The following is a 144,179-nucleotide window of genomic DNA, read 5'->3' as shown; positions in this document are numbered from 1 at the left end:
ATTTATTTCCTTGTATGAATAGAACAGGGATTTTAGAATTCATTGACACTTTTTCTGTATACTAATTATTGCCTAGATTTTTACTTTCACCTCTTTTGAGGTGACACTCATACACACACAAATAGTTATTTTAACAGTAAATAAACGACTAGTTTAAAAAATCAATTTATACATGCATTTTTTCTTTTATCTCTCTTACTTCTGGGTGTGTTTCTGTCTCCTTTTTATAAAAATTATTTGTATGTTTGTTTGTTTGTTTTTAGTAAGGGTCTGTGGGAAAATGTATGTATTCTATCTTCATTCTTGAATGTGCTTTAGCTAGAAATAAAATTCTGGGTAGATAGATATTTCCCTAAGAATTTTAAAGACATAATTTTATTTCTTCTGGCATCTACTGGTAATAATAAGTTTAATTGTAAGTCTCTATTCTCCCTGGTAGATTTTAAGAACATGTCTGTGTTTTGCTATTTCCTCATAATGTGTCTAATTATGCATTTACTTTTATTTATCTGGTATACATTTTCTTTTTTATGGGTGTAAATTTAATGAGCACAAGTGCAGTTTTGTTACATGCGTATATTTGTTTAGTGGTGATGTCTTGGCTTTTAGTGTATCCATCACACCAATAATGTACATTGTACCCATTAAGCAAGTTTTCATCATCCCACCCCTTTTGGCCTCCTGCTCTTCTGAGTCTCTACTTTCTATCATTCCACACTCTATGTCTATGTGTACACATTATTTAGCTCCTACTTATAAGTAAGAACATGCAGTATCTGACTTTCTGTTTCTGAGTTGCTTCACTTAAGATAATGGCCTCCAGTTCCATCCATGTTGCAACAGAAGATATGATTTCATTCTTTTTATGACTAAATGCTATTTCATCGTATATATGTATACCACATTTTAATCCAATCTTCTGTTGATGATGGACACTCAGGTTGATTCTATATATTTACTAGTGTGAATAGTACTGCAATAAACATGTGAGTGTTGGTATCTTTTTCATATAATGATTTCTTTCCTTTTGGTAGATACCTAGTAGGATTGCTAGACTGAATGGTAGTTCTATTTTTAATTCTCTGAGAAATCTCCATAATGTTTTCTGTACAGATTTTACTGATTTACATTTCCACCAACTTTGTACAAGCATTCTGTTTTCTCTGCATCCTTGCTGACATCTTTTATTTTTGACTTTTTAATGATAACCATTCTGACTGATGTAAGATAGTATCTCATTGTGATTTTAATTAGTATTTTTTTGATGATTAGTGATGTTAAGCATTTTTTTCATATGCTTATTGGTCATTTCTATGTCTTCTTTTGAAAATTGTCTATTCTCATCCTCTGTCCACTTTTTAATGGGGTTATTTTTATTGTTGTTGTTGAGTTTTTTGGGTTCCTTGTAAATTCTGGATAACAGTCCCCTGTTGGATGCATAATTTGCAAATATTTCCTCCCATTCTACAGGTTGTCTGTTCACTTGTTGAATATTTATTTTGCTGTGCAGAAGCTTTTACTTTAATTAACTCTAGTTTGCCTATTTTTGCTTTAGTTACTTGTACTTCTTAGGTCTTAGTCATAAATTATTTGCCGAGACCGATGTCCAGAAGACCCTTTCCTTGGTTTTCTTCTAGTATTTTTATAGTTTCAGGTCTTACATTGGAACCTTTGATCCATCTTGAGTTGATTTTTGTATACGGTGAGAGATAGGGGTCCAGTTTCATTCTTCTGCCTATAGCAATCCAATTTTCCCAGGACTATTTATCAAAAAGGGTATCTTTTCCCAGTGTGTATTCTTGTCAACTTTGTCAAAGATTAGTTGGCTCTAGATATGTGCATTTATTTCTAAGTTCTTGATTCTGTTCCATTGATCTATATGTTTGTTTTTATACCCATACCATGCCATTTTGATTACTGTAACAATGTAGTATAATTTGAGTCAGGTATGTGATGCCTCCAGCTTTGTTCTTTTTGCTCAGGATTGCTTTGATTTTATTCAAGCTCTTTTTTGGTTCTATATGAATGTTAGGATATCTTTTCCTAATTCTGTGAAAAATGATGCTATTTTAACAGGGATTGCATTGAATCTGTAGATTGCTCTCTGCAGTATGCATATTTTAGCAATATTAATTCTTCCAGTCTATGAGCATGGGATGTTTCTCCATTTGCTTGTGTCATCCACAATTTCTTTCATCAGTAGATTCCCTTGTAGAGATCAATTGCCTCCTTGGTTAAATATATTCCTTGTTTTTTTTTTTTTGTAGTTATTTAAAATGGAATTGCCCATTTGGTTTCTCAGCTTGATAATTATTGGTGTATAGAAATGCTACTCATTATTGGTGTGTAGAAATGTGTATAGAGTTTTGTACATTGACTTTTTATCCTGAAATTTTACTGAATTCATTTATCAAATCTAAGAGTTTTTTGGTAAAGTCTTAAGGTTTCTTAGATATAAGATTATATCATCAGCAAAAAGAGATAACTTCACTTCCTCTTTTCTTATTTGAATGCCTTTTATTTATTTCTCTTGCCTGATTGCTCTGGCTCAGACTTCTAGTACTATGTTAAGTAGGAGTGGTAAAAGTGGGCATGCTTGTCTTGTTATAGTTCTTAGGGGGAATGCTTTCAACTTTTCCCTGTTGATTATGATGTTAGCTGTGGGTTTGTCACATATGGCCTTTATTCTTTTGAGGAGTGTTCCTTCTATGCCTAGTTTGTTGAGGGTTTTTAGTCATGAAATTTGGTGTCAAAATGATACCAAATTTTATCAAATGCTTTTTTTGCACCTATTGAGGTGATCATAAGCTTTTTGTCCTTAATTCTGTTTATAGGATGAATCACATTTATTGATTTGTGTATGCCGAACCATTCTTGCGTCCTTGGAATAAGCCCTGCCTGACCATGGTGTATTGTCTTTGGATGTACTGTTGGATTCAGTTTGCTAGTATTTTGCTGAGGATTTTTGCATCTGTGTTCATTGAGGATATTGGTCTATAATTTTCTTTTTCTGTTGTATCCTTGCCTGGCTTTGGTGTCAGGATGATACTGGCTTCATAGAATGAGTTAGGGAAAATTCTCTTCTTATATATTTTTTGGGGAAAATTTCAGCAGGATTGGTACCATTTCTTCTTTATATGCTTAATAGAATTTGGTTGTGAATCTGTCTGGTTCTGGGCTTCTTTTTTGTTGGAAGATTTTTTTATTACTAATTCAATCTCACTACTCATTATCGATCTGTATAGAATTTGTATTTCTTCCTGGTTCAGTCTTGGGAGGTTGTATGTTTCCAGGAATTTATCCATTTTCTCTAGATTTTCTGGGTTATGAGCATATAGTTGTGCATAGAAGTCACTGATAATATTTTGTATTTCTGGGGTATTCGTTGTAATGTCTCTTTTTTCATTTCTGATTATGTTAATCTGGATCCTCTCTCTTCTTGGTTGGTCTAGCTAGTGGTATATCAATTTTGTTTATCTTTTCAAAGAACCAACTTCTGTTTTGTTTTGTTTTGTTTTGTTTATCCTTTGTATTTTTTGTCTCAATTTCATTTAGTTTTGCTCTGTTCTTTGTTATTTCTCTTCTTCGGCTAGCTTTAGGTTTGGTTTGTTTTTAGTTTTATAATTCCTTGAAGTTCAACATTAGGTTGTTAATTTGTAATCTTTCTATTTTTTATGTAGACATTTGACACTATAAACTTGTATCTTAGTACTGCTTTTGCTGTATCCTAGAGGGATTGATATGTTGTGTGTCTCCATTTTCATTCATTTCAAAAAAATTTTTAAATTTCTGTCTTAATTGCATCATTGACCCAAAGTTCCTTCAAGAGTATGTTGTTTAATTTTCATGTATTCATATAGTTTCCAGAGTTCCTCTTGGTATTGATTTCTAGTTTTATTCTGCTGTCGTTTGGGAAGATACTTGATATGATTTTAATTTTTTTCAATTTATGGAGACTTTTGTGGCTTAATATACAGTCTGTTTTTGAGAATGTTCCATGTGCCAATGAGAAGAATGTATATTCTACAATTGTTGGAGAAAACGTTGTATATATATCTATTAGGTCAATTTGGTCAAAAGTCTAATTTAAGTAGAGTGGTTTTTTTGTGATTTTTCTGTCCCAATGATCTGTCTGGTGCTGTCAGTGAGGTATTGAAGTCCCCCACTATTATTGCACCTTATTCTTTAGGTCTAGTAATATTTGTTTCATGAATCTGGATGCTATGGTGTTTGAAGCATACATATTTAGGATTATTTTATTCTCTTATTGAATATATATCCTTCATAATTTTATAATGACTTTCTTTTTTGTTTGTTTTTTACTGTTTTGAATTGAAAGTCTGTTTTATCTGTATAAGTATAGCTACTCCTGCTCAGTTTTGGTTTCCATATGTGTTGAATATATTTTTCCACCCCTCTACTTTCAATGTATCTATATTTTTACCAATAAGATGAGTTTCTTGTAAGTAGTATATAGTTAGATCATGTTTTTAAATTCATTCTGCCAATATATATCTTTTAAGTGGAGCACTTAATCCATTTGCATTCAATGTTAATATTGATAGATAAGGTTTTATTCCTGTCATATTTTTCATTGTTATCTAGTTGTCTGGTAAATTCTATTTTTTTTCTCTGTTTGCTTAGCAGTTTGGTGGAGTTCTGTCATAGTGCCATTTGATTCCTCTATCTTCCTCCTGTGCTTTGTAATTGTTGTATAAGACCTGAGAGTTTTTACTTTCATGTATTTTTATAATGGCAAATATCACCTTTTTGTTTCAATATATTGGACTCCTTTAGCATTTCCTGTAGGTCCATTCTGGTGGTTATGAATTCTTTCAGTGTTTGCTTATCTGGGAATGACCTTATTTCTCCTTCATTTATGAAGCTTGTTTTAGCTGGATATAAAATTCATGACTGATAGTTTTATTTTTTTCTCTTTTTTCTTTTAGCATTTTGAAAATAGCATACCGTTCTCTTCTGGTTTGGAAGGTTTCTAATGAGAAATCTGCTGTTAGTTTGATGGGTTTCCTTTGTAGGTAACTAGACACTTTTGCAATTTTAGGATTTTTTTCTTCACATTGACTTAGACAGTCTGGTGCCTGTATGTCCTGGCAAAGTCTATTCTGCGATGTGTTTTGCTTGTGATCTTTGGGCATCCTATGCCTGGATGTTTAAATCTCATGCTAGACTAGGGAAGTTTTCATCAATTGTTTCCTTAAGTAGTTTTTCTAAACTTTTTGCTTTTTTTTAATCCCTCAGGAATACCAAAGGATTGTAAGTTTTGTTACTTTATGTAGTCCCATACTTTTTGAAGGTTTTTTTTTTATTATTTTAAATACTGTTTTATTTATTTTTCTTTGACTGAATTAATTCAAAAGACCTGTCTTCAAGTTCTGTGTCTCTTTCATCTGCCTGGTCTAGTCTATTGTCGAAGCTTTTAGAAGTATTTTGTAATTACTTCAATGAATTTTTCATTTCCAGGAGTTTTGTTTGTTTTTTAAGATGTCTATCCCTTTGGTAAATTTCTTGTTCATATTTTGAATTGATTTTCTGATTTCTTTGTAATGGTTTTCAGATTTCTCTTGCATCTCACTGAGCTTCTTTAAAATCACTATTTTGAATTCTTTATCTGGCATTTTTTAGCATTTCTTTTTGGTTAGGATTTATTGCTGGAGAATTACTGTGTTCTTCTGTCATAATACCTTACTTCTTAATATGATTATTTATTTTCATCTAAACAGTTGCTTCTTATTTTTGAAATTACTTTCATTGGGGTGGGACCTTTTTTTCCTTGAGGATGTGATTATGATATATGTTGAGTGGAGCCATTTGGCATTGCTTCTGGGTGTATTCAATGGTGAAGATTCTGTATTATTTCCTTGATTATAAATAGCCATATCAGTGGGGTGGTTTATCAAATGTTGGTTGTAGTAGTGGAGTACTGGACAAGACAGCAGCCTCATCAACTCTTGAGTAGCCAGGGTGGCATGGGCAATGGTGATAGCAGAGGTCACAAGAAGCTTATCTCCTTCTCAAGTGCTGTGCATTTGTGTCAGCACATGCTGTGATGGGCTGTGCAGGTCAAGCTCCAAGCCAGTAGGTAGTGGGTATTTGCAGGTAAGAGCAGCTGAAGTGGTAGCAATATGGTTTATGCTTGATTTTTGTTAACCAGGAGAAGTACTTGGGTGTCCCAGGCAACGGGCTGGGCATGGAACACTCAGTGGTCTGGGTCCTGTGCTCAGGTGGGGAGTTTGATACTGGATGGAGCTGATTTTGGCAAGCCTGCACTCAGGTCCCCCAGTAGTGGTTGCAAGCACTAGCCCTGCTGGGGGGATCCGGAGGCAGTCACTATGCTGCTGGAGAAATGCCTGGGCAAGGAGCAGAGCAACCACTGCTGCACCAAAGTCCCAGGAACAGGAACAGAGAGTGACGCTGCCACCAAGGTCAGATGAACAGGAATGAGACAGGTCTCTCCCTCACTCTGTAGACCCAATCGGGCTCACTCTCCTTTCCCTACCAATGGAGCCAGTTGGAACATTTAGTCACATGCAGTCTGCTTTCAGTCCTCAAGGCCATCCAAAGCTATAATACTCATCATCTGAACCAAAACCATGCCTCTCAGGCAAATCTCCCTCTGCTCTCGTCCCATGAAGAGGGGGTGCCCAATTCCAGTGCCCGTGGCTGGAGCCCACACTTCACTCATCTCTCAGTTCTGGCTGTGGGGCCCCTCCTCTGCTTGAAACCCAGTACTCCAATATCCATACTGAGACTCTTATGCCAACAGCTGCCACTGCTGCTAAATTCCAGGACTCTGCATGGCTTGCTGTGAGCTAGCATCAAGAATGGTACTGTCCTGTCAGCACCCAGGCCTGGGAAGATGCTTTGGAGGCATCCCAGGGCCGTTTCTTCTCACAGTTTCCTGGCTGCTTCCCATGTTAGCCCTAAGCTTAGGAGAGTCAAGGTCCTCTCCCATGGCCAGGGTTCCACAGTTCTCCAGTGGAGAGATGGATCACAGAAAAACACTCACTCACCCTTTCCTGTACTGGGGATTCACACAGTTTTTAGCCAGACCCCACCATGCAGGCTGCCTGCCCACTTTCTCTTTCCCAGTATCTGAAATTGTCTTTCGCTTTTCTGTTGAATTCTCATGTTTCTTCTTGAATGAAATTTCACAGTATGAATCTCTACACACAATTTTGCTTCTTCCAAGTGAGTGAGACATGCTAGAAAAGCCTCTAATCTACCATCTTGGAAAAACAAAAACAAAAACAAAACTCTGGAGTGTATTTTCTGACTGCTGATGTCTTTCATCAACTCTGAAAATTCTCAGTTTTTATCTCATTTCTTGTTGCTTCTGCCTTTTTCTCCATTCTTTTCTGCGGTAGTGGGGAGGCGGGTGGAATTTCATGGTTGTGTCTGTGTTTATTCACTCATTCATTTATTTATATCTAGCTCTATATCGATATATCTTTATATCTCTTAATTAATCTTTCAAATTTTTTTCCTCTTATTCTCTCTGCTAAATTTTTGGTGAATTCATTGGTATTGCCACTCAATCTATTTGTATTACTTTGATAATTCCAGTTTAGAGTTTGTCCAGTCTACTGAGTTGTAAAAATTACTTTTGTGTGATTTCCCGTTTCCTTGAATTATGCTATCACTTTATGTATCTCTTTGTTGACTTTAAATATATATGTTCTAAAGTATTTTTAAAATGGCACTTCTATTTCTATTTTGTCTAAAATTATTATATTTCCCAAGGTTTGATTTTACTTTATATCTTTCTTGGTGTTAATTTTATTTGTATATTTTAGAATGTTGCTTTTTAGATCCACCTTGACTTGGTGCTATTTTTCTCTTATCTCTCTTCCTCCTCTCTGTTTAGTTTTTGTGGTTGCCTCAGCCCAGCCCCTAGGACTCATAGTCCAAAACCAGATCTTTTTCTAATGGCTCAGTGGTCTTATCCACCATGATATTGGGATAGTTTGGAGCTAGACGACATGTTGGCTAGGCTTGGTCTTGAAAGTTGAGTCTGTCCTGCTGTTTTTCCTAGTACTCCGATTCTTATAAGCTATACCTCTGGCCAGCAACTGGCAACACTTTTTTTTTCTGCCTGTTTTCCTGGGATAGGAGAAAAAGAAAGGAGGGAGGAGAGAGACTTGCCTCTCCACCCTACTTCTCCCTGGACCTGGAGACTGATATCCTTACTGCTTCTGCTGCTTCTGATACTGAGAATGGCAGTCCTGGGGCTTCAATCCAACATTTCTCTTAAGTTCCTCATTCATAAAGAGTATTACCCTTTTTTAAAATTTTATTTTATGCTTTGCTCCCATGGGTATACGTTTGAACATGGAGGTCTGTGAGTGATTCAAAATGTAAACTTTGAATGTCCTTTTGACAGGAAGTCTACACTATTTTATTATCTATTTTTAAACAAGCTGAATATTGCATCCTAACACCATGCCACAGTAGAAGTCATACTATGTGTTTTCTCCCATGTTACAGCTTCCGTTCAACATTAGCCTCTAGTGCACACCATACACTACTTAATCAGCATGCCTCATCCTCACTCAAAGAATAAGAGGAAGCTACAATGACTTTAAACTTCTCCCTCTTATACAAAAACAAAAAGATAAATTACATAAGACATTTTTCACATAAAAGAAAGATTACATTTTTTCACATTCATTCAGATATAGTGGTTTGATGTCCTGAATCAATTTGGAAGAGTGAAGTGGGCAGTGATTGCAGCTTGCCTCTCTGCTACTGCCTTCTAGAAGTTGTAGCCTCATGACTATTGTTTCCACATACTGGTCATCAGCTAGGAAAAGCCTATAAAAATAAAGCATTGGCTTACCCTCCTCCTCCCCACAAAAAAAAAAAAAAAAAGCCCACTGTTTAATAGGAATTATAATGGATTTTGAAATCTAGGATAAATGATACTTCAAAAATAAACAGCTTAGAATCATACTTGTGATGTTGTTCTCCCTTTTTTTTTGGCAAAGAATGGAATTGAGAAGATGAGGGAGGTTTACATTTGGACTTGTTTTAAATTTTAAGAAGCTGTTCTTTTAAATTTACCATCTGTTACTTCCATACTTCAAAGTGTCTATGGTAACTGTTCAGGGATACCAGACAAAACCATGGTGTAATTGGGTATGGCTTGACCCCTACTGTGCCTTTCTCATGGAGGAAGACCAACTCATTGTGAGTCTCATCACATTACAAGAGAGTTTCCCTGCAAATATGTTAGCCTTCTGGTTAATGCACAGCAGAGATAAGAATTAGCTATAGACATTTTTATAATCCATTTGAATTACAAGGTACTAATTCTGAGAAGAAAATGCTACCATCCTTCTGAGGTGAACCTCCATGCAAACTACAGTATTTCAACATTTTATGGCAGATCTTCAATAACACCAAGTAAATATGTTTAAGCCAAACAATTAGTCTTTGATTAAGAAAGAATGATCCAGTTTGCAGATTCCATTGTTTTCTTGAGATACTTTTGAGTTGAAGAAATTACCAGAAATATATTGGGTTTTTTAAAATGTTTATTTTAAGTTCAGAGGTACATGTGCAGGATGTACAGGTTTGTTGCATAGGTAAATGTGTGTCCTGGGAATTTGTTGTACAGATTATTTCATCACCCAAGTATTAGGTATCCATTAGTTATTCTTCCTTATCCCTTCTCCCACCTCCCTCCTCCCACCTCCCTCCTCCCATGCTCCAGCCTTAGATAGACCCCAGTGTGTGTTGTTCCTCTCTATGTGTCCATGTGTTCTCATCATTTAGCTTCCACTTATAAGGGAGAACATGCTGTATTTGGTTTTCTGTTCCTGCATTAGTTACTAAGGTTAATGACCCCCAGCTCCATCCATGTCCCTGCAAAGGACATGATCTCATTCTTTTTTATGGCTGCATAGTATTCCATAATGTATATGTACCACATTTTTTTTACCCAGTCTATCATTGATGGATATTTAGGTTGATTCCATGTCTTCACTATTGTGAATGGGACCGCAGTGAACATAGATGTACATATGTCTTTTTAAAAATTTTCAATTTTTTTTTCTATAGGTTGTTGGGGTACAAGTGGCATTTGGTTACATGAGTAAGTTTTTTAGTGGTGATTTGTGAGATTTTGGTGCATCCAACACCTGAGCAGTATACACTGTACCCTATTTGTAGTCTTTTACTCCTCACTGACCCCCCGTCCTTCCCCCAAGTCCCCAAAGTCCATTGTACATTCTTATGCCTTTGCATTCTCCTAGCTTAGTTCCCACGTCAGTGAGAACATATGATGTTTGGTTTTCCATTCCTGAGTTAATTCACTTAAAATAATAGTCTCCAATCTCATCCAGGTCACTGAAAATGCCATTAATTCATTTCTTTTTATGGCTGAGTAGTATTCCATCATATATATATATCATCAGCCGTTTCTTTATCCACTCATCGATTGATGGGCATTTGGGTTGGTTCCATGATTTTGCAATTGTGCATTGAGCTGCTGTAAACGTGTGTGCAAGTATCTTTTTCTTATAATGACTTCTTTTCCTCTGGGTAGATACCCAGTAGTGGGATTGCTGGATCAAATGGTAGTTCTACTTTTAGTTCCTTAAAGAATCTCCACACTGTTTTCTATAATGGCTGTACTAGTTTACATTCCCACCAGCAGTGTAGAAGTGTTCCCTGATAACTGCATCCATGCAGACATCTACTGTTTTTTTTATTTCTTGATTATGGCCGTTCTTGGAGGAGTAAGATGGTATCACACTGTGGTTTTGATTTGCATTTCCCTGATCATTAGTGACGTTCAGCATTTTTTCATATGTTTGTTGACCATTTTTATATCTTCTTTTGAGAATTGTCTATTCATGTTCTTAGCCCACTTTTTGATGGGATTGTTTGTTTTTTTCTTATTTATTTATTTGAGTTCATTGTAGATTTTGGATATTAGTCCTTTGTCAGCTGTATAGATTGTGAAGATTTTCTCCCACTCTGTTGGTTGAATATTTACTCTACTGACTGCTCTTTTTGCCATGCAAAAGTTATTTAGTTTAACTAAGTCCCACCTATTTATATTTGTTTTTATTGCATTTATTTATTGCATTTGTTTTTATTGCATTTGTTTTTATTGCATTTGTTTTTATTGCATTTTATTGCATTTGCTTTTGGGTTCTTGGTCATGAAATCCTTGACTAAGCCAATGTCTAGAAGGGTTCTTCCTATGTTATCTTCTGGAATTTTTATAGTTTCAGGTTTTAGGTTTAAGTCCTTAATCCATCTTGAGTTGATTTTTGAATAAGGTGAGAGATGAGGATCCAGTTTCATTCTCCTAGATGTGGTTAGCCAATTATCCCAGCAACATTTGTTGAAAAGGGTGTTCTTTCCCCACTTGTTTTTGTTTGCTTTGTCAAAGACCAGTTCGCTGTAAGTATTTGGGTTTCTTTCTGGGTTCTCTATTCTGTTCCATTGGTCTATGTGTCTATTTTTATACCAGTACCAGTAGTGTGAGGTAGTGTGATGCCTCTAGATTTGTTCTTTTTGCTTAATCTTGCTTCGGCTATGCAGGCTCTTTTTTGGTTCCGTATGAATTTTAGAATTTTTTTTTCTAATTATTTGAAGAATAATAGTGGTATTTTGATGGGGATTGTGTTGAACTTGTAGATTGCTTTTGGAAGTATGGTCATTTTCACAATATTAATTCTACCCATCCAGGAGCATGGGATGTGTATCCATTCATTTCTGTGATCTATGATTTCTTTCGGCAGTGTTTCGTAGTTTTCTTGTGGAGGTCTTTTGCCTCCTTGGTTAGGTATATTCCTAAGTATTTTATTTTATTTTACTTGCAGCTGTTGTAAAGGGGATTGAGTTCTTGATTTGATTCTCCTCTTGGCCTCTGTTGGTGTATAGAAGAGCTACTAATTTTTGTACGTTAATCTTGTGTCTGGAAACTTTGCTGAATTCTTTTATCAGTTCTAGGAGCTTTCTGGAGGAGTCTTTAGGGTTTTTGAGTTAAACGATCATATCGTCAGCAAACAGTGACAGTTTGACTTTCTCTTTACTGATTTGGATGCCCTTTATTTCTTTCTCTTTTCTGATTGCTCTGGCTAGGACTTCCAGGACCTTGCTGAAGAGAAGTGGTGAGAGTGGGGATCATTGCCTTGTTCCAGTTTTCAGAGGAAATGCTTTCAACTTTTCCCCATTCAGTATTATGTTGGCTGTGGGTTTGTCATAAATGGCTTTTATTACATTGAGATATGTCCCTCGTATGCTGATTTTGCTGAGAATGTTAATCATAAAGAGATGTTTGATTTTGTCAAATGCTTTTTCCATATCTATTGAGATGATCATGTAATTTTTGTTTTTAATTCGGTTTATGTGGTGTATCACATTTATTGACTTGTGTATGCTAAACCATCCCTGCATCCTTGGTATGAAACCCACTTGATCATGGTGGATTATCTTTTTGATATGTTGTTGGGTTCAGTTAACTAGCATTTTGTTAAGGATTTTAGCATCTATGTTCATCAAGGATATTGATCTGTAGCTTTCTTTTTTGGTTATATCCTTTCCTGATTTTGGTATTAGGGTGATGCTGGCTTCAGAGAATTAATTAGGGAGGGTACCCTTTTTCTCTATCTTGTGGTACCAGTCAAAAGGACTGGTACCAATTCTTTGAATGTCTGGTAGAATTCCGCTGTGAATCCATCTGATCCTGGACTTATTTTGTTGGTAATTTTTAAAATACCATTTCAATCTTGCTGCTTGTTATTGGTCTGTTCAGGGTATCTCATTCTTCCTGATTTAAGCTAGGAGGATTGTATTTTTCCAGGAATTTATCTATCTCTTTTAGGTTTTCTAGTTTCTAGCCTTGAATGATCTTTTATATTTCAGTGGTGTCAGTTGTAGTATCTCCTGTTTTGTTTCTTAATGAGGTTATTTGGATTTTCTCTCTTCTTTTCTTGGTTAATCTTGCCAATGGTCTATCAATTTTATTTATCTTTTCAAAGAACCAGTTTTTGTTTCATTTTTTTGTTTGTTTCAATTTCATTTAGTTCTGCTCTGATCTTGGTTATTGCCTTTCCTCTGCTGGATTTGGGTTTGGTTTGTTCTTGTTTCTCTAGTCGCTTGAGGTATAACCTTAGAATGTCAGTTTGTGCTCTTTCAGTCTTTTTGATATAGGTGTTTAGGGCTATGAAATTTCCTCTTAGCACCGCCTTTGCTGTATCCCAGAGGTTTTGATAGATTGTGTCATTATTATCATTCAGCTCAAAGAATTTTTTAATTTCCATCTTGCTTTCGTTTTTGACCCAATGCTTATTCAGGAGCAGGTTATTTAATTTCCATGTATTTGCACGGTTTTGAAGGTTCCTTTTGGAGTTGATTCCCAGTTTTATTCCACAGTGGTCTGAGAGAGTGCTTAATAAAATTTCAATTTTCTTAAATTTATTGAGGCTTGTTTTATGGCCTATCATACGGTCTATCTTGGAGAAAGTTGCATGTGCCGTTGAATAGAATGTGTACTCTGTGGTTTTTGGATGAAATGTTCTGTACATATCTGTTAAGTCCATTTGTTCCAAGGTATAGTTTAAATCTATTGTTTCTTTGTTGGCTGTCTGTCTTGATGAACTGCCTAGTGCTGTCAGTGGAGTATTGAAGTCCCCCACTATTATTGCGTTGCTGTCTATCTCATTTCTTAGGGCTATTAGTAATTGTTTTATAAACTTGGAGCTCCAGTGTTAGGTGCATATATGTTTAGGATATATTTTCCTGCTGGACAAGGCCTTTTACTATTATACAATGTCCTTTGTCTCTTTTAACTGCTGTTGTTTTAAAGTTTGTTTTTTCTGATATAAGAACAGATACTCCTGCTTGCTTTTGGTGTCCATTTGCATGAAGTGCCTTTTTCCACCCCTTTATTTTAGGTTTATGTGAGTCCTTATGTGTTAGGTGAGTCTCCTGAAGGCAGCAGATAGTTCGTTGGTGAGTTGTTATCCATTCTGTGGTTCTGTATATTTTAAGTGGAGCATTTAGGCCATTTACATTCAATGTTAGTATTGAGATGTGAGGTACCACTGCATTCATCATGCTTTTTGCTGCCTGTGTACTTTGGTTTTTTCATTTTTGCTTTTTAACTTGTATTTGTGTTTTATAGGTCCTGTGTGATTTATGCTTTAAGGAGGTTCCATTTTGATGTGTTTCCAGGATTTATTTTAAGATTTAGAGCTCCTTTTAGAAGTTCTGGTAGTAGTGGCTTAGTAGTGGCGAATTCTCTCAGCATTTGTCTGAAAAAAACTGTATCTTTCCTTCATATATGATGCTTAGTTTCTCTAGATACAAAATTCTTGGCTGATAATTGTTGTATTTGAGGAGGCTGAAGATAGGGCCTCAATCTCTTCTAGCTTGTAGGGTTTCTGCTGATAAATCCGCTGTTAAGCTGGTAGGTTTTCCTTTATAGGTTACCTGATGCTTTTGTCTCACATCTCTTATGATTCTTTCCTTCTTCTTAACTTTAGATAACCTGATGATAATGTGCCTAGACCACGATCTTTTTGTGATGAATTTTCCAAGTGTTCTTTGTACTTCTTATATTTGGATGTCTAGGTCTCTAGCAAGGCCAGGAAATTTTTCCTCAGTTATTCCTTCAAATATGTTTTCCAAGCTTTTAGGATTCTCTTCTTCCTCGGGAACACTGATTATTCTTAGGTTTGGTCGTTTAACGTAATCCCAGACTTCTTGTAGGCTTTGTTCATATTTTCTTATTCTTTTTCCTTTGTCTTTGTTGGATTGGGTTAATTTGAAGACCTTATCTTCGAGCTCTGAATTCTCTTCTACTTGTTCAATTCTATTGCTGAGACGTTCCAGCGCATTTCACATTCCTGTGTGTCGAATGTTTCCTGAGGTTTTGATTGTTTTTTCTTTATGCTATCTTATTTCCTTGAATATTTCTCCCTTCACTTCTTGCATCATTTTTTTTTATTTCCTTGAATTAGGCTTCACCTTTCTTTGGTGCCTCACTGATTAGCTTAATTGCTAACCTTCTGAATTCTTTTTCAGGTAAATCAGGCATTTCTTCTTGGTTTGGATCCACTGCTGGTGAGCTAGTGTGATTTTTTGGGGGTGTTAAAGAGCCTTGTTTTGTCATATTACCAGAGTTGGTTTTCTGGTTCTTTCTCATTTGGATAGGCTCTGTCCGAGGGAAAGTCTAGGGCTGAAGGCTGTTGTTCAGATTCTTTTGTCCTGCAGGGTGTTCCCTTGATGTAGTACTCTCCCCCTTTTCCTGTGGATGTGGCTTCCTGTGAGTGAAGCTGCAGTGATTGTTGTCTCTCTTCTGGGTCTAGCCATCCAGCAAGTCTACCTGGCTCTGGGCTGGTACTGGGGGTTGTCTGCACAGAGTCCTGTGATGTGAACCGTCTATGGGTCTCTCAGCCGTGGATACCAACACCTGTTCCTGTGGAGGTGGTGGGGGTGAAATGGACTCTGTGAGGGTTCTTAGTTTTGGTGGTTTAATGTTCTATTTTTGTGCTGGTTGGTCTCCTGTGGGGAGGTGGCACTTTCCAGAGAACATTAGCTGTGGTAGTATGGAGAGGAGCCGGCCATGGGTGGGGCCCCAGAACTCTCAAGATTGTATGCCCTTTGTCTGCAGCTGTCAGGGTGGATAGAGCAGGACCATCAGGTGGGGGCAGAGCTAGGCTGTCTGATCTCAGACTTTCCTTGGGTGGGTCTTGCTGTGGCTGCAACAAGCTCCCAGGGCCTTTCCCGCTGCTTCCCCTACCCCTGTATTTCACTCGACTCTCTAAATTGACTCAGCTCCAGGTAAGGTCAAAAGCTTCTCCTGCAAACTAGACCATCAGTTTCCCCAGTTGGGGGTGTGTGTTTGGAGCAGAGGATTTCCCTTTCCCACTTCCGCAGTTTGGGCACTCACAGTATTTGAGGTGTCTCCTGGGTCCTGCAGGAGCAATCTGCTTCCTTCAGAGTGTCTGTGGCTCCTTTGGGGTTTCTGGTTTGTTTTTGCGGTCATTCTGGAGCTAAAATTCACAATGCGAGCCTTCACATGCTTCTCTGTCCATCTGAGTCAGAGCTGCAATCTAGTCCTGCTTCCCGTCCGCCATGATGCCCTACTGAATTTTTGCATGTGTCTTTATAATAGAACAATTTCTATTTTGGGGGATATATACCCAGTAATGGGATTGCTGGGTAGAATGGTATTTGTGTCTTTAGGTCTTCGAGGAATCAGCACATTGTCTTCCACAATGGTTGAATTAATTTATACTCCCACCAACAGTGTATGAGCATTCCTTTTTCTCCACAACCTTACCGGTATCTGTTATTTTTTGACTTTTTAATAATAGCTATTCCACCTGGTATGAATGCTATCTCATTGTGGTTTTGACTTGTACAGAAATATATTGGTGATAGTGGGGTTGGTGTGGTTGCTTTGATGTGCTGATGTGTGCACTGTGGAATAAAGCAAATGAGCATTTTGTTTGTGTCATTGACAACTGGTATTAATAGCACAGAAAAAAAAACAGATATCCACTAAGATCAATGAGTTTGACCTTAGAGTCCTGAAATAAATTTGAATTGGAATATCAGTGTAAGGTCATTTATCTTTTTTAATAAAAAAAATTATTTTTAGTATTATCCACTGAAATGGCCTACAGATATTGATCAACCCAATTGCAGTGAGAAACCGTGGTGGTTAGATTGTGGTCCTTTAACTATTCCACTAAAAGAACAGTGTTCTTGAAAAAAATAAAAGGCGCTTATTAGAGATCTAAGGTAGAAAATTTACTAGATGAGCCTGGAAATTATTATCAAAAACTAGTAGAACTATGTCAAAAGGACAGAGAAGCCGGCTTGAATAAGCTCCCAACTGTCCAGAGATGGGGCCATTTCAATATCAATAAGAACAATAACTGTCATGGATGGAAACACAAAATATATTTAAGTCCATAGTTCAAAATGATACTTAAATACATAAATCACCTTTGGAGAATACTAAAGTTTTGACTTATGATTTTGAAAACTAATGAAGGATAAAGCTCTTGTTCTACCTTTTCTATAAAAATTTAAGATAACCTAATTATTTTGAAAGAAAGTATCTTTTCATAGATGTATTTTGGCTAATAAATGAAAAGGGAAAAATAAAATGAAAACAGCACAATTTAGCAATGTCTAATGAATTGCTAATCTCACAAAATGATGGTAGATATTATGCGCCTCTAATGAAAGTACCCTATATCACTGATTAAGTAGTCTTCACACACACACCACCACCACCAACACAAAATCTGAATTTGATCACATCTCAAGACATGGAAATACAGGAACTGAGAAACATGTGTGAAACAAAACAAAAAATACAATCAGCAAAAGCTCTGTAAGACAAGTGATCCAACTTCCTTCTGCTCTTCCTCCTTCTCTTCCTCCTTCTCCTCCTCCTCCTCTCATCCTCCTTCTTCTGCAACAACAGAATTGCAAGAGGAAAAAAAAAAAGAGACAGAGGAGGAACCTATATACTAAAAGAGAGGACATATCAACAATGTGTAGTGATTAAATCATAATTCAAATAAGCTTAAATAAGGAGAAAACATTTATAGCATAAATGAATTGTGAAATGTGAGCACTACCTGGATATTTGAGGAGATTAAGGAAATAAAGCTAATTTCAGAGATATATTGGTGATATTTGTGCCCTGTTCTAAAAACATACAGATAGTAAGTATACTATGGTAAACATATATATTAACTGCCATTGCATCAGTGTCCGAGATTGCAGTTAAGTGGCAGTAGGATAGGGATGGGAGAGTGAAGGGTGATGGAGGTGGGAAATGAAGGTTTGTTGTTTTCTTTAGCCAGAGAATAAATTATAAAGTGCATTTCAAATTTGGGTTTAATTCACTTGAAGCATCTATACGAACAGCTTAGCAAATGAATTGGTGACCTGTTAAGGCATAAAGATCATTGAATAAGTTTCTTTCTGTCTGATTTTTCTCTACTAAACAAAATGTGTTCAAAGTTCTTAGTGGCCAGGCACAGTGGCCCACGCCTGTAATCCCGGCACTTTGGGAGGCTGAGGCAGGCAGATTGCTTGAACTCAGGAATCCAAGATCAGCCTGATCAACATGGGGAAAACCCCATCTCTTAAAAAAATATATATATAAATTAACCAAGCGTGGTTGTGCACACCTGTAGTCCCAGCTACTTGGGGGATGAAGCAGGAGGATCCCTTGAGCCCTGGAAGTCAGGACTGCAGTGAGCCAAGATGAAACTACTGCACTCCAGCCTGGGTGACAGAATGAGAACCTGTCTTAAAAAAAAAGAGAAACGTTTATAATGAACTCAAGCATCTCCACATATATTAGAATTGACAGAAGTCTCAATAGCTTATGAAAAAGATATATATATATATATATCTCCATATGCCTCCATTTTAGAATTTTATTTTTGTTAAAATTTAGTAGAACCTGTAGATTTTTCCCCTTTTTCTCCTATATTAACTATGCAGTATTGAAGAAAACCATGAAAATAAAAAAATAACAAATAAAGAAAAAAAGAATTTTTGAGGCTGAATATTTTGATCTTTATACATTTTCATTTTTCTTCCTGTGTGCTATATATTTCCTTTACCATATTAAAATATCATGGAGTTAGGCACTTCATTGGTATATTCCTCTAGCATTTCTTGAACAATTCTGCCTTCACTTAATGATTGTTAAAAATTTTCTCAGGTTGTAACATCTCTAAAAAGGTGGGATATTAGAACCAGAAACACAGGTATGTAAAGTGCCTGAAACACAGTTGGTGCCCAGTGAGTAGAATTACAATGATGTCAACACATTATTAATATGGGTGTACCTTTCATTTTCTCCCTTTTCCTACCCATCAAAGAAAGTCTGCATTGACAAGCCCAATTCCCCACCTCCTCTCACCTCTTAAAGGATAAATATAATTTTGTGCTAAATTTAAGCCTAAACCAATCTACTAAATAATGTGAAGAGAAAAAGAAGAGAAGGCCAGGGTCCTGTGGGGGTAGGGTGGTGGGGTTGAAGATAAGAGAAGTAGAAAAGGAAAGGGGATTTTAATAAGATGTCGAATATGTATTTGAATCCCCTTGAGTGTCCTTTGAGAGGCGTCTTATGAAAGATGGAATTCTTTTTAATTATGTTTCAGGAGTCAAACTACCCTTCTTGACTGTAGCAGTGTTATGGGACTGAACCCTGAGAATGTCTGGATTTACAAGGCTTACATTATCGACATGAAAGTCGTGTAGAAAAATATTAACATTGCTCTAAGAGAGGTTTGGTCTTGGCCTAGAGTCCTGGGAGATAACTTCTAAGGCCTTGGAATGTCCTACTTGCTAAGTGCGTGTTTGTTTACCTGGCGGATTTGGACCATGGCAGATATTTTATGCTAACAATATGATTTATGGTGGGGCCTTTGGATCATACAGTATCAGTACCTCTGGAGAGGCTGGAGACTAAGGTCAGCCATGCAAGTGGTCAACCATGTCCACAAGACAAAATTCTAGTAAAAACTCTGGACACCAAGGTTTGGATGAGCTTCCCTCATTGCCCCAATGCAGTGCATATTGTCATACATCATTGCTGGGAGAAATAGGTGCTGTCTACACAACCCCACTGAAGAGAACAACTGAAGCTCAACATTAACGTCTCCTGAACACTGCCCTATGCTCCTCTTCCCTTGGCTTATGTTAATCTGTATCCTTTGCCTATAATAAACTGTGAATATAACAGCTTCTCTGAGTTTTCTTGGGGGACCTTCCAAACTGGTAGTTGTGTCAGAACTGAAGGTGGTCTTAGAGACCCTGGAACTTGAAAGTTGACGTCAGAAATGAGGATAGTCTTGGGGACCCACAAACTTTGCAGAAGTGCATTGAGAATACAGTTCTACACACAAATGTAAGATAAAAGTATCTATCGAAAAGCCTAAAAGTGAAAAGGGGGGCCACATTTAGAGGAGAACAAGTCTAGAATTGTAGACCAACAAGCTATACTTGCAGAGAAAATATTAGAATACATAGTCAAAATAGCAAAATATGGAAAATGATATAACTTCTAAAGGAGTAAATGATGATTTAATGTATTATTTACAGTAGTGATAAATATAGTAAATTAAAAGTATGTATAGAATGGGTATAATGCATATTAACTTTAGTAAAATTGTTATTTAGTCCCAGGGTTTGATGTTTTAAAGCATCTCATGTTAAACAGGCTCCAAGAGGACTACAAATTTAACTAATTTAATGGTGACACATGCAGAGTACAAGAAGTAACTCACGAAAGAAGAAATCTATACAAATGCATGATAGGACAGAACTTACTTTGCAAATGTATGGCATAAAATCAATCCAGACAAGTAAAAATCACAAGTTAAGTAGGAGTTAGCAGCGTGTCACTGTAATTCTAAAAGTTAATAAAATACTGCATTATCCAAATAAGAGAATGGCATATAAGGCTAAGTGTCACTGTATTCTATTCTAGTGGGATAATTTTTAGATTATCATATTCATTTTAAAACCCCATATATAGTGAAAGAAATTTCAGCATGCTGGGTTCCAATCTTAGCTTTGCCACTAACAAACTGGCTATCTCATGGAAGCAATCAGAGTTTGGCCTTGCCCTAGAGCCCTGGGAGATAACTTCTAAGTCCTTGGAATGTCCCGTCTGCTGAATGTGGCTGTTTACCTGGGAGAGTCAGGTCCCCAACTCTCTTCATCTCCAGATCCTGTAAATTGAGGACATCAGGTCAGAATCATACTAAAATCACCACACAGATCTTAAATCCTTTGTTCAACAGGAAAAGACATTATTAAAAATCATTGGGGAGATTGAATCACAGTATCTTTGTATGCAAAGAGATGTTTCGCAGGAGGCTATGGGCTACCACCTGCTGATAAGCTGTCGCAGGGGCCAGGTCAGAGGCCCTGGCTCACAGGAATCTATAGCTGAGACTTTTACCAGCTCCCATAGTCTTTCTTTAGTTATAAGACCCTCATTTTAGCAGGCATGTAGCTAGAAGCTACATTTCACAACCTCCCTTGGAGTTAGGTGTGAAATGGGATATAAATGGCCAATTGGATATGAGTGAAAGGAATAGGGCAGCTTCTTCATCACATCCATTCTTTTTCTCTTCTCATTGGGGCAATTATAGAGCTGGTGAGCTGGGGTTATTTTGTTTTGTTTTGCTTTGTTTCCTTTTTTGAGACAGGGTCTCACTCCGTCGCCCAGGCTGCAGTGCAGTGGTGAGATCTTGTCTCACTGCAACCTCTGACTCTGGAGTTCAAGTGATCCTCCCACCTCAGCCTGTCAAGTAGCTGGGACTACAGGCATGTACCACCATGCCCCACTAATTTTTGTATTTTTTGTAGAGATGAGGTTTCGCTATGTTGTCCAGGCTGGTCTTCAACTCCTGGCCTCAAGCAGTCTGCCCGCCTTAGCCTCCCAAAGTGCTGGGATTACAGGCGTGAGCTGCCGCACCCGGCCTTTGGCTTTGATCATGAGATACTAGCGGACAGCAGTGCAACATATGCTTGGGACACTTTCCTGGGCAGAGCCTACTTTTGTTTTCAAGGGAGAAATATATATTTAAAAAAATTCTATCTTGTTTGAGCCACTGTATTTTAGAGGTTTTTGCTACATCACTTAGCTCTGCCCTAATTTATACAGAGATTGGTACTAGGAATCAGGTGCTATCAAACAGGAGCCTAAAACACATGCTATTAGTTAATTGTTTTTGCAATAGGAATGAAGAAATAAATGTTGAAAACTAAAAGTTTATTGACTCTTCTTATGCCACGGCAAAATATTTGGCAAAGTTCTCACTTGCCTTAGTTACCTACGAAGCCCATGCTAGAAAAAGAGATTGGGAAAACCTAGAATATTCATATATTTTAACTGTTTCTTACTGAATGCTATGGCTCAAATGTTTGTATCCTTCCAAAGTTCATATGTTGAAAACCTATTCTCTGGTGTGATGATATTCGGAGGTGGGGCCTTTGGGAGGTAATTAGATCATGAAGGTGGAGCCCTCATGAATGAGATGGTGCCCTCATAAAAGAGGCCACAGAGGGCTTCTTTGTTTTTCTACCACTTGAAGGCACAGCAAGAAGGTTCCATCTCTGAACCAGAAAGTAGGACTGCAGCAGAAACCAAATCTGCCAGCACCTTGATCTTAGACTTCGCAGCTTTCAAAACTGTGAGAAATAATGTTTTGCTGTTGATAAGCTACCCAGTTTATTGTATTTTGCTATCAGAGCTCAAATGGACAAAGACACTGCATTTACCAGGAGAGAGATGAAGTAAAGCAGAATTTAGTCAGTTCGCAAGCACAGATGCCTACATGTTGCAGTTCAGCCCTGAGACCTGTAATCAAAACTGACATTTACACAGCATTTCAGTCAAATGTCATAGAATACACATTCTTTTCATCAGCACATGGAACATTCTCCAGAATAGACTATATCTATATCCAAAACCATATTATTTCAATAGATTCTGAAAAACATTCCATAAAATTCAATATCCCTTTATGATTAAAATCCTAAAAAACTGGTTATAGAAGGGAAGATATCTCAAGATACCTCTTGTCAGCCCACAGCAAACATTATATTGAATGGGAAAAAAAATTAAAAGCCTTTTCTCTAAGATCTAGAACAAGAAAAAATGCCCACTTTTACCACTTTTATTCAGCATAGTACTAGAAATCCTGGACAGAGAAATTAGGCAAAAAAAAAAAAAAAAAAAAAAAAGAAAAGAAAAGAAAGAAATAAAGGGCATCCAAATTGAAAAGGAAGAAGTCAAATTAGCCTTGTTCACAGATTACAAGATTTATATTTTAGAAATCCTAATGACTTAGCCAAAAAGTGGGTAGAACCAATAAATGAATTCAGTAAAGTTGCAGGATGCAAAATCAACATACAAAAAATCAGTGACATTTATATACACCAACCACAAACAATATGAAAAAGAAATCAAGAAAATAATTCCAATTACAATAATGACAAAGAATGTAAAATACCTAGGAATTAACCAAAGAAGTGAAAGATCTCTACAAGGAAAACTATAAAACATTGGTAAAAGGAATTGAAGAGGACACAAAATTTGGAAAGCTATTCCATGATCAGGGATTAGAAGAATTAATACTGCTGAATTTGTATGTCAATATTACTCAAAACAATTTACAGATTCAATGCAATCCCTATCAAAATACCAAGGACATTATTCACAGAAATAGAAAAAAATCCTAAAATTTATATGGAACCACAAAATACCCCAAATAACCCAGGAATAGCCAAAGCAATCCTGAGGAAAAGGAACAAAGCTGTAGGCATCACACTTCCTGACTTCAAAATATATTACAAAGCTATAATAACCAAATCAACATGGTACTGGCATATAAACAGGCATACAGACCAATGGAACAGAATAGAGAACCCAGCTATAAATCCACACATTTACAGCTAATTCATTTTCAACAAAGGCACCAAGAACAATGGGAAAGAACAGTCTCTTCAATAAATCGTGCTGGGAAAACTGAATATCCATATGAGGAAGAATGAAACTAGAAACCTATCTCTCACCATATACAAAATCAAATAAAAATAGATTAAAGACTTAAATCTAAGACATGAAATTATGAGATTACTAGAAGAAAACATGGGGGAAATTATCTGTAACATCGGTTGGGGCAAACACTTTTTGTATAAGACCTCAAAAGCACAGGTGACATAAGCATACTTAGATAAATGGGAGTACACCAAGCTAAAAAGCTTCTGTACAGCAAAGGAAAGAGAACAAAGTGAAGAGACAACCCACAGAATGGGATAAAGTATTTGCCAACTATCCAGCTGACAAGAGATTAATAACTAGACTATATAAGGAGCTCAAACAACTTAACAGGAAAAATCTAATAATCTGACTTAATAATGGACAAAAGATCTGACCATTTTTCAGAAAAAGACATACAAATGTCCAATAGGTATATGAAAAAATGTACATCACTAATCTTCAGAGAAATGCAAATTAAAACTACAACGTGATATCATCTCACTCCAGTTAAAGTGGCTTTTATAAAAAAGACAGGGACCAATTGATTCTGCTGAGGATGTGGAGAAAGGGGAACCCTCCTACACTGTTGATGGGAATGTAAATTAGTACAGCCGCTCTGGAAAACAGTATGGAGTTTCCTTAAAAATTTAAAAATAGAACTACTATATAATTCAGCAATTCCATTATTGGGTAGCTAGCCAAAAGAAAGGAAATCAATATATTGAAGAGATATCTGCACTACCATGTTTACTGCAGCACTATTCAAAATAGCCAAAATATAGAATCAACCTAAAAGCCTATCAATGAATGAATGAAGAAAATTATATATATATATACATATATATGATATTAGATATAAAAAAGAATCAGATCTTGTCACTTGCAACAACATGAATGGAACTATTGGTCATTATGTTAAGTGAGATAAGCCAAGCATAGAAAGACAAATATCACATGCTCTCACTCATAATTGGGAGCTAAAAAAAGTGGTTCTCATGAAGATAGAGAGTATTTTGGTGGTTACCAAAGGCCAGGAAGGGTTGGCAGAAGGGAAGGATGATGTTTAATGGGTACAAATATATAGTTAGAGAGAAGAAATAAGACCTGGTGTTGAATAGATCAGTAGGGTGACTATAATTAACAATCATAAGTCTTTGTATATTTCAAAAAGCTAGAAGAGAATAATCCAAATTATACAAAAGATAAACAAGATGATCAATACCCCAGTTACCCTGATTTGATCTTTATAGGTTATATGAATGTATCAAATTATCACATGTACCCTGAATATATGTACATCTATTATCTATCAGATAGATAGATAGATAGATAGATAGATAGATGGATAGATAGGCAGACTGGGAGTCCAGTGATTGAGGATTTAACCAAGCTAGATGACATGGTTTTGATCTCTGTGCCCCCACTAAATCTTATGTTGAATGTAATTCCCAATGTTGGAGGTGGGGCCTGATGGGAGGTGATTGGATCATGGGGGCAGTTTCTCTTGAATGGTTTAGCACCATCCCCCTTGGTGTTGTCTTCAAGATAGTGAGTTCTCATGAGATCTGGATGTTTTAAAGTGTGTAGTACCTCCCCACTTTCTCTTTCTTGCTCCTGCTCCCACCATGTGAGCTGCCTCACTCCCCCTTTGCCTTCCTCCATAATTGTAAGTTTCCTAAGGCCTTCCCAGAAGCTGAGCAGATGTCAGCATTATGCTTCCTGTACAGCCTATGGAACTGTGAGACAAACCTCTTTTCTTTATAAATTATCCAGTCTCAGGTATTTCTTTATGCCAATGCAAGTATGGATTAATACACTAGGAAATCCAACTGCAACTTTATGACAAAGAGCAAAAGATATCACTGTCTCTCAGAAACTCAGGCAGGGCCTTCCATTAAGTGCTTTTCCTCAAACGGTGGGAATCAACTCACCTGCAAAGATCACTCAATTGAGGGAGAGAGGGATGAGCCAAGCATGGAAGCCAGTAAATAAAACAGAAGAGTCTGCAGATGGAAGAACTATGACCACCTAAGGCCTTTGCTAAGGTTGCCCTCATATGGAACTGACTAGAAGGATATAGACTAGAAGTCTATTACATTTTTGAGCAGATTGTACTGCTTAAAAATAAAACATAAACCAGACTTACAGAAGCTATGATAGTTTGCCATTCCCTCCTCTCACCCTGAAGTAACCTTTCTGTCCCCAAACCCACACCTGTAGAAAGCAGGTCATAAAAGCTGTGCAGCCACAAGGAGGCCAAACTCTCCAATGTCCACCTCAGGTGCGACCATGGAGGCAAGTGGACAAGGGCGTTCCTCTCAGACAGCAGAACCAGGTCAATCCCAGGAACTTAATACCAGGGGAAACTTTTCATAATTACTGCCAGGCAAAATTGTTAGCTAACACAGACCACAGACTGCTAATCTCCATCCTTCCCTTTTCTGAATGAGAGTTCTCATTGTGATTATCTTGTTCCTACTCCACAGACATGTATTGGGTGCCTGGAGGATAGGTAACTCATATTTCAATCTATAGGTCTCTGGACTGGAAGAAGTCATATCAGCACCTAACAGAGGGCACTAAGGGTCAACCAGAATTCCTAGCCTGTTAGCTGGATGGGTAATTGAATGGGACTTAGAGATGTCTTCCTTGAGGAGAGTTATGTGTGTAGGAAGAAAGGTGGACTTGGGTACTTGAACAAGCAACTCTAGAAACAGTTTTTTAATAGATATTGCTCTTTATTCCCAATATTCATTCTGCTTTCTTCCTTTAGTAATAGAAACTCCTTAAATGTAATGGAAAGTCATAGCTAGAGATTACATTTCATTCTCTTGTGCAACTACACCTAGTCAAGTGTCCCAGGGCATGTCAAATGAGATGTGAGTGGAAATCATGTGCAACTTTTGTGTCACATCCTTAAAAAGGAAGATGGCTGCTTTCCACTCCCCCTTGCCTGGATGCTGGAAAGGGGAAGCAGAGCTGGAGAGCCTGCTTTGACCTGGTATTGAAAGCAGCTTGCTAGGGGATGGTGGAGCAATAAGACAGAAGGAACCTGCATCCCTGGATGACCTAGAAACAGAGCTGCTTGCCTTCCCTGGACCACAACCTAATTCTGGACTGTTATGTGGGGATAAAAATAAATTTCTATGTGTTTGGAGCCACTGTCTTTCTGAATTTCATTGTTATAGAAGCTTAGCCTCTACTCTACCTAATACAATATCTAACTAGCAATAGTGAAATGGCATAGAGGTTTTTGTACTAATTTTTCAATTTGATTTATTTTAAAAACTATATTTTAGAGTAGTTCTTGACATACAAAAAAATTGTGAAGATAGTGTAGAGGTCTTGTATACCCCACACTCAGGTTCCTGTATTATTAACATCCAACATCAGTATCATACATCTGTCATAACTGATAAACCCATTATAAACTAAAATCTATATTTTATTCAGATTCGCTTAGTTTTTACCTAATGTCTTTTTTTTTTCCATTCCAGGATCCCATCCAGGATACCATATTACATTAAGTTGTCATATCTCCTTAGCCTCTTCTTGGTTATGACAGTTTCTCAGACTTTCTTGTTTTAGATAACCTTAACAATTTTGAGGAGTACTGGGCCCTCAGTTAAGATATTTCTGATGTTTATCTCATGATTTGACTAGAGTTATGGGTTTCAAGGATATTTATCTCATGATTAGACTGGAGTTATGCGTTTCAAGGAAGAAGAATGCAGAGGTATAGGGCCACTTTTATCACATCATATTGAGGGTATGTGCCAGTGATATGATTTATTACTGTTGATGTTAATCTTGATCATTTGGCTGAGGAAGTGTTTGTCAGGTTTCTCCACCATAAAGTTACTCTTTTCCTCCCTCTTTCCATACTGTGCTCTTTGGAAGGAAGTCACTATGCACAGCTCATACTTCAGGAGTGGAGAGTTATGTTCTATCTCCTTAACAATGGGATAGCTACATAAATTATCTGGAATTCTTCACATGGGAGATTTCTGTCTTCTTCTCCATTTATTTATTTATTCCATTATTTACTTATACCATCATAGCCTCATGGATATTTATTTTATACTTTGGGTTATAATTCAATACTACATAATTTATTTTGTTGTTCAAATTGTTCCCAGGTTTGGCCATTAGGAGCTCTTTCAGTTGACTTCTCTATGTCCCTTTAACATATTCACATCATTTTGTGTGCATATGTGTGTGTTTGAGCTCTTCCTTATTTTCTGGCACTATAAGATGCTCCAGGTTTATCCTATGTACATCCTGCTCTAGTCCAAGAACCAGCCATATCGCCAGAGTGCTGGTTCCTTCTATGGGGGATGGTATGAGAAATCAACACATGAATGCAAGATATGCTCACTGCCAGTGGAGTTTCATTGCTTCTAGGCATTCTCATCTGAGAGAGCAAGGAAATATATATATGTATGGTAACTGATATAGATATTTATATACACATACCTACAAATTTTTCTATATATAACCATCTGCATCTGTGTTAAACCAACATGAGTTCATACTGATAATTCCAACTCTTTTTCATTGCCACATGGATCATTCTAGCCTCCTTTGCTTGCTTATTCATAACCACCAATTGCAACAGTGAAAAGCCTGGCTCCCACAATCTGCTATCCATTTACTTAATTGTTCAATTCCAGGATACATGTATAGTGGTTTCAGAGTTGTTAACCCTTATGCCCATGGGAAAGAACTTTATCAACTAGAGTACAATGTCAGTATACAGTTGCTTTTGCCTTCAGTCTTACAATCTTTACTCATTTTCAAAGTCACTTAGGTCAAGACCTTTTCCCCCTTACCTTTTTAGTGATACTGTATCATTAGACTCTTTTGTCACATTGTGCATCTCATGTTGAAATCCCCTGCCCCTGACCTCCTAAATGATATTTTTAATTTGTCAATTATTAGAGTTCATTCTTTGTACTGTAAAGTTCTGTGGGTTTTGATGAAGACACACTGTCATGTATTCATTATTAGAGTATCACACAGAATAGTTCTATTGCCCTAAGAAACTCCCTGTGCTTTACTTATTCAACTCTCCATATGCACCACCACCCCCAACACACACACACTTTCCCTGAATCCCTAGCAATCATTGATCTGTCTACTGTCTGTATGGTTTTGCCTTTTCTAGAATGTTATATAAATGAAATCACACAGTATGGAGTCTTTTTCAGACTTATATAAATGAAATCATAGAGTATGGAGTCTTCATTCACTTAGCAATAGGCAGTTGAGATATATTCATGTTTCTATAGACTAAGTAGTTTATTCCTTTTTCATTGCTGAATATTATTCCATTGTATAGATATACCACAGTATGTTGAGCTATTTCTTTATTGAAGGACAACTTGATTTCTTCCAGCTGTTTATTATTATAAATAAAATTGCTATAAATATCTATGTACAGGTTTTTGTATGCATATAAGTTATCAAATCATTTGGGTAAATACCTGGGAGGACAATTTCTGGATCATATTTTAAGACTATGTTTAGCTTTTTAAGAAACTGCCAAACTGTTTTCTGAGGTGGATATCTTAGTCCATTTGTATTGCCACAAAGAAATATCTGGCCGGGCACGGTGGCTCACGCCTGTAATCTCAGCACTTTGGGAGGCTGAGGCGGGTGGATCACGAGGTCAGGAGATCAAGACCATCCTGGCTAACACGGTGAAACTGCGTCTCTACTAAAAATACAAAAAATTAGCCGGGCCTGGTGGCACACGCCTGTAGTCCCAGCTACTTGGGAGGCTGAGGCAGGAGAATCACTTGAATCTGGGAGGCAGAGGTTGCAGTGAGCCGAGATCACGCCACTGCACTCCAGCCTGGGCGACAGAGAGAGACTCTGCCTCAAAAAAAAAAAAAAAAAAGAAATATCTGAGGCTGGGTAGTTAATAAAGAAAAAAGGTTTATTTGGCTTGCAATTCTGCTGGCTGGAAGACCGGACATCCAGTGAAAGCCTCAGGCTGCTTTCACTCATGGTAATAGATGAAGAGTAGCCAGTGTGTGAAAGATCTAATTCAAGAGAGGAAGGAATAAAAAGAGAAAAGAAGCAGGAGGCAACAGGCTCTTTTTAACAAGCAGCTCTTGTGGGAACTAATAGAGTGAGACACACTTATTACTGTAAGGATGACACCAAGCCATTCATAAAGGACTTTCCCCAATTACCCAAACACCTCCCATTAGGCCCCATCTCCAACAATGGGGATCAAATTTTAACACAAGATTTGGATGGAACAACCATCCAAACTATGGCAGTGGCTATACCATTTTGCATTCCTATAACAATGAATATGAGAGTCCCTATCCCTCTGAGTACTTGCTAACAATTGATATTATCAGTTTTTAGATTTTAGCTATTCTAATAGGCATATAGTAGTATCTCCTTGTTGTTTCAATTTGCATTTTCCTAGTGACAAATGTTGCTGAACATCTTTCATATGCTTATTTGACATCTGTATATCTTCTCTGGTGAGGTGTCTGTTCAGGTCTTCTGCCCATTTTTTTTAAACTAAGTTTTTTGTTTTCTTATGTTGAGTTTTAAGAATTATTTTTATATACTAGGGACAAGTTTCTAATCAGATATGTGTTTACAAATATTTTCTTCCAGTTGGTGGCTTATATTTTATTCTCCTAACAATGTCTTTCACAGAGCAGAAGTTTTTAATTTTAACAAAGTTCAACTTATATACAACCATTTTTTATAGAGCATGCTTTTGGTGATATATCTAAAAACTCATGTTGCTTTTCTCCTGTGTTATTCTAGAAGTTTTATAATTTTGCATTTTACATTTAAGTCTGTGATCTATTTTGAGTCAATCTTTGTGAAAGGTGTAAGGTCTGTGTGTAGGTTTTGTTTGTTTACATTGTTTTTGCATTTGAGTATCCAATTTTTCCAGCACCAACACCATTTTTAAAGACTATTTCTTTCTCCATTGAATTGTCTTTGTGCCTTTGTCAAAAATCAGTTGACTATATTTGTCTTAATATAATTTTAACCTGTTTGTGAAATCAATCAGACTCAACATTTTAATGATACAAATCTAAAAGGCATAAATGAATTATACAAAATTTCAACATTCACTTAATGATGTATATCTTTAATGATGCATTATGAATTTATGATGACCAGCCTCTTGCCTGTTTCTTCAGCCTCATCTCTTCATGCCTATTCCAGCCTCCTAATTCCAGCCTCCTGGCAGTCTTTCTATGTCTTTAGTATTTCCTAAGCCACGCTGAAGTTTCACTGGACTTAGGGCCTAAACACTTTCTTGTGGGGACTTTCAATTCGGTTTGCCTTTATGAGCTGAAGGACCCCTAAAGCTCACAGTCTTTCCTTTTGTCTTAGGAAAACAGGTAAGATTACTTCATTTTAGCTGTTAAGAAAGTTATACCAAGATCAAAAGTTTCTTTCTTCCAGATGCATTATTCATATTATAACAAAGGAAAATAACACGTTTATAAAATTCCTATGAGAAGTCTCTCCTAAATGTGAAATGATGCTACCTTACTGTTTAATGTTTCTATTTGGAAAACAGAAAGGGATATGATCCTTAGGGCCTCAGATGAGGAGAGGAAATGTCTTACAGGATCCATTACTTCCCCTCAAGATGCAGGTTGGTTCAGACCTTACTCATCCCACCTTTGAAATAGTCACCAGAGCCTTCCTGGGCCCAGGTGAGCAACTTCAGCCTGAAGTCCAGGACTCAGCAGCCATTTGGGTAACCCACCATGGCAGAGAATTGAAAGCAGTCTGAGTAATATCTGATTTTTGTCTTACATGGCTCCCCGTGTAACCATGTAATAGAGGAAACTTACAAGTCTTACAAATAGAGGAAACTTACAAATCTTTTGACTGGTCTCTGTCTCCTGGCACCTTTGAACTTCCATCTCATTACGTTTAAAAGAAGCAAGGTTCAGTTTAGCCCAGACAAATGGCCTGATTTGGGCCAATTCTAAGACATCTTCTCCTGGATGGCTTTTTCCCAGGCTGACTCCTTCCCATCATCCAGATCTGATTTGAAATATTACCTCCTCACCTGACCACCTTATTTCTAAAACTACCCCTTCACCTAGTCACTGTGTTTCACTCGTTCATAAGTCTTATCAATTTCAGAATTATTGTGTTAATTTGTTTTCTGACTCTCAAACTCCTCCTCCACCTCCTGCTGGCTTTAGAATGTAAGTTTCATGAGGTCAGGAACCTTGACTGTTTGGGTTATACCTGGGACTTAGAACGTAGGTCTTTTTTCAAGTTATTGAATAACAGAACAAATGAATAAATGAATGAATGATGATAGATTATAAACCATGCATTTTTTCTAAGGAACCTAGAATAATTGGGCATTTAAATGTATTAATGAGAAGAATGTATCAAAGAGAATACAAAGACCCTTTCCAGAAGGCATTTATAAGGCAATGATGATGTTCACTTTCCTCTCATACAGTGAAAACATTGAAATCACTGCCTACCTCATACATTTGAGTATTTCAGTAATATCTCTCAGAAGGCGTTTTTCTTTTTTACATGGAGTTTCGCTCTTTTTGCCCAGGCTGGAGTGCAATGGCACGATATCAGCTCACCACAACCTCTGCCTCCTGGGTTCAAGCAATTCTCCCGCCTCAGCCTCCCAAGTGGCTGGGATTACAGGCATATGCCACCACGCCTGGCTAATTTTGTATTTTTTTCGTAGAGATAGGGTTTTTCCATGTTGGTAAGGCTGGTCTCGAACTTCTGACCTCAGGTGATCTGCCCTCCTTGGCCTCCCAAAGTGCTGGGATTACAGGTGTGAGCCACTGTGCCTGGCCAGAAGACATACTTTCTAAGCAGGACAAAGATCCAGTAAATAAGGGTCAAAATGGTGCCTCAACTTGTGTTGTGATAAAGTCAACATGCAATTCTAAAGTACATACAAAATATTCAACAACTCTTACGCATCTAATAAAAGATATCATCTAAGAACCAGATAAGTAGCAGGAATAGATTCATAGTCATGTGATATTTAAGTTGGTGGAAACATTCAAGAGTCAATATTCTAAACCCCATAGTTTAAACAGTAGGGAATGGGCCCAAAAGGGAATATGGCTTGCCCACGTTATACACATATTTATAGGTGGCTCTGGGAACTGTTAAGCACTAGGGAATAGGTGGAACTTTAATAGCAATTTATTTACATTGTATCAAAATAACCAGCAAATCCAGTAGCACAAAAAAAAAAAAAAACCAACATCCTTGTTAGTTTGCCATGATGTAGACCCAACAGTTACTTGTTTTGGTAGAGCTCTTTATCAAGCTGAATGTTCCAAACACTCACAATTTTCTATCATAGTAAACAAGTCAGGGAATGCACAATAGTGATAGCTGGACCATCTCATCACTCATATCTAATAAGTAGAGTGATTGCAATCAAACCATTAAGATATACATATTACTTCTTGAATAAATTCTTATTTCTTGGCCTTATTAAAAGAGAGAATATCATTTTATACTATACTATTCCTGAGATTATTATATGTCTTTGACTTTTATTTAGAAGGATATTGTCATGATGAAGCCATTCATTCTCTTTTAGAGACATCTTTTTATTGGTGATAGAATTCAGGATCTAGTATCCCTAGATTTAGGCAATTGTGCCCAGGAACAGTGTCAGTCATAACATAATTAATAGCCTGCAAAAAATGTGAGATCTTGTAAGTTGTTTTGGGAATCTGTCACTTCTATAGTGAACATAAACCCAGACATAATGAAGTGATCTTGATGAATCAGAAACACTTCTCTCTCCATTTCATGTCTATTCCATTTTTACAACAGCTTTTGGTTTGATTTAATACATTATTGTAGGAGAGAGGGCCCATTAAACAGCTATAGAAAAATGAGAAATGTGTTCCTTTTACGTTTTTATACTTTTTAAATGATATTCAGATGATTTTAATTACTACAAAAGCATTCAGATGTTAATATACTTTATATGAAAGAAAGGGATACTATTTCATCCATCCTTTTCTGCAGTGAATTTCAACTCTGAGAAAATTATTTCTTTTGATCACTCTGATAGCATATAATAAAAGAACAATAAAACATGTGGCTCAATTACCACTGCTTCTCATCAAGCATGAATTAATGAATATAAAATTATTATTAATTGTTTTTCCTGGCTCCCTTTTCATTGGACAACAATTATACATTGCTGTATTTTGATAAGCATTTTGTGTTTAACACTTTGTGAACCAAGCTTTAAGAGGAACAGAGACATGAAATTATTACACAGGAGAATAATTCTTTGAATGTATTAACATTTGGAAAATACATGATAATCTTTTAATCTCCCTAGTTTATAGCAGTTTTCCATAACTGCCTTAAAACTTCTCTAGAATTCTGCCCCCACTTCCATGTTCCATACATCTTTTTTCTAGAAAAAAGTTGCTATATGCAATATATGCTATATATGCAATATATGCTATATGCAATTAAATGGTTTAGAAGTTCAATTTCCCAATGTTAATAATACTAGTTCCTCACATGATTATTACATGTTCAATTTCTTCAGAAAAGTTTCTTAAAAATAAAATATATAGCTTGAGCGGTTAAAAATAAGTTAAACAGCGCAACAGAGAATATAATAGATTATAATCACTATAATTGACAAAATTAATGTTAGTAAATTACATTTACAAACACTTCACATAAAGATTCTATGTAACTGATAGTTCATTTTATTTTTATAAGCCTTTTGTAAATATAGTGCTATGTAATATGAGTATATATAACATACTAAAGAACATATCTTTTTAGTCCATAACCATTACTTCTAATGGATTATAAGTATACCCAGATTTTGAAATGCATACAAAGAAAATTTAACAAATAATAACATGTAAGCTATACATGTCATATTTTACCTGTTACCCATCAATCTGTTTCTGTTTTTAAAACACAGTTTTCAAACACTAAGTCTGTGATTAAACAATGACACTAAAATTAAATTGTTTATATGTCCTACCTAGTTCAATAGACTTAACAAACACGTATACATATATGTTTCCAAAGAGCAAACTAAAAACTGCTTTAGAATCAGAGAATTTGGGAAGCAAAAGGAATCCTAGAAATCATTTTATCCAATGCCCCTTATGTTACAAATAATAGCACAGAGATCTGGAAAGTTTAGTGATTTTTGAGGTCTATAAACTTTTTATGTTAACATCTTTCTGCCAAACTGTATAAGAAAATTGCTGTTAGTATTTCCTTTGCAGATGAAGAAAGCATATCTTGCTTCCTTGACAGTTCTTCAGGATGTCAATGTCTACGAATCCAAATTCTTAGAGAAAAAAAGGTGAAGAAATGAGAAACTTGGTTTAAATGGAAACCACCACTCACAGCCAACATATGGAGCAGGGATGGACCTGGCTGGAGTGTAATGCATCATTCCTTTGACATTGGAATCTGGAACCATTTGAACTTTTTATTGCTAACTCTAGCCAGAGACCAGATGGCTCTTTTTATGTGTGTGACCTTATTGAAGACAATTAGATTACTTATGCAATAACAGAATTGTTCATTTTCTACAAGAGCTGATCTTCAATGTGAAAGCTTTTCTAGATTACATATTATTAAGATAAAACTTGTAACTTTTAATTCCTTAATGAGTGCTTTTCATCTTGATTTCCTTGTGCCAGAATTATGGAATCCACTTTGCTGAAAATCAAAAGAAAAAAGATGTGCAAATTCAGTACAAAAACAAGCTCATCATTAAAATTTACAGACAATTATTCACCCAAAGTAGTGGTAGATTAAGGATTCCACTTTTCCTTCCACTTCTGAAATAATCGCTGTGGCTTTTGGTCATACTGTGTACATGACGTACCAGATGACTGGTATGCATATTTATGAGATGTCTGAGAGTCATCTCTTGACAACTTATATGTACTATAAAACATGCAATGCCTAGGGAGTATATATAGGGAGGAAAAGGCATAAAAACTTCTGAGTCTTTTGGTAATCACACCCACTAAGCCACATCATGAACTCTGGGAGAATAAAAATTTTAGAGCTACCACCATGCACATCAAGACCCATTATATAACATTAGATCATCATAAGATTACTAACTAAGGAAGAAAACTGAATATGGGAACTCTCTGGGGGAAGCAGAATATAGAAGGCAAAGTATGAATATAATTAGGCAGGTTCTTGTAATTGATTCTGCAGCCTGATGGAACGTGGGTTTCTGATATTTTTTTCAGAGCATTTTCTGGATGTAGTCTCCCAGTAGCTCATTAATATCACACATTTGTCATTAAATTCCATACTTTGGATCCCACATAGGGGTCCCAAGTGTTCCTCTTTCATTCATTACACCAACAAGACAGCAGGAAAAAGTGCCTTTCACATAGTACTGTTGACCATCTTCTCAATATTATTTTGGTTATTTTATCTACTTACTATTGAATCTAAAAGGAAAATGCAGATAGTAGCTTTTAAAAACCAGTCAAGTTTCACAGGACTTAATTTTGTTAATTTACCGTACAATGTGCACATCTCTTAAATTAGCTTTTAAACCTTTCATACGTAGTTTATAAAAAATGTTAGTTAAAAACGCAGGTCCTCAATATCCTTTTCTCACATTACATATGCTAATTAAGAGTGCAAATTATAGTAACATTGATCTTAGGTGGATAAAAAACTTAAATGCTATATTTTTTAGAATTACGTAGAATTAACTAAATTTTCAATTTAAAAGTAATACTCAAAGCATTTAATGCAATAACCAAATTTAGTTAAAAATTATACAATATTCAAGTGCAAGCATAAAATGTCATTTATGAATATGGACTTCAATTTAAACAATTATGTGAGTAGATAATATCTTTTTTGTTTGGAAAAAAATGGAAAATTTTCTAAAATAAGCGACCTTTTGGTTTAGTTGTATCTATATCTAATCTGATACCAGAAGACAATATAAAAGTTGATTGATTTCACACCATTAAATAAAATACTACCATAGTATGAATATCTGCAGCTGAATTATTAACTAAATATAATTAGGAAAATATTTTACTTTATTAAAATACATCATTATTTAAAATAGTATCATTTAAGATACCAAATGCTCATTAAGGTTAACAAAAGTGTTAAATGTTTACAGAGTGTAACATTTACCCATAATTTTAGAGTAGCAAGGTTCACAGTGTATTGTCTGTCTATAAATCCAAATACTGTCACCGGCTTGTAGATTTTCCAAAGGCCGCTTGCATATTTCACACTAAAGAAAAAAATATATATAAAGTTTCCATCGTAAATGAAATCTAGATTATTAGATGAACAGATATCATCTCTCTACCATCGAGGCACCTTTAAGGGATGTCTATCACTGAAGTTTTCTACTTCACTCAACGTGCTGTAGATATGAATGTCCAGAAATTGTTTCTGCCAAGGACAAGATGACCACTCAATATCTCAAACAAAAAAAAAAACACAAAGGTTCATTTATTGTTTGCTAACTTAAGGGAGAGCTAGTTATGCTGTCCAGGCACAACCTCATGGAGAGAAATAAACTGCTGATCTGACTGGGTTTGGGAAAAAGTTTATTTTGAGTTGTGCTGGTTAGAAGTAGGAAAGGGCTGACCGCTGCTTCAGACTTGTCCACTGCTGATTGGCTGACCTTAAAGCATGAGGCTGTCACCGATTGGTTGGCTTTCAGAAGCAAATTCACTGAAGTAAACTCTCATTGATTAATTGGATATGTCTAAACCAGTTCATGTGGCTCTCTATTGCTACGCCTATAGAACAATCAGTATTTTTCTAAGAGTGTGAATATGTTTGTTTTTATTCTCGGTAATACTTTATTGAAATTACATTGAAAATAGAAATAAATGTCTAAAATGTAATAAATGAAAATATTTCTATTTACCAAAAGCAATGATCAAGAGAATATTCTTGTTTTAAATTTTTCTGCATAGTAATTTTAAATAAAAAGCTACAGACTAAGTTTTGTTTAATTGAATATATTTCATAAATAAAAAACTTTATGTTTTCATAACTATACAACTTGGAGATTATATTTTTATATAGAATTCTGTACATTATGCTCTAAAATTGGAATGTTTTGCTCAAAATGAGTTACCATATTTCGGATTGCTATGTGTCACTGTTTGAAAGTAATAGGAATAGAAGCAATCAGTTGACAAAGTATTGCATTCTTTGACTGGATTTGATCATTTGTATCAACCGTAGAATGTTGCACTAGAAAGAAACCATATATTCGGCCCATAGTTTCTCCAACTGACTGTACATTAGATTAATCAAGGAGCTTTTTAAAAATACCAATGCCCAATAATCACCTCTAAGATTCATGATTTAACTGGGGCTGGTCCCGATCATTCTATTTTTTCCTCATCTCCCCAGATGATTATAATATGCAGCCAGGGTTGAGATCCACTGGTCTATTCAACACTTCATTTTACAGTTAGGGAAACTGAGGCCAAGGTAATTCAGGTGGTTGTCCAAAGTCACACAGACATAGTTACAGGCAGAGGCAAAACTAGAACTCAAGTCTTTAGATTCCCGTTTACTGCTTATGCAGTTACACCAAAACCAATGATGTTGATCCACCCAATGTTATGGTGAGAATGCAAAGAAACATCCTTTGAAAGCACAAACTATGAAGCTTTAGTCTACTAATAAAAGCTTTATTAGTATTTATTGAGCCACAATTAATTACCACTAATTATGCTCTCAAAAGCAGACTGACGTTCACCTATTGTTAAACCCATTGGTCCTAATTTCATGAGGTAAGAAACTGCTAGCTTTCTTCTCAACAATTTATTTTCTTGTTTTGATTTCATCACATATTTTCTGTAATGCATAATTTAGTAAACTGTTGCAAAAACTTTTATAAAAAGAACAATTGGGTTTTTTTCCCCACAGATTTAAATCTCTAGGGTAAGAGTGAATAAATGTGTCAGTAATCAACTGCAAGCCTAAAGCCAAGATAGTAATTACAAACATTTGAGGTTTAGGCTGCAGAACTCAGAAATATTTAAGTAGTGTACTATTAATGTGGCTGACAGTGCTTCTGAAAGCTTTTGCTTCATCTCATGTATTACATTAAATTATTATTTTATTCCAGTTATTATGCAATTTTTTATTAGTTAAGTGAAATAAACACATCCTTACCTTAAAGCAAGTAGAATGGCAGCAAATTTGTAATTCATCTAAAATCATTTTAGTTTCTACACCCAAGGGTTTTCGGCAATAAGTGCACATATCTCTTTCAATGACAGACCTAAAGAGATGTAAGCAATTAAAAATAAATTTGCCATAATACAAAAGACAGATGTATTCCCTATAAACTCACATGGCAACGGTATGTTAATTTTGATGATACTTTAGAAAATTTCACAAAAATCAAGGAAAGTTTGGAGTTTACTTATTCTAGTAATAGAATTGACTCTTCTAGTTTTCTCAAAATGATATCAAATAATTAAAATGAGAGAAAGTCCCAAATTATTAATTCATCAGAAATCAAGAGTTCATCTGGGTGGGACAAAGATGTTCAGTTTCCTAATTGAATTAGGAAATATCTCAAGTACTCCTCAGAAGTAGTTGAGGGCTTTTAATTATGAATTTACATATATCATGTTACAGATTACATGGAAAAATTATGCTGCAGATTAATATACATTTTTAACTCTCAGAATATTCAACAGGCCCAAAATAGAAATCCATTCAAGAGCACATAGATAAACTCACAAAATGATGAGTCTGTAGTGCCTGGGACTGTAGGGGCCAGAGTCACCAAAACACTCCTCTTGGTGCCACTGGAAGACTCAGGATATAAGGATACCTATCATGACAAAATTTATACCCTCCAGCAAGATATAACCCCACCACAAATTTGATGGGGAAGAAAAGAGAGTTTTGTTATTTATTAAATAACAAATACTAAATATTTGTGAAAATAATGTTCAATGATAAATGATCTGTAGATGTGATCAGCAGAATCCAAAATATCTTGAGTCACACCAGAACCTTAAGAAAGGATCCTTTTCCTTTTTTAAGGTCTTAGGACAGTCTTAAATAGCACCCTGCAGAGTATACTAGTTTCAGGATATTAGCATGCAGGCCTGACATTTCCAGAGTAGGATATGTAATGGGGTAGTGAAATTAAGCTATATTTATATAGCCCTTTATATGATATGTGAAGTACACTTTTCTCTGCACTTATATACTCACTTATTCTTCACAATATTCCTGACAAGCCACTATTATTAATTTTATCATCATTTTATTAAAAAGAAAGAGGCACAGAAGGATAAGTAACTTGCCACTATCATGAAACTAGTGAGTGGAAGAGTGAAGATGTGAATGGAGGCAGCGTGGTACCAACACAATAAGTCCAAAGATCTGTTGCGTTCATTGTGTTGAAATGAGTTAGTCGTACCCAGGAACCACTAATCTATTATCAAGCCCAGAAGTAGGAGCAGAGAGGAGAGAGAATGGAAGGGAAAAGTAAGTAGGAGAAGAAAGGCGTTATAGTAGATAAACTTTATCTAGCTTTATACTTTTAATCATTCTAGTAATGTCTTTCTAAGTCTCATGTATATAAATAAATATTTTCTGTTTTTATTTGTTCTGTACCCACTTGCTTATAGCTACCTGGCAAATATTTTCCTATGGATTATCCATAAACACACACACATATGTATGCATACACTTAAATTTCCTATTTAAGACTGTAAGCACTTCAAAAGTAGAAAATAGGTGCTCTATGTCCTTCATCCATTCCACAGGCACTGATCTAGGAGCTGCAAATACGAAGAGTGGTGAGACAGTCTCCTCTGACAAGATGCTCTTTCCACTGGGGAAACCAGATGCATGATATAACATGCATGATTGTTTCCAGGGTTTGGGTTGAAATGCACAGTGGAATACAGGTACGTGGACAGACTGAGGAGAACAGAGTCAAGAGAACCACTAACCCCTGAGGTGAAGTCTGGAAAGCCTTGTCAGAAAAGAGTGCTATCTGCATTGTTTGAAGAGGAAAGAGCTCTCAAGGTGGGCTTGGTGGGGTGGGGATGAGGGGTTGGTGGAGGAATTCCAAGCAGAGTGAACAGAACATACAAACTTGCTACTCTGGGAGGGTGTTTGGAGGGATTCAGCATCAGTGAATATTCTGCAGGAGCAGGTTCTGAAGGGCCATGGAGAATGTACAAAAGATGTTGGACTTTATCCGGTTACATGGGAAACCACTTTAAACAGGATTGACATGCTTAAATAAGAACTGTAAGAACATCACCAATTTCACACACTATCAACAGCAAAAGGTTGTATAACTGACTGGTCTCATGGAGAACTGACTTCTGCACTGATGACTAGGAAAAATTTCAAAGCCATTTTAGGAATAGGGTTTAAAGTCTTTCTATTAACAGCAATACTTTTATGGAGAATGCTTTCCTCCCTTAATAATAGAAATACAAGCTCAGGAAATGCACTGATGTTGGTACTATCTTTATTAAGATCATACAGTTAGTCAAAGATCTTTTCGAAGCATTATGAAAACCTAGATCTGTTTTTTTTAATTGGCCATCCAGATGATATCTGTAGTTCTAATTCTGGTGTCAATGACTTTACTACTCAAAGAGTTGTGACTTATAGGCAAGACACTCAGCAAAGCATTGCTAATGGGCAAAATATTGGAAAAGTGACAAGAAAGGGATATAATTTTGATACCTGGTTCACCCATGTTTCCGTTAGAAAATGGAACATAGGTTCATGTTTTTTTTAAAAAAATTTACTGAGTACACATTAGGTACCAAGCACTGTGTTAGAAGCTGAGACTACATATGAAAATAAAATATCTCTACCCTGAGTGAGTCATATCTCCAGCCCCTGCTATAAAGAAACACCATCAGTGGAACATCAGACATTTGCATGATGGCTTGTTTCCAGGGCTTGGGTTGAAATACTAATTATTTATTTTCATTTACTTCACTGGAAATCTGCAGGCCATACTCTCATAAGTGTCACCTAGGTGACCCACTGAACATTAAATGGTAAAAGAGGATCACTAACAGCAAAAACCTGGAACAGGGCCAGTTCACCAGCACTCAATCAATACTCATCATAACTCCACTCCTGGGAACTGAGCTTGGGCCCAGAGTGGGTCACAGCAGCATATCTGCATGGCTGTTTTTAAGCCAAGAAGGCTGCAGAAAAGCACAAGAAGGGGGGGTTGATGGCACAGTCTATGGATGCAATGAAGCCTAAACGCTAATAATGTGGCAGTCCTGGGGCCTCCTGGGGATCACCAGCAGCAGAGGGGCTGGCCTGGGAGGCAGCTGTAAGGCACAGAAAGGTCTTTTGATAATATGCATCAAAATCGGACAGCAGCAACAGCCAGGAAGCCAAGAAACAAATTCCTGGATGCAGAAGTTGTTATTGAGTTGCAATTTGGTCTGCCCATGCACATACATGACAAGAAACATCAGCAGAACCATCTCCAAGTACAAAGAACAGCAAGAAATATATATATATGTATGTATATATATATATATATACGTGTGTGTGTGTATATATGTGTGTGTGTGTGTGTATATATATGTGTGTGTGTATATATTTATGTGTGTCTGTATGTGTGCACTTTTTATGTACGGAAATAAAGACATACTCACCTATCAGAAGTTGAATAAACAGTTTGTATGTATTTTCCAGAGATATTCTCCTGATATCCATCCTTGGGTGATTTACTAGGAACATAATATATGGACATGTGAGAATCAGGTGATTTTCCTTACGTAGATAAGAAAACACACTCACACCACCTCATGAAGCCTCATAATATTTTATCTTTGTGTATGTTACAAGCCAGGATGATGTACTGACACATTTTTTTAATCTGTAGAAATATTGATACACAAGTCACACCCAATTTGACATATATACCAAAATAAATAGAGAGTAGGGTAAGGAATACAGGAACAAGTGTGAGCAGGAAAAGAAGTCCTAATCTTTCATGAAATTTATACTTGCACCTCATCTGTTTACTAAAGAAAGCTACACAGAATGTAAAGTAGATAAAGAAAATACACAAAGCACAAACAGGGCAAGCACACAGACACATACACCATTCACAGAGAGAAACTGAGATTCTTGAACTTTTAGAAAAAGCATGCAAAATTTTTATTTTTACTTGAATATATCCAAGAAAGAATAATTTAGAATGAAAGCAAAAGAAGTATGATTTTTAAAAGTCTTCTGTTTTCTATTATGTAGATTATCCCAGCTTTTAAACACCACTCTTTCCCAGAGACAAATAAAATCTGTAATGTCCTAACCAGCTGGCTCCCATAATTGCTTCCCAAGTACTTATGCTATCTGGGCATATATTAAGAATAGAAGCAATATGTTTCTTTATTTCATACAATGAGTGATAACCACATGGCTCTCACTTGGGATTTTTAAATGAGAAATCTATCTCTCTCTCCAAATTTCCTGGAGGCAGACTGCCGTCAGAACTAAAATCTACTTTATGAAACACATAATCCCAAAATGCTACATAAAAATTTGCACATATTTATGGAGGATGCATGTCATGATTCCCATTTTATTGATGAGGAAACTTGAGACTGGAAGAGTAACATCACTAGAGCTACATGGTTAGGAAATGACAAAGAAGGATTCAACCTCAAATGTGACTCTAGGGACTCCATACTGTACCACACTGCCTGTCAATGTAGATTTTAGGAAACTTAAGGATGTCCGAGGTACATCACCATCCTTGCTAGGTTAAGGTACAGGAGACAACGAAACCTTTCAGAGGCTTCCGGTCAACAGACTATTAGCCTGATATGCCACAATATTATCTTTTTATAATGATGGTGCTCAAACTCTGATGCACATCAGGAACATCTGAAGAGTTTGTTAAAACACAGGTTGCTGGGCCTGAGCTGCAGAGTTTCTGATCTAGCAGGCAGGAGTGAGGCCAAAGAATTTTTACTTCTGGAAAGTTCCCAGGTCATGCTGATGATACTGGCCCAGAGACTATGCTTTGAGAATTATTGTTCTATATGTGAACATGGTACATATATGTACAGGGTATACAGTATGTACTTTTAAAAAAATAAACCATAGTCATCATAATAAAATAAGTATGCTTTAGTCTTGGTACTTCCATGAATCAAGTTAATATTATTTTATCCATCTATCCTATTAATTAAAAAATCTAGAGTATGATGTTTAGCAGAATATTCCTATTCTTAAATAAATCATCCATTATTCAAAAATCAATATTGTGGTTGTTTGGCATTAGTTCCCATAAGAAATTTCTTTAAAAATCAAAATGTATTGATGTGACATCCCATAAGGATAAAAATGTGAGAGATTATTATGTAAATATAGAAAAAAAAGCCTATGTTATTGTTCGCCAATATTTCACACCTTGCCTTTACTATGATACTATTTGATATTACTCATCTTTTTATCAATTTATTTCAGATTTAGTAACTCCTTGCTATTTTAAAATTTACTCTGAAGTGTTTTAACTTTTAGTTTAATTGAAAGACAGCAGAAATCACTGACTTGAATACTCCAGAGAGCGAGAATTGGATTAAGGAAAAAATCAATATTGATGTTGCATTTTACAAGGTAAATTATACATGGGTTTGAGAAACCTTTTTTGGAAGATCGCTTACCTTCTGACATGTATTGTATTTCCTGGATCTCCATCACGACTGCCTTCCACACAGAAGCCTCCCTGAATACTCTTCTCTTAGACCTCTTTGAAATGGGCTTAGCTTAACATATGGGTCATGTATACCAGCATTTGTGTGCCCCACCATTATTGTACTCCACAACTGGGACAATTCTTGTTTTATATTCCTTGAAAACCAAATGAATTATTGAGCCCTGACCTTGGTTTACATTTTCCTCAATATCCATCACTCCAAGCAGCAGATTTCAATTGAAACATCAATATCCCATAACTTGGGCCAAGATGCACTACTCAAATTTTTTTTTTTCTTTTTTTTTCTTTTATTATTATTATTATTATTATCATTATTATACTTTAGGTGTTTATTGCAGCATTATTTACAATAGCACTACTCAAATTTATACCCCTTATTTTAGACTGGCGGTAAACAACAGTAGATAGAATCATTTAATTCAAGTGGAACTCCAAATTAGTATAGGAATAGTTGTGCGTTTTATAAGGCTTATTTTAACCATATAGTTAGATACATTTATGTGAGAACTTTCAAATGGCAACCCTATTATGTATACATGTGTTATATTAAAATATTATTGAATTCATCTAATGACTATAATTTTTTATAGCCCAAGTACATAATATCAGAAACATTATAGAGAATTATATATGTAGAACTCAATGTGCTTATAAACGGTCTTCTATTTGAAAGAAGCACACTCTAAAACAATAGCATCTCTTATTAAACACAGATCCTTTCAAAATTATAAAATGAAGCAATATATTTGAAATAAATTTTGAATACCTATTCTCCACATATGTCCTTGTGTACACAACAGTATCCTGTGGTCCTGCCTGCTTGGCTCCAGTGTTAGAGCTGCAAAACAAATCATTTTACTTCACGATTAAAGTTTATTTGCAAGGATAATAAAAACAAGGCTATTTTCTAATTCAATGCAAAATGTAATGCATATATGTTCCTTCTGAACTATAATTTTGAAACATGAATGTTAGAGTGGTATCAACACAGCACTGCAAAAATTTTTTTGTCTTCCATTTTGTTTTTAACTTCCACTGTCTTGGTTTACTTCCTAAGTATTGTTACAAAACTTGATCACTCAGTAATTCTTTTGTAGAATATGAGGATTATTTTTGAATATTTGTATAATATGTTCTAATGTCTCTTTCTCTGATGTCTCATTCATATTTCCAAACCATAACTTTCTTCATAAACCTCAAACCAAAAGTAGACCTTAATTAGCTATCATGACAATATCTGATTTAACGAAGCCTTTAGATCTACCTAAAGAATGTCACACTAATGTCACAATCATGCTTTTTTAAATTGTAGACTTTTTAAGGGAAAATCACACTTGATAGTTTCCTATCCAGATGTCACACAATGACACATTCACTAACTCAATACTTTTGTGTAAAGCTGTTTATGCAGGTAACCCCACATAAAATTAGAAATTTCTGCATTTCAAAGAAAGGGTCAAGTTGGATGTGGGGTATTTTTATAAAACAAAGGGAGAATAGTCCTGTCATTTATTCTGCAGTTGACCGCAGTAACTGAGATTGTTCCTGGCTTCATAAGAATGGGAAGCAATTCTTGTGGACTGGTTGTGTAGAGCATTGGTGAACCCATTGACTTGGGCATCTAGCCTGAGAAAGCAAACACAAGTATTTGGCACTTCAAATCAAGGTCACTAGAAGTTTTTTGTGTTATTAAAGTTCTTCTCAATTAACATTATTTTACAATGTGAATCTCTTTATGTTTGCCTGGCTTCTACACAGATAACACAAATAGAATGCGTGTGCTATTTTACTCCCTCTATGGAAACCTCTGCCTTACCTTTAAGAATAATCTATAGGTATGTGCCACATTAGCTAACATTGCCCTTTTTATCAAGGACAGAAATCATCTGAAATTGGTTCCTGTAACATTTTCACACCAGCAATGCCATTATAGAAAGCTTCCCATGTACAATATATCTAATAATTTATCAATTGAATGAAAATGATCCAGAGGTTGCTTTGAGAAATTCCAGTCTTCATTTTGTTTTTAATGGAAGGCAATATTTTGAAGATAGCAGAAGAACTCTGACCTGGATTTCTGCTAATCTAAAAATGTCATGATGCTTAACAAAATGTAGGCGTATTTGCTTTTTCCTATGGAAGAGAGGAGATTCTTAATGCAAAAAATAGAGAAAATTTAAGCTCCTTTTCCTCCTCCATGTTAGTAAATTCTGACATAGAAGAGACATGAAAACCTAAATGAGGGTTCAGGTCTTAATCAAGCCTTATCATTCTCAAACAGGCTGATATAGCTCTCAAAGAAGAGGAAAGCATTTTTTCACATATTATCTCTGGCATACAGAAAACCTTCTGGTTTTAAGGCAGATGTTTCACAAAACATCCAGGTGAGCTAAAATTTTATTAAGTGATGAGAAGGTGGAATTAATATTACTAGGTTTTCTAACACGATTATTAGACTATGTTATCCCAAGAATAACACACCTAGCTAAGAATCACTTGAAAATGTTCAGATCATATAACGTACAATACAAAACCCAACTTTAAGAAGTAGACAGCGTCAAAGGACAGAGATTATCAGTGAGTTTGAAATGCATTTGCACTGTCTTCAGCAATCAAAAATCACCAGTTTGCAAAATCCACAAACAGGAGAGATAAGTGACTTGCCAACAGTACTGTTATGGACTGAGATGTATTCCCACAAAATTTATATGTTTAAGCCATAACCTTCAATGTGACTATATTTGGAGACAGGGTTAATAAGGAGGTAATAAAGGTCATCTGAGGTTATGGGGGTGGGGCCTTAACACCACAGAACTGGAAACCTCATAAGAAGAGGAAGAGCTACCAGAGATATCTTTCCTTCTGTGTACAGAGGAAAGGCCATGTGAGTACACAGTGAGAAGGTGGCCATCTGCAAGCCAGGAAGAGAGGCCTCACCAAAAACTAACCCTGATAGGACCTTGCTCTTGGCCTTCCAGCCTCCAGAGCTGTGAGAAAATAAATGTCCATTGTGTAAGCCACCCAGTCTGTGGTATTTTGTTATGGCAGCCCATGCTGACTAATACTGGTATCTTTTCCCAGTTGCGTTTATAATGTGATTAATGACAATGCCTTTATGGCAGATTTAATTTTTATAACTGTGAATAAAAACCAAATGCTAGGTTTGGAATGTGGGACAACAAATTCTTCGATGGATTTTGCTCCTCATGTAGACTTTGAGGATGATAATTTTAAAAAATAAACCATTATTTTGGAGTAATTTTAAATGTACAGAAAAATCCCAAAGATAACACAGAGAGTCCCTGTACACCTTCACCCAGATTCCCTTAAGGTTAATATCTTACATAATTATAATAGAGCTGTCAAACCTACAGAATTAATATTTGTACCATACTATGAACTAAACTACAGATTCATGTCTCACTGGTTTTTACATTGGTGACTTTTTTCTGTTTCAGAATCCAATCCAGGATATCATATCTACATATCCATCATGTCTCTTTGGTCTCCTAGGGTCTGTGATAGTCTGCCAAGTCTTTGTTTTTCATGGGATAGTGACAGATTTTACAACAAAAAATGTATCTTCATGACAATAAGTTGTAAGACTAACTTCTTGTTATTTAGAACCATAGGAATAGAGTTGGAGAGACAACACTTTGGCAACCAACAAAACAGCCTGCAGTGCCTTTTAAAATGCTACTGGGCCCCCTATCCAGATATTCTAATTTAACTGGTTTGGGGTACAGCTTGGTCACGAGGAATCTTTAAAGCTCTCCAGTGAGTTCCTTATACAGTCAAGGTAGAGAATCACTGCCTTAGAGGTTGGGAAGTCCAACCTCTTACTCAAAAGAGCATTGATTCTCAAAGTGTAGTCCCTGTAATAGCAGGTGATTCTGATGTACCCAAAAGTTTGCGAAACAGTGTAATAGAAGAACCTCTGCCAAATTATTCCTCTCAAATGCCTTGAATAATCCTTGTAAAGGAGAACTCATGACTCATAGCATATGTCACTTGATGGCTTAATTGTTAGGAAGTTATCCTCCATTGAAACAAATTGCTGAATTGTAATTTCCAATCAATGGTCACAATTTTGTTTCTTAATTAAGCAATGACTCTACAAATACAAACCCAAACATTGTATTGAATCTTATAGAATTCCAAATGGATTTAAACTTGAGAAAATGTTCCCTACAGTATAAATTCACCTTGAAAATTTACCTAAAACCCTCATACACTGCGTGTGAGAATATAAAATGATATGGCTGCTTTGAAAACAGTCTAGCAGTTCCTCAAATGGTTAAACACAGAATTACTCTACAATCCAGCAGTTTCACTCCTGGTATATACCTAAGAGAAATAAAAACACATTTTCACACAAAAACTCATATACGAACGTTCATAGCAACATTAATCAAAATAGTGAATTAAAACCCAATAGTGAAACAATCCAAATGTCATCAGGTGATGAATAGATAAACAAAATTGTCTAGCCACCTTATAATTATATGATTTGAAAAGTATTACAGTTCTTAAAATCTGTGAAATGGCCCTATGAAATTAATTTCACTCATAGTCACAAACCATTTAGTTTAGGGAAAGACTCTATAATTTAGAATTGAAATAAAAATATTTAAACTTATTCCTGTTGAGTCTTAGAAAAAGTACCCCAAAATGAAAGCCTCAGAAGCAAAAGTTTTTCTCTGACCTTCTCCTGCCCTCCTGTCTCAGTCTCATTCTCCCCCAAGGATAGCCAAAGAAACTAGAATCCGTCTTCCCCAAGGCAAGTCATACAAACCAAAACCCCTTTTCCCCAAAGCCAGCCATAAAACCTAAAATTATTACTCTACCTATCCCTTCACCTTTCTTTCTATGTAAAAACTGGCCATAAAGAAATTCTCTGACATCCCTTGCTTGACTGTAGGTCATAAGATCCCCAATCCAGAAGGATTCTGCCCCATGCCCAGAAGGAAGAAATGCATGCTCAAGAGGTTAAGAAGAATCTAGGGACACAGGCCTTGCTGGCTTTCCCTACTCGGTCTCTTGCCATTAGGTCATATTATTTTTGTCCAATCATATTTCTACATGGCTCTCTGTACTTTATTGAACCTAAGTATTAAATGGACAATTTCCCCTGTATCTTTGGGTCTTCATTCTGAAGGCTCCCATCAAACAGGTTAAATAAATTTGTGTGCCTTTTCTCTAATTACGCTGCCTTTTGGGAGTTGATTTTTCAGCAAAGCTTCAGAGGGCAAAGTGGAACTTTCCCCTTGGCTCCTACCTTCTTAACGAAACAAATTAGAAAACATGTATTTGCTTGGGCATCCAATTACGATGTAAAGTGAATACATTCATAAAATGAATCACGTCTCAGTTTAGCAGATTTTCCTGGGACTCTTATTTAGATTTTTAATTTGATTCATTAGAGTACCTGAAGAGGTAGAGTAAGCTGAAGTTACAAAGAAGCAAAAACTGAGAGGCAAAAAATTTTTGATTATCAAACAGAAGAGCAGAGAATAAGGAAGCCGATAGGTACAGGGAAGGGCAGGAAAAAGATGGACAAAAGCCAATACTCAGTGACTAGCTGAGTTCCATTAGTAACAAAGATCTCTAGTTAATGTCCAAGGGTTCCAAACTTCTTCAGGTCAAGAATGGGCAATCTCCCAAGTGAAATCTCTCTGAGGCCTGGCAATGCCACCATTCCTGCTCTTGAACTTGCATGAAATTCCATTTCCTCATTAATCCCATTTCATGAACAAGCCCAATGGAACTGGAATGCTTCTCAAATCACATGGGAAATTCCTTAATTTTATGTAATAATTTACTTGTAATTTTTTTTACCCCAATCACTTCCAAATAATACTTGAACGAGATTAGTTAAGTGTAAGCCCAGTCCTATTCCCAAAATAGTACATGTGTTTCCAGGATAAGCAGATTCTACTGAAAATTTATCTTCCCTCATTCTCTCAAAGACTTTCTCAAGGTCACAAACAGAAGGAAGATGATGTTTTGGGGAATTAAAGGAATGGAAAGAAACTCTCTACCTGTCGGATTCAGGAACCTTTTAGAGACAGTATGAAAAAGAAAAATAAGCCAGCTCTTTTCCTAGCTTTTCCATTCTCTGCAGATGAAATCAGCAATATCATTTCTTTTCATAGAAAAATTAATAGAAAAGGTAACTGCACCTTATGAAGGTGAAAATAGTAACCTATTGTGTTTAGTATTCCCTCATATGTAGGGGTAAGAATTGCTAAACATGGAAAAGTTAACTTTTCCTGAAATATACAGTCTGTGACAAAAATGAAGTATAGCTCCTGTCCTAACCTTTCTTGTAATGGCCAATAAGGTATCACAGTTTTAAAGCTATTATACCCTATGGTGTAAAGAAATTTCAAAATTAGGTCCTGTTTTGTGGCTGTGATAAATTCATGCATTCTTTTAGCACTAGGCATCCAAGGAAGAGATTCCCAGAGTGCTTTCTGCACTGCTGAGAGCTTACCAAGCAACAGTAAGTAAAAATAAATCTTCACAGCCCCAAAGAGCTTTGAATTTCCATGATGCCATTTACACTAAGCAATAGAACAGCAGGTCCTGAGTCACAAATTCTAACAGAATAAGAATTATGTTAATTTTTCCCTATTAGCTATTAAGCACCTTGTAAATTTTTGTATTGGGATGATATATATATATATATATATATATATATATACACACACACACACACGTATGTGTATATATATATACACGTATATATATACACACACACACGTATATACACACATATACATACACATTATCCAAATTATATATTACATAATATATAATATTATATTTTATATATATAATATATATATTATATTTTATATATATAATCTTCTAAGGCTATACAATATATGCAGATGCATATAGAACTCATAAGAAAAAAAGTGAATTATAATAAGCTTTACCTTCCATTCTTGTTTTCAGACACATGAGAATTTACTCCAATTAAATTTTCCAGGTTCTGGTCTCTAAGGAAAAAAATATATATATATGATTTAGTTACAACATAATGATAGAAATAAGAAAATGCTAAAATATTTAAAAATCAGTACATAATCTTAGACACAGTCATTTGTGGTCTATCAGGCTATGGGAGATTGAATATCTGACATTGAGCTATTTGATCCATACAACTCATGGATCAAACATGGAAGTATGGATTACATTGTGAAAGAGAAATAAAGAACTAACTTTTTGGAAGGTTTGGGAAATCTGATCTGAAAAGAAATCACTAATTTTTATTCATATTCAGCTCATTTTTCTTTTTTTATTGATGTATAATAGATGTACAAAGTTTCAGGGTATGTGTGATGATTTAATACATTCATATAATTTGTAAAGATCAAATTAGTGTACTTGGGCTATCTATCACCTTAAATATTTATCTTTTCTTTATGCTAGACTTATTCAATGTCTTCTCATCTAGCTATTTGGAAATGTACAATCAATAATTGTAAACTATAGTCACCCTACTGATCTAATACTAGGTCTTATTTCTTTTATCAAACTGTATATTTGTACCCATTAATCGACTTCTTTTCAGCTAACATTTAATGAGTACTATCTTTGTGTCATGAAGTACTGTGTTTTCATATGAATTATCTCATTCAGATCTCACAAAAGTCCTGCAGAACAGCATCTGGAGCTCAGACAGGCAAAGTCAATTTTCCAACGCCAATTAATTAATTTTCGGAAGAGTCAAGATTTGAGATGATGCCATCTGCCCACCTGAAATCAATTCTTAGATGTTTACCCAGAGACCTTATTTAGGCTTTAGGGATCACAGAAACAAGAGAAATCAACACAAAATTTGAATAAATAATTCATTATGTGGGGGATAAATGGAGTGATTTGATAAATGGAGCTGGGGAGGCTCCAGGAAACTTACAATCATGGCAGAAGGTGAAGGAGAAACAAGTACGTTCTTCATAAGACTTCATAAGGCTGCCAGGGGGAACCACCAAACACTTTTAAACCATCAGATCTTGTGGAAACTCACTGACTCTCATGAGAACAGCATGGGGGAAACTGTCCCCATGATCCAGTCACCTCCCACTAGGTCCCTCCCTTGACATGTGGAGATGTGGAGATTATAATTTGAGATAATATTTGGGTGGAGACACAGAGCCAAACCATATCATTTTGTAAAGAAGGACACTAATGTCCAAACTCATACAGTTGTGGTGAGAATGAGTAAGTTAATGTAAATAAAATTCATGGCACAATGATATGGTTTGGCTGTGTCCCCACCCAAATGTCACCTTGAATTGTAATAATCTCTATGTGTCAAGGGGTAGAGCCAGGTGTAGATAATTGAATCATGGGAATGGTTGTCCCCACACTGTTCCTGTGGTAGTGAACAAGTCCTAAGAGATCTGATGGTTTTATAAATAGGAATTCTCCTAAACAAGCTCTCTTGCCTGCCACCACATAAGACATGCTTTTGCTCCTCCTTCACCTTCCGCCATGATTGTGAGACTCCCCAGCCATGTGAAACTGTGACTCCATTAAACCTCTTTTTATTTATAAATTACCCAGTCTTGGATATGTCTTTATTGGCAGCATGAGAACAGACTAATACACACAATGACTACAGTTGTGGGTGAGTTGAATAAGCACAAAAAAAATAGTAGTGCAGTGATCCTGCAGTTGACACTATTGATTCCACATTTTGAGAGGCCACTTTCACATTTTTATTTCTGTCCTAAGTTGTCACATCTTTGGAATTAACTGTTTTTTAAAAATCTCCCCTCTCGTGGTCCTAAATAGTGGGTTCAAATAAGGTTATTATACATGGAATCAGTATACAGACTCTCACTCACAAATATTGATAAAGATGCAAAATATGATAAAATGTTCTCATGTTTATGTGGGGTGAGATTTAATACTCTTTTTACATAACATCCAAGCCAACAATAATTGGTAAAATATGCAAATTCGGCAGCATTCCCCAGCCATACTTAAGCCTCACATTTAAAACACTAACTGCATACTTTTGAAACTGTAGAAATTAGGGTAAATTACTTTTTAAATGAGTTACAGTGGAACTATGCCAATTAATACAGGTAAAAAGTACTAGGTTTCAGAAGTAGCTCGGAAGTATCAAATTATTGGCTTTGCAGTCCAAATGATGTAAAATTCAAAACTGAATTCTTCTACATAACTGCAAGAACTGAGTAAGATAATCTCCCAGCATAAATCCTGCAAATTTAGAAATAGTGACTAGAGTCTTTGGATTTGCCTAATCCTTGAAGGTCTCCACTAATTACTAGAGCCACCTTCTTGGCATAAGGAGTCACTAAACTATCTTAACAACCTTGGCCATTAAGAGATCTTCCCCTTAATGTTTTAAGTAATACTTTACTAAATATTTGGGGATAGTGGAATAAAATTAAAGGGAGTATCATGGTATTCCATGATCCAATTTCTTAGGTATGTCAAACTGGGATGGTGGGCAGTGGTAAATAGTGGAAGATCATCAGGAGGTGTGAATCTTGGGCAATTAGAACTTTGTTTCTCAAAGTGATTCCCCTTCCAGTGCTAATGCTAGAGGAACTGAGTGCTAGTTTTATAGGGAAACTGGTGGCTTTCATTACAACTTGAGAGTAGGGTCATATTACTATGGCCTAACATGGCCTTGCACATAGTAGCTGCTCCATAAATATTTGTGGAATTAATTTAAATTATCTTTTCTTTTTTGGGGAAACCTCTTACAACCTTACCCAGCTCTGAGAAAAGATATTAAAGGAACCCCAGGGGGAAAGTATTAGCCTAGACCATGAACCTTTAAGATTGTCTGGTCTGTCTATATCTAGGGTCATAGTGTCCACCACATCCATGTGGAAAAAAGACCAGTAAAGCCAGTTATGGACATTTCACCTCCATCTCTGTCCATCACCCAGGACCTACCTTACTTCACCCCTGAATGCATATATTATATTTCTTTCCTTTTTGCACAGCTCTCAGTCCTGGCTTTGTTTAAGTACCTTTGGAGCTTGTTCTGGGTTGAATTATGTACTCCCCCAAATTCATATGTTGAAGTCCTAACCCCCAATAGCTCAGAATGTGAACTTATTTAGAGATAAGCGCCCTCAGAGGTAATCAAGTTACAAACAGTGTCTCTGTAGGAGGAAATTTGGACTCAGACACACACAGAGGGAAGACAAAGTGAGGACATAAAGTGAAGACAGTTTTCTGGCTGGGCACGGTGGTTCACGTCTGTAATCCCAGCACTTTGGGAGGCTGAGGTGGGTGGATCACGAGGCCAGGAGTTCCAGACCAGCCTGACCAACATGGTGAAACCCCGTCTCTACTAAAAATACAAAAATTAGCTGAGCGTGGTGGCAGGTGCCTGTAATCCCAGCTACTCAGGAGGCTGAGGCAGGAGAATTGTGTGAACTGGGGAGGAGGAGGCTTCAGTCAGTCGAGATCCCGCCATTGCACTCCAGCCTGGGCAAGGGGGCGAGACTCCATCTCAACAAAAAAGATAAACTTTAAAAAAAAAAAAAGTGAAGACAAGTTTTTCACAAGCCAAGGAGAGAGGCCTGGCACAGATACTTCTTTTTTGGCCTCAGAAGGAACCAACTCTGTGGAAGGAACCAACCCTGCTGACAGCTTGATCTTAGACTTCTGCCCTCCAGAACTGTGAAACAACAAATACTTGTCTTTAAGCCACCCAGTCTGTGGTAGTTTGTTATGCAGCCCTAACAAATAAATACAGGTCTGCTTCTACCCTCACAATGTGATTACATATATTTTCTCAGCCTTATGGTGGACATCTTCAACTCCTCCTGGCTTTCAACTCCTGGCTGCTATAGATACTGCATCATCCTGGCTGCTGTAGATACTGCCCACCTGTCGCTCAACCTCTTTGTACCTTAGTTTTCATGAGGGGGAGAAAGAATGGGTTTGGATCTGAGAAAGGAGAAGAAGCCAGAATCTTAAAAATCCAACAACTACAGATAGATAACTCAAAATTGCAACCTATGCATGCCTTCAAAGAAAGACATTTCCAAAGTGGTACAGTTGCAAATCACCAAATAAACTATATTATTATTTGTTTCATAACATTTTTCTTATTTTATTAAATAGTACCACATATCAGGTTTGGTAGAGTAATATTTATTTATTTATTTATTTAAGGTTAGTCAAGTGAAGCAGTGGAAGTGGAAAAGGAACAAAGAAATCTATAACTGGTGTGAGTAGTTAGTAGTAAACACCACCGCACTCAGAGCAGCCAAGATTTTAATCTGAATAATCTACACTAACATTTAATGCAAAATAGAAAGTTCCAGATGAAGAAAAGTACAAAATGTGTATTTACTTTGGCTATTCACTCTGATCGATGCCATCAGCTACATTTGAAGATCCAGTAAAAGAAGCACAGACTCATAAGCTTTCCAAGTTAAAGGAGATACAAATAAATTTTTGTTCTTTAATTAAGACCACATCAATTGCATAATGACTTTTACACTGTGGTATAAGATAAAGAACTGTAAGCCAACTGTGAAAAATAGATTTTTATAGAAATGCAGCCAAATGCTGCAGGGTTAAGCAGAGGCTTGATTCCGAACCTCTTTCATGGTGGTGGTGTAGAAGGCAGGCAGACCTTACAATTTTATACATTTATGGGCAAGTGGAATTAATTCTAAGGAAATCACCAACTTTCTGTAGTTACAGAAAATTATTGAAGAGCAAATTGTTACTGACTATTGCAACTAATAATGTTTTTTGTTTGTTTTTTAGAGACTGGGGTCTAGCTCTGTCTCCCAGGCTCGAGTGTAATGGTGCTGTCATAGCTCACTGCAGCCTCGAACTCCTGGGCTCAAGCAATCTTCTCATCTTAGCTTCCCAAGTAACTGGGACTACAGGTGCATGCCATTGCACCCAGCTAAATTTTTTAATTTTTGTAGAGACAGGGTCTCACCATGCTATCCAGGCTGGTCTCAAACTCCTGGCCTCAAGCCATCCTCTCACCTCAGCCTCACAAAGTACCGGGATTACAGGTACCTGGCCTAATAATGTTTTTAAAATGTAGATTGCAAAATATTTGGGGAGAAATATGAGTTATCTATGAGGTAAAGCCACAGGACAATTTTTGAGTATAAGAATTTATCCATGTTATAATAATGTCATTTATTTTCTACTACCACATCAAAAACTATAACACTGTCTTATAAAGCAGGTGAAGGAAAAAAAATAGAGATTCTGGGGACCAAGGAATTATGTCTCTTACTATATAACTTTTCCTAGGAGAAGCTCTGCATATGAGAAAGTTATTAGCTCACTCCTAACTGTTCTTCCTTTCTCATGTGGGTGTGGGAGGTATTTATTAATAGGCAGCAATATGTTTCTCACCATACAGTTCATTTAAATTGTTTTTGTAGAGTATCAAACATATTTACAAAATTAAGAGTCTTCATATAAAAAATTTACTATGGTATTCCTTTTATGCCAGGAACTAAATCTTAGGCATTAGGCGTTAGTTCAAAAGGAATATCTGTCTTTCTGAAAGGAATAGAGAATACAGTGAAAGAACTGGTATAATTCCTCAACTTATTGACATAGCAAAATGGGCCCAACTCTTTATAGTTTTACATATTTTTATAAGTCTTTTCAGTAACGGAGTCTTAAAGATTCAGTATTAAAGAAATTAACAGGTCCATACAGCAGTTCGGCAATTTGGGTATTTTAAATATAAGATGCGACCAAGAATTTCAGTGGCTCCAATTCACTATAGTTTATTGAGATTATGTCATGAGCAAAAGATAGTCATTGGCTCAAGCAAGGAGACCAGTCATAAGAAATCTGATTCTTTTCATCTTGTTTCACTCATAGGGGCTCAGAATGTCACAGCTGGAAGGCTAGACTTTCTCTAAGTGGACTATCATAAGGCATTGATGAGTTTGAGATTTATCCTTAATATTTGCTAAATACCTAACATGTACCAGGCATTGCATTATGCACTATGGGTAAAGAAATAAACAAGGCAGACCCAGTAGTTACCCTTAAAGACTTTATAGTCAAAAAGGGATGATTAAATAATAACTCCCTCGAAGAGACCAATGTTATGGGCCAGAAAAGACAGCTCGAGAACATCTAGAAGAAGCATCTGATGCAGACATGGTGGGTCAGGGGGGCTTCCCAGAGCCTGAGTGAGAGACACCTAAGCTGATACCTAAAGGATAAGTAAAAGTAAAAGTTAGCCAAGCAATAGCGATGAAGGAGGAGTGAGGAGTATGCAAGTTAGAGGGTGTGTGGGTGGGGTTTGCTTTTGGGTGGAGAACGATAATAGATGGGAGTGGGAAAGCCCATAGATGCCAGATCATGGTGGGCTTAGAGACCAGGTTAAGGAGGAGCATGGCCATTATGCAATGGCAATGGGGAGCCACAGAAGGAGTTTAATCAGAATGACATGATCAGATTTGTGTCTTAGGAAAATCACTCTACAGGGTGGCGAATGGATTGAAGGGCAGAAGGGGAGATTGGCAGCAGAGGGGCAAGTCAGGAGTCTGAACAATAATCTGGACTACAGTACCAGTGGGTATGATGAACTGTCTTGGACCACTCCCTGAGATTATTAGGTGATCCATCCAAAGTGATTGATTGATTGATTATGGGGAATGAAACACCAGAAAGAGTCAAGGTTGTCCCCAAGTTTATGTTAACAGAAATATGAAAAATATGCAATAGGTAGTTAGGAAGGAACTCTTCTCTTTTTGGAATACTAAAAACTTGGGGATGTCTTAACAAATAGGAAATCCTTAAGAAGATGGAAGTATAATGCCACAAACAGTTGAGTATTTTTTTTTTCTACTTTAGATGAAGGATGCCTTTTCTAACTGTAAAGGCCTTGGTGTCACTAGATGCTTTTCAATATTCATTCAGGAGCAGAAAGGTAGCATTTTAATAATCAGTCTACCACAGTTTATAGGCTACAGATAACTGAATATCTCTCTTTGACACTGGTTGATGAAAATGTGAAACAGTTACTGCTAAAAGTCATGCAAATTCTTACTGAATAAATGAAAATTTTGTGCACATCTGTATTTGTTCCTAGAAGAAGCTCAAGGATGCCTGCTTACATTCTGATCAATGGCTGTAGTTTGTTCAGCCCCTAACTGTGAATTAAATATACAGCTGCTGGAAATGTCAGCAAAGTCAGATGAAAGAACTCTGATTCACTGCTGTTATACTATTAAATAATCAGTGCTTGTGTCACACTGAATTGATATAACAGTGCCTTGTTACTGTTCTTCCTACTGGGAGGCACTTTTAAAATACTCTCCTTTATAGTTGCATTAAAATCAAGAGGGCAGAATGGAGTGATTACAGATACGGGTGGCTGAACCAATTGAATGAAGTCACTTTTTTCAAATAGATGGTTCAGTCTTTCCTGTTTGTCTGCTTTGTGATAATTCTTGAACATCCCAGAGGATTCTCATCAAATCTGGCATACTACTAAAGAATAATTAGACATAGGTTAGGTTAGATTTGTGAATCAAGCCGCCATCTTAAAACAACACAATAGCCAATATTTTTAAATTTTTTTATAGTAATCATATCTGTATATGGAAAATGTCCTCTTTCTATGAATATTTGATTAGGAGTTGCTGAAATACAAACTAACTTTCTACCAAATTGGCCTCTTCTAATAAAACAAAAGGCAAAAAACTCTTCTGAGAAAGTTACCATTGTCAACAAAGCACAATTGTCAGAGGGACTGAGGGAGGAAAGGGGTTGGGGAGGGGATGTGGGAGAGAAAGTGAGAGACTACATTTTTCACTGTCAGTTATTACATAACGTGGTTATTAAACCTAACCACTTTCAACATGATTGGAAGCTTCCTAAAACTGTTACTGATAAAAAGAAAAATCCACCCAACAAATGCCACTATAAAGAAAGGGCTCTACTTAACAAAGATATTTCCGTACGATTCTCAGCAGCAGGGTCCACTGTTATTTCAGCTATTAGAAAATCCGCATGCAGCAAGTGTTTTCTTTCCTCACTGTCATTTTAATAATAATCCTCCAGAATAAATACATCTGATCATAGTCCTTTAACTGTGTATGAGCAGAAGAGGAGCATAGGGAATATGAAGAATGGAAAGAAGAAGAGAGTCTGAGCTGATTTAACCACAGATCCTTTGTTTTTCCTCTAGGTAATGACATTAGAAGTCCCTGAGTTTAAGTCCAGGGTGTACTTTCTTTCTTGAAAAGGTTATTTAGTACCTTTGAGCTATAGTTTCTTCTTCTACAAAATAGGGTGCATGAACAGATTTCTCATGGGATTGTTGTGAAGATTAAATGTACATGAATTGCCAGTCACATCCTGGGTGCTGAAGAAGTAACAAAACAGCAAGAACAAAATATGATACTCAGAAAACAAGCTAGGAGATGTAAGAGTTAGGCCAATCATGGATTACACTTTCCTCTTTCTCCTAATGGGTTCAAAGTACTTTGTCATATGTTAATTTCTTTTTGTCCTTTCAGAATATTGGACTACTATTTCCAGCAATGTATTTATTATGACACAATTTCAGGTCAGCAGAGCAATTTGGACTTCTGCTACAGTGCACTCTTTTGCATTATCTATTACTTTATTATCCATTAATAAAGCAGTTTATGTGAAAGATATCAAATAGCAAATTATAAGATATCTTAAGAGTGTAAAATGGAAGCTTATGGTTAAAATTGGTAATATTTTGTGGGCCCACACTAGCTGTGGATCTAGGATTTTGAAGAGCATGAATATTCTTTCCAATGTTCTACAGACATGCATTCTAATATTTTACAGACATCCACATAAACGATTAGTTTGGTTCAACTTCTTCAAAATATCTTTTTTCCTTGTTTAATTGTATTTATTTCTTTCATTTCAGTCCTAAAACTCTATTTTCTGTAGACAACAAACACTAAGTTGTTTTAGTGCAAATAAGAAGCCCAGAACTAATTTCAAAATAGTGCGACTGATTTCAGAAGAGTGCAGTATGTTTCCTTGTTTCCTTGTTGACAGGAGTCACATGGGATGGGTCATAAATGTAGCCTCATTTAACACACCAAAGAAAACTAAAAGTCTTCAAAAGAAAGGCAGGAAGGAAGAAAGGAGAAAAGAAAAAAAGGATAGGAAGGAGTGGTTCATGCCTGTAATCCCAGCAATTTAGGAGGCTGAGGCAGGAGGATTGCCTGAGCCCAAATTTGAGACCACCCTGGGCAACTAGTAAGACCCCATCTCTAAAAAAATTTTTTAAAAATTTGCTGGGCATGATGGTGCACACCTGTAGTCCCAGTTACTCAGGAGGCTGAGGCAGGAGGATCACCTGAACCCAGGATTTTGAGGCTGCAGTGAGCTATGACTGTGCTACTGTGCCCCAGCCTGGGTGATAGAATGAAATGGAAGGAAGGAAGGAAAGAAAGAAAAAAGGGAGGAAGGGAAGAAGGGAGGAAAGGAGTAAGGGAGGAAGGGAGGGAGGGAGGCAGGGAGGCAAGGAGGGAGGGAGAAGTTCCTACCCTAGAAACTTGTAAACATGTCAAGATAGTCAAGGTCATTTACCGATTAGTGTTTCTAAGAGCTGAAGGTTTCACTTTAATAAGATTGTCCAAGTCTTGGCTGTTTAAAAGAGAGAGAGAAAAAAGTTCAGATTAGTAATACATCTTGGGGTTGTGCTAGGTCAATAAAGCAACATTATAAATCCACTTCATCCAGGGCAACAGACAAATAAAAACATGAATTGACTGCTTCTATTTGATTACCTCTGATTGTTTCTGATTACTGCAGGATTTACTTTGATGAGGTTAGCAAGATCTTGGTTTCTTTAAATCAAAAAATAAAATGAGAGCACGTTAATTTTGAAGTTCTTCTGGTAATATTAAGGTTATAAATCTGCTTGAAGTAATAATAAAACTTAATATTCTTTCTGACCAAAGTACATTAAAACAACATAGTTTTATTACCTTTGATTGTTTGTGAAAATTTCAGGATTCACTTTGATGAGTTTATCAAGATCTTGTTTTCTTTAAGTGGAAAAAATATTAAAGCAACTTGGGTTAGAGATAATCACAGGTTTAAGGTAATTGGAAATGGAAAGAAAGGATAATAGTATGAGACATATTATTTTAGTATTGACTAACTATGAAATATGTTTTCTAACCAGTTTAGGGGATGAAGAATTATGCTTTATCAGAAGAAAACTTACTCTAATTTCATACGTTTTCTTGTCAGAGCCTATCTACAAGGCCATGCTGCTTAAGTCGCCATAGCAAACAACTGCTAACTGACAATTGTTCATTCTTGAATGTGTTAACATTATGAAGATACCAACTGATTTTAATATCCTTATTTTTAAAATCAGGTTCATCAACTAAGGACGTTACTTTTTTAAAAGATAAACTCTAAAATGGGGATTCTTCTTAATATAAAGCTTAGCAAAGAGAGTTCCAGCAATCCATCAAAATTGTGACTTTTCTTTCCTCTCTGATAGCTGAAAAACTGAATTAAACTCAGTTGTTCATAGTGAAATGAGTTACATACTCTGAAAACTGTCCGCTCCCATTTGAAACTCTTCCTGTTTCTCTTCTTAGCCACAGAACAGTATTTCCTCTTACATAGTTTGCTATAATTCACTGCCTCAGCATAACCCCTTGTTTTAAGGGCGGAAAAGTAGTGATTTTTCAAAGTGTTCCTCTGAACTGATTTTAATACTTATTCAGAGAAATACATGGCAGTTACCATGGCAAGAGATTGCAGAACTGACAACACCTGCTTCCAGTACCATCTGAGAAACAATCTAGATGTACCTCTCCCCGCAACAGTGCTTTTTCCTTATATAAAAATAAAATACATTTTATTCCTCAAAAAAAAAAAAAAAAAAAGGATGCAAGGTTAGGGACCAAAAGAGCATCATTTAGAGATGAATCATCAGAAGGTCTGAGAAAAGGTCTGCGTTTTCTTCCCCAGCCTTCAACCTTTCCATAGAATGTTCAGGGCTTCATTTAGTTTGATTTATTCTTCATGGTTCTCACCTCTCCATAGTCCATGGAAAGTCTCTAACTGAATTTTCACTGTTTTGAGCTTTCTTCTATGATATTATTTTCAATTGAACATAATAAATTGATATCTATAAATACTATTAAAAGAATGATTGACAAATGAAAACTATCCACAACATAATCTCCTTGTGTAAATTCATGGCAAAATCTGTCATAAAACTAAACTGTGTCAGAAAGACAACAGTCTTTAAAATGAGGTTAATTTCACATATTATTATAAAATATAAAGAATAAAACTTTGTAGAGTGGACAGTATGCTCAAAAGTCACATTTTTAAAAAAATACAAAATTAATCACAATATTGGTTAGTGTAACCACAGATAATATTTATGTGTCAGCATAATTAAGAGTAAGTAACATAAAAAAATCCACTAGAACTTCCATTTTCACTGTCCTACTGAGCACAAAAATTTAATCTACCTAATAATCTAGAACAATGATATTCTAACCACTGTTACATAAAGCCCAATGAGAAATACATTTTACTTCACAGCCTAATACTGTCTTTTACAGACAGCCAGCCACACACACACACACACACACACACACACAAAGACATAAATTTTATGAAACAATATTCTTACTATCTAAGAACTCTCATATTTTCTATTCAGTTTATTCTATTTAATTAAGAAAAAATGCTGATTGCCATTCACTAAATTAATTCCAAGACCCTTTAATGAGTTGCAACCCACATTTGAGAAACATTAGCTTAGAAAACATAAATATATGCTATATTCTACCACCACTCCTATAAAGGCAACACCATGTGTTAATAAAACAAAAATCTCAGGAACAGTCCTGAATTGCCTTGATTGATAGCATCATGCAATTTTTGAAAACAACAAATATGTAGATTTTTTTCAGGCCCTAGATCCTGCAAAGCAAGAATGTCTAAATTTTATCCAGGAAAATGTAACATTTTTTCTCTCAAGTTACTGTTTTTATTTATTTAGCTTTAAGAATGTAGTAAAGGATACATTAGGATATTTAGGTTATTATTACTTTCATGCAGTTTACAAGCTGTAAAGTGTTTTGCAATCATTTGCACATTTGTGCCATTGTAATCTATGAAGTATTCTTTTAAGTAACCCTGTGAGAACAGTGAAAAACAGGTCCTGGCCATCTCATAGCAAGAGCAACACTCCTATCTTTACAGCCTCTGCTATTTTCCAAGGTGCTTAATTAGTTTTTATATATTTTAAGATCAAAGTCTGTGTGCTGTGATGTAAAGACTAGGAGTTCGGCTGGGAGTTAGAAGATCTCACAGGTGACTGTGAGATTTTTGCCTCTGGTCTCAGTATTCTCATCTATAAATGAGGAGATTGGGTTGGATAATCGCCAAGGCTCTGTCCATCTCCAAACACCTCCTCCTAGGACTCCATGAATATGAATTTTACTGCCTCTGTGCTTATTAATTAGCTCTTCAATATGTCTCCTTTTTAAGAATGCAACTCATGGACAATGTATTCTATATTCAGCAAGCAGTACATGAGTGCTCCAAAATGTAATATATTAAACTGACAACATATTATTGTCTTGGTGTAACATCTCTGTGCCCCTGGTACATAATTAGCTTTAATCTATGTTAATTGCCTGCTGTTAATGAGATTGAATATGTCCACTGAATTCTCTTTTTGGCTTCCACAACCTATAATTATACCTAATTTACAAGTAATGATACCTAGTTGTAGGCTGTGACCCCAGTAGGTGCTCAGTAATTATTCACTGCCTAAGAGATCATAGAACTACTATCAGTCTTCCACTAATTTTTTCTGTGGCCCTGCTCAAATCACTTAACCTTTCTGAGTCTTAATTTCCTCTTCTGCAAAATGAGTAGATTCATCTGGAACATTGGTTTTCAAAATTATTCAAACTACTGGGCCAAGATATCCTAAGGTTCATTCCCTCCATCTCTAAAATTTTACAATTTGTATACGTACCAACAAAACTTAAAAGGGGAAATAGTGAAACCATTCTTAAGATATATTTATATATAAAACAGTAATGTGTAAATGATATTAAGTCTTCATTTAACCATAGACAAAAAGTGAGTTTCATTATCTCACTGACATTACTTCAAGAATTATTAAACTTTAGGTCCATAACCTTGCTGAGCACAGTAAACCTCTAAAATAATGAACCTCATAAAAGTTCCACTGACTAACAGAAAACTCTTCTAAAATGAGGTGAATGATACTGCTAATGATTAGTCTAATGGAAGTGTCTAGGTCTTTTTTAAAAAATTAACTACCATTAATAAATTATCATCAATTTCAAAGACAAAAGTATTAATTTCAATACCACACAAAACAAAACATCAACAGCTCCTAAACTACCTATGCTCCTTCCTGCCCATTTCTCCAATCGCTCTGTTCAATTCCTTTACTGGAGGCTTACAGAAGAGAAAGCACCGCCATACATTGTTTCCAGCTGCCTCTCTTTCTTGCAATTAACAAATACTGAGACATCTAGGTTTCCACCTGTGATGATATTTTGAGATTTATATTCAATTTGCCCATAGAATAATTCTAAATCATTTCTATTAATTTTGGGTTTACTTAAGGAGAAACACAACAAAAATCACATCCATCTCTTACCTATCAGTGTTTTTGACAGCTTTGGGGCTGACATTAACATGTTCATCAAGACCTTGTTCACTGCTAAAACAAAATTAGAGGAAATCGGCAAATTTCATACTGGCATTTCTTTTTTGTTTTGACAGGTGTAAGTCATTCAATAGAATCCTAGTGTAAAAACTCATAAGTTTACTGAGTTTCCAATTTATATATATTAGTTACCATTTTTTTAATCCTCAAAACAACTCAATGACATCAATATTAACACCACCGCCCCCACCTCCACAGCCTTTATAAACAAAGACATTGCATTTCAGAGGGATTAAGGCACTCTCTGGGGCCAGATACCTAAGTGGCTGAGGGTGAACCAAAATTCCAACCACAGCAACTGGACCCCAAACTCCACACTCCTTTCCCCAACACCCTCCCTCTGTCTCCTGTTCATAACAATCCCTTACATCCACACAATGCTTTTCACCAACATTATCTTCACAATAATTCAATGAGTGATAGCTTGGGGTTTCTCTGCCATGCTTTTATTAACTTTAGTCCAGTGTATAACGGATCTTAATTTCTCAAGAACAGAAGTAAATTCAATGTCATGTAAAAAATATTCTAATCAAGTATAAGAATATTATGTTGTCAGTTTTTTCACAAGTCATTTAAATATTAATCCCTGGGTTTCTGAGAGAACAGAAAGCCAATATTTACTGATTTGTTCAGTTTTATGAACTTGTAATTTATTAACTACGAATTTATGGTTATAATCTAGTTATGCTATTACTGTGTCAAAGGAATTTCTAAAGTAGTAATTACACAGAATTACCTTCAATATTATCATTTTCTACAATAATATAATGAAATTAATGAAAGCAATAATAGAAAAATCTATCCAGCATTATTACACATCAACTTGTTCTCATTTTTTTTCATGTCCCCTTTCCAAATGTCTTTAGTTAAATAATTAATCTTATTTTGGGGCATAAATTGGAGACTTGCTAAGAAGTCTTCAATAATCTTAATAAGTTTACCTTTTGTTTGCTGAAGGGATCACTTTGATAAGATTTTCCAAGTCTTGGTTCCTAAAAAAATGTTAAGTTTCAATAGCTGACTAAGTCAACTAAAATTCAATAATTTGTATATTTTTCAACCTTAATATTAATCAAATGACTGTTGCTAATTTAAAACTTCATGTATACTTAAATTTTTAGCCTTATGTAAAAACAGGTGGCTACTATCAATTCATTTCTTGCATACATTTGTATATATGATAATTTAATTTAGTTTTATTCTTGTTTCTTTCACGTTAACCTCAAAGCAGAATTATTCCTAAACTCTTTATTTTACATACTTTATCTGTGTGGCAGAATTAGAGCATTTAGAATATTTTCTGGAGGTTACAATGAGTGAGAGAAAATATAAAATTATTCATTATTTCCATATGTTCCTTGCTCCCCTTCTTCCAAAACAAACAAACACTGAGATTATTTGTAAAAAAAAAAAAAGAAAAAGAAAAGAAAGAAAAGAAAAAAGCAGTTATTTTCTGATTCTAAGTTATGCAGGTAATATATATAATATAAATATATAATATTCACACTACCCCAAGATATTAAATCAGTTCAGAATCACACTTCATGCAAAGCTAAATTAGAGCAAGCAAGGCTTCAGTTTATATAATTTATGTTTTTATTATAAACACTCAAATAGGCATTCATAGCTCTACAGACATGCTACTGTTATCACAGTAATGATACCAACCCTAACACCAAAAGACCTGAATAGGAAACCTAATTTGTTACATGTTATTATTGGATGATATGTTATATATCCTGGAGAGAAAATAATTGGAAAGACTTTTAACTAATCTTTAGGACTAATCTATAGGTTCATTTTATCATGTGTGTATCCTTCCATGTAAATTTGTTATATTCTATTACATTGAACTGTTTAAAATTGCCATTTTGTTGGTCAAAAATAATTGAATGTCAGTCATTTCATAAGATTCAACCTCCCAGGAAAATTTATTTGCTATCTTCTTCATATTGAGTAGTGCTATGGGGATTTAACAATGAAGAAAAAATTGTAAGAGTAATAATAATACTAACAGATAATGTCTAATAAGCACTAGAACACTAAGTGTTTTACAAACATGATCATATTTAATTTTTCTAGAAACTCATGAAAAAATTAACTCTTACAATCCTGATTTTACACATAAAAAAGCTTAGGCTGAAAGGAGGTTAAGCAATTTGTCCAAGACTACACAGCAGCAAAAGGTTCTCTGAAGTCAAAAGTCTCACTACCAAGTAAAAGAAAGACACACAACCAAATGCAATACATGGCAGCATGTGGCTACCAAAATACAGCCTCAAACATTATAAAGGAAAGGCCATGAATAATCAGGCCATCTTCACCTTTAGACCTAAGGTGACCTTTAGAAACTAAGTCATCTTGGGAGAGGGAAAAGGCAACTGTCTTTCACTGAATCTTAATGTGTAATGTAATTATATGGTCTCTGGATTTAGTGTCTGACCCTCAATAGTAAAAATAAAGTTGTATTAATATATGCCAAATCAGGGGGGTGGTAGGCTGTATTTCAGAATCCACCTCAACTACATTCAGATTTGATTCTCTTCACACACTCAAATAAAATACTATGTAGTCTAGGGGTCAGCAAATTACGGCCCTCAAGCTAAATCCAACTTGCAGCCTGCTTTTGTAAATAAAGTTTTATTGAAATGCAGCCACGCCCATTTGTTCACAAGGTACTTATGGCTGCTTTCACACTATTGGCAGAGATGACTAGTTAAAAACGGAGACAATTTTGTCCCTGAAACCAGAACTGTTTACTATTAGCCCATTAAGAAAAAGTTGCTGACCTCTGATCTAGTCTAAATAAGCTCTGTTTGATAGCCACATACTGTAAAATAGACTGTATTCCAATATGCAAAATAAGATAGGAAATCTGCTGAGAGAAGATATATATCTTGGTATCTTTTACATCTAACTGATATTCAAATTCATATAACAATATACATTTACAAGCTGGTGGTTTTGCTATGCCTGTTTATTTACTTAACATGATATGTCTTAGAGAAGATTCTTTCTATATAAAAGACAAATGTCATTCTTTTTTCAATGAACTGAGAATAATTTTTTAAATGACTTCCCAACTTTAAGAATTGTTTGGGTGGTAGACAGTAAGAAGACAGGGAATACATGATGGAAGAAGAAGGAGGAAGAATTTTTTATCATATGAAGACCTTTCTTTAGGCTACTTAGATCAGGGAAATTGTTTAGGGTGATGTTTTGTCTCATGGGGAATCCCCATTAATTTTTAAGGAAATCCTCAGCATGGAACACAAATCTCATACTGGTAAGAGATCATTCCTGTATTTCAAGGAATTCTCTCTCCCGTGGCCAGAGAGCCTTCAGTAAGTGCTTGAACACTAGATTTCCGACACAGGATCTGTTGATTTGGGTACCATTATTGGTTGTCTCTATGGTGGGACAATGCAATTTATCTTTTTTTTTTGACGGAGTCTCGCTCTGTCGCCCAGGCTGGAGTGCAGTGGCACCATCTCGGCTCACTGCAACCTCCACCTCCTGGGTTCATGCCATTCTCCTGCCTCAGCCTCCTGAGTAGCTGGGACTACAGGCACCCGCCACCACGCCCAGCTAATTTTTTGTATTTTTAGTAGAGACGGGGTTTCACCGTGTTAGCCAGGATGGTCTCCATCTCCTGACCTCATGATCCTCCCGCCTCGGCCTCCTAAACTGCTGGGATTACAGGCATGAGCCACCACACAATTTATCATGTTTTTAAGTTCATTAGGAAAAAAAAGTGGGGGAGAAATAGAGAGTTCCATAAACCTTACCCTTGGTTAGTTCTGTTTCTTTCAGGAGTTACTTTAATGAGGCTGTCAAGACTTTGGCCCCTTAAAAACATAGAAAACCAGATCAGTGGTAGATCTGCATCGAATGGTTTCAAGTGTTCGTTAAAACTGAGAAATATTTTTATTATAAAATATTTATTAAAATAATAAAATTAGAGATCATCTCAGAGGGCTGGGGGTTTTCAGTGTTGACTGTGAATATACATATAGGGACCTAACTAAAACTGGAGAGAAATAATGAATAAAAACTTCTAGAAAATGTTTGATGTCCCAGCCAGGCACTCTTCTTAGTGATTTACATGATTTGTCTAATTTAATCCTCACACCAATCCTATGACATAGGAAGTATTATTATTCCAGTTTCATAGAGGGAATAACTGAGACACAGAAAGCTTAAGTAATTTTCCCCCATGGCTAGTGGTAGCAGAGCTGGGATTTAGAGCTAGGTAATCTGGCTGCAGAATGCCTGTGCCTTACCAAACATCTATTGGAAGTTAGTAATTGAATTAGATTTGGGAGTGTTGGGAGAGCTCCTCGTGCAATTTCCTCACTTTGAGGATAAGAAACTGAAGCCAAGCAGAAGTGACTAGTTCGAGCACACACAGGTAAGAGGAGCAGAGACAGGCCTAGACCCACAACTATGGGGTCTGGTCTAGTTCTCTTTCCCCTCTACTGTGTCATCCATCCCTTCTGCTTAAGAAAAATAATAAATCAATGAATAAAAATGTCCTGTCCATCCTGGGAAAACAACTTTATTCCTGATTAGTCAAAGAGTAATTGTCTCATTGTATCAGAAATTGGTTGACCAAAATGTTTAACATTTCAGATGTGAGGTAGGCAGGGTTACACGGCTTTTCTTGAAGGATCATTGAGTTCAGCATCAGTCAGCTGAAATGATGCTTTAATTATACTTTTAGGCAGTGGTTACTATGAAACAAAAAAGGGAGCTTATTAAATCTTACCCTTGAGTACTTTTTTCTGTTCCTGGATTCACTTTGATGAAGTTATTAAGGTCTTTGGAACTTCAAACAAAAAAACAAAAAACATGATAAATAAAAATGGAATTAAATCAATTGGCTGTTTTGATTTAAAGGATATATGTACTCAAGATAAATTTTACTATTGAGTTTTGAGATAAATTGATACCAGTCTATGCTCTTAATTTAAAAGACTAAAATTTGTGACCTTCTTACCAATCACTGGTACACTGACGTAGTTTCTCATTTACCCCCAAAACAAAACCATATAATTAGAGCAAGACTCTATTAAAAAAAATCAGTTAATGAGTGACATAATATCTGCTAAAAACTCTCACCTGTTTCCCCTAAGCATTCCACCTAATGCTATAGCTATAACTAAACTGTTTTGTTAATAATTTCCATTTGTAATATCCTTTTTTAAAAAATGGATTTTATACCCATTATTTCATTCATTCCTAACAACTATCAAGTGACAAAAAACAAATATTATTATTATTATTTTGGGATGGTGTTTGGCTCTGTCACCCAGGCTGGAGTGCAGTGGCTGGATCTTGGCTCAATGTAACTTCCACCTCCTGGGTTCAAACGATTCTCCTGTCTCAGCCTCCCAAGTAGCTGGGACTATAGGTGCACTCCACCATGCCTGGCTAATTTTTGTATTTTTTATAGAGACGTGGTTTCTCTATGTTGGCCAGGCTGGACTTGAACTCCCGACCTCACGTAATCCGCCCTCCTTGGCCTCCCAAAGTGCTGGGATTACAAGCGTGAGCCACCGTACCCAGCCAAACAAACATTATGATCCTCATTTTATAACTAAGGAGGCTGAAGCTCAGCATTCAAGGGACTTGTTCAAAGACACCAAGCTGGTAAGTAATGGGGTTCAGACTTTCTAATCCCAATCCAAAGGTTTTTCAACACATCTTCTTTTCTGAGTGCCACAAATGGATGGCGAAGGGGAAGGAAGAGAGGTAAGACATAGTCCTCACCCTTGGTTACTTCTGTTTACTTCAGGGGTCACTTTGATGAGATTATCAAGGCTCTGGCCCCTTTAAAACATTGAAGAAATGGTAAGATTGACAACATGTAACAATGGTAGACTGACAACAAGAAGATAAAGCTATTTCATTAAAACTCAGAAGCAGTGTAAACACTCATTGAGATCATGCCAAGGAGTTGAAGATTGAAGATTGCGAAAGATGACTATGCAGAAATATGTAGGGATTTGTACGTCTCTGAAATTCATTGAGACTTAGGGAGACATTATTTTAGTCTCAGAGCCATTTGGCTGCTAGCAAGTATTGCACTAGGATTCTCTCTACTTTTATGCACTAAAAATGCTATAATTTTAGCTTTTACCAGGTGCACAAAACATTTTTGTAACTTAGTCTATATACTTGTTTCATGAAGAATTCCAGAAGGCATACTCTTTATCAACCTCCAACATGTAGAACTTTAAAACCAGCTTTGGAGAATCCATGTTTTGTAAAATTGGCATTCATTAGCAGATTTTTCTATCACAAAACTGTATTAAGATTAATACACCAATTTGTTAAAAATCTACGATATGCAACCTAGTAATTGCTTCTGGTACTTATAACTGTGTGTTAGAATTATGAATTTTGACTAGTTGTTTTTGGCAACAAACAATAGGAATATTAAAATCTACAGAGTTCTGAAACATTCTGAAATGTAAGATATATCAACTGTAATTAATATCTTACAGTAATATCAACTGTAATATAAAGCGCAACACTGGCTGGGCATGGTGGCTCATTCCTGTAATCCCAGCATTTTGGAAGGCCAAGGTGGGAGGATCGCTTGAGCCCAGGAGATCGAGGCCAAACTGGGCAACATAGCAAGATCCTGTCTCCATAATTTTTTTTTTAAATTAGCCTGGAATGGTGGTGCACACCTGTGGCTCCAGCTACTCATGTGGCTCATGTGGATGAGGTGAGAAGATCCCTTGAGCCCAGGCTTTTGAGGCTGCAGTGAGCTGTGATCGCACCACTGCACTCCAGCCTGGGACACAGCAAGACACTGTCTCAGAAATAAATAAAATAAAGTTCCACGCAGTCATCGAAAACATTTTAGTAGTTTCTTGTTACTCTTTAGTATACCTCGGTTTCTGATCTTAGTGAAATTTTGCTTTTCTCCCTGCATCTACATGTGTTTTCTGCATACCAGTAGCAGCAATAAATGCTGCTCTGATCTACAGAGGATGCCACATAGGGAAAAGAACATCCATAGGAAGGCCCTTTTGCACTGCATCTCCATACTCTGTGACCCTATTAAGGCCATGTCCAAAAGCCCCAAGGCTGTATCTACACAACATCAAAGATACAGATATTTGGAAGCAACTAGATGCTGATTCAAGTCTTTTATTTGTATCCAGATGTCTGAGAATGTGATATACAAACTCAAAGTAGCAATAATTACTTTGAACCTTTGTCATGCAAATAATGAAACAATTAGCCCCACAGAAGCAATCACTCTACTCCAGATTACTCCTTGTTGATTTCTGCCTAAATGAAGTATGTGGGATTTGAAGGCCAGTGACTGAGAAAAATAAAATTCCCGGGATGCTATTTCCAGACTTGTGTATTCAAAAAAATAACAAAACAGTAAGCATTATAACTCCTCCCTTTGTGTTGGCTGTGGAGTTTGCTTTAACTATATTTTTAGGACTTGATCTCTTTAAATATTAAATAAAGCACATAATAAAATAAGGTTATTTAAATCTCATAGTTCATAAAGTCCACAAGGAAGAGTAGATTAATGTAGTAATCTACTATTAATGTAATAATGTAAAATAATATGTGAGTTTATGTAAAGCAATACCTCATAGTGTATATATCTTCAGTATTATGGGTTACTTCAATCCACAAACAGTTTTGGAAAGCCCACCATGGGTCAGACCCTGCCCCAAGCTCTGGGATAAATGTGAACAATATAGACACAGGATTAGACCTCATGAGGCTTCCATTTCAACTTCAGGCAATATACAATTAAACAAATACATGAATACCACAATTCCAAATAACACTATAGGTTATGAGGAAAATTAAAAAGAGCAGTTGGTGCCTGCAGTACTAGGGGTGGGGAACAGGACAGTGACTCAATTATATTCTGTGGTCAGAAATGACCTGTTTGAGAAGGTGATGATATGGGGATAGAGCATTCCAGGAAGTAGGAACAGTATATGCTGAAGCCTTAAGGCAGGAATGAGTCTGAAATAGAAAAATATCAGCTTGTCGAGGCTTTACTGAGAAAGTAAAAGACCATTGCTTTATTTTTAAAAGATCTACAGACTTCATTATGTTCAGAAAAAGGAAATGACAACTACTATTCTCAAAAGCCCACAGGAAGTACACACATACAAATATAGACACATGTGCTATGCATACGCTCACACACACAGGTACATACACATCCATGTACATATGCACTCATATACACACAAAAGCACATGTGTATATTTACACGTACAATCATGAAAACACAAGCATCGTGCATACATATGCAATCACACATGTACAACATACACACATGCAATGCACACACTCATGTACATGGGAAATCACATATGCATATAGACACATACATGTATACATGCACATGAATGCACACATGCACAAAAACATTTGTATGCATGCATACACACGTGAGCATAGGCATGCCCACATATACACACACCAACATATGAAGAAAAATAAGTCCTGATTGGAAATATTATTATTTTTTCAGACAGAGTCTCACTCTGTCGCCCAGGCTGGAGTGGTGGTGGCACCATCTTGGCTCACTGCAACCTCTGCCTCCTGGGTTCAAGCGATTCTCCTGCCTCAGCCTCCCGAGTAGTTGGGACGCCCAGCTAATTTTTTGTATTTTTAATAGAGACAGGGTTTCGCTGTGTTAGCCAGGATGGTCTCTATCCCCTGACCTCATGATCCACCCGCCTCGGCCTCCCAAAGTGCTGGGATTACAGGCTTGAGACACCATGCTTGGCCTGGAAATATTATTTTTAGTAAAAATTAGAAAAGGAATATGGATTTTTCTTGGAAAGTCGAAATTAAATATTTGAACACTAAATTATGATGAAAATATAATTCACCTGAATCTTTATTGTTGCAACAATTACTTGTATCTACTATGTGCCCGGCATGAGAATCTTATGATCCTTCTTTTGTAAATGAGTAAATTGAGGCACAAGGACACAATTAGCAAGTGATAGAGCCACAATTCGAACCTAGGATTTTTGGATTCCCTGCTCACACTGACTACCTCAGGTTACCTCCCTGAACCACCCAGGTACTGAAGGAAATCAATGCTTTCTTCTCCTTCTATGGGTTGCAAGCTTGTGCAAGCCTCGAATTCATTGGGTCACAGTGCCTCTGACCATGCCACACCTACACAAACAGGGCAGGTGTGACAGTGTGCACACCAGCTTTTCAACTAACTGAGCCTTTGCCCTCCCAACTGGACCTGCAGGCATCCATGACACATGTTAGAATCAACAAACAATATCATGACCTGAGCTTACTGAATGGGAAGGAATTCAAGGGAAACTACATGCAATTGTTTGTTACTGTTTTCAGCAACATGCCAACAAATTCAGTTTCAAAAATTTTCCATCTGCCTTACAAGAAATAAAAAGCAAGAAGACATAAGCTCTCCAGACTTACTTGACAACTCTTGGGTAAGAACAAAGCACACTTTGTTAAGCTCTTCATCTTTAAATACATACCACACTACATGCACATACACAGACTACACACAAATACCCCACACACGCGCATGTAAATCATACATATACACATCCACACATGCACTTATACATATGCACACACACTTATACACACACGCATTTATACACACATGCACTTAAATCCACACACTACTGATACACATGCACATACACTCACATACACTACTTACATCTACATACATATGCACTTACACATACATACATGCACTTATATATAAACACACTACTTATATATTCACACACATACACTAATACATGTACTCACACTAGCATACAAAGAAATAAATCATTTAGTTCAGTAGAGAAGGTCCGCCCAAATTCCCATTTAATTTCTCAATATTATTTGATAACAAACTTTGCCCAAGAATAAAATGCAGGAGATTTAGGTGTATCACTTGCACAGAATTACTTACTATAAAGTGTTTAGAGAAAAAAGAGCTTAGTTTGTTTTGGCCTGAATTCCAATTTACTGTCCTGAATACCAACACTCAGAATTCTAATGTGCCTCTAAATGCCAAACAAAGGGCAGAGGGGAACTTTAAATGCCTTACCTCCTAATACTTTTATTTGTTTCAGGATCCACTTTAATAAGCCCATCAAGGTCTTGTTTTCTTTGAAAAAGGAAATTAATTTTAATCAATGATGTTAAAATATAGCACTAATCAGATGAATAATGGCTGGAAAAATTAAGAAATGGTAAATATACAAGTTTTCTGTATTAATGTAAAATTTTAAAGCTCTAAAAGAAAATGAAAATATTCTCTTACATCTTGAGCTGAAGACCATTTAAGGTTGCTTGTTAGTAATAAATGTGATTTTTTGTTTTGTTCTCAGAATACATAAGTATATATGAAACTTGTTATTTAACAAAATCAACTTTGCCTTCAGATACATCTTATTAGAACACTCCAAGCAGGCAGCACTGAAATAACATTAAGTTAGATTAAGTTCTACACTGGACCCAGACAATATAAATTTCTACTCAACAAACTGGATACAATTGCCTATTCTGTTTTAAGTAGTAAGAATAATGTTGAGAATCATAATTTCATAATAACAAGAATTTAACAATATTAACTAAAAGAATAAGAATGTATGCTTTCATATAAACTCAGCTATCTACCTAGTCTAAACCCTTTTAAATATCATTTCCTTCAGAGTAGATCATGGTGAGCAAAAAACGGCAAGAAAAAACAGCTCACGTCATAGAAAAATTAATGATTCACTCCCCAGGGGGACACAGGCCACCCCATTAAAATACTTTGATATCATAAAAGGCAGAAGCAGAATCTAAAAGGGACAGGAGGGGAAGGCAGAAGCACTGTGATTGGGTGCCACTGCCATGTCAACACAGCTCTGAATAGGAGATAAGGTGGTGGGAGGTCCTCACTCCCCCTGTGTGTGCCAGCCCAGCCTCCCCTGGGCTGCCTCCTGAGACCACCACCCTTAGAGGAGTTGAATTACCAGAGCTTCAGTGATGGCTCACTCTTGGCCATCTGTGTCATTTTGGAAATACACTTTGAAAATTTTGTCAAGACTGTGCATTCTTTAGGCACAAAGAAATTCAATTCAGTCACTTACTCTGAAGACAAATCAAAGCCCAAAATCTGGGCAAAAAGGCAATTTACTATCAAACATTAAGACAATGCTTCAAAAGTTAGTGGTTTTATTGGGGACAAGGAGGGATGGTCGTGTGGCCTATCTTTATTGTCTAATTCCATGCTAATAAAACATGATTATGAAGCTAAAAAGCCAAATTATTTTATCTTCCGATTGACACTTAACAGAAACCATAATTAAAGACATTAACTATTTTTACCTGGTAGTATTTTCATTTCCTTTGGGATTTACTTTGGTAGCATTATCAAGGTCTTCACTTCTTTTAAAAAAAAAGTTTATATCAGTTTCAAAACATTCCCATAATATTAGACACATACATCTTCTGTATTCCCAACGATTAATTCAAGCTTTTGGAGAAAATTATTATACTGACATTAAATTGGCTTTTAGTATAAAAATTGTCAATCAATAACATAGTTTAATTAATCCTTAGGATTTTATTGGGCTATATGTAAATGTAAATTTAGATCGAATATACTGTAGATTCTTTGAAGTGAAGATCAGGGAACCAGGGATTAGACACAGAAGAGAGAAGCCAAACAAAGATGTGATGCCCTCAATATCACATAATTAATATGAGAGAAAATAACCAATATTTAGAGACATCTGTTCAGTTCTCACCTTCTGCTCGTTTTATTCATCCTGGCATTCACTTTAACAACAGATTCGAGATCCTGTCTTCTTTGGAAAAAACACCAAAACTTGTCAGTTAGGTTACAGTACAATTTTCTCTGAAATCTGTATAATTAAGAATGTCCCTGAATGTGGTGTCAGGTGTTTTCAGGACCAAATGACCAGAAAGAGCTTTGATGTAATTATCCTTAACTTACCTTTATTAATTTCCACAATAGCATTTCATTTAAACAAGTCTAAATCAGTTTAGAAAGACTTCTCAATGTGGCTCTCACTGTGCAATTTTGACCTTTATATTTCTTAATTTAAATTAAAATTTGACTCATCTCTTAATTATTTAAGAAAATATGGAATAAGAGATTATGTAGCAGGTTTTCCTGCACCTACTTCAATGTAACTCAAATCAGAGGTCCTATGAAGGAAACAGCACTCAACATATTCCTTTTGCCTACTAGGTCTGATGGGTCAAAGCAGTACAAGAGTTCACTGTCACAAAGGAAAGCATAACCTCCCATTCCTAATGAGGTATAAAAAGTTAACCTGAATAAAAAGAGCCCCATCAAGGTAGGAGATTGACTTACCCTTTCTCATTTTTGTCAGTCCCTTGATTAACTTTAATCGGACTTCCAAGGCTTTGGGTTCTTTACAACATTGGGGGAAAAAAAAAAGAGAAAGAGAGAGATTGAGGCAAGAGCAACTCAGTGATATATTCAGAATCTCGTAATGACAGCAGCAGATTTCCCACAAGAGAATCTCATAAGATGTAATCAGTGCCTAAAGGATCAGAAGTCCTTGGAAATACTGAATTCAGGTGGCTCTATCCATCATGCAAAATACATAAGCAGCCTGAGACTAAGATACCAACCATTACTCAGTTATGATGGAGTCAACTTAAAAGTTTTAACCAAGGTCTTGGCTTTTGCTTTCTTGCAAGTGGGTTGGTGGGAGGCTGATTTTAATACATTATTGAGATACTGTCTTATTTAAGCATGAAAATCATTTACATCGGGGTAGAAATCAATTGATCAAGTCTAAATACTTTGAGATTTCAGACAAGTCATTTCTCTTAAAAAGTTAGCAGATGTGTTTAAAGGGTCTGAAGTCACCTTGGTAAAGTCAAAGTAACTGTTATGGTCCCAGCACTTTCTATAAATGAAATAAGACTTTCACACGCTAATGACTAAAAATTATTAGCGAATATGAAAACTAATCTCTTTAAATTCCCCCAAGCTTCCAAGTATTATGCTTTGCCATTTTCATCTCTCTCTGATTTCTCTGTGATAAGACTGTCGACATTTTAAGTTACTTCAATGTGAGAAAGAAGGAAGGGAAGACAAAAAAAGAACTAGGACTTTTTCCCTGCCACACAGACAAGATCAGTTATTCCTGCAGCAAAACTCAGTTGTTATCAAATTATCCCAGATTATAAATCTTTTTCCTAGCCCATAAAATGATCTACTTAAGATGCTCATTCTACTTTTCCTTTTGTCTACCACTTTTGCAGAACTCTCCAAACTGTTTTTGAAAAATATCTGGAACCTCATCTATTCCTAGAAAGCTCATATAGCCATGTACACAAAAAAAAAAAGACTGTTTTTCAACTTTATCTATTCCACATTTGAAAAAAATCGCCTACAATATGTTGGCATGTTTACATTATAATCATATGTTATTAACAAGCCTGTGTGATGGTTACTGCCAACGCTTTTCATCATGTAGACTTTGTTAAGTGTTCTACATCAGAAAGGGTTACGAATGCATCGCCGAGATTGGTTTGGAAAGCTAGAATGCCATTCTGGGCACAGATTGGCACAGATAAATGGTTTTTAAAAATAACTGTGACAATAGAAATAATTCTCATGTTAGAAAGGCAAATTTCATGACTAACCAAATACAAAGTAAACAGCCAATCTGGAAGGCAAAAATAGTAGAGATCTCATAAATCCTTGCCCTTTGTCATTCTTGACTATTCTGGGATTTTCTCTAGTAAAACTGTCACGGCTTTGGTTTCTTTCAACAAGAAAAATAATATCAGTCATGTAAGCCAATTATCTAGTATATTAGTCAGGCTAGAACTATAAGGTAAGCTCTTAAATGCTATCAGTTCAGTTACTAATCATAAATTAACCCATTTTATCATTTAAAATGAATAAAAGCATAGCTTTTCATTTAAAGATATTCACAAATACGTATGAAGAGATATACATATGAAATGACCCAACTAAGATTCCAACTGAGAAGTGCCTTTATACACTCTGAAGACTTCGGTGGTGGCCGGGCGTGGTGGCTCATGCCTGTAATCCTAACACTTTGGAAGGCCTAGGTGGGCAGATCATGTGAGGTCAGGAGTTCAAGACCAGCCTGGCCAACATGGTAAAACACCATCTCTACTAAAAATACAAAAATTAGCTGGGCGTGGTGGCAGGCACTTGTAATCCCAGCTACTCGGGAGACTGCGGCAAAAGAATCACTTGAACCTGGGAGGCAGTGGCTGCAGTGAGCCAAGATAGGGCCTCAGAGAAAGACTCTGCCTTAAAGAAAAGAAAAAGACAGCGAGAGACTTCAGTGGTGAGGGGCTATGCTCCCAGCACCTAAATGCCTTATTATAAATGCATTTAGTTCATAAACCAACCTATTCTCCACTACTTGTAACAGCTAGTTGTATTTCTTTCCATTTTAGATATGAAGGGGAACTGGGAGATCATCTAGGTCATATCCTTCATTTTATGGAATGAGGAAACAGAGCTCTCCAGAAATTACATAACTTGCTCAGGGTCACCCAGATTGATGTTGGTGGCAGAGCCAGCACCAAGATACACACTATCTCTGGACCCCAGTCTGAGGCTTACTCCACCAGCCTGCCTGACCCTTGTCCTAAGCAGGAGGTCTCCTCCGGAAAATAGTATACTGTCTGGGACTCAATGAAAATAGTCTGTCTTAATAAAATCTTACCCTTTGCCATCTTTATCTGTCCGGGTACTCATATAGATAAGACTTTCAAGGCTTTTGGCTCTGAAAACACAAAGAAATTCACATAAAAGGCAGCATATTGAAATGAAATTGTGTAGTATCTTGAAAGGTCAGATGCAATAAACATTCTCCATGAATTGCTCATTTACTCTTATTGAATGGAAGAGCAGAAATCCTTCTGGGTAATTATGTCTGAACTAAATGTACAATGCTGAGAGCACTACCCCATCTGCTAGTATATTTCCATGCCAGAGGATACAACCCCCTTGCAGCTAATGTCTGAAGGAATAAGATGAGCAATCTGCAAGATAAGATTTTCAGATTTGAGACAGATGCACTTACCTTTTCTCTCTTTCGTCTACCTTTGGATTTGCTCTGAAGAGACCATCAAGACCTTGATTCCTTTAAATGTATTGATTTAAAAAAGCCTCATCAGTGATAATGACCAATGCTTAACTCTATAAGAACATAGACCAGTTTACATCTAAGACAGGAAACAGAAGCTTGTTGGGGAAGATGAACTACAATTCTTGAAATAGATATTTTCATAGATTCAAATTTTAAATTGTAGTGGGCCTTAGAGAAAACAAAATAAAAGATATAAACTGGGGATCTGTCAACCCCAATAGGTCTACAGAGGTGTTACTTGGATTCATGGAGCATTTCTACCCTTTTAGCTTTCAAGCATAGGCTTTAAAGTGAGCCCATGTTACAATGATGGTCAGGACACACAGAAACCTGAATTTTCAGGCCAGGTGTGGTGGCTTATGCCTGTAATCCCAGTACTTTGGGAGGCCAAGGTGGAAGGATCACCTGATCCCAGGAGCCCAAGACCAACCTGGGCAACATGGTCTGACCCCATCTCTACAAAAAATTAAAACTTAGCCAGGCATGGTGGTGGTGCCTGTAGTCCCAGCTACTTGGGAGGTTGAGGTGGGAGGATTGCTTGAGCCCAGGAGATGGAGGCTGCAGTGAGCTATGATTGTACCACTGCACTCCAGCCTGGGTGACAGAGCGAGACCCTGTCTCTAAAACAAATGAACAAACAAACAACAAAACTGGATTTTCAGGATCTCCTGAGAATGCCCTTCTGTCCTGCAACACTAGACTCAGTGGAGACCCTCAGCTGGAGCTGAGCTAAGAAGCAGCTCTGTGCTTAGACAGGGCATTTGCTCTCCTTTTGGCCCCAGTTATCTCACTGCCTGTGTTTCATACAGTCAGTCTCCTCACCCACTCACAGCTGCCTGGTCTCAGTGGGCCGTGGAGTCTGTGACTCCTGATCTAAAACCTCCTCTCCTTGTAAATGAGGAAACTGAAGAGCGGCAGATTAAGTGATCATTATTGCCAGAACAGGATATGAAAAACACATCTCGGGATCCTCTGATCAATTAATTCATTTGGCATTTGCCCTGTTTTCTCCTTCTCTTTGATCACTGTTTAGTGGGTTAGTATGCAAAGTAATAGAGAGCTTGCTTACATTATATGTACCACAAACACAAGCCTTGATTATTCATTTTTCTCTCTTGGCATATTTCAAGTTATACAATTATAAATGATTCAAAACAAGAAGATACAGCCTGGGCAACATAGTGAGACCCCATCTCTACAAAAAATTAAAAATTAGCCACACGTGATGGCACACGCCTGTAGTCCCAGCTACTTGGGAGGCTGAGGCAAGAGGATGGCTAGAGCCCAGGAGGTCAAGGCTGCAGTGTTATGATTGCACCACTGCACTCCAGCCTGGGTAAGAGAGTAAGACTCTGTCTCAAAAAATAATAATAAACAATATAACATTAGCTATGATAATAAAATTTTTTTTGTAATGGTTAAACTAAAATTATTCCATGATCAAACCAAATTCTGTTTTCATTTTAGTGAATTAATATTTCAGGAAAAGTGGTTATTTATATAACTGCCTTAATAAACAAATGGAGTATGAAAATCAAGAACACTTTCATATTAGTATCTTTAGACTTTAATAACCATTCATCATAACAATGAAATGATGATGATTGCTGCAAGCTTTTATTCAAGATTTGTAGGATATTTTTGACTACCCTGGTATGTGGATTCTCACGCTCAAAGACTGGAAAGGCATAAAAAGTCACAATATGCAACTCAGTAATAAAAAATAAACATTTAAAAATCTTACCTATTCAAGCTTTTGTTCATTTTGATGAGATTATCCAATTCTTCACTTTGGGAAGAGAAAAAAATGCTTAACGTTAGTAAAAAGCTTGCCCGGGGTCAAAGGGTAAATTTGCCTTAAAATAACAGTTCTCTGAAATGCAACACATCCCACTTTTATCATCTGCGAAAATCCTGATGATCCTCAAAGCTCTCATCCAACACCACTTTCTCCAGAAAGCCTTTCCTGGTCCTCTAACTGAATAGAGTCCTCTACATTTTTGGAGCCCTTGCAGCATTTGTTTTTCCTGCACCTGCTTTATGACAGTTCTGTGACTATACTTTGAGTTATAGCCATTGCACACTGGTCTCATGTTAATGCTCCTACCTCAGCACAGGCACACGTATGCACACCACTAAAAATTTAGAACTGTATTTTACATCAGACACACTTCTGTGTTTTAATACAGTGTCTTTCATACAGTAGATACTTAATACCCACTTTTAATTGAGTCCACGCATAGGTACATTAATTATAGCATTGCGCAATGTACTTGCACACATAGCTTCTAGAAAACATTTGTTCATCAGTAAGTCTGGCTTCCTTCTTGAGCTCTGCTACTTCATTTCCAGGTCAGCTAAATTTGCTAGCCTGTTTCCACATTTGACAACTGCAAAGCCCTTTCTGGCTGCTGCTTCAGGAGCAACCTATTTAAATTCTTAGGTTCAGGAATTCTATTTAAACCACCTGGGTTCAACTTTCTCCCCTAAGCGGGCAGCCTAGGTGAGGTGGGGTGGGGGTTTCACCACAGTGCTATTGGTTTCTTCCTCTAGTTCCCTGTCACAGTATGTCCTTTCTCTAACTTTTCTATTCATGACCCATCCCCCGACCACACACACACACACACACACACACACACACACACACACACACACCCCTTGCCCCACCTCTCTTGCCTTCCTCAGCAAGTTTTTCTGTTCACAAATCAGTAGTTACGCATTCAAGTTTCCTCGTTAAGGACACATGGAGTACGATCCAGGATTCATCACTTATTCATTGGTGAATCTGGGCGACTTACCTAACCTTCTGTGGACTTAATTTTCCCATTTGTAAAATGAGAATACTAATCATACCCACCTCAGAAAAGATTCATAAGCTCATGCATATAAAGTATTTAGCACAATGCCTAACAAGTCATAAATTCCTGATTAATTTGGGCCATTATAATAAATAATGCCCTATCATTACTAAATTTTTTGTTTAATAAATGCTTGCTATACTTTTTTTTTAAGACAGAGTTTCACTCTTGTTGCCTAAACTGGAGTTCAATGGCATGATCTTGGCTCACTGCAACCTCCGCCTCCCAGGTTCAAGCAATTCTCCTGCCTCAGCTTCCCAAGTAGCTGGGACTACAGGTGTGCACCACCATGCCCAGCTAATTTTTGTAGTTTTAGTAGAGATGGGGTTTCACCATGTTGGCCAAGCTGTTCTTGAACTTCTTACCTCAGGTGATCTGCCCACCTCAGCCTCCCAAAGTGCTGGGATTACAGGTGTGAGCCACCACGCCCAGCCTAATAAATGCTTGCTATACTTATTTTTTAATTGCACTTAGAAACACCAAGACTTCGACTTAGCCTTTAGAGAGATGCAATTGCTGAGTCACTTATGTGCTTGAAGATGCCTGGCACAATGACACTATGGCAAGAATAGCTGCTGAGGGTAGTCCTCTTAGAGACCCTAAATCAACAGCCAGTACATAGATGAATCCTGTCAAGTAGTTTTAGGTATCAATGGTAGAACTGTTGCCTGAGAATAAATACTGAAATACAAAAGTTGCTGCCTCTAACCAAAAAAAAAAAAAAATTAATGCTCTACCCTTGTGTGTGACAAACACTTGGTACAGTAACCCATTACTGTTTCTTGCTTGATATTCTACCCACTAACTCTGAGACTAACAATCTGTTCATGTCCCCAAGGGAAAGAGCAAACCCACGAGTCCCATAAATTTTAGCCCCAGGCTTTTCTGACTGGCATGAGTCACAATGATGAGATTATCAGGATTTGGAGTTGCTTTATCCCAAGAAAATTAGCATAAATCATGAGAAGACACTCCGTGGCAAATCAAATAAAATGGATACTGTATTCCAAATAAAAAACTTTAGCTTTCGAAATGACTTTAAATTGATGAAAGCTTTGGATATTAAGTTTCACCATTGCATTTGTAACAAATTAAATGCTCTTAATCAGATAGCAGTAACATTCCATTTCACAAAGAGCAGCTCGGATAACTGAAGCCATTTCTACTCCCTGTGGATGGTCCAAAGAAACAACATGATGACTACCATGAACATTTTTCCTGATCCCTGTCAAGCAGCAACTTCTCTCTGTGATAAATGTACCTGGCTGTGGAATTCGAGCATTACGGCTAGGGAGCAGGGACAGGAAAGTTAAACTAACTGCCTCTCTCATGGTTTTTATTTGATTTACACCAAACCACAATTTCCCTTCAGAGTCACTCACTTATCTGTTTCTCAGATATCCCGATCACCCACCAAACCACTGTCTAATCCCTACTGGAAACAAAATATTACCTGCAACAAAAATTAATCAATAAAATTAGAGATCTGGACATTTCAATGAGGGAAGACATGGAAATGAAACATTCAGGACAATTTCTATACACTCAATTTCTATGGATTCAGAGCTCCTATTTTGTTTATGAATTTGCACAGAAAAGCCAAGTGTCACATTTTCTTCTCTTCAATTCTTTTGACAGAGACTGCAATCTCTAACAACACTCTTAGCATTACTAAAATCTATTAAACAAGGAATATTTTTGAGAGCTTTGGACTTAAACAATGGAATATTATGATTTTACCATAATCTGTTAAACACCTACTTTGTACAAAGCATCATGTCACACACTGTAAATGGCAAATAAGACAAAATATCTGCCCTGGGAGACTATAGAGATGATAGGGAAGGTAACACATTTACGCAAATAACAGGAAACAAAACTGAGTATGATTCGGTCTTATAAAATATGAATAGTGCAATTCTAAGTGCTAATAGAGACAGAAGTCACATCTCACTGGATCACTCAGGGAAGACAACAGAGAAGGTGCCACTTGATCCGGATCTTGAACAATGGGCAGGGCTTGGATGGATTGGCATGGTGGCTTGAGGCTGGAAAAGGCTACCATGTGGTATAAATAAAGCCAGAGTATTTGGAAACTACAGAGAGAAAATGGTTTCCCTTGATATGAACGTAGGATAAATATAGGAGTGAAAACAGAAATAACTGGAATGTGAGGCTGGAGCCAGGTTGGCAAGGGCTTTGAATGAGGTTATATGCCATTGAATGGGCAATGAGGATCTGGTTCAGTGATTGAGCAGAATCTTTGGAAAAATTCTGGCATTGATGGGTGATAATAGTTTAGTGGAAGGAAAGCCTGAAGAGTGTAAGTAAAGCTGAATAGCTACTCTAATAATCTGTGAAGGATTATTAATTATCTGTGAAGATTATTAATTATCTGTGAAGGATTATTAATTATCTGTGAAGATTATGAATAATCTGTGAAGGGAAGTCTGTGTACACATGAGGGACATTTTAGATGTTTAATTCATGCATGCATGATACTACCTAGAGGGAAGAAGAAGGAAGAATCAAGAATTATTCCAGAAAGGTGAGCCTGCAGGAATGCAAGAACAGAGAAATGAGGAACAGCACATTTGGGAAGGGGAATTTGGATATGACCTTGGACATCCTGAGCGGGGGTGCTAGGAGATGAGTAGAGATCTGAACCAGCAACATAAATACAGGACTGGATATTTGGAATGGGGCTTGACAGCTGAGGTCACTGGGTGAGTAAAATTGCCAGAAAAAGCAGCAGAGTTGGAAGAGTGTCCATAAATGTCTGCACCATCCACTATTCAGGAATACTTATCTGGAGAAACTGATGCTTTCTTATTTTAAATTATATACAATATACAGCACTAGGATTTTGTTCATATTTGGAACTTTTAAAGGTGTGGTTAAGCATTTTTGAAACACCAGGGAAGATAAAACCCAAGCTCAAAAGCTCTGAGATCTCACCCTTCGTCACTTCTCTGAAGTGAAGTTGCCACTTTGACGATGTTATCACGATCCTGACTCCTTCAAACAATGAAAAATAAATACAGGTCAATGACAGTGGAGCTATTTTTGAAGGAGCTAAAATTTCTCATTTGTTTTCAGTAAATAAAGTCAATAGTCTAGGTGGTGTTCAGGAATTACTGAGTTTAACAGAATGACAAAATGGTTCTATTATGTCAGCTCATGGCACGTAGAGACACACACATCCCCCGTTGACTGACACACACACACACACACACACACACACACACACACACACACTCCCCTCTGTTATTCCACCTGGGTGTTGGCTCTGCCATCTAGTGCTCACTGAAATAACTACATTTTCTCCTGAAGACTTGTACTGCTAGCTCCCAGGTTCTATGTTACAAAAAGGACACAGAAAACAAAATCCATTTAACTAACAAGTAAACACAGAAGTGAGTTCAAAAGGTTTTCTACCAGAACCAAGCAGCATTAAGCAACAGATACAATTAATTAATTAATTATTCCTTTTCACCCTAAAAGGGTGAAAATGTTTGTCTTCTCAGACTCTAGAATAAGTGGAAGCACCTGAGCACATAGAGGGCTCATGTATTCCAAATCAGATCAATGCCGATATCCCTGGATCATAAAAGGAACAATTAGGAAAATTCTTATAGTAATTAAGAACTGTGGGCTGGGTGTGGTGGTTCACACCTGTAATCCCAGAACTTTGGGAGGCCAAGGAAGGAGGATCCCTTGAGGCCAGAAGTTTAAGATTAGCCTGGGCAACAAAGGGAGATCCCCATCTCCACATACAAATTTCTTTTTAAATTAGCTGGGTGTGGTGGCCTGTGAGCGTAGTCCCAACTACTCAGGAGGCTAAGACAGGAGGATCTCCTGAGCCCAGGAGTTTGAGGCTGCAGTGAGCTATGAGTTCTCTGCTGCACTCCAGCCTGGGTGACAGAGCAAGATCCTATCAAAAAAAAAAAAAAAAAAAAAAAAAAAAAAAAAAAAGAAGGAGAAGAAAAAAAAAGAAAAGAACTCAGTATCTCATAGAAGGTTAATAAGGTTCCATGAAGAAAGGATTTTGTAGCCAAGTAAGTTGGGAAATGTAACCGACTTTTGCTGATTTGGAATACACATAAGCACACTAAAGATTCTGAAAAGTTCTGTGGCAGAAAACTCTATTTAACTGTGTTTCCTAAATGTAGTGAAACACTGAACTCTTCTTTTGCAGAACATGCATTGACATCCTGTGGCACATAGAACACAGGTTGGGGAATGCCAAGAGTGGTGCTGTAAGCTCCTCAGAACAAGGGAAACATCACTTTCTCCAAAGAAGAGAATCCATGTGATGTGTCTTTTAGAATGGGACTCTACTGAAAGCCAAACGCGGATAATATAAAAAATGAAAAGTATATAAGTTTTAAACTTCAAAATAATTTTTTCAGTCATAAAAATCTTTTGACTGAAAAATTATCATATTGATAGACCTATAAAATTGTACTGTTTAAAAACTATTTTCAAAAACTAATTTTTTTTCCTTAAAAAAGGGAGAAAAAGAAGACACATCCTGAACAAATGCTAGACTAAATAGGATGTGCAAGACAACAAGCATAAATCGGAAGTGTAAATCAGGAGACCAGACATTTGGGGAATGCCACCTTACCCTCCCCCCCACAACATTTGGTGAATGTCCCTTTACCAAATGGCATCAATGGCTTCTTCCCGATGCTGCAGGAGGAGTTGGACATGCCTATGTTCAGCCAACACTAGACAAAGTTTTTGTAGCACAAGTTCAACTGAACAACTGTATTTCCACCTCTTTATTTATACATCCACACCAACTATATCATAGACCTCAAAACAGGTCCTGGGAATAAAGAGGTGAACAAGCTCTCCTGCCTTTAGTGGTTTGAGCTTATCCTGTTATCTTGTTCACACCATTTTGGTAGTTTTTTTTAATGGAAAGTTTGGGATAGAATTAAAAGGAACAAAATTCTGAAAGTGCCTACAAAAACATTTATTACTATTTTGGAGTCAGTTGGAAAACTGATTTCGTCTACCTTATTATTAATTGCCTTGCATTTTTTAATGTGCTGAGAAAGCATACTTTATCATTGCTACAGTTACGTAGATATAAATAGAAATCAGTGTACCTTATATTTCTTTCAGCAGATCTGTTGGTTTCTGTATATACACCCGGTTTAGGTGGATGTATCTGCCTATATTTTCAAAGTTAAAAGATTATATCAGTCAGAAAAGAAAACACTTTTTTTGATAAATTGAAATTTATTTTTAAAAATTTATGCACAAAAAGATCAGTGTTTGTTGGAACCATAACACTACCTGAGATAACAAACTTAAACTCTTTGGGTTGGCAGGAACTCCAGTATACTGAGTTTGTAATTTAATCTATCTTTATCGTATATTTGTAAACCACCGGCTATATCTAGACTTATAAGTTTTAAATATGCTTATGTTGTTTTTTTTTCTCCATCAATAAAGCATTTTCATACTTATCTCTATTATATAATGATATATTTTAAAATATTAATTTTTATTATGGGCATCAAAGGGATTTTTTTCTTAAAGAATTATCCCATTTGAATACTATCAAGAAATATATTTGTTCATATAAGGTGAAAGAAAAAGTCTACATTTCAAGTACACCTACCACATTGGGAATGACCATACTAAGCTGACAGAATTAAATTTTATTATGTTAGGTTCTGGCACAATTTAAGACTTTTCTCTACTCTTTTTTAAAGTATATGGTTGACCTACTTATACATTCCTACTTGTTCTCAAGAAGCTATATTCAACTATTTTTTATACTCCTGAGGACATGTGTTAATTACATAGGAAACACTTCCATTTCATATTCTTTCATTAAAATCATCTTGCTGTGATTAAAGTAGTCAGGATTTTAAAAAACATGCAAGTTGTCCCAATTTTATTTTTTAGATCATTGGTAGAATAAAGAAATTTGAGTAGTAAAATCCTGTGAAATTCAGCTTCCTTTAAATTTAAACAAGCTTGTAGCTCTAGTGACTCTGATTTTAGATTAGAATATAGGTGGTACTGAGGCCAATTAATTTTAGCCCCTTAAAAAAATTCTGTTCAAATTGGGATTTAATTGCTCAATACTAGAAGAGTTAGAGGAAAAATAATGTAAGATCAAAAAGCTTGAGAAGATATTTTTAAGAGATCAGTATAACCATCATACAAACAAAAAGTTATACATCTGATCTATATTTTTAATTAGTTCAGTGAAGAAATATTCTCTTGACTCAATTTAAAAAATTACGCTCTCATCCTAAGGAAAAAATTTCAAAGATCCTGTGCAGTTTCACTGAACAGAAATTCAAACCTGGAATTTTAACAACTATTGCTACATAGTCCTGCTGCCCAGTCAAAACTTTCTAACTGAAGTTACTCTCTTAATGAAGAATATTTCTATAATTGTGTCTACTAAAAAGTAGTTTGATGGTTGTGTCTTATTAAAGAATAGTTTCATAATTGTGTCTTACATGGTGTTCAAAAAAATCACCATCAAAGAGCAAAAATACAAAAGAAGCAACAGTAGGCAATCAAGCAGATGTAATGTAGTCAATCTTCATTGAGTTACCATTTTTTAATCTCAAAATAATAATGGAAATGTGGGGTGTACATCTTGAAAAATTGTTCAAGATATATTAAACAGTTTAAATGTAACACATGGGAAGAGTTTCAGATCTCTGAATTTGTTTCCAAGTATTAATTACAGAGTGACAGAGATTCTAAAGCTGAGAAGCAAGTCTATTTTTCCTGATTCAGAGACAAGTCAATTAGAACATCTTTCAAAATTTGTGATAGTTTTGAAATAAATTACAAATCCCTTCACTAAAAAAAGATTAAAGAACTACTCAAAGGTATTTCTAACATAAGCAAGGATTTGAGTGGCAACACAAAGTTTCAAGAACATCTTTCATCAGAATCTGTATCTCTTAGTGGGAAACTTAACTTGGAACAAACATGAAAAAAATATATTTTTAATATGGTTTATATGTATATTATATATAATACATGCCAAATACATATATGTATTTATATTTATATATTAGGAGCTAATATATAAAAAGCCTGTGCACAAACACTTTCTGAACATGAATATTGTTCCATTTTTATCTTGAAGGCATATTTTCTTAAGACAAGTTAGCCATTAGTATTCAAAGGCAAACATAAATAAACATATGTGTTGGGAAATAAAATTAGAAAAAGTTCTACAGGCGCTTCTTTAGGGAATGTGCACACAAAACATTCATGCTTTGCACACACAGCGGGTCACAATCCATTTACATTCATTTCCCTTGAACTTCATTTGTCAAGAAATTCTGGAGTACTAGGTCTTACCTATTATCCCGTCTCAGCTGGTTAGGAGAAGAAACAGGAGAACTGGGCTTTGGAGGTATTGGAGGGTGAACACCTGGTTCCCTTTAAAACAGAAAACAGCAGTTCATTTCACCATGGAAACATGGTAAATTTTAGCATCTATTAACTGAATGCATTTATTGCCTACATAAAAATATCCTTTGCATCTTACAACCCCCATGTGTGAGGTACCTGAAAGGTCAGAATCCATGGAGCACTAAACTTTAAAGAAGTCAAATATTTAAAATACGTGTATTTAAAAGTTTATTTAATCAGGTTCTTGAAAACCTGATCCTCTTTCACTATAGTTTGGACTATACTATGTTCTTTAAATACCTCAATATTTTGCTAGTATATCTAGCTCTAGTCATGGCATTTCAGGTCAGCAGTGCATGAAAACTGTAAATGGTCCTTGGGTATTAACATATAAGCTTCTTCGGGGATTATGTCAACTATCAGGCTGCTATGGAAACAGCAAGAAAAGGCTTTAATTTCAGAGACCTCAAGGTAGCATTGATTTGAAGCTCTTAACTAAATCTGACTTAAATATTGTCAGCACAGGCCACTTTGATGCTGACAAAGCATATATACAATCTACTGTCAGCCTAAACTTTCCAGTGAAGCACCGCAGCAGTCTCTGAGTTGGCAGGACTTAATGAGGTAGGAACTGGAGATGGGCAATTATGTGCACATTTTGGATGGAGTCAGCACCTTACTAAGAGTATGTCACTCCCCTATGTTCCACCACTACCACCCCAGCGGTTCTCTATTTGTCCTCAACATAAACTCTGTACCTAGTGAAAGAACCTTCTGATCCTGTGTACCCTTCTGGCTTCTGTAGCAAGGTAGATAGGCATGTGGGCTGGAGTCAGGCTGCCTGAATTGCCAGCTGTGTGGTAATAGGTTAACTTGATTCTGTTTCTTCATCTCTAATAATCTTTCTAATAGGATTTTTGGGGTATTGTCAGGACTGAATGAGATTGTGCTTTTACTAAACAAACATTTATTGGTAGCTTTCTATGTGCAAGGAAGGCTCTCTGTGAGCTGGATAATGTCCTTGTTCTCAAAGGCTTTCAATATGCAAATAAATACATGTCAGAAGAAGAAAAGTGCTGTGCAAATAATAATAATAATAAAACAGAATAAGGAGATATAGACTGATGGGGTGGGAAGATTATTTTACTTAGAATGGACTGGGAAGGCCTCTCTGTCAGGTGAAATTTGAACCAAGAACTGCAGGAAGTAATAGAGTAAGCCATGAGGCTATCTGGAGAAAAAGCATATAAATACAGCCATCATTAGCTTAGAGATAGTATTTAATGCTTTAAACTGGCAGAGACCACTAAGGGAGTCAGTGTAAGTAGAGACAAAAAGAGGGCCAGAGGTTGGACCTTCAGGCCCTGGAATATTTAGAGGTCAAGAATATGAGATGAAAACAGCAAAAGAATCAGGAGGAGTGGCCAAGAAGGAAACAAGAGTAATAGGAGGGCGTGGCATCCCAGAAGCCAAGCGAGAAAAGTTTCAAGGACAGAGTACTTGGCCATTTCAGATGCTACTGTTAATCAGATAAAAACAAGGACTGGGAAATTACCATGGTTTGGCCAACAGAGTGGTCTTTGGTAACCCTGATAAGAGCAGTTTTGATGGAACGATGGTGGAAAAAAAAAATTATACGAGTGGATTTAGGAAAAAATGAGAAGCAAGGAGATAGAGGCATTGAGGCAGTTTGGCAGTAAAGAAGGAAGAGAGAAATGGGTAGCTACTTCGAGGTTGATGGATCGAGGAAGGTTACTACAGCATGTAGATATGATGATGGGAATGATCCAGTGAATCACTGATGCAGGAGAGTGAGGGGGAAATCACTAGACAGATGACTTTGAGAATTGATGGGACCTAAGGCACAGGGGGATGGTTGATCTTAGATGGAAGTACAGAGGGCTCATTCACAGCAGCAAGAGGGAAAGAACTAGATGGGTATAGCTGGGATATGTTCATTGACTCAGAGTGAGGAAGGTTCTCTTTTGTTTACATATATTTTCTCAGTAAAATAGTAATCAAGATCATTGATTCAAAGTGAGGAGGTTGAGTAGGGGTTAGGACTGTGTGAGAAAGAAAGAGGGGAAGAAAATGTGTGAAATGGTTTTCTAGGCAAGCAGAAGAGTAAGTGGACCCAGGAAATGTAATAAGATGATGATGTACCATTATAAGGGGTCATTATGTGCCAGGAACTTTTCTAAGCACTTTATGTATATTAACTAATGAAATGCTCACTGCAATCCCAGACGTAAGTATTATTCTTCTTCCCATTTTACAGATTAAAACACTGAAGCACAGAACATAAAGATAAATATCTCATGATGATGCAGCTCATAAGGGGCAGAGCTGGGAATCTGAACCAGAAAGTCTGGCTGCATAAACCCTCCACACGCTGTGCTGTCTCTTGAAGGATCCTTGGTTCATACCAATGGCTCAGTTGAGGTTAGTACTCATGGGCCTAAAATCAGGTTATTTGACGTTGTTTCCTCTTGCCATATTCAACTGGTTGGAGAGGAGGAACAGAATAGACTGAGAGTTGGATTTACCACTAGCCACGTTTAAAATTCAGCCAAGTGAGAGCAACAAAGAGAATGATGGCAAGGGAGTGGAAGGGGTCTGCAAGGAAAGGGTTACAATGGGGGCTGTGGAGTTTGAGATGGGCAGGGAGGGAAATGAGAATATGAGTGGTGGGGACTGTGAAAAAACTGGTAGAATTAATGGACTGGTGATTGTGACGGGGCTGAGGAATTCCTGGAATCAAAAGAGTGAAGGGAGTGAGCTGGACAGATAGAAAGCAGGAGCCAGAGAGGGAAAGCTTTGAAGTAGAAGTCTTGTAATTTTGTAGGGTATGTGGTTATTTACAGGGCAAGATCTATCAATGGCTGCAGTAGCAGGAAGGACAAGATCATCGGGGAGAAGGTCACAAAGGTGAGAGGTCGGGGAGGGGAAGGATCCTCTGTATGGATTTTGAAATCACCAAGCATTATGACAAGAGGAGGGTTTAGGAAAGACAGTGAGCCTGGTGCTGAAGGCTTCAAAGAATGAGCATGAGTGTCTCAGAGACCTTCAGATGACTCCAACAAAGGAGAGAAGCTCACGAGGGCATGGCTTCAAAGGAGATGGAGAGCTTCAGGGAGGAGGGAGTTAAAATTAACAGGAGGTGGTGATGAGAAGCAAACAAGACCCCTACCTTCCTCCGACCCTGTGATATGTCCGTTTAGAGGGAAAACAGCCCTTGCTGAGAGAGAGGCTATGGAAGCATAGTCCCCTGGAAGAACACAACAAAAAGTGGGAGATCATTCAGAGGGGAGGCTGAAGAGTGGAGGATTTTGGCAATGACAATTGACATGCTCAGAAGGTGGAGTGAAAGAGTTTGAGATCTCAGTTTGATATTAGGTTGGGTCAGGTTCAGGGAGGTACAGAGCTCTGTGGAGATGGTCCAGGTGGATCAGAAATGACCTGACTGGGGTTTCAATGAGGGTCTATGGACAGGACATGATGGAATGAGTCGTGAGACCTTTCAGCAGAGTGGTGGTGAGGCCGTGGGTGATGGATAGTGGAGCACCAAGCACGGTGGGTCTCTTGGCTCTCATGTTGATGGTGACGTTGAAGCCAGAAGACAGTGCTCATGCTTGGCTTCCACACAGGAAATAGTTAAGTGTCTTCTGCTGTAGTGGTTGTTGTTTTCACTCCACATGACCCCAGGGCTGCAGATGTGACAAACTCTTACCCTTCCTAATGCACCCCACCATATTTTCTCCCCGCTGTGGAGCACCTCCTTCTTCCCTTCACCTGGAAATTCTCTCCTTGCCCTTCAGACTTTGGTTTAGGGGTATCTATCTCCAGTGATACCCAAAGCCATGCTAGGTACATCCTACATTCCCTCATAACAACCCTATTCACAGCACATATCACACTATTCTGTTCCCACACTGAACTGAAAGTTCCTAAAAGGACAGCTATATCCCAAGTACTAGGATTGTGTATGGCATAAGAATGAAGGAGGAAGTGATTGGCTGAATTTCTTTGTCAGGGAGGAAACGGGTACCAAAGAGGGATTTGCAGCTTTCAAAATCTGTGCAAGCTTAGCTTCCTCATAGAATTCCACTGTCAATCCCATTACAGAACACCTACTAGGTGCCAGGTACTTGGCTGAGTCATTGTGTTGTGTGATATTTCTGGAAGAGCAATTTACATGGAAATAGTCTTCCCATCCTGGCTTAGTGGCAGATTCTACAGTATTTTGTTTGTATTGCCACCATCTTCTTTTCTCGGAAAATATCCTTCTGTTGGGTGTATGTATCAAGTGACAGAGTCTTTAGTGTATTTGTGTGGATTCATTGGTTACATGCTTGCCTTCCAGAGGCAGAGGAAAGGGGGAAGAAGGTGATCAGTCCTAGATAATAATGAGGCTGTACAGAACACTAGATGTCTGAGGACAGGCAGGAAAGAGGTAACAAGGTGGAAAGGACGATTACAAAAAGTAGAAATGGGATGGTGCCAAGCTTTACTTATGTTACAGTCATGTTAATGACATACTCAATTTCTTCCATTTTAAAATGTCTAGGGCCTCAAAGAGGTGGGTAAATAGATTGCGTGGATCAGGGGAGTAGAGGTGAGTAGAAGTAGATCTGAAATGGTCTGGAGAATACACAGGAAAGAGAAAGATGGATGTGCGGTTATGAAGGCCAAGAAAAGCAGAGGAGCATGTTTATTTCCGAGGGTGATGCATTTACACCCCTGCTGGGCCAGGAGCCAGGCGATGCCATGTTGACTTCCATTTACCTCAAAGGAGCTTTCATTTGCATCACTGCAATGACAGCCACAGATGACAGAACTCAAGCCCTGGGGTGGGGCGGGCAATGAGAGGAGTCATTCATGTTGTGCCAGGAGCATGATGTGATGCCAAGCAGGGGGATTAAAATGCAAGAGTGAGGCAGGAAGCTGTGGCCAGAATGTTTTGAAGAGAAGGAAACAAGAGACATTCATTGGAATGATCTTCATTGAATTCTGCTTTGAGATACGATGTTTAAGCTTGGGTAAGTTGACCCCGGCTCTCCCCTTCACCCATCCCCAGACCCCTCAAGGGTCCTGCAGGATATATGCCACCACACTAGTGGCTATCATGATGAGCTTTCAGGAATAAAAAAAGTGGATTTCATGAGAAACATGTGAACACTTGCAGACTGTAGCTCAAAGGCCAAAGCTAAAAGAAATAACACTGTAAAGATAGCTGTCTATATTACTTCATTTCCATATGCTGCTGCAAAGATCACGTCTTTCCTCATGGCTTTTTTGGATAACACGCTTGGCTCTGTGACTTCTGTTCGAGTCTGGCTGTGTGAACATTTTATTACTGCAGCAGAAATCTAGGTTGAACAAAGAATCATTGTCTCTAACATTTAACTGTGAATTTTGTTTCCACTTTCTATTGTGCTTAGCCAGGGTTTCAAGCTGGTCTTTCTGATGTTAAATTTTCTCTATATCATACTGTAGACAGCCGATTCTCTTCCAGGTATTTTCACTACGAATCTATTAAAAATTGGTTGATCTGAAATGTTTCCTTGCCCAAGGAAGGAGCCATTTGCTCAAAAAGCACTTACTCCACAACTGCCCCAGTTATAATGTTAGGACACATAACAGTATATGAGCCGTAACTGGGCAGTCAAGGACTAGAAAAGATGTAGTCCATGCCTTCGAAGAGCTTGGAGAATGCAAGGCACATGCTCAAAAGAATGGTTACTGTGATGATGCCTCGCTTTCTAATGGCCAGTCAGTAAACTGTAACCTAGTAATAGAGCATGCACTGGACTAGAATTCTGGAGATCTAGATTCTAGATTCTAGGCTAGCTTTGCCACCAACTTTCTCTTTGACTCTGGAAAAAAGCTCTGTTACCCTCCAAAACTCTGCTTATTTGTCTATAAAAGGAGGAGATTGGCCCAGATCTGTGGAAGGTAAACCACTACGTGAATGAGGGAGGGTGGCGCTATTGCAGGGAATCCTCAACTCCACAAGTACCTTGACGTTCATGTACTGTGCTTTTCAAATGTATGTAGATGCTGTTGTGGTTAATAAAATTTAAATTTAAGTTGGCTCTATAGGAACATGAGTCAACTTTTATTGGTCAGTAGATACAAAGATACACAAATTTAAGTATTGCTTAAGTCATAGCAGCTTTTTGTCCTTAGATGTTTTCTCAAAGACATAAAAATATTTCAACTATTATCAAGTGAACTAAAAAAAAGTCAGCATTAAAAAGGAGTCTACTCAAAATGGATCACACATCTGTATGTCAAACATAAAACTACAAACTTTTAGAAGAAAACAGAAGAAATTTTTGTGATCATTAGTTAAGCAAAGAGTTCTTAAACATAATACCAAAAGCATAATTTATTTAGCAAAACTTGATAAATTGGATTTCATTAAATTCAAAAAAACACTTTGGCTCTGAAAAGTGCATTGTTAAGAGAATTGAAAAACAAGCCACACACTGGAAAAAATATTTGCTATTCACATATCTGACAAAGGACTTCCAAGCACAATGTATTTTTTAAAACTCAAAACTCAGCAATAAGTAAACAAACCAGCAGAAATAAAATTAGCAAATGATGTAAGATACTTGGGCCTGGCAGGATGGTTCACGCCTGTAATCCCAGCACTTTGAGAGGCCGAGGCAGGAGGATCATCTGAGGTCAGGAGTTTGAGACCAGCCTGACCAACACGGTGAAAACCCGTCTCTACTAAAAATACAAAAAATCAGCCAGGCGTGGTGGCACGCACCTGTAGTCCCAGCTACTCAGGAGGCTGAGGCATGAGAATCACTTGAACCCAGGACACAGAGGTTGCAGTGAGCCAAGATCACACCACTGCACTCCAACCTGGGCAACAGAGTGAGATTCTGTTTCAAAAAAATATTTAACAGATACTTCACCAAGGAAGATACACAGATGACAAACAAACACATGCAAACATATGAAAAGGGTGTATATCATGTGTGATTCCATTATATGACATTCTGCACATAGCTAAGAGAGGAGACAGAGAGATGAGAGGACAAAGACGGGCTGCCAAGTATGAAGACAGTCCCAAGCAAAATTTTGGTCCTTTCACCCCCATCCCCCACTCCCATTGTCCTCTCCCAAACCCTATGCCACAGCATGTCCCTATCACCTATACTTCACCATACTCAGGACTCCCTGCCTCCCAGTCTTCTTCCTCCAAAGCCATCTTCCACTCCCCTCCACACAATGCAAGCCTCCATTCCCTCAGCATGCTCTAATTCTGCCCAGTTTTAGCAGGAAAGAAACCTGATTTATATAATTGACACTAAGATTTGAATGACCAGAGACAATCCCTTTAACCTGCCATGCTTCTAATTGAGGTGAAATTTACAATCTCTAGTCGATAGACCTTCCAGCAATACTAGGAGAAATGTGAAATAATTTTTTAAAAAATCAAATTATTTGGTTTTTATGATTGGAGCAAGGTGACGTTTTTGACAGACTGCTCGACCCTAGGTATCCTGATTCTCCTAGCTTCTTTCTCTATCCTACTTTTGAACCTAGAGCTTCCCTGCGTCCTCATATTTCCAGGAGCCCCCCTGGCAGGGGCGGAGGCAACAGGAGCTCCAAGAGAGGGAGGGGAGGTGGGAATCTGGGTTGGGCAAAGCAGGGATGCTTTGCATTTGTTGTTTAAATGTATGAGTTACTTCAAACTAGTGTTAGGAAATCAGGGACTGTCTAGGTTGTTCCCATAGGACTGAAGAAAAAATAATTCATTGCTAAAAGTTAAGACCTTCATTTACAGATTCTGAATTAGGTTTCTCCTTTTTCTGTTCAAACAACACATTTTAAAAATAATAAACTTAAACTCAGGCTAATATTTTAATTATTTTGAATGTTTAGAATGAGCAATCTAGGCATTCAGGTAAGATTTTTAAATCACTGTATTTTGATATTTTATTGCATGTCATAGAATCTTCATTTCTACAAAAGAGATTCCAGTTAATATAAATATTTTTTTGTTGAGATAAAAATGAGATGTATTGCTTTTATTTAGCATGACATCAAACTTTGTAGAGGATTTGGTACCAATAGAGTTAAAAATGTTGCAGCATAATTAGAAAGGTTACATTTTACCATTTATAGTTACAGACAGAAAAATATAACTGTAGTGCAAGGTTGCCATGGCAACTCACTTCTCAATCAGGATATTTTTTTCCTCCTCCAAGTCTACCAATCAGCTAACAGGAAGTGAAATAACCACTGAAGGAGAAGAGGTCGAAACAAATAAGGATGAGAAATTATGTGGAAAATATTTATATGGCAATTTTCCTAGATGCGTTTCTACTACTTTAATTTTATCAAATATTATTTTCTTTTCTATCTTTAAAAATGATTCCAGAAAAAAAGCACATTCATTTCTAGTGGTGGCTTCATTATTGTTCCTAAATGAGAATAATGAATAACATTCATAAATATTCATACTGTCTGTTAAGCAAGTACTTTAGTTTGGCTTCCATGAGGTTCTTAAATGAGCTTTACATGCCATTTAACCACTGAATCTCCAAGTCACCTAAATACACAGTCAGAATCATTTGAATTTACCATAAACAGAATACAAAAATTTAATGGCAGGCTCTGAAATCAGAAAGAAATTCAACTTTCCAGAACTGTTATTTCTCTAGTTCCTTGTGATGCACCTGAATATTTCTCCAGATGGCTCCTATTATTCCCTCCATTGGCTCACGTCTGGCAAATGCTACCACTCTTTTAAAAGTCTCAAAGACAAGAAAGTGTTTAAGAACTTGAAAAATGAAGACATCCCCAAGTGATTGCTGACACGCTTTGCATCAGGCTTTCAGGCAGATCATAAAACAAAAGAAGTGGGAAGAGGGGAACATGGCTCTGACCTTCTAGTAATTTTCTACATTGATAACACTTGCACTTTCTTTTGTACATATTCCAAATCTACAGCATATGGTCAGAGCTCAAATTACATAACAGCACAACATTAACTCTTAAAATAGAAACATGATATTCTAAAAGGGTTCTTAGGCTTACCACAAATTATGAGTGGATATCTGCACACAGTGTCTTACATTAAAAGACATTTTCCCACATAACATCAGATTTGGAATTACTGGATTTCCTGCTACCACTAAACATAATTGATAAAGGACAAATGCAGAGAATGTTCCATGGATGGGAAGCCCATATTTCTACGCATACAAATACACTCACATACACACGCCCGTACACACCGTACTCTCTGGCACAGGAACTCCGCTCCTCCTCTCCTTTCTGCCTGGAACGCCTCCATGCACACCTCCCCTTTGCACCTGGCTTAACGCTTGTTTGTTCTTTAAGGCTTACCTCTGGCATTGCCTCCTTTGAGCCTACTCTATCCCAGATACAACGTCTACTGCCTCCCTCTCCACACTCCACATATTTTGTGTCTACCTTGACCTTTGTGTTTATCATACTCCCAAGGACCCTCCCTTGATGAGGGCCAGCCTTCATGTTTAACAATCCTGGCTCAAAATGACTCCCTGGTAGAAGCTGAGTTTTCTCTCTGTACTCCTTTTTGTACTCCTGGCAGAGCCCAACAATTGTTTTGGAAAAAGAAAGAGACAGAGACAGGGAGAAACAGAGAGAGGAAGAGAGAGAGGTGTTACTTAGCACATAGAATACAGCACAACTACAAAAAGACAAACAAGAAAACAGGTTGAGGGAAATTCATTGTCTAGTAGATATTAATAAATATTAAAATCAATCTATCAATCAATATGTACTTATTGACAAACTACAATGGATAAATTTACTTGATGATTCAGAGAGTTATAAGATGATGCCATTTAGTTGATGAGTATACTGCATAGTAAGTGATGTGTCAGAGTAATGCACAATTAATTGCTAAATGAGAATCAAAGATAATAAGCCTTCTGAGTCCAGATGACAAAAGTAACACCTTAGAGTATGAAAGCTTTCGGGAGGAAGTAAAATTCATGCCAGACTTCTTGAAGGATGGCTTGGTTTGAGATGGTAGAATCCATCGACCCACACTGCCTTCACCCTACCTACCTCTCATTACACCTTACCTTTACCATGTAACCTCAGCCCCCCAACACACCTAATGTATAGACATACATCAAAGTTCAACTTTCATTTTCTTCTCATTTAATCTTTTCTCAACAGGTGTCTTCACTCTAAAGATACTACATTTCAAATCCTTGGGTTCATTCCCAAACCTAGATCTTTGGAAGCTGCCTTTTACCTGAGCACACTCCTTCCTCCCCTGTAGCTGTTTATCTTTACTTGGGAATCACTGCTACAAATATATCCTGCCAGTGTCCCAGACTCTACCTGCTCAAAACAAAGCACAGTGTCAGCTGCTTAAGACCAATTAGGTACTCCCCATTCTGCTCTGATTTCTTCCCACATTGATTAGTGGCATTACTATGCTTAAAATTACCCTGGGCTTAAAAACCTAGCATTGTGTTATTTCTCTTTCCCCCAAATCCCACACCCCTTTGGGGACCTGATCTCTGAGTTCCCTGCTAGAAGCTCTTCCTACAACATCAGATCTCCCAGAGAACACTGATGTTCTTCTCATGCCCCCACAGTTGATCTTATGGTATGGTTATTTGTACATTCATATTCTCCAGATTTTGGGGCTATAAAGGACTCAAAGCTCCTGCCACTTTTCAGAGTTCTCTGCTCTGGGACTCCCATCATGATGCTGAGTGACATCATCTAGACATGAAAGCCCTTTCTCTGATCCCTCCTCCCCAAGGAGTCCCTTCACCCTCCTCCCTTTCTTGGTGGTGGTCTCTTTGCAGTTGCCTTTGGAGGTTCTCATGTGGTGAGTGACTCCCTCAGAAGCAAAACTTGTGAAAGCACCACCCAAATTAGGCTTGTGGTATGCCTCTGCTACCTCATGGTCACATCTTTTTTCTCCATCAGCACCCTAATCCCTGGAACTCGCTGCAACGATGATTGAATAAACACAGTAAGGAATACAAAGAGGTCCATGATAGCTTTGATGTTTTAAATGTTGGCGTGACTGAATGACTGAATGATAACACAAGAAAAATTTAATTTTAAAAAGTAGCACAGAATGCCTCTCAAAAAGTGAATATGTCATGTTTTGTTATGATAAGATTCTCTAAGGATAGGCTAGCGCAGGAAAAAAAAAGGACTAAACTCCCTGGCATAAGTAGTTAACAGGAACCGGAGGGCTGGAGAGTGAAGGTGGAAGAAAGGAGTGAGGGGCTGTTGAGCAAAACAGCAGCAGGTTAAGGCCTGCAGAGAAACATCAGCCAACAAAAATGCCCAATAACAGGGATGGCCAAAGAATTTATGAACAGGGATTTCCAATATTTCATTTTAGGTAGTTTGGTGTGGGCTTCTGCAATATATTGCTACCACTCCCACCATCCCATATCTTTATTAAGACCTTATCCAAATAGCATTTGGACACATCAAGGAAAATATAGCTGGTTTAGTGTGGAGCTGAGAGAATAGGACAGAGGTAACATAGAAGCGAAATATTGAAGGGAAATCAGATCAAAACCTGGTGATATGGTTTGCCTCTGTGTCCGCACCCAAATCTCACCTCCAATTGTAGTCCCCCATGAGCCCCATGTGTCAAGGGTGGGACCAGGTGGAGGTGATTGGATCATGGGGGCAGTTTCCCCCATGCTGTTCTAGTGAGAGTGAGTGAGTTCTCAGGAGGTTTGATGGTTTTATAAGTGTCTGGCGTCCTCCCCCTGCTTGCCTTCACTCCATCCTGCCACCCTGTGAAGAAGGTCCCTGCTTCTCCTTTGCCTTCCTCCATGGTCATAACTTTCCCGAGGCCTCCCCAGCAAGGTGGAACTGTGAGTCAATTAAATCTCTTTCCTTTATGAATTACCCAGTGTCAGGTATTTCTTCATAGCAGTGTGGCAACAGAGTAATACACATGGCCATGCCCTTTCTCACCAGTTCTATTCAAGAGAGTATTGGAAGTTCTGGCCAGGGCAATCAGGTAAGAGAAAGAAACAAAGCATATTTGAATAGAAAGAGAGGAAGTCAAATTGTTTTTGTTTGCAGATGACATGATCCTATATCTAGAAAACCCCATCGTCTCATCCCAAAAGCTTCTTAGGCTGATAAGCAACTTCAACAAAGTCTCAGGATACAAAATCAGTGTGCAAAAATCGCTAGCATTCCTACACGCCAACAACAGGCAAGCAGAAAGCCAGTCATGAATGAACTCCCATTCACAATTGCTATAAAGAGAATAAAATACCTAGGAATACAGCTAACAAGGGAAGCGAAGGACCTCTTCAAGGAGAACTACAAACCACTGCTCAAAGAAATCACAGAGGACACAAAAAATTGGAAAAACATTCCATGTTCATGAATAGGAAGACTCAATATTGTGAAAATGGCCATACTGCCCAAAGTAATTTAGAAAGTCAATGCTATTCCCATTAAACTATCATTACAGGAGAATGAGATGGGGGACCAGGTTAGGACGAAGAAGCATGGATTTCATTTTGAACACATTGAGTTTCTGGTGTCTTTGAGACAATGGGCAGTGGGCTACCCAAAGGCAACTCAGAGAAGAGATCTGGAGTGGATATAAATGAAGAAGTGGTGAGTACACAAATGGCCAGTGAAACCCTGGATCTGGATGCTGCTGTTGAAAGGCAGAGCACAGAACAGGAGGAGAAGAGAAGAGGGACTTGGAGCCTTTAGGAGCATCAACATTTAATGGCTTGGCAGTAAATGATGAGGAAGCTGAGGGACTAAGTAAGAAGGGCTGAGAAATCGAAAAAGAAAGAAAATCCAGAAGAGTGTGTTGGGGGAGTGTGCTGGTTCTCGAAACACAATAAGAGAGATTTCATAAGGGCATAAAGAGTCTGTGGTGCCCTTTGAAGGGTCACAAGGTCATACAGACTGATATAAGCAAGGTCATCAGTGACTTAGGGAGAGCTGTTTCCACGAACTAATGGCGATAGGAAGCAGAAAATGGAGATGAAAAGCATCATCAACTCTTCCAAGAATGTTGGCTGAGATGGAAAGAGAGGCAGGGTGTCAGCTGAGTAGGTTTGTAAGATTAGGCGATCAAATTTTCAGGAACTACATTTTGTAAGATGAAAGAGGTTTGAACGTGGAAAATAGGGAAACCAGTGAAGCAGGAATTTGATCAGAGGTAGGAGGAGAGACAGAGGAATGTAATGAGGAACAACAGTTATAAAGCTAAAATTCTGATTCAGTCTTGATTAAAACCAAAAGAAAACATGTTCTGATAAGAAGGCTTCAAAGGATAATCTGCTTGGCATATCTTGATAATTCAAAACACTGTATTGGTTATTTCCATTCTTAGCAAGACAAGAAAGAAGACAGAAAACATCAATATCCCAATGGGTGAAATCACAATGTCTAAGAAGCAAGCTTAGAAATAAGCTAGAAGGGCCAAAGTTTTTATTTAAATTAAAAACTTTACATGGCATGTCTTGCTGTTATGAATTACAGATTCTCTCTTGAACATTTACAAAAATAGGACAAGAGGCTTTCAAAGATATTCAAGTCTTAACTCCAAAATTTTGTTTGATCACCCAGGTCTGAACTCTCTTATTGCATAACTAATGTATATCACACATAAAATGACACTTCTCAGGAAATTTCATTTTTTCTTTAACTATAAAATATGATAATTTAAAAAAACTCTATTTTCTCATTTCAGCTCTAGTTAACCTCACCAGCCTTGTGTTAATTATAAACATATAATTACATGTAAGTATAGATACAGATGTAGATATAGGAATAGATATATTAATTATAAAGATAGACTAACATAGTCATAGGCATAGATATACATTTAAACAAAGGTATAATATTATGAGCTCTTCTGTTGATAAAAAAAAAGTTTAAGTCCCTTTGGGTGTGGTTTACATTGTGCTTGTAATAGATTTTAATCAAAACACAATACAACAGAAGTTTTTAATGTGAACTTGATTTCTTCCATAGTATATAAATTAAGAAAGGGACAAAGGAGAGATGGGATAACCCATGGTGTTAAGGGCTACAGAGAGGTCAAGAGAGGAAATTCCAGGAAAAGGACTCATTCCTGGATGACAGGGAAGTTTGATGAGAGAAAATGAAATTTCAGGGAAAGATTAGGTGGTGAAAAAGTAAAAGCTTGCAAAATTAAGAACAGAAAAAGTGAGGGTGTCAGTCTTAACAGGAAAATTCTTTTGGAGAAGATAGGAGGGGAGAAAAGGGAGAGAGATGAATACCAGTGTATTAGTGAAAGATAAAGGGAAATGTTTAACATTGAGCTATTAGCTAGTGTTATCAATCATATTCCCCCATTTTTATCTGTTTTTGACCTATTTTCATTTTCTTTGGGCTCCTCTGGGAACAAAGATATCTTTGTGAAGCCTTTAGTCCCTTTCATCATTTAATAATTGCTTCTACTTTCCAGTATTTACTAAAAAGGCTGTTTCTCAGCCCTGGGAATGCACTGGCATTAAAGGTGAGAAACAGAAGCTGTACTTTGAGCTCTTCCAAAGAAAATCACTTCAAAAATCAAAGGCATTGCTATATTGTTATTATTCTCTCCTTCCCCTGAAGGCTTGGCATGACATTATTTTCGATGCTCAAAGAGAAGTCTTTTCATTTAGCCATTATATTAATGATCTGTGACTCTAAAAAAGGAATAGATATATAAATTGATCAACCTAGCCTAATAGTCTCCTCTTTCCCTTAGTTCCAGAGCTATGGATCTGAGCCAAGAATCAGAAATAGGAACATTGTAACTCATTTCATCTTCCATGTAAATCACATCCAGCAATGCATAAATTGTGAGGGAGGGCATAGAGCCAGATCCCATCAGCTCTGTGCAAACAGATCCATGACCTCAACAGGCATTGATAGCATGAGATGTTAATTCATGAATAATCCTTCATGTTTTACACTGTTATATAACCAGTTGCTTTTTATAATGATATTGGAATAATGAATAATTGGAATGATGAGTTGAGGACAAAAATATAAAGTTATTTTTAAAATAATAAATATATCTAAGAAAAGTACCAGTTATTCTCTATCAAGACAAAATTGAATGGATATTAACAATACTCAGAAAAAATAATAACTAGTTAACTCCTAGTCAACATTTTCCCCACTTAGATAGCTCCTTATATCAAAGGTATCACCCATAGGGAAGTATCTAATAACAGCCTCAGGGGAAAGAATGTTTTAAACTCCAAATGTAATTCATACATGGCAGTTCATGTAATTGGAAGTCATCTGTAGATGAGCAGGTTCTAAAATAAAACATTGTAACAGTAGGTGAATGTGATTCCAAGTTGTGACTGCTCAACATGTTCAGTAATTTGATTTAGTTATAGATAGGTAGACAGACAAGCAGACAGAGATAGATTAGATAGATAGATAGATAGATAGATAGATAGATAGATAGATAGATGTAATGACAGGTATAAAAAAAGCAACTCGAGCTCTTTGTGTCTAGTGACCAACTACAGTTTATTTACATCCTTATAGAGCCCACTCAAATTATTGCAAAATACATGTATTTCTAAATATATCCATTACTTGGAAATGAAAGAGACATTAGAAGTCTGCACAGTAGATGAAAATTTTATAAAATAAACCAATCTAATATTAAATAAGCACATAGTTTAATAATATTTTCTTTTCCAATAGTCAGAATTAGAAAAACTGATCCCATTGAAACATGAAAGTATTCTAGAAGTTGAGACATACAAACATCTTTGGATACCTGAAAAGTAAACTAAATAGGAGACCTGTTTTTGTTTCTGAGTTAGTGATGATATTGATTATAGAGCATGCTTCCTTAAAGACCAGAGTGTAGGCTCCATGTTTTGTTCACTGATATATCCCAAGATCCTAGAATAATATCTGACACACAGCAGTGTTTATTAAGTATTTATTACATTGAATTGTTGCTGGCATTCCTAGCATGGAAATTGTAGAATAAGGTGTCCTCCACCTGATCTATCATTTAGTTATAACTATTACTCTCAACAAAAAATAAAATTAGAAAATACTCATTTGTCAGTTAACGTTTATGAACAACTTGTCAGAGATAACCTCATCCAGTTCTCCAGGTTCTGCACAGCCTGGAGGCAGCTGGGCATCAGGAGCCCACATTGGAACCCCTGTCTGATGCCTGAGTCTGTTCTCTCCCACTGTCACTGTTAAGGGTTAAGTTGTGTCCCCTATGCCCCCAAAATTCACATGTTGAAATCCTAATCCACAATTCCTCAGAATGTGACCTTGCTTAGAATTAGGGTCATTGCAGATGTAATTAGTTCAGTTAGGATAAGGTCATACTGTAGTAGGATAGACATGATTAGTTGCTTTATAACAAAGGGAAATTTGGACTCAGACATGCACACACGGAGAAGATCATGTGAAGATGAAGGCAGCGATCAGGTCAATGCTTGTACCAACTGGGCAATGTCAATGATTACCAGGAAACCACCAGAAGTTAGGGGAGCCCTAACAGTCCTCAGAAGGAACCAACCCTCCTGAACCCTTGATTTTGGACTTCTGGCCTCTAAAACTATGAGACAATAAATTCCTGTTGTTTAAGCCACCCAGTGGCACTTCGTGGCAGTTTGTGGCACCCAGTTTGTGGCACTCATTTATTTTGGCTGTAAGCAACCCTAGCAATCTAATACAGCCACCTACTCATTCCTAGTAGTTTGTCAGATGTCCTACCAGGGTACTTGGTAGCCCTGACCTTACTCCCACTGGACACTCTCCTGTACAGAGCTGAGAGTTCACAAGATTGCCTCCAATTTATCCCAAAACATCCACAATTATATGTTGTCAATGTCTGACATGTTCTTCCATCTAATGGCACAGCAATTACGCCTGACACCTTTCCCTTACCGTCTCCTGGCTCCTGTGCTTGAAGAGGCGTTGTAACCTGGAGGGGGCGGTGGAAACCAGGACTGCCTGTTAAGAAATGACACAGTAATAAACATGGTGATTGAAAGGCTGATCCCACCCACATGTCTGAAAATAATTTGACAGTGAAAAAGACAATGAGATTATACCAAACCTTGGGAGTAAAATGAACACTATTTCATAAATGAAGTAGGAAGTAACTGTCCTATATTCTAGGCTATCTGTTCCTCCAAGTAAACCTCTTTTCTCATTTCCTTTAGCACTAAGTAATGTGGACATTTCTTTTTTTTTTTTTTTTGCAAATCATATAATTTTTTATTGATATATAATATTTGTATATATTTATGGGGCACATGGAATATTTTGTTACATGCATAGAATGTGTAATGATCAAGTCAAGGTATTTAGGATAACCATCATCTAGAACATTTATGACTTCTGTGTTGGTAGTATTTCAAGTCTTCCCTTCTAGCTATTTTGAAATAATGCAATATGATGTTAACTATAGTCATTCTACTCTATTATCAAACATTAGAACTTACTCCTTTTATCCAACTTTATATTTGTACCCATTAACCATCCTCTTTTTGTCCCCACCCCCACCACACGCATACCCTTCCCAGCCTCTGGTAACTATCATTCTACTGTCTACCTGATTGAGAACAACTTTTTCAGGTGATCTACCTGCCTCGGCCTCCTGTGCTGGGATTACAGGCGTCAGCTACCGTGCCTGGCCAAGGATCCCTGCTTCTTTTTTTATAAAGGCACTAAATCGAGAGTTTATTATTTTTGTTATGAAAGGAATTCCTTACATCAAAGACTTAAAACAATGGACCTTTAAGTAATATATCCCTTAGAAGTAGGAGTCCTCATGACATTTTGGGCTGGATAAAAAAAGACATTTCTTTTAAAAAGAAATCTAAAGCAAATCTGGAAAATAATGACAATTGTTAAGTCTAGATCGTAAATTCATATATATTTATCATGTTATTCTCCCTATTTTTCTGCATGTCTGAACTATTTCACAACAGAAATAACAATCTTATACTCTACTCAAAATATATATATGTTTTATTTTTATTTTTATTTTTGAGATGGAGTTTCAATGCGTCTCGGCCGGAGTGCAATGGCGCGATCTCGGCTCACCACAACCTCCGCCTCCTGGGTTCAAGCAGTTCTCCTGCCTCAGCCTCCTGAGTAGCTGGGATTACAGGCATGCGCCACCACGCCCAGCTAATTTTGTAATTTTTAGTAGAGACGGGGTTTCTCCATGGTGGTCAGGCTGGTCTCGAACTCCCGACCTCAGGTGATCCACCTGCCTCGGCCTCCGAAAGTGCTGGGATTATAGGCGTGAGCCACCGTGCCCAGCTTCAAAATATAATTTTATTTTATTTATTTTATTTATTTATTTTTTTTTTTTGTGATGGAGTCTCGCTGTCTCCCAGGCTGGAGTGCAGTGGCGCGATCTCAGCTCACTGCAAGCTCTGCCCTCCGGGTTCACCCCATTCTCCTGCCTCAGCCTCCGAGTAGCTGGGATGGGGTTTCACCGTGTTAGCCAGGATGGTCTCGATCTCCTGACCTCGTGATCCACCCGCCAAGACCTCCCAAAGTGCTGGGATTACAGGCATGAGCCACCGCGCCCGGCCTCAAAATATAATTTTTAAAAAACTGTGGGCCAGGCGCAGAGCCTCACACCTGTAATCCCAGCACTTTGGGAGGCTAAGGCGGGTGGATCACGAGGTCAGGAGCTCAAGACCAGCCTGGCAAAAATGGTGAAACCCCATCTCTACTGAAAATACAAAAATTAGCTGGTCGTGGTGGCATGTGCCTGTACTCCCAACTACTCGGGAGGCTGAGGCAAAGAATTGGTTAAACCTGGGAGGCAGAGGTTGCAGTGAGCCGAAATTGCACCACTGCACACTCCAAAAAAAAAAAAAAAAAAAAGGAAAAGAAAAGAAACTGATAGAAAATTCTGACAAGTAAAAACATTTGAAGCGTAAGTGAATATTATAGCAGCACTAGCTTCAGTTCTAACCTCAATTAGAAAGATGTCCTCACATCACTAGGTCATAATTTTAGTTGGTAGCAATTGCTAAGCAGAAAGATCAAGATACGGATGAAAACTGAAGATATTCAGATGAGAATGATATGTACTACAGAAGAAAAGGCAGACAGGAAAGCTCGATTTAAATTGTTTAAGTAGGTCTATTCTCTGAGCCACTGCAGAACTGAACTAAGACAAGGAATGAGTCAATCAAGGCAGATTCCAGCTCAGCGTAAGGAATAGATGCTACCCAGGAGAGCAAGTCAAAGATGTGTCCCAAAATAGTGAGAGTCTTATTGATGGCTTCAGTGGCCCTGAATTATGCCCAAAATGTCAGAGAAAAGATTCTTGCACTAGATAGGAGATTGAACTGACTGACCTAAACTTTCTCTTTCAAACTTAGGAATCTGTTTTTACCAGGCAAAGGGTCAAGGGACATGAAATTTGGGTTCAAGGGAAAGATGAATCACATTTTCTGAGACTTTGCAGCTACAGCCAGAATTTTGTTGAAGGAAAAAACAGAATAAGTCATTTTTCTCCAGCAGCACCATGGCAAAGTCAGCCAGTCCATCAACAAACATTGAGCACCTACCCTGTACAGAGCATGCACCCAGGTACAGACAGGGAAATTGAGAACATTTAAAAGCATTGATGTTTGTAAATGCTTGTTTTCCATTTGCATCACAGTTTATAGCCCTGGGGTTTTTTCAACATGCAAACATCTCTTCCACCATCATGTTCTGTCTCATGAAGAATATTTGGTCGCCACTGGTCCAACTACTCCTCTGTGCCTGCTAATTACATAGGACTCAGCACCAGCAGAATGTGGGAAACCATGCAGAGGAGGTCGGTGGAGGAGGCAAGAATCAAACAAATACAGATGGATGTCTCCAGAAAGGGTCTTTGACTCTGCATTTGGAAGCAAGGCCAGCCCAATCCACAGAGCAGAGGCGGCATCTCCAGATACAGGCCGGTTTCAGGAGCATGGCAGCATGTGGCCCTACATTCATCATTATTTCAGGTTAAGGCATTCCCAGCAGCAGGACTCCATGAAACATGCTACCTCAAGTAGTCTGCCATTTAACATGCGAGCTCTATCATCTAAAACATTTCCTAGAAATTCAAGGCCCTAAAGGAATTGAAAACAAGACTCTATATTTGAGAAAGAGATTGCTGGGGGAAAGAGCTGAAGTTTGGGAACAGCAGAATGTAGATGCTGGATCCCCACAAAAAAGAGGAGGAAGCTTTCTAATGCAGTCTTTCATAGTGTATCAGCAAGAGGTAGACACAATGAGTTCATCGTACCTCTTCTTCTTCACAGGAGTAGTAGCGGAAGTGGATGCTATGGTGTTGGAGGTGTTGGCATTCAGTGAACCGCCAGGTTGCCTGTTTAATGACAAGAGCAACAATTAATCACACTCTCAAACTTTTTCATTTCAGCCTACCTTTGAGAAGTCTTAAATTCTACTCATATTCCTGCCTGCCGTCTGTTCATAAAATGTTTCACTTGAGGATGGAAAAACAGCCAAAAATCTTCTTTCTTAGTTGACATATTTTAGAAGTTGTCAGGTTCTCATAGAACTAACTAAAACTAAAGGAATAGAATAAAGAAGTGATTCATAAAATGACATTAACTGTTGGAAATTCAGACAAATCAATTCTGGCATGCTACAGATTCACATTTCTTTTACTCCTGTGATTATATTGTGACTAACTAATTATGTTGTGGTTTTCTGCATTAGAAGCATTACTGCTTAATAAAAATTTTTAAATCATACCATCTTAAGCCTCTATCTGGCATTTATTCATATATGCAGAGCCTCAAAAATGGAAGTGACCCAGGCCCATTTCAAGCGCTGAGAGGTCTGATCCAGTGTATAAATTACTTTATACATAAATAGGAATTCAAAAATAAAGTAAGTTTATAAATCTGTCTGATTTGGGCTGCTTGTAACCATCAGTAGTACATTCCAGGGAAAATGTGCTCCATTTAAACAGATTTTTAGCTCACCCCATGTTTTCCCAATTCAATTTTCTCTGAAGGAGGAGGCATACATGTGGAGGGTGGGTGGGGAAGGAAGTGAGGTGTGGAGGAAGGGTTAATTATTGTGGGAGTAGAGGGAAGAAAAGCCCTGTAGGGGAAAAAATAAGGAGTCTAGATTTTAATAAAGAAGAAGAAAGAAAGGATGACCTAAGCTTTGGTGTTTGGTTAGAGTAATGATTGGCAATCTTTTTTTTCTGCAAAAGTCCAGATAGTCACATTTGAACCTTTGCAGACGATTTTGGTATTGTCTTCTACTACTCAACTCTGCCAGAGCAATAGGGGCATGGCTGTATTCCAATAAAATTGGCCTGAGGTGGTTTTCCCTAGTTTTTCTTGAACACCTAAAAAGAAATATACTATAATTAGAAGGAATACACACAATTTTGTTGCTTCCGGTGATCTAAACATGGACATGCTCCTGGTAAGAGAGAAAGAAAGCAAAGTTTGAACAATGAAGAATGAACATTTGCATCTATTTGGAATTATTCTTGAATTTAGATTTATTAAAAGTTAGACATTGGTGAGAGAAAGAAATAGAAAGCATCATATTTTAATAAATTTCATAAGATGATTTCATGATTTTGTCTCTGGTACTAGATTCCAAAGAATTTTTTTCTTCTGAAAATTTAGTATCTTTTAAGCCCAATATTTTTATTTGTTGGGTTCAGTAATTTTCCTTAACAATAATAATGTAAAATTTGCATTTGCACCTATTTCATAATTTTGCCACCAGGACAACTTAAACAGAAACATAAATATGGTAAGAATGGTGATTTGGAGCTACAAGTGCTCTTGATTTTTAAGCTAAACAACAAGGTTTTATTCTAGCCATCCACAGGAGTAATGATAGAGACTAAGAATTTACAGAAAGATATTAAGTAGGATTGAAGAATTGCAAGTACATAGGAAACACTTAGAAAAATATTATACTTGAGCCTTTCCCGTAGTTAGCAGATACTGGTACCTATTGGTTAGTTGGTTATCCAAGGTGTTGGCCTTATATGTTTTAGCAGCATCATTTCTGTCTGAGATCCTTTATAAAGAAATAAGACAAAAGTCTGGATAAATATTTAAATTATCAAACTCCTTTCAGACCATTTTCATGCTAGAATAGCTTAACAACATAAGCCTTTCTCTAGTAAAGAGAACTATTTTTCAAGTGTTACATTTTAGAAAATTTTTAAATAAAAAGAAACTACTTATGACAAAATCTACTTATAAGGTTGTTTTAATATAGTTTGAAATTTTATTTTATTTTATTTTTTGAGACGGAGTCTTGCTCTGTTGCCCAGGCTGGAGTGCAGTAGTGTGATCTCAGCTCACTGCAACCTCCGCCCGCAGGGTTCAAGCTATTCTACTGCCTTAGTCTCCTGAGTAGCTGGAACTACAGGCACGCACCCCTACACCCAGTTAATTGTTATATTTTTAGTAGAGAAAAGGTTTCACCATGTTGACCACACTGGTCTCGAACTCCTGACCTCAGGTAACCCACCCGCCTCCACCTCCTAAAGTGCTGACATTACAGGTGTGAGCCACAGCACCCAACCTGAAATTTTAAAAGTGTTATGCCTTTTGCCTGTTTGTCTTCCTGACTCATCGAGCATTTAACTCATTAACTATTTTCATTTTCATTATTATCTAATGATACATCTTGTCAATGACAGTACTTCCTATGTCAGTAAAAGGCATCAACGAAATACTTGGTTTTTTTTTAAGGTTTGTGGCATAAACAATATTATGTGTTTGCGAAACACATTTTCTTTTCTTTCTGAGCAATCAGGGAGACCACATTTTCCAACCTTCATTGCAATTAAGTTGGGGCTATGTGATTGAGCTCTAAACTAAAGAGTGTGGGCAGACATGTTATCTGCCACTTCCAGACCCACTGTAAGACCTCCTGGTGATCTTCCATGTTCTTTCTTGCCCCTTCTACTATGGCTTTAGTACGCATGGCAGCATAAATATGGCAGCATCAAAATATGGAAAGAACTTAGGTCCCTGAGTCACTTCATGGACTCCAGAAAATCACACTGGACTCTGATGTGTCAAGTAGTACCTTATACTGTGTTAAACCATCTAGATTTGGAAGAGAGGAAGCAGATTTGTTAAAAAGTTTCTCTACCTTGACAAATTAGTTTACTTGGACTAATACATGTAATGAGTCCAAAAGATCATTAGAGATTTTAATCATTCTAATCTCATAGATCTAGAAAAGGTATGTTCATCTGCTTCTTGAGTCAGAAAGCACAAATAAGGAAGGTTATCATTATATGCCAATGGTGGGATCTCATAACTTCGGCCCCTGTTCCTTCTTTCCTTGTCTCATACCTACTACTTTTTGCTGGTCATTTGATATGTTTTTTCTACTCTCCAGAACATCCCTACAAGGTAGGTATAATGATTTTCATTTTATAGATAAATAAATGGAGTCTCAGAGTCATTACGTGGCTTTCTCTTGGCAACACAAGTAGAAAGTAGTCTATCTCCCAAATCGTTCACTGGGATCCAATGTCATATATTCGATTCTGTAGTATGATTGTTCCCAAAACTCATATATTAGGTTAACAGACCTTCCTTTAGTCTTTATTCTTCACCTCTCATAGTCTCTTTCATGCTACCCAGGGAATAAGTCTATCAATGGTAATGGAGAGAACTCTAAACCACTATTCCAATATGTATGTTGATTTCTTATTGCTGGGGGAGATTAATTTTGTATTTATCCTGGAAATTAAATTTCTGTCAACTTGTGATATAAAATAAGTTGTTTTAATAAAAATCGGTCTTGGAGACTTGAAATACCAAACAATGTAATTAGCAACATGATCAGAAAAGCCGAAGGAAAAGTTATACTTTCACAATGGAGCACTAGAGGGCCTCCTAACCTAGGTTTTCCAAATTAGTTATAACCCACTATCTCTGCATGCTACATACACATTTATGTTTCTTTTGCACACCTCACATTTTACACAGGTAAGTATATTTTAAAGGGAACTTTTCAAATGTAAACTCAGTACTTTTCTCATATTCATTAAAACAAGTGCATCATTATTAAAATGCAAATGCACACATACCAGATATATTTGATCATCTTCCTCCTAAAATTATTTCATGTCTTACATTTTGGAGTGGTCTGTATTACAGAAGTTTGGCTCCTGCTAACAGGACTTGCCTTTCTTTACTAACCCCTGTGTTCTCTTCCTCAAATCTATTTCCACATTTAGTGCCTTGGGAATGAGCTGCCAGGATACTTTTCCCAAACATACCACTAAAGTGTGTAAATAGATCATGTAATCTCTGGGCCTGCTTTTGAGGGTATAAAATGAAGGGCTTGAGCTATATTGGTGGTTCTGAATCTCAGCTGCACATAAGAATTACTCTATAAGCTTGAAAAAAAATGCTTGAGTTCCACCTCAGGCTAATTAAATCAGGATTTGGGGAGTGAGGGGTAGTAGGACCAAGGCATCAATAAAGTTTAAGAGCCTCCTCAATGGTTCTAATTTATAGCTAAGGCTGAGAATGACCTAACTACATTGCCTGTGAGGTCTAGTCTATTTCCCACATTCCCAGGCTGTATCTCGGCTGGCCTGACATAAACGTTCAGACACACAGCCTACAAAAGCTTAAGTCTTCCACCTTACTCAAGGCTCAATTATCTCACTTTAAAATTCATTCCTAGAAATAGGTTTCCTTCTTCAATTAATCATCTGCAAGACCAGGATGAATGGACAGAGGTATTTTATCTACCTCTTCTCTATGCACCGCTGTGGAGATGAGATCTTGTACACATATTACAAACTCATTTTTGACAAGGATGATAATTTTTAAAAGAGAAAGACCAACTCTTTAGGATACCAGCATTGATTGTCCTCTGTTAGGGTGACTGACTTGAAAGCCTAGGAATAGTGCAGAAGGTATATACATTTGCTACATTAATCAACACTGGCATAGTCTGAGTTTAGAATCTATTGGATGCTGTAAGTTACCACGTATTTGCTTAAAACCCAGTAGGTGCCATTTTCGCCTACAATTGCAGCACATCTTTAGCTGCAGGGAGTAAACTCTACTAGCACTGGGTTTGGGTATTCATGGTGCCTATTTAATAGGAGTCCAAACGACTCCTATTAAAGATGCTAACTTTGCCCTTTACTTATGCTTACTAAGCGTTTCTACCAAATCTAAACTAAAGATATGATTTGTGGCATTTATACTTAAACCTGAATAGAAGTTGCCCTATTTTCCCGGTAGAGATGAGCCCTTTCCCTCCATGTAAGAAGGAACTAACAGCAGGCACACACGTTGGAGCCCTGTGGAGACTCTAGTGTCAAATGAGTATTTTCACTTTCTAAAGAGAAAGTAAAGAGCTAACATCTCTGTCCTGGAGTGGATTGAAACTATTGTATTATTAAAATTTACAGTCTCTCCATAAAGCAGTTGCATGGACTGATGTTTTTCCACCATCAGTGTGGAAGAACCAAATGTTGGAACAAGGATTACACATATTCACAATAAAACACCTATCTTCTTCATTTTAAATTGAACTAACAGATTCCGCACAGTACCCACCCTAGCTGTACTCAAATCAGTGTCTCTAAGAATTTTTCATATTAATCTACTATTAGCAAGATTTTAGAAATGCATCTAGCCAAGATTTTGTGAGATTTGAAGAAGGTAATTCAATTCTTAGAGCCCTCCATCCCTGGGAATAAAATACCAGCAATTCAAACCTTATTTTGGTAAACTTCTAAATACTTCATAACTTTATAAGAAAAGGAATTTAATATGTTACGCATTCCACTTATATGGTTCAAAAGCACCTTACCTGTCCAAAGTGCCATCAGAACTATACCGACTAATTGTAGCTTTTGGCACATCTCTCTCATTTACTTTCCTGTAGCAAAAATAATTACCAAAAAAATCAAATAAATTACAAAAAGAGTTTATAAAACCTATCATACATATGGCAGTATTTTGACCTATTTCAGTAGGAAATGTACATGTTACCACGGAAAGATAGATTTGGAGTACCCAAATCTTCCAAATTGGATAGAATAAATTATGGACAATCCAATATCCTATGCTAATAAAAGATTCTTCTCTGGCTTCAATTATTTCTAATAACAATGTAACATATTCAAATTAGGGATAAAGATATGTAAATCATACAACACAACAAACAACACTCAAAATGGCTAATAACTAATATGTACTGTTTTCAATGTTGTTTATTTCTACATAATAGGAACTCAATCTTTTATACTCAACTATATTTTGTTTGCAGAGTTTTAGCAATGCCATAAACCAGCACCATGGACTAAATCCATAAATGCTTTGTTTAATACTCAGCACCGTGGATAGGGTTGAAAGAAGGGTACTTACAGGCAGAAGGAAGGGAAAGACAGGAAAGAAAGGAAAGGAAGGAAACAGGAAAAGCTGGGGAAAATGAAAAGGAGAAAGTGGTAAGTGAGAGAAAGGAAGGACAGGAGGAAAAGGGGAAGAGAGAAGAGTGATAGGAAGAACAGGAGAGACAAGGGCAAAGAGAGGAGAGCAAGACAGATGAGCAAAAATGGGGGGGGGCGGAATTTAGAAAATAACAGAAAAGAGGATAGAAGGTTCAATAGAAGGAATCATGATCATGGAAGCAAAGGAAAGATCTTGATCAGATTGATCAAACATTAAAAAAAAGCCTCTTTAATGCCTCATACAACCTTGTGATATAAAGCAAGCAAGCTCTTTGGAGAATTCTTCATTATTTATTGTGTTTGCATTTCCAAGTATCATTTAAAGCCATCATATCCAAAGTATTGCATTAGAATAAGTACTAAGACTAGATACTAAAGATTTAATTTTAAACTTGATGTGGCATATTTTCACTAAGCAACTATTTGGATGTACTCAATATAAACAGTGCTAGGAATAGTGCAAAAAGTATATTTGCTATATTAGTAGTGGAGAAAGTAACATTTCCTATATTAATCAACACTGTTGTACTGATAAATATAAGGAAGTCTAGAATAAAATAACTATAGCTGCTATCTACACAGAGCAAGATGGACAAATCAGGTATGTACATCCAAAGACAGAAAGTAGTGAGTGCCATAAAAGAGGTTTAGGTAAGGTGTAAGGAAGTTCTAAGCTGAGAAAGCTGATTTCTAGGTATACAAACCAGAGAAGGCTTTACAGAATGAAGTGCAGTTTTAGCTGGGCCTTGAAGGGGAAATAGATGTGAACATTTTCGAATAGAGGTAGAGGAACAGTATCAGTTAAGGCAAGAAAAAGAGTGAAGAAAAATGCCAAATACAACTCCCCCAATGTTTAATACAACCCCAGAGTGAACTCATGGTGTGGTTCACCATCGTGTGTAATGTGTAAATGCAAGCAGGTGCTGGAGGGCTATCTGACCCCTTCCAGAAAACAGCGCCTCCCCAGACACCATCACTATGTCTCTAGGTGGCCATTGTCTTCCTACTGCTTATAACAATAAGACATGTTTCAACATGTTATTTTCATTCTCTCCCCTCCCTTACTTTCAACTAGGATGCAAGTTCTGTGGAAGCAGGGACTTTGTTTTGTTTGCAGCTCTTAACACAGCTACTGATGCACAGAAGCCCTCCTACAGGTGCTATTTGGCTATCATCCTTATTTGACATGTTTAAATGATCTACCAGAACATGTACACAGTCAAACTTTCCAACTGTGGATAATATGAAGGTATTATCTAAGGTGACGACAGTATATTATTTATTTTCCTTTATTTTCAGACCCCACTCATGCCAGCTCTCTGCAAACATTGTCACCTCTGCTGGAAGTGCTTCTGTCCTTGCTCCATGCCCACCAGCCAGCTTTGCCCATTTAAGAAATTTTTCCTCATAATCCTTCAAGCAACATCGCCAACACCAAAGACCACTTCCTTGGTGAGGTCTCTGATTATTCAGGCAGAGTTAGTCTCCCCTCCTTTCTATTCCCATAGTGCACTCACACACCTCTACTATAGCACTTTCCATGACAAACTTTAGTATTTTCATTCATGGATATTTTAAGGTCAAAGATTATGTTCTATGCATCTTTGTATTCCTGGCACCTGGCACAATGCTGGCACATAGCGGGTGCTCCAAAGTGGCTGTTGAGTGGGCATCAAGATAAAGACAGCCTCTGCAGAGCAGAAAAATGACAAGTGACATCCTCTGAGCAAGTACCAGGAGAAAAACAATCTGCCCTACTCTTTTAGGGAAATTGATTCTGTGATGTTAGTTATAGGTCAAGGGGGAAATGTCTAGGGCTTACAGATTTTTGTTCCTTAAAAGACTGATATTCTACTTTAGCCACAACGCTGGCCACCACGAGGAAGGGTTCAGGAAACCAATACAATTTAAAATATGAAATAAGCATGAAAGGCATTAAGCTCTTGTTAACCTAAAACACATTGTATGTACATTAAGAATATGAAGCATATTTCACACTTAAAAAACACAAGCATTTGTGTTCTTAAACATTCCAGAGAAAGGTGAGTAACATAGAGGTGGCTGGACTCAAATGATGAGCCTCTCCTTTGTTGGTGGGATCAGAGCCAGCTGAGAACCAGGCTGTGATTTTCAAAACCATAAAGACAAAGGACAGGGCCTCGGCAGAGAGTCTGCCAGATCACAGAACAGTAAATCAGATGAACTAAAGCTGGCATCAGGAAAATGAAACAGCAACTCTGTGTAGAGGGTTATAAGCTCAGCACCCTTAAAACAGGTCACAATTATGAAAAAGTTTAAAAGGGTTGAGAGAAATTCATAAACAAAAGTTTCAAAAATAGACATGTCCCAAGTGTCTGCTTAACTTTTTAAGATCCACGCCATAGAAGACATTCACACTCCCTCTTTTTTTTTTTTTTTGCTAATTTTTTTTTCTCTTTATTACTATTATTATTATTATTATTATCATACTTTAGGCTCTATGGTACATGTGCGCAACATGCAGGTAAGTTACATATGTATACATGTCACACTCCCTTTCTAATTACATTTTAATGACAAACAGACACAAGCTACTAGACCAGATAAAACTTGTGTCTGATAAATAATTAGGTTCTTCTGATGGGTGTGGTTGTTTGTACGGATGTGAGTACAACTGTGTTTTAGTAAGAATATTCTCTATTTTTATCAATCCGAGATTATTTATATCATTGTGATTACTGTTTTGTCTTAATTTTTCTACTAATTTGCTTTGATCAGTCTATTTGCCACTGAGGATCAGTTCATGTTTTCCCACTAGCCCAGGAGTTTCCAAAAAGAAAGGTACTGTCCCATAAAGCAAGTGAACTCTGTAGTTGTTATTTCTGTATTTTAGACTTCCTTTCCCTAAGGTTCAGAGATATGTAATCTGGTCATGTTGCTGTTGTTTGTTTGTTTGTTTGAGAAACAGGGTCTTCTTCCATCACCCAGGCTGGAGTACAATGGAGCATCACTGCCCACTCCAGCCTTAATGTCCCAAGCTCAGGCAATCCTTCCACCTCAGCCCCTGGAGTAGCTGGGACGACAGGTGCGCACCATCACACCTAGCTAATTAATTTTTTTTTTTTTTTTTTTTTTTTTAGAGACAGGGTCTGGCCATGTTGCTTAGGCTGGTCTCTAACTCCTAGGCTCAAGAGATCCTCCCAACTTGGCCTCCCAAAGTGTTGGGATTACAGGTATGAGCCATGGCACCCGGCCTGATATGATCATGTTTCTATGAGAGTGCTTTCCCTGCCTGTCAGGAGGGCCACCTCAGTGGGATGCACAGAGGGTTGGTTATGTTCTGCCTCCAAGTCATGGTTCTGGAGAGACAGAGTTTCCTTGTGGAAACCTCTGATGATATCACAGATTCTCCTCCACATGCCCAGAACATCGGGGAAAGCCTGAGGCATGCTGCAAATATTCAGCTGTCTTGAACAAGTCTTCTCTGAAAACTACCATCTTTGTGTTTCTGCTCATGATGTAACATGTCTGAACACCCACCTGTCCAATGCATCATGGGAATTATGTCGGTTGAGCACCACCCTACCGTAATTTTCATCTCTGCAAAGAAAGAACAAAAGTATGTCACATAGAAAGTTACCACAATGTTGACTAAGCACTAAATGAGAGGGACACGCGGGCGAGCTCCCAATTTTTGGCAAGGTTAATTCATTTTACTTCAGTTGTGAGAACACAAAATTATGTATCTATTTTAACCAGTCACCACTTGAAAGAGCATGAGAAAAGAAACAAGTTTGTCCCTACAAATGATCATTTATCCCATGAGGTTTCTACATGATTCAACAATGAATGAGTATTGTGTTGTGTTGTGTTTTGTTTTATCAGGCTGTGGGAATATGAGCCCATTTACTTTATATGTATTAGAAGAGTCCTTTTTGGCATGAAGTCAAATACAAAAGCTTTCCACAAATTGTGTTTAAGTAAGCCCATTATGTCTGGATATGTTGGTGGACTTGACAGTTCTCCTTCATAAAATGTGGGAAACTCAGTACCAATATTTGTGGTTAAGGAGATTTATAATTCACAGGAGACCTAGCCTACTTTTGAACCATGAGAATACAGTTTGCTCTAGTTAATTGTTAAAATAATCCTATGAATTAGGCAGGGAAGACACTGTCATATCCAGTTCACAGATGAGAAAATTGATTGGGGATTTTCTGGCTTTCCTAATACCACAAGGTTAGCAAGTAACAGAGGTGGGTCTAGGACCCAGATCTTTTCATTCCAAATCATTGCTTTTCCTACTAGTCAACACTGCAATCGACCTTCATATGTAAAATCTCAAAGTAATATCATTCTTATTTTGTACAGTGGAACTGAAAGTACAGGCCCTTTCAGGAAATATCAAAACATGTAGTGAAGCCTTCGGATTTGAGCCAAGGCAGAAAGTAACTGAGCCTATTTCATGTCAACCCAACGAAACCTGAAATACCACATTTTTCCTGGTTATGCTCCACTAACATTACTCAACACTCTGGTACCTTTTTTTTTTTTAAGACAGAGTCTTGCTCTGTCACCCAGGCTGGAGTACAGTGGTGCGATATCTTGGCTCACTGCAACCTCTGCCTCCTGGGTTCAAGCAATTCTCCTGTCTCAGCCTCCCGAGTAGCTGGGATTACAGGTGCCCACCAACACACCTGGCTAATTTTTGTATTTTTAAAGTAGAGACAGGGTTTCTTCATGTTGGCCAGGCTGGTCTCGAACTCCTGACCCCAAGTGACTTGCCCACCTCAGCCTCCCAAAGTGCTGGGATTACAGGTGTGATCCACCATGCCCGGCTTCTGGTACCATTTTAAATGAAGCTATAAAAGAACTGTAGTAGACAATTAAATAGAAAGATGAACAGTAAAAGTGAAACAATGCCAGCAAATACACAGTCTCAAAGACCCCAAGAGAACTTTCCTATCTTCCTCCATATCTCTTACTGAAATTTTTGAAAGAGGAGCAGATACCAGGCATGTTTTTATCTGAGGCGGAATTATAACACACAGCCCAGAACTGGGCCGGGGTAATCAGGGAAGCATCAAAGCATTCAGCAGCTCCTATGCCATCCAAGCTGGCTTCCCTGGGTTTTCCTGGGGAGGCATGCCTGGCATAAAAGCAACATTCCTCCCAACTGTGATTTGTCTTATACATTCTATCTTCATTCATCTGTGTAAATATTGGCAATCCAAAATGTATGGTCTACATTTCACATGACACTATCACTACAGAAAATTGGAAATGCTCTGACAGAAGCAATAAATGCTGTTTTATGGAAGGAAATGATTGTTGTCCAATAGTGCTAACTCCAAAAGTTAGTGTGAGTCTCTAAATCTCTAAACACCCATATATTTCCTTGAAATAATAATATTCAATAACAGAAATTAACAGATATTTTAAATTTAACATTCACAAGAATGCCCCTCAAATAACCATATCTGCAGAGTTTGTAGATAGTTTAGAGTAAGGATCCTATAATGCAGGATTTCCCAACTTCAGGACTATTGACACTTTGGGTTTGATAATTTTTTGTGTGGGAGCTGTCCTGTGATTTATAGGATGTTTACCAGCATCCCTGTTCTCTACACATTAAATACCAGAAGCACTCCTCAATTTTAACAACAAAAATGTCTCTCAACCTTGCCAAATGTCTGCTGGAGGTAAAATTGCCCCTGGTTGAGAAACATTTGTGTAATGGAAAAACAATGGGCCATGTTAAAATCTCAACTCTACCACTAAATAGCTATGTGCCATTAGACAAGTCACTTAGCTTCTCTGAGCTCAGATCCCTCCTTTGTAAAATAAGGAGATATAACACCTACCTTGTGTTTTATTGTAAAATTAGTGGTGCTTTATACGTAAAGTATCTAACACCAAGCTTAATAACAAAGAAATCATAAAATGTCTACATAATTTATAACATATACATAAAATCATATATATCCAGACTGGACAAATACCTATTGCAAATCTATATTGGCAATGAGGCTATATGCCTATGGCCGTAGTTTTCAAATCTTTAAACCTCTCAGCTAGTAGAAGCACGCTCAAAACAAACAAAACTTTGTTGGTGGTAAGCACTTACAAAGTAATACCATATATCTCACCTTCCCAGCACCTGGAAGTAGATGGCACTAAAATAAGCCGGTAATTTTTTTTAATTTCTCTTGTACATATCAAAATTGTATATATTAAATTTGGAATTATACTATTTTTGTTTATTTCAGCTGACATGATCAACATAGCAGGAACTGTCCAATCCCGGACTAACTGTTACCTTTTTGGAAACTGGAAAGTCATGTTTTCTTTCCAGTTTACCAAGTAAGCACAAACACCCATCCTAGGTAATAACCAGGCTCTCTCTCAGTAATGACTCACATTCTCTTATGTATGTGTATATTTAAAATGGCAGAGATATTCTTGAAACTCTGATGTGAAACTTATTTACGCTTACTAAGTCTTACCAAAAATTAGACCATGCAACAAAGTGTTTCAGGAGAAAAGTATTCACTTTTCAGATAAGCATTAGCTTCCCAAACAGAGAATGCCTCTCTCTGCCCCTCCATCCACCCAACACACTCCACACCAGCTTACTTTTCTTCTTCAGGGCGTTTCCTTATCCAACTGTTATCCTGTAAGAAAGTTCTTCTTTTGTTCACCTCGTGAAAATCCTGCTGCTTCCGTGTGGTTCCCTGAGTGGTGCTCTTCATTTCTATCAACAGAAACATGAAAGACTGGAAGATGTAATAGTGTGGAGTTGAGCGTGGGCTTGTTAACCTGAAAATCCTGAGAGGCACGTCTGATTGGCCAGCATCAATCTTCTAGGCTGGCAAGTGCAGTACTGTTTCATAGTAGGATGTACCAGCAAGAAAGAACAGATCCCATACCCCATCACCAAAGATAACACATAAAGCTGCTCAGGTGCCAACTGAAACTGCCAGTGCCACTCATGAGGCCCCATCCAGCTCCTGGGAAAGGAGAACTCCCAGACTGGGATAAACTGAGCCAGGATTTAGTGGGTTGGCCATTTTACCCCATAAGAAATATATCTTAGAAGCCCACAGAAGACTGTTTTTATAATACATAGTAATAGTCAATAAGTCCTGGTCATTTGATTCTAAGTAACTTAATTCTTTTATCCTGTAAGAGCCAAACACAAAGAAGGTCATATTTAAAAAAAGATATTTTTATTAATTTAAAAAAATTGAATTCCAATTACATGACTAAAAGCTGCAGCATATATACTTTTTCTTAAGCCTAACTTTGCAATGATAATTAAATTAGACTGTTGTTTCTAAGCATTCAATATTTGTATTAAAGAATTCAGATCTGTGAGTTGTTTTTCCAAAATTTTAAAATTTTCTGAGCGAGAGAAACATCATGTACATTACCATTTCCTGTGGGAGACATTTTTCTCAAGGTAACGTTGGACATGCTGTCTTCCAGTAAGGACCTAAAAGAAAAATGGGAAATAGAGAAAGTACATCAATGACTCTGAGAACCTGTGACTGTTTCATGACTGAGATTCACTTTTCAATGACAGTGACATAGTCACATGATCTGTCATAACAAATGCATGACATAAAGTGCCCCTAAGAACCCGAGAGTTCATCTCTTCCAACATATTTCTTTTACAGATGAAAAAAATGAGGCCCAGGGAGTTTTGTGATTCCAGTGTTATATCATAAGCAATCGGTAGAATCAGGCCATCAGTGAATTCATTTATTCAATCAATAATTACGCATGGAGTGCTTACAGTGTGCCTGGCACTGAGCCTGGTGCTGGGGACAGAAAAATGAGTTAGACAAGTGTCTGGTCATAGTCAAGAGGGAGAGAGAGAGATTGTGCTGAACCCACAGCACACTGTGAATGCCCAAAGAAGGGCTCCTCAGTTCCTTCCCGAAAAAAGCTAAAGCAAACTCAGGAAACTGCTGTGTAATTAGAAGGAAAGCAGCCAGGCACATGGAAATCACAGACTTGGAGAAACACTGGTGATTTTAAGCAACCACCACATGGAAAATTCAAAGTTCCTGAACTACTCTTCTGGTGTTAAGGGGTTAAGGTAACCCACAGCACCAGTCTGCCCAGGACTGATCCAGTTCCCCAGAACTGAATTATGACTTTGTGGATCCTAGGCACTTTTGCCTTCAGGGTCCCTTCTTACTCACACAGACATACACACACACACAAATTTAAAATTGTATCTTATGACTATGTTAGTATGAATATAATCCTGGCTGGCTTCATTATTATTATTATTATATCAATATTTTTCTTGTAATTGAAAGAAATTAAAATTAGAATGTTTTTGTGGATCATAAATGTATTGGGGGCCTTTGTGCACGTTAGTTAGCTCTGAGTCTTCCTGAAAGTGGGACTTTCAGTTTTCAAACCAGAAAAGTCCTGGACAAACCTGGATGGCTGGTCACCCTAAGTGGGATATTATGTCCTTTCCAGTGTCCATCTCACCCAGACTGTGTATGGAACATAGAAGGGGCATTCAAGCTCAAGTCAGAAGCAAGTTTTAGGTCCATCTTTATCACATTCAACATCTGAGAATGAACCACTTAACCTCCCTGCAAAATGAGGCTATTGAAACCTGCCATCGGCTTCCTAAGTTGCTGCGATGATCAAATGAATAATGTACACAAAAAAACCACTTTGTTAAACTATCAATGCTATTGGACTTAAGGCAGTATTATTGGACAGTTGTCTATAGCTATAATTTGGGGTTCTAAAAGCCCCCACCTCCTATCCTCTAATGTGAAAGTATTTCCTGCAACAACTTACCATAGGACCTGAAGTGGGAAAGACACACTGCTTTGGGTCAAGGTATTATTTTCCTTCGGGTCTGTTTCTGGAATGTCAGTAGCACTGCAGAAGATCAGAGGTGGAGGCTGTAAGTGTCCAGACCAGGTTTCCCTTACCAGTCTGAAGCTTGGCAGCTACAGGCTCATGACTGCACCTTCCCTGAGGGTTTGCCCTTCGCTATTAGGCCTGACTGGTTGCACAACTTCCCCAGTCACTACAACCTGCAGCCGGTGGCTGACTGACCCAGGATAAAAAAGGTCAGTCCCTTGCCTCAAGATAGAATCACTTCTATCCAGTGACTTGCACTTCAGAGCTGGGATCCGGCTGTAGCTCAACCAGCAGAGAGCACATCCTTGCTCACTTCCTTCCCCGGCCTCCCCCGCCTCGCTCCCTTCTCCTGAAAGCACAGCCTCAATAAGTCACAAGCACCCAAATGCCTCTCAGAAATGGCTTCTGGGAAACCTGACCTAAGATGTGGATTAAGAACCAATGTATTCATCATGACCATTACCTTCACAGGGACCAGCAGCTGTTTGCTGCATGAATAGCTGAGAGTCTGAAGGTCTTAGTGAAAGAACTGCATCTAAGTGATGCTGTTTACTGACTGTGTCACCTTAGGTATGTTATTAGCTCAGGTCTCTTATTTGTATCATGAGGTGAAACAGGAACATTATGAGGTTCAAATATTACTAGATAACATATGTAAAGTGTCTAATTATTGCCCAGCACACAGTAGGTGCTCGATAATTTTTAACTCCATACTCTATCACCTTGGCAAGCAGAGAGCAAAGACATAGGAGAGGTATGGTTGGATGTGGGAAGGGATGGAACAGACTTGAACTTGGGCAGCTGGGCACACCGGGAGTGTCAGGGATCCCCTGGCTGGCTGTGTTTGGAGGCTGCATAGATAAACTCTGGCAAAATGAAACTAAAGAAACGCCTAAAGGCAAACTTAAAGCTCAACTAGTGACTATTTTGCCTCTGTCTGGTAGTGTGTCTCAGGACTTTTGGCTAGCCTCTTTCCTGTTTCTAAATGGGCTCTGATATATTTTTTTTCCTCTTAGCCGATAAAGACCTGGAGAGTTCTCAGCTGATTGCACTGGAATTCTCAGGTGGTCAAAATGCTGAATGCATAATTAATGATACATCTGCAGAGACAGTAAATGCAATTGTGAGACAAAAGACAGGGTATGTGGACAAAGAGTATTTTACAATTATCTGCTTATTTTTCTGTCCCTCCCAAGAGACTGTGTTTCCAGTGGGAAAGGCCTAAATCTTTTCCTTCTATTCCCAGTATCTGGGAGAGAGTAGGTGCTCCCTGGGTGCTTGTTATTGGCCAAGTCATGTTCCTCCAAAATTCATATGTTGAAGTTTCCACCGCTAGTATCTCAGAAGCTGACTATATTTGGAGATAGGGCCTTTAAAGAGGTGATTAAGTTAAAACAAGGCCCTTAGGGTGGGCACTAATTCAACCTGACTGGTGACCTTGTAAGAAGAGAAAATTTAGAAACACAAAGAGACAGCAGAGGAAACGCCATGTGAGGACACAGTAAGAAGGTGGCCATCTGCAGGCCAAGGAGAGAGGCCTCAGGAGAAATCCAAATCTGCCGATACCTTGATCTTGGACGCCCAGCCCCCACAACTGTGAGACAATGATTTTCTGTTATTTAAGTCACCCGTCTGTAGTATTTTGTTATAACAGCCTGAGCAAACTATGGAGTCCTTATGAAAAAAGTAATTTGAAGAGTTATAAAATAGGCAAGTCATTCAAAGAGCTTTGGTCTACACTGCCCTTGATCTGTGCCCTCTTCAAATGGTCTATTGCACAGGGCAATTGCTAATAGAATAAAGATCCACTGGTTGAGCCCCTGCCCTGAACAGGGGACCTCCCAGGCATTGTCTCTCATTTTTCACAAACTCTGCAGGGTGGCTGTTGGTACCTCCAATTCCCAGATGAGACTACTGGAGCTCAGAGAGAGGATGCAACATGTCCAAGGTGTTAAGAGGCTGCATGGGGCTTCTAAACCAAGCTACGCCCTCCTCAGCAAACAGTACTAATGCCCATCAGGAGTCACTGCAAGACTAGGCTGCTGCCCTGGTGATAGAGCGAGAGTGGGAACGTGGATGCAGGGGCTTGCCTGGCCCTGAGCATCTCACTCCTTGGAAGTCCCATGAGCTCTGGTCAAGTGCTTGGTACCAGGGCAGCCTCTCAATGAACCACTGCAGCAAACAAACCTTCACAGGATAGCCTTCTCTGTGTATTCCCCAACATTCCTTTGGTTAAAAACATGTCCACACAAAAACTTGTACATGAATGGTCATGGTAGCACATAACAGCTAAAAAGTAGAAACAACCCCAATGTCCATCAGTGGATGAATGGATACACAGCACGGCATCTCTGTGCAACAGAATATTACTCAGCATAAAAAGGAACGAAAATACTGATTCATCTTACAACGCGGATGAAACTTGAAACATTAAGTTAAATGAAAGAAGCCAGGCACAGAAGAGGACACATTGTATGATTCCATTGATATGAAACGTACAGAACAGTCACATCCATAGAAAAGAAAGTGGATTAGTGTTTTCCAGGGGTTAAGGGGAGAGGTGAATGAAGAGTGACTGCTAAAGGGAATGAGGTTTCTTTCTGGGGTAAAATTAAAATACTCTGGAATTAGATAGTGGTGATGGTTGCACAACCTTGGAGATATATATATTATATATATATATATTTTAGACAGAGTCTCATTCTGTCACCCAGTCTGTAGTGCTGTGGCACGATCTTGCCGCACTGCAACCTCTGCCTCCTGGGTTCAAGCAATTCTCGTGCCTCAGCCTCCTGAGTAGCTTGGACTACAGGTGTGTGCCACCACATCTGGCTAATTTTTGTATTTTTAGTAGACACGCAGTTTTGCCTTGTTGGCCAGGCTGTTCTCAAACTCCTGGCCTCAAGCCATCCACCTGCCTCGGCCTCCCAAAGTGCTGGGATTACAGGTGTGAGCCACCACACCCAGCTGTGAATATATTTTTTAAAAAGCACTGAATTTTACACTTTAAAATGGTGAATTTCATGGCATGTAAATTATATCTCAACTAAAAAAAAAAAAAAAAAAAAACTGGCAGCAGGCCAGGCCATCTTTGAGCTGGAGAGGCAGAAAAGACGCTCTTACATGGCCCGTGTGGTTTTGCCAGAATAAAATGGAATCAGATTATATTTCACAAGATTATCCCAGTCCCATCCTCATGGGCACCTCCATACACTGCTAACAATTGAGCTCTTCCTGGTATGCATCTGTATCAACTCCTAAATGTTAAACTGGTGTCTTGAGTGACCCGTGGATCATTCATCATTGTGGCCTGAAAATATGCTCTCTGACCCAGAACTATGCAAGCAGCTGTTAAACTTATACAATAAAGACAAGCAGGCCTAGACTTCTGTGGAACTCACAAACAGAAGCCACATAAATAATATAAACACACATATTCAGGAACATCCTAGTTTAAAACTTTCTGTCTTCTGATCGGATCTTAGTTCCCATTTGTGGTTTGAAAAGAGTCACACTATTGTAGAGGAAAGCAGAATGAGAGTTGCAAGGGTAAAGTCAATCACGGCCAAGAGAATGTCTATGTGAACCAACAATGGGGTATAGCAGATTATGTGACAATAAGAGAATGTGATATTCTACCATGTTACCAAAACACATAACCATTGGGTAGTGTGTTTTCTGTTATTTCAATTGAGCACATGCCATTTTAAAATATATATTATATATAAAGACATACAAATGGCTAACAGGTAAAACGCTCAACACCACTAATCATCAAAGAAATGCAAGTCGAAACCAAATGAGATACCATCTTACTTCAGTTAGAATGACTATTATTAAAAAGACAAAAATGACAGATGCTGGCAAGGATGCAGAGAAAAGAGAACTCTCACGCACTGTTGGTGGGAATATAAATTAGTACAACCTCTATGGAAAAGAATGTGAACATTTCTCAAAAAACTAAAAGTAGAACTACCATATGATCCGGCAATCCCATTGCTAGGTATCTATCCCAGGGAAAAGAAATCAGTATATTAAAGGGATACCTGCACTCACATGTTTATTGCAGCACTATTTGCAATAACAAAGATACTGAATCAACCTAAGTGTCCATCAACAGACAAATGGATAAAGAAAAAAGGGTATATATGCACAATGGAACTATACACCCTGCTAATAAAGACATACCCAAGACTGGGTAATTTATAAAGGAAAGAGGCTTAATTGGATCACAGTTCCACATGTCTGGGGAGACTTCACAATGATGGCAGAAGGCAAATGACAAGCAAAGTCACATCTTACATGAGGGCAGGCAAGAGAGCATGTGCAGGGGAACTGCCCTTCATAAAGCCATCAGACCCCATGAGATTTATTCACTATCTTGAGAACAGTATGGAAAAAAACCGCACCTCCATGATTAAATTACCTCCCACCAGGTCCCTCCCATGACATGTGGGAATTCTTACAACTCAAGGTGAGATTTGGGTGGGGACACAGAGCCAAACCATATCAAAGAGTTAAAGATGCACGCTGATGTTTATACAGACTTCTTGCCCATCTTAATGTCAGCACCCTTCTTTTCCCCGTTAGATCTTATCCTTAGCTTCCCTTTATGCTCCAGAACTTTCCATCTCCCTCAAACTGTCAAAACCCATCTGACCCTCCTTGCCTCAGGATCTTTCTGTCTGCTAGCCAATATGAAGTAAAATATGCCTGAACAGGTGACATCTTAATGTGTTAGCAGTGGCATAGGCGGAAAAATGATTGACAGCCCTTGGGCTAGAAAGCCCCAGATTGTGTGTGTCCCAGCTTCGTCACTCATTAGCTACTTGGACCAAGTCTCTGCTTCTGCCTCTGCAAAGAGGAAGTTATAGCAATCTTAAAAGGTTGTTACGGAAATTAAATGAGATAATGCTTTGTAAATTATAAATTCCTATAAAATCATATAAAGTATTATTATTTTTTGAACTTTCCTCCCTACCTAGCAGACCCTAAAGGGGCAGCAGAAGCCTAGGTCAGAGGAGGACTGAGGTGGGATATGGGTAGAATACCAAAGGAAATTTAAAACACAGCAACCATCTGGGGTTTTGGCCAGAGAGCTATATACTAAGGAAGAGGCAACTGGGATGTCCCAGGGAAAGAAAGTGGGTTTACTGGAAACTGTTTCTAGGGAGCATCCCAGAGGTTCTGGGATGAAGCCAGTGGGGGTGTTTATAGGATACCTGAGGTTAGTCATTAACAGAGAGAAAGAGGGTAAGGTCCATGAGCTTGTTCAAATGTCTTATTTCACTCGTTTTCATTTAACCGGCCTTCTGGAGAATATCTAGCTAACAAAGGCATGAAAATATCAGACCCTATGGCAGAGCGTTGGGTCTGATTGGAGCTATCTCTAAATATAAAATGCTGAAGAGATATCTGTTTTCCTCTACACAGCTCTTTGCAGGAATTTCTGATGATGTGAGAGTTGACCAAGACCTCAGCCATCCCAGCATGGTACGTAACCCTGGGTGCAAACCTCCAGATGGGCAGAGGGTGAGGGAGTGAGGGATGGAGGGCAGTGGCACTGAGTTAACTGCAAAGGGTCTGCTTGCAAATCCTTCTGCACTCAGCATCAAAACATTTTTATACCAAATCCATCATACCTTTTTGTCAACCAGTAAATTACTGAAAATATAATTAGTCTCATATGTGAAACATCATAAATTTTTTTATTTTAAAAAAAGAATTTTCATTCTTAAAACAGTTAGTAATCATTACTATAGACTTCGGGGTAAATCTAAATTTTATTTTAAGGATTCCTCCATAATGCCATGCCTCTCTCTTTTAAATTACAAATATTACTCACATTTTTTTAAATGTTTAAGATTTATCTTAAATTTTTGGGAGGCTGCGGGCGGTGTGTTCCAATGGGAGAGGACAATAAGGAAAGGTCCAGTCATGATGATCTGGAGATTTCCAAGTAGGGACTCGTGGCAGACAATGATTGTATATCCGATATCCATTCTCCCCTTCTTTCTTACTGATATCTAAAGCCACATTTCTTAGGCTCTCTGAAGCTAGCAGTAGACACATTTGTAGTTCTGACTATTACGATTGAAGTCGAAGTCCCTGGGAAGAATATGTCCTTTTGTGCTCCCCCACTCTTTTCTGAAACTCAGGTGGCTTGCAGGAGGGAGGAGCAGTCCTCTTGGACCTTAGGGACTGTGGGCAATCATAGGGACTAAATTCACACACGAAAAATAGCAGAGCAGGAAGTTAGAAGGGACCCGGTTCCTTGACAGTGTCATAGAGTTGCCACAATAGCCCTGTATTATCTATCTCTGAACTTCTCCTTCCAAGAGAAAAATAAACCGCCTCATTTGTTTAAGAGATTTCTTTTCCTTTTTTTTTTTTTGTTGTTGTTGTTACTCAAGCCTATTGCTCTTCCTCCATGTCACTAAGCCATCGTGCAGCAAATAGAAGGTCCAAAAGTTGACGGGAGTCTACAAAAGATATGTGTGATTCTTTTATCAACAAAACATATGTGTTCAATGTTCCTAGCAAGAAGGTCACTTGTTAAGCCCCTACCAAGTACCACCTGCTGTACCACATGTTTTATGCACATTATCTTATTTAATCCTTCCAGGTCAGTACTATTATCTATAATTAGGGGATCCCAAACCTCAGAGAGGTTAAATAACCTGCCCAAAGTACACAGTTAGAGGAAGAATCAGAAACTGCGGTTAGGTCTGTATGACTGCAACACCAGAGCTCTTTTCAGTAAGTGATACTACCTGTAACTCAAAGTGCCATGTGATATGACCCATACCAGGCACTCAGAGAAATGCCTGGAGTCCCAGATGATTGATGATCATGGGAGAGCAGGTGAGAGGAGCAGCAGGAATGAATGGCTGCCCCAACATTTCCTGATAGCTCAGCCTCAAAACTCACTCCCCGATGACCACACTGCAGCCAGAAGTGGCCTGAAACGGTTCCTGACTGGATCCTTCCCTGAATCTATCTCATACTAGATAGCTTGATAATGTTTCATTCTCTCTCGTAGTCCAGTGCTGGCCATTGATCAAGCTAACTGAGAGAGGAAACTATAATGTATTCTATTTACAGGTGATAATAGTTTCATAAGGATGCTGGGTTTTTCTTCTGAAATATAAATGAGTAATATTGTGGGAAATTAAATTTTTCTTATCAAAGATGCAAGTTGCCAAATCAGTGGAGGCCCCTGCCAGATGGCCTAAGCCAGAGAAAGTCTGCTGTTGAGTCTGTTTCTCTTTCCCTTTTGGCATCTCTCCTACATCTTTCACACAACCTCTTCTAGCCTCGCTGCTCTCTTCTTCCCTTAGGACCCACTATCCATGTCACCCAAATCATCTCCTCATGCCACCTCATTGGGTGGCCCCAGAGCCATTTCTAGAAGCTTCCATGTAAAGCCTCTAAGATGTAAACATTCCTGTCTCATCAACCTCTACTTCCACAGACATTTTACTGCAGTAGTGCTCTTTCCATCTTCCCCAGGATATAAAACAGTACTTTATATATACATGGATATTTCTTGTTAGAAATAGTTCAACAATATATGTTTCTGTGAATAATATCCTTGTTAAAAATGCCCTTTTGTGGAATGGATTAGAGATTACCAGTCTCTCAAACTGGTAGTGTTAAAAAAATAAATGCAGCCAAATCTTATTGTTTTGTAATTCTTTAAAGGAATTGCTTATTTCAGGTACTGAGGTTATCCTGAGCTTCAAATCTACTCAACACCCACATATTGACACTTTGGTAGCCTCAGTTCAGCTAATTGGATTTATTTCTAAGTGCCACATTTCAGTTTCATTCCAATTAAGTTTTTAGCTTCTCACAAAAAAGATGAAACTCTAATCTTGGCTTCTCAAAAGGCTGTTGCCAGTACATATGTCTACTGATTACAGACACCAGCAACTGTGTTTTAGAAGTGTAATATTATGAGAAAAGATGTGTGAACGCTGTCTCTCTTATGCTGGGAAGTAGAAAAACCTTTACCTATGAAGCACTGAATGCATGTGTTGAAAATTATGATGTGAAATCATAATGTCAAAGTCTATGAGGAGAGAGGGAAAAATATTTTCAATTATTGGCCCATCTTTCATTTCCTCTTTGTGGCCAAACATCAGAAAGAGCTAGTTTTTATCTGCTGCCTACTGCTTCTGCCCAAGGACATTTGTCTTTAGGTTTTACATGAAATCACTCTGCTAAAGTTCTGAATCATGAAATCAATCAACTTTCGTAGCTCTTTTTGTATAAGCATTTGAAACTATCAGCATCTCCTATTTCTTACATTTGTCTTCTTTTCAGCTTCTCCTCATCTCCCCATGCCCTTACTCAATTTCCTTCAGTATTTTCTATCTCTAATAACAGCACTTCCTCTGGGAGCATTTAGGTCCATTAGGTGACCCAATTGCCACTCCCCCCACCAGCCCAATCTGAGCCCCAGCTCCTCTTGTCCCAGTGCCAAGAATTCTCTGAGCCAACTTTCACTTCAGTCCCCCAGCCCGATCTCAGCCCCAGCTCTTCCTGTCCCAGTGCCAAGAATTTCCTGGGCCAGTTCCCAGCTCAGCCAGAATCTTCATCATCTTTTAGGTCCTCTCAGCATAAAGACTTTTAAAATCTCACTCTTCCCTTCCCACCCAAGGACATAATGCCTCCTGGCTTACCTGATGAAGTCTTTACCACTCCCTGCTAACTTTCTCTTAAGAAAGATTGAGTGAACAAAGAAACTAAAATTGGTTAAAGAAGGGCTCATAGAGGAAAGAGAATGGGAGAAATAAGGCAGAAAAGAAAAAAAATGTGCAGCAGAAAGTAAATTAACAAAATAAAGGATGATGGAAGAAAAGAGAAAAAAACAAGGACTTCAATTCTGACTGCTGAGATTTGGGGTCCTACAATAATAATAACTATTATGAGCTTATATTTTATAGGTGTTGTCTCATTTAAGCCTTACATGCCTTTAGGTTGTTACTATTATTATACTTCTTCTTTAAATGAAACTTAATGATGAATGGTTTCAGTGAAGTCAGTCTTCTTGTGGAAGGATAGGGCAGGAGTTGGAAATGTGGGCAGTGGGCGAAATGCAGGCAGATTTTTTTTTCTGGAAGGAGTCTCAAGATGAGTAGTTTGCCTGAGGTTACATAACTAGTGAATTGCCCAGTTGGGATTCAAACTCAAATCAGCCTGACGCAAGAGTACCTATCTCAGAAGCCCGGGAAACAAAAAGGAGTCAACAGGAAGAAATTTACTCGACTAAAAAGTGGTGAATAAAAAAAGAACGAAATCATGTTCTTTGCAGCAACATGGATGCAGCTGGAGGTCATTATCCTAAGCGAATTAATGCAGAAACAGAAAACCAAATACCAAGTGTTTCCCCTTATAAGTGGGAACTAAACATTGGGTACTCATGGACATAAAGATGGCAAAAATAGAGATCCATGGTGGAGCTCAACAGAGAAGAATTGGAGCAGACTTTTTTTGATCATTTTACCAAAGTATCATGAGATCTACATAGAATGACATTTGGATATTTTAACTACCCCAAAATCTTTCAATCAATTTATCAAGCTTCTAATATATTTTTATAAATTACTATCTGTATAAAAGACCAAATGTCAATAGTTGTCCAGGGCAAATCTCTTTAGTGATGGAGAATATAAAAAAGCTAAAGTAGAATAAGTAAACAAATACAGAAAAGGGGTCTAGAAAATGACACAGGGTGGCAAATCGCCCTGGTGGTATTCACTTTTGCTTCTGAAAAAGTCCTGAGGGTTTCAGTGTGCGGTAACAGTGCCAAACCCACCACTACTTGTTTCCCGGAAATCAATGAAAACAGGGAAAATACCTAGGAACTGGAAAAGGACAAATGCCATAAAACCATTTTCAGTAGAAGAATAAGAGGGGCTCTATCATTACAGACCAATAAACAGAAGCATTATCTTTTGGAAGATAAATAAAACGAACCATCAAACAACTAATTACCACCTAAAAGTACAAGAAATATATGTAAGGGGAAAACAAACAGTGCTTCATGAAGTGTAAATATTAACAAGTCTATTTAAATCCATTTTTAAGTAGTCTCTCAGAAACAAAAAACTGTGTTTAGCCTGAATACACAGCCTAAAAGGAAATCCAAAAATCATCAGGCTGGGAAAGATTCATTTAGCCTTCTGTGATGGTTAGAAAGCAGCTATTTCTTCAGTCACACAACCTCACAATCTAAGCTTAGCACTGGGAAACTTGTTTACTGCTGGTGAAACAGAGTACAGAATGTAGCACAAATGAAAGCCCCTACCATACAATTTTCTCACTGTTGATTCTGGGGTTGGTTTGTTTGTTGAGACGGAATCTTGCTCTGTAGCCCAGGCTGGAGTGCAATGGCGTGATCTCGGCTCACTTCAACCTCTACCTCCCCAGTTCAAGCTATTCTCCTGCCTCAAACTCCTGAGTAGCTGGGATTACAGGCACGCACCACCATGCCTTGCTAATTTTTGTATTTTTAGTAGAGACGGGGTTTTACCACGTTGGTCAGGCTGGTCTCGAACTCCTGACCTCATGATCCGCCTGCCTCAGCCTGATTCTGGTTTTTAATACACAACCCTCACCAGCTCTTTTTCTTACAGCCCATCTTTTCTGCAGAATGATAACAGCAAGCTTTAATGTGAATAGTGGCCTATAATTATTTCATTTTACAAAAAACACTGGTCTAATATTCATTAATAAAAAAGCTATCCAATAAAAGTTATCTATCACCTGAGCCCCCTCAGGGGCTATTTTCAGTTCTAGCTGAAAATACAAGTTAAATGAGTAAAAACTCAAATTTTGACCACAGACTATGAGCCAAAACCCTGTTAGTTATTTTAAATACTTTACTGTATTTCATATTCACAAAAGCTCTGTCATGTAGCTATTCTGTATCCCAATTTTACACAACATAAATCTTTCTCACTATATTTAGAACATATGTGGAAATGCAAGAAAGCATATATAAAATGTGGAAAATACAAGAAAGCATAAAGAAAGAAAAAAAAATCATACACCTTTAATCAATCACTGTAATTTTCTTCCAGGGTTTTTCTTTGCCTATTTAGAGCCTACTGATATGCATTTTCCAATGCCATTTACGAATATTTAAATATTTATTTTGCAGCTACAAAATATCTCATTTTATACAAAATAACATCATTCCTCTGTTGTTTCTAAAAAACCATACAAAAGTCTTTCACCAAGTATCTGATTATTTTCTTTGAATGAATCCTAGAAGTGAAATTACTTCCCAAGATGTATAATTTCTAAAATATTCTTGATCCCTATTGTTGAGTTTCTTTCCATAAACCTTATAGTAGTTTATCATCCACCAGCAACATATGAGTGTCCATACATTTGCCAGCATTTAGAATTACCATTCATTAATCTTTTTAATAATATAATGGGTGAAAGTAGAATCATTTTGTTTTATTTGCATGTTTTTCTTCACTTTACAGGGCATTTTCTTTCTTATTTTATAAATTATCCATTGACAATTATTATATATTTCTTACTGATTTCTCATTTTCGTTATATGTCAGGAACATTCATCTTTACTTTCCTAGATTTTCATTTAGCTTCTAATTATAAATTTTGTATCAGAAGCTTTTGATTTTGCATTCCCTATTTTTCCCTTTATAATTTCTTCCACTTTCACTCTTTAAAAGCCATCTTTGTAGACCATCCATCAATCTTCTTTCTGACCTCGAAATCCAAGCAATCGTCAAGTCCTATAACTCAACATATCTTGTGTATCTTTCTATTTCCAAGACACCAATTCAAACTACCATAATCTCCTGATTATTCCAACGGCTTCCCAGCTACATTCTCAATCTCCAGACTTCCTCACTTAATCCATTCTCCTCACTGGTACCAAAGTAGTCATCACCAGCTTAAAGCTGTTCAAGGGTGTTCCATTTCTGTCAGGATAAAATCGAATTGTTAACAAGGCTGACAAGGCCATACCCTCCAGCCTCATTTCCCCCAACTCCCCGCTCCCCACTCACACTCTGGCTTCAGCCACAGCAACTCCTTCCGGTGCCTGGGGCTCCATCCTTTTCATCACCTGTGAGCTATTGCTTATTCTATCTATGCCTGAAACACTCTTCTTCCTGAACTTCCCTCAACCCCTCATTTTCCTTCAGGAAAGACTTCCATTCACCTTCCAGATCACTCATTCTATATCCTCCAGGAATCATTCTGTGATACCATCGCCACTTGCCCCACTCCTTACTCCCCAGGCTGAGTTATAAGCCCTACTATGTGTTCAAATAGCAAAGAGTTTCCATAACATCACCTAAGACTGTCTGTGTGTGTGGCTGAATAATCTTCCCCCACCCCCAACATGCACATATACACACACACTCACACCCGCACACATTCACACATTGTACATCTTAAGAGCAGTGGCCAAGCCCATCTTCCCCACAGCTGATTTTCAAAACTTATCACAGTACCTGGTACATAATCAGTTGTAGAGGAATATTTGTTGAACAAACATGAGGTTAACTAAATATTTATTTTTCTTTTAATTTTTACAATATATTTTGTTGTTTTATGTAATCTCTCTAATCCATGTGGATTTACTTTGGTAATGGGAGAATAAATCTCTTTCTTGTTGATATACGATTCGTCCTTTGTCACACTTTAAATTCTTACATATTCTTAAATGTGCTTTGTGGCTATCCGTTTTTGTCAAGAAATCTGTCTTTAGTTTCTTACAATAAAAACAAGCTACTTTTATTATTGTGTTTTTCTGATACATACATTTTTAATATCTAGTAGCACAGCACCCTTCATTAACTTCCTTTTTAGAAATTCTATCAGCTATTCTCATTTACTCATTTCTTTCAGATAACTTTAAAATTATTGTCTAAGTTTCAGCTGGGCGCAGTGGTTCACGCCTGTAATCCCAGCACTTTGGGAGGCCGAGTCGGGCAGACCACATGGTCAGGAGATCAAGACCATCCTGGCTAACACGGTGAAACCCCATCTGTACCAAAAATACAAAAAATTAGCCGGGCGTGGTGGCGGGCACCTGTAGTCCCAGCTACTCGGCAGGCTGAGGCAGGAGAATGATGTGAACCAGGGAGGCGGAGCTTGCAGTGAGCCGAGATAGCGCCACTGCAGTCCAGCCTGGGCGAAAGAGCGAGACACTGTCTCAAAAGAAAAAATAAATAAATAAAATTATTGTCTAAGTTTCCAAGATAAATATTCTATTGGAACTTTTGACTAAAATTGCATAGATTCTATAAAAAGAGTTTGGGAAGAACTGACATTTAAGGTCAGCTTTCACCTTTATGTCTTACTATAAAATGTTGTTATTTTTTAAATGTGGATTTTAAATTTTTCTTGTAGAGATTTTTTCTAGATTTTTATATTTTTGTGCTATTGTGAGTCATATTTTATACACATATGTCTCATTATGTAATCTGCTTTGTATATTATAAAATATGTATATAATATATAATTATATAATTTTATATATCTATTAATTATTCATCAAGAATCCTAATTTTTCTTTTTATCTGCTGGTGCTGTGAGTTAGGCATACTCATACATGTCACCATTTGTCCACATGGAATCATGGTTCAAATTCAAGTCTATCTAGATTTCAGCTCCCTGCATGCATTTGCATACAAATTTCTTTTAAACTTTTACACACAGCATCTCTAATGACAAAAGAGGGAACCCTGGGGAGAACTGGGGAGAGGGCAGGGCAATAGGGATAGTTTTCTCCAAAGCTTTTTAACTAAAATTAGCTCTCCATACAGACATGTGCCATGCTTATTCCATAATTTTATTGCATTTTCTAGAACATTGACACAGTCTCCTGGGATGTACATATCTCAGTTTGAAAAATATAGCTTATAGTTCACTGTCTTTCCCCAGGAGGTTTCATATGAAGGATACGTAATCACATTTTAGAGTCAGGGAAACTTGGGTCTACAGACAAAGAATAAATTATTTAGATTTTTAGAGCTATCAAGTATACTATTACAAGGAGGATTCAGGATGATCAGTTTTTGTATCTAGAAGTAAACTGTTGTCATTGAATAGATAGCTGTAAAATTCACTGTTCCAATTAAGTATCACAATAAAAGGATGACTCATGTCCTTAAAAAATTTAGTCATCAACATGAAATGAAAGTCTAGTACATGTAGCTGTCATTTGGCAAAGCATCCATGTGAGGAAGAGCTTCTCCCGAGCCCCAAAATCACAAGTTCATGGAAAAAAATCACAGTTTACCATTTGTACAATAGTAAGCTGGAAACGCTTAAGGAATATAAATGATAAAGACTTTTGATTAAGGCCGGGCACATTGGCTATGCCTGTAATCCCAGCACTTTGGGAGACTGAGGCAGGTACATCACTCGAGGTCAGGAGTTCAAGACCAGCCTGGCCAACATGGTGAAACCCCATCTATAGTAAAAATACAAAAATTAGTCGGGTGTGGTGGTGCACACGTGTAGTCCCAGCTACTCAGGAAGCTGAGACAGGAGAATCACTTGAACATGGGAGGCGGAGGCTGCAGTAACCCGAGATTGTGCCATTGCACTCCAGACTGGGGAAAAGAGCGAGACTCCATCTCAAAAAAAAAAAAAAAAAAAGACTTTGGATTCAGAAGTGAACTTTGAACAACTCCAGCTACGTATGCAGCAATTAATACATAAAATCTTTATTTCAAAGTACCCAGCCAAAGAAAATGGAAAATGATCAACAAATGGTCTAGAAGCAGGACAATGACAGAAAGCGAAGCCATGTGGAACCAATAAAGATTTCCCTTGTATTGCAAGGCCAAAGATTTTATCCCCTCACTCTTAAGAAATGCTGGGAGTTGATGCCTGAACCATATAAGATGCTCTCAGTTAAACAATGTTTGCTTAATTTGACTGCTTCATGAATTGTGCTCAGTTCATTCCACAGTATGAGCTCAGTCATTCAAAATATATTCTTTGTTTTGTTTACATAGTCCCCAAGAATATGAACCTGTCAGGTATTTCATTATAATTCTGGTAGTCTGAGAAGGCAGTCAGGTAAGCATCACCTACAGAATGGCATTCGAGGCGAGGGTGCTCTGATTGTACAGACCACAGCTAACACACATACATCAGATCCCCTCCCTGCTGAGGGGCTACTGGCTCTTGAGATGAAAATCTCATAAATATAATAAACAGCAACACTGATTCCACAAGCCACAAGCTGGAAACGTATTCCATTATGTCTTAGTCATACCATACACACTATAATATTTCCACAGATTGCTGGGTAACCACAGTCCATGATGGAGTGTGGCTCATTTATTGCTACTATATATTTTATAATAAAAAGCATTTGAAAAAATATTGAGAAAATTCAGTAAGACAAAAGACAAGCAATCTGGCTTTGTATTCTGGTTCTGCTACTCTGATCTTAACACAAGTTGCTTAACATTTGTGCTTTGTTTTTCTCATCTAGAAAATTCAGGCATTAGACTAGTTGGGCCTATGCTCCGTTTCGGTTGAAATATTCTGTCAATTAGATCTAAGATTTATATGACGCTAACATTCCAATAAAAATTCTGGCCTGTTTTTGGCATTCTCTGCATATCCCGACATTTAGGATCATCTGAATGTTTTACTAAAATTTTTACTGTTGTCATTTCTCAGTTTTCTCAAATTGATGTTTCCAATACTTTAAACACTGGAGCACCACAAATATTAGGAAGGCTTTATCTACGTTATAAACTGTGGAAATGAACGACAGTTTTAAATGTAATCACATTTTATGAAAAATAAAATTATCCACACTTGCTATACTTTCGTTTTCTGGTTACTATAAACACTTGAAAGCCAAGTTGTAAAATTCTTCGGTAAACCTTTGGGAAATGAGCACTGGTGTGTCTAACCTCCTCTCAGACTGCAGGTGACCTGGTCAGCAATAGGAAGCCATGAGAACTCAAGTACTAAAGATAGAGCCAGGTATGCTGTGGGGGCACCTCTCTGGAGGACACAGAGCTGCAATTTGCAAGCTGTGAGAGGCCCCTGCATTTGAATCCCACAGCTCTGTATCATAAATAGAAATGATGAGAAAAAACACAAGTCAGACAAGTCAGCTTAGCTATTAATTATAAAAGAAAGCTCTGTTAAAAGAACTCTTCTATCCTTATCAAAAGTCTCCCAAAACTGGTTTTTCAGGACTAGGCTATGAATAAAGTTTGAAAATTGCCCCCATATACATTAATCACTCCTTAGGTTAGAATGCAGAATATACCATAGAGAAGTTGGCCAGATGCCCACAGATCCCTGTGAGGAACCATGTACCCTTATTCTGCCCCCACATCCTGCCTTTACTCCTTGGTACTTTCAAGTAAGAAATGGTGATTTTCTTATTTGGGGAAGATACAGTGGAGACAAAAACCTCATAAATATAAACCTCTCTCTCTCTCATAGCTCAGCAACTTGCAATATTTTTAGCAGCAGAGAAAAAAATAAATATGACTTATTAACTATAAAGCAATATTTGAGTTCACTATTTCACTAAAAGCATCATTTATGAAAACAGAAAGATCCTTTAAAAAATGTTTGTACAGTCGCTTGAGAAAATAAACCAGCAGGTGCTGGTCCCTTCACTTAAAGAATTTATTATCCTTTGTGTGGCAGGATTCACCAGCTGACAGCTCCCACCCAAAAAATCAAATAGGTGCTCATTTCTGTGATGCCCATAATGTGTAAAATTGCCAAGAAGTTCAATGCAATGTGACCTAAAAGTACAGCAAGGAAGAGCAGAGCTAACAGCCAGCTGGAGGCTGTCAAAATTTACAGGAAGAAAAGACAAAGATAATACAGTAAGTTCTAATTTTAATCATTTGTAAGGAACACAGAGAAAGCTGTGCACATACAGCAGATGTATTTCTGTTTGCAAGTATAATTCAACTTACCTCTATTGAGCAGAAAACCAGGACTTTTTGGCTAACCAGCCTGTAGTGATTCCCTGGGAGGATCTGGCTGAAAGAAATAGGAACCTAGAGTTTATTCAGTGGAGTCTCAACCTCTACGTGACTGTATTAATGAACAGTTCAGAGGTTTCTTGCTCAGCGGCTGAGTCACTCAGGGAGGAGGTGTGTGGTATGCAACAGGATGTCACCTTGTACAAATACCAGTTCAATTAAAGCATTCTCACTCATGAACCTACTGTCTTGTTTGAATTCTTTGTTTAATTTATGGCCTTATGCAAAAAAAAAATCTATATATATGTATATATAGGCTCCTGTGATCACCCTTTTAACTGATATCAACAATATGCACAACCATATCACTGACAAGGTGGCATAGGACCCAACCTATTTTGTATTCTCTTTCAAAAAATAAAATTGAAAACTCAAGATAGAAGGAACCCCCATACACCCATAGTACCTAGAAGGCAGGGGCACAGACAAGCATGCAAGGAGTACATGGCTTAAAGGAAGCTTCAAGACAAACAAATTCTCAGAAACCCAGGAACCCTAGGATTAGAAAACACAAAAGAAGTCTGTTCCACACATTCTACACCTAGAATATTTTGTAAAATTATCAGAGGGAAAATACACCTAGCACGTAAGAATTCTAATCTCTATCTTATTTATCCATGTATAAAAAGATGTGAAAAGGGGCCAGGCATGGTGGCTCACATCTGTAACCCCAGGACTTTGGGAGGCGGAAGCAGGCAGATCACCTGAGGTCAGCAGTTCAAGATCAGCCTGGCCAATATGGTAAAACCTGATCTCTACTAAAAATACAAAAATTAGCTGGGCATGATGGCACACACCTGTAACCCCAGCTATATTAAATAACTATAACACACCATGATAAAGTCATATACAGAAATTTTCAATGCCAGGCATTGCATAGTGGAGAGAAGGAAGAACCTGGAAGGTGATGTTGATGCAGAGTTTTAAAGTCTGAGTGGACAATGATTAGATGGTCAAGAAGAAGAAGAACCATTCATCCACTCTGGCAGGAGGAGGCAGGAGAATCACTTGAACCAGGGAAGTGGAGGTTACAGTGAGCCAAGATCACACCACTGCACTCTAGCCTAGGCAACAGAGTGAGACTGTCTCAGGAAAAAAAAAAAAAAATGTGAAAAGATGGTTGAAACTTCTTTCAATGCTGAGGGCAGCAGTAGACCCAACGTCAAAGGCTGTTTCTGGCCAGTTGCAGTGGTTTTCACTTGCACTTTGA

General features: G+C 37.5%; 1 protein-coding gene and 1 long non-coding RNA gene across 12 annotated transcripts; one reads left to right on the top strand and one right to left on the bottom strand.

Moving 5' to 3' along the window:
• Positions 1 to 32,760: 32,760 nt before the first annotated feature.
• On the bottom strand, positions 32,761 to 143,042 carry SCEL (sciellin). 11 transcript variants are annotated; one of them, XM_063650991.1, is made up of 35 exons: positions 142,901 to 143,032; positions 125,865 to 125,948; positions 124,466 to 124,527; positions 123,669 to 123,786; positions 120,573 to 120,632; positions 116,414 to 116,482; positions 112,559 to 112,627; positions 111,974 to 112,012; positions 110,856 to 110,936; positions 107,489 to 107,554; positions 90,500 to 90,580; positions 88,264 to 88,329; positions 86,102 to 86,161; positions 82,030 to 82,074; positions 80,220 to 80,279; positions 79,860 to 79,919; positions 77,489 to 77,548; positions 76,896 to 76,955; positions 76,474 to 76,533; positions 75,206 to 75,265; positions 70,879 to 70,938; positions 69,875 to 69,934; positions 68,895 to 68,954; positions 66,048 to 66,098; positions 65,038 to 65,100; positions 61,343 to 61,402; positions 61,142 to 61,201; positions 60,942 to 60,998; positions 51,296 to 51,358; positions 45,888 to 45,977; positions 45,118 to 45,192; positions 42,280 to 42,354; positions 38,783 to 38,891; positions 36,767 to 36,869; positions 32,761 to 35,302 (listed from the first exon to the last, which is right to left on the bottom strand). In XM_063650991.1, the coding sequence occupies exons 3-35, from the start codon at positions 124,506 to 124,508 to the stop codon at positions 35,286 to 35,288; spliced, it is 2,160 nt and encodes a 719-aa protein (XP_063507061.1). In that variant the 5' UTR covers positions 124,509 to 124,527; positions 125,865 to 125,948; positions 142,901 to 143,032; the 3' UTR covers positions 32,761 to 35,285. The 11 variants fall into 11 exon arrangements, with proteins under 11 accessions (XP_063507061.1, XP_063507060.1, XP_063507064.1 ...); XM_063650990.1 differs by lacking the exon at positions 125,865 to 125,948 and having other exon boundaries at positions 142,901 to 143,042; XM_063650994.1 differs by lacking the exon at positions 125,865 to 125,948 and having other exon boundaries at positions 65,038 to 65,097; positions 142,901 to 143,042.
• LOC129011701 (uncharacterized) lies at positions 72,439 to 79,853 on the top strand. Its single transcript, XR_008493404.1, has 4 exons — positions 72,439 to 72,513; positions 75,231 to 75,350; positions 77,363 to 77,471; positions 79,588 to 79,853. It is a non-coding gene; the product is annotated as an uncharacterized LOC129011701 (long non-coding RNA).
• Positions 143,043 to 144,179: the final 1,137 nt, after the last annotated feature.

This window comes from Pongo pygmaeus, chromosome 14 (genome assembly GCF_028885625.2).
Source record: "Pongo pygmaeus isolate AG05252 chromosome 14, NHGRI_mPonPyg2-v2.0_pri, whole genome shotgun sequence".
In the NCBI taxonomy this organism is placed as follows: domain Eukaryota; kingdom Metazoa; phylum Chordata; class Mammalia; order Primates; family Hominidae; genus Pongo; species Pongo pygmaeus.
Note: the sequence above shows the minus strand (reverse complement) of the source record. Positions and strands in the feature narration are given on the sequence as shown.

Coding starts and splice junctions, on each gene's coding strand:
- SCEL (XM_063650990.1), bottom strand. CDS start 124,508: ATGTCCAACGTTACCTTGAGAAAAATGTCTCCCACAGGAAATG. Junction 88,330..90,499: donor CAGCTGAGACGGGATAATAG/GTAAGACCTAGT, acceptor TTGAAAATATAG/GCAGATACATCCACCTAAAC. Junction 70,939..75,205: donor ACAAATAAAAGTATTAGGAG/GTAAGGCATTTA, acceptor AATGTTTTAAAG/GGGCCAGAGCCTTGATAATC.